Source organism: Malaclemys terrapin, chromosome 4 (genome assembly GCF_027887155.1).
Source record: "Malaclemys terrapin pileata isolate rMalTer1 chromosome 4, rMalTer1.hap1, whole genome shotgun sequence".
Lineage (NCBI taxonomy): Eukaryota > Metazoa > Chordata > Testudines > Emydidae > Malaclemys > Malaclemys terrapin.
Window position 1 is genome coordinate 11,158,939 of NC_071508.1, and position 144,179 is coordinate 11,303,117.

The following is a 144,179-nucleotide window of genomic DNA, read 5'->3' on the forward strand; positions in this document are numbered from 1 at the left end:
ATGCTAGACCTAGGGAAAGTGGGGTCGGAGCCCTCCTAGCCCAATACATTGAAATGCCTACTAGGGAGAATTGAGGGTCCTCCTTGCCTAATCTAGGAGGCCCTATCCAGGCACTACTCCAGGGTGGGGTCTGGGAGTTATGTTTTGTCTATCTAGGGCCTCATTCATCTTTAGGGTTACACAGTTGGTTTAGCAACTGTAAACCAAGATCTGAGTGAAGATGACACAACGCTCTGTGTATTCCGCTTGATTGTTTTGGGGTTTTGTCTTCTTTTGCTGGCTCTATTCCAATCTCAGACAGGAACCTGTCTGAGAGTCTGATCTATTCATCCGAGCCTGTTCTAGAAGTGTTGCACATTGGGCTTCCTGTGGAACTGCCCCTGTTATAGGGGAATCCAAATTTAGGATAAACCACGTTAGTTTCAGGCAACACTGAGAGGACTAACAAGGCAGCAAACAACTAGAGGCAAGATCTTTAGCTGGCCAGTCCCCTCTTGAGAAGAGTCATCTCTTCCTTTAGTCTCAGTTTAGGGAAAGAGTTCTGGACACTAGATTGCTTAATTTACCTTTAATAGGGGTCACCTGTTGAACAACCACTGGTTTGTAGGACTGGACCAACACTGGGAGTCTCCTGAAGAGATGAGAGTCAAGAATATAATACCTGGCTATTTACAGAGCACTTTTCATCAGCAGAACTCACTGTGCCTTATAAAGGAGATCAGTATTATTATCTCCATTTGACAGGGAAATCGAAGCACAGAGAGGTGAAGTGACTTGCCCAAGGTCACCCAGCAGGTTCAGGGGCAAAGCTAGGAATAGAACCTAGGTCTCCAGTGTGTCAATCTGGTGCTACGTCCACTACCCATGCTACCCTTTTGGTAGCCAGTTCAGCTGAGACAGAAACAGCTGTTGAGTGCAGTCCTCCTGCTGGGCTTTAGGTACAGCCAAGAAACCAGGGGGATATTTACAGGATAATACATTTCTCACTTTTCAAATCATAACTCAGCTGCCACAGCCTCCCCATGCCACCTCAGTACAAAACCCCAGGACCTGACAACGCAAGCAGCCTTCCAGCCAACAGAACACTTGGTAGATGTTTTTAGCTCAGAGGAAAAATACTGGAGAACAAAGGCCTGTAAATCAGCAGTATGAAGCTATCATGTACAGCCAGAAGTTGACACACTTATTTATTCTTGCTGTACATCACAGGCCCTAATGGATTTTGTGTCAGAGCTGAATCAATATATTCAGGTTGGGAACCTCTGCACTAAGGCCAGCTGGAGCGTTCATTATCCTTTAGTCCATTAAGGCTTGTGATATAGAGGGGATGAATAAATATCTCCCAGCATTAGAGCCATGCAGGAAATTGGTGTCTTCTGTCTGTTCTTGCCACCCCGATTTATGTACATAAAGTCTATTACAAGGTTTGTGGGATACCAATGGCTCCTTTTGGGGCTTTTTGCCTAGGCCAAAGGTTCCAATGCCTTCCCATTAAACACAGTTGGCATTCAATGGGACATCAGAGTACACAATCCTGCTGTAGAACCTTCCCTCTAAGGCCTTGGCTACACTGGCAATTCACAGCGCTGCACTTGCTGCGCTCAGGGGTGTGAAAAAACACCCCCCCGAGCGCAGCGCTGTAAAGCACCAGTGTAATCCGCGCCTGCAGCGCTGCACGCTCGCTCGCAGCGCTGCAAGCTATTCCCCTCGGAGAGGTGGAGTACTTGCAGTGCTGCAAGAAAGCTCTCGCAGCACTGGCGGTGCGACTACACTCGTGCTTCACAGCGCTGCCGCGGCAGCGCTGTGAATCCGCGAGTGTAGCCAAGGCCTAAGTCTCTCTCAGTTTTACACACAACGAGTGAACCCCTATAGCCCCACTGGAAACATGTACCATGGAGACCTTGTAAATATGGACCTTAATTATCCCCATAGTACAGAGAGGAAAAATGAGTCAGATGCTGAATGACTTGCCTGAGGTCACCCAATGAATCAGGAATAAAGCTGGGAATAAAACCCAGAAGTCCTGGCTTCTCATCTCTCAATCTCTTTATTAACATGATGTCCTAAAAAAGAAAGTCGTGGTTTGGGGCGGGGCCTCCTCTCTGAATTAGAATTCTGTCTTACAGCTAACCCAGTCTGACGAAGGGGGGGAGAGGGAAGGTTGTTTTGCATTCCAGTAGGAAAATGTCACAAGCCTCTTTGATAAATCTCCCTCTGCCCAGACTCAGGGAGGAGCCTAACTTAGTCATTTATACCACGGATCCACTGCGACTTCATGTGCCATTTTATCCTGAAAGTCTACTCCCTACTGAGCTCCTGCCCCAACCCTTCTGGGTCGCTTATTCCATGTTCCAAGCGATTATGCAGAAAATATATTTGTGGCAAACTGTTGGTTTTCAGGGCTGCCTTTTAGCTTGTGTCTCAGGTTCTGTTCTGAGTGGGAAAACGTGTAGGAGACCAATACAACCTGCTCCCGGATCACTGACCCTCAAGCCTTGTGTGCAACCCCTCTCAGCCCCACTTTTCCACTGACACCACTAGGAGCTTAATTCACCTATTAAGCCCATTCACATGAGAAAGTCCAACTCCACTTAATCTCCAGTCATTTATTTCCAGGGAAAAGTGGCTCCCAGTAAACTGTCAGCAATACGGTTAGTATTCCTGAGACACCCAGTATGGAGGGATTGATTCTTAGCCATGATTGAATAGGAAGATATACTTTTAAAGTATGTGTGGCACTGCTGAGAATTAACTCTGAAGGGCTCTGTTTATCCCCAGCAGCCAATGCAGTTCACCATCACCATGACCCAGTTCTGAGCTGGTGGGGGCAAGAGACAGGTCTAGTTCTCCAGGCTAATCCTTGGTCTCTCCAGCGAGGCTGCAGACAAGGATGCCAGTTATGGGGTAGAGTCTAGGATGTTGGCATCTGTTCCTTTAGGCCGGGACTGAGACCTTCCAAAGTGCAAGCCAGGCCAGTGAGAGGTTGTCACCATCTGCCCTGCAACCCAATGTTTTGCGGCTGTAGCTCCCAACCTGGGCTGTTCACAAACAGCAGGCGGGTCACACCTTGAGCGTCTGTGTATAGCTACAGCCCTGGTCCAGCAACTCTGACCCCAGCAGCCCGTCAGCCACACACCAGCCACACTCTGGCTTCCAGCAACCTTGTTACTACCTGCAGGGTGACCCCAACACACTCTCAGTCCTGAATTTCCCCCCAAAACACGTGTTCTGCCGTGTCCAGCCCTCTCCTGGAGTCCTCAGATTGACTTGTAAAAGGTCAATCATCAACAGTTTGCTACTTTAATTGGAATGACCAAACATTTCAGTTTAAACCCCAACACTGGCTCTATTTTTAATCTAAACAAATGAAGTTTATTTAACTGCAAAGAGAGATTTAAAGTGAGAACAAGTATAAGACATTAAAGTCAGAAATAGTTACAAGAGAAAAAGATAAAAGGCTTCCTAGTAGCTAAAACTTAAACTAGACTTGGTTCAAGGTAAAATCCCGGGGTGTTTTTGCCCCTTGCTTTTACAGTCCAGTCCCCCTTTGAAATGTATTTTCCTGAGGGTTCCCTCTAGATAAAGTTCATTCCAGCTGTGAGGACAGAGACATGGAGTCTCATGGTGAAAGAGGTTCCATGTTGTTTACTAAAATGGAAATCGATCTGTTTCTGTCTCCCTTTGTTGCCAATGAATGGCCACTTGACCGCTGATTGCCAATTAACTAATTACACCTGGCTAGAGGCATCAGCTTGTCCTTGTTCTTTGAAAAAGCAATTCACCCACTCACCAGATTGGACTAGTAAACACATTTTAGTCATAATTTCAGCTTATGTTCTTAACTCTTAATACACATTGTGAACATAGATTACACGAGAACATTGATGATCAGCATGTTATTAGTTTTAACATGATACTTCACAAGGCATATTTTGCACAAAGATTACTATAATAGTGCATACCGTGTGAACACAGGGGTGCTTTCCGTCACAGACCACTAGCTGCTCTTCTAGGAATCCTGCCTCCCTAGAGGCCAGTGGCTCCATATCCCCTTCTCAGATGTGAGATACTGGTTCCTAAAGGATATAGTTTAAGAAACGGCCTAAGTGGTTTGTCTGTGAGTTCCCAGTGGTGCAGAGAGGCTGTGTTTATGGACAGTGCAAGCAAACTGGGATCCATCCAATGTATTTTGGGGGAGTTCTATGGCCTGTGCTATACAGGAGGTCAGGCTGTATGATCACGATGGTCACTTCTGGCCTTGGAATCTATGAATTTTCTGAGGTAGAGCACATCAGTGTCAACAGCTGTCAGAGATGGCATGGCCAGTAACCTGCAGATTTAGCTACATCTCTGTCATTGATACCTAGTGGCAAGTCAGTCCCTATCCTCCCCTGTCCTCGGCTGTAACAAGTGGCCAACTACTTACCAGAGCTGGCTGGGAATTGTCTGTTCAAATTATCTTTTCTGAGAATTGAAATTTTTTGGAACTTTTCATGACACAAAAAGCACTGAAAGGGGGCTGGGCGAAAGGGGCTGTGGTCTTTTTCTATGGTCATTTCCAACAAGATGCAGTGGGGAGAAGAGCACATCAGCAAAGTGTGGTGATCCTTGGCATGGGAGAGAGGGGATGGAATGTATAGCCAGCAGCCTGAACTGCCCTTTTCCCTCAGCCTGTTTCCAAGCGAAGGCGCTGAAGCTCACTGATTTATAAAGTAAAGGCAACTTCCCAGCCACACTAAATGTCAGGTTAAATATTTTATGCATTGAAACAGTTGCAGGTCTGATTTATAAGTCAATTGAGAGAGACAAGGTGGGGGAGGTGATATCTTCTCTTGAAACAAGCTTTCGGGCGCCACAGAGCTCTTCTTCAGGTCTCAAGAGAAAGAGCTCCGTGTAAGCGTGAAAGCTTGTCTCTCTCGCCAACAGAAGTTGGTCCAGTAAAAGGGGTTACCTCCCTCACCTCGTCCCTCTAACATCCTGGGACCGACACAAGCGAACACTGCCAACAATGTGGGGCTGAAGCCAGGACTTCTCCTGTTCTCCACTGGCTCAAACAAAGGGAACATGAGGGAAGCAGGGCCGGCTTTAGGCCGATTCCCCCGAATCAGGCCCCGTGCCTCAGAGGGCCCCGCGCCCTAAAGAAGAGTGCCTAACTTAGGCGCCTTTTTAATTTTTACTCCCCCGGTGACGCTCCGGGTCTTCAGCAGCGGGTCCTTCACTTGCTCTGGGTCTTTGGCGGCATTTCGGCGGCCGGGTCCTTCAGTGCTGCAGAAGACCCGGAGCAAAGACCTGGAGCGCTGCCAGGTGAGTCATCCCTGCTGGGGCCCCATCGAAACTATTCGAATCAGACCCTGCACTTCCTAAAGCCAGCCCTGGAGGGAAGGTGCCCATTACACTCACCATCCGGAGCACTGACTGTGTTACCTCTGAGAGGAGAGATGAGGGAGGTGGAGGTATCTTGGTGCCCAGGTACCGTAGGAAGAGATGCTGCACTGTGATTAGCCATTCATGTCAGGCCTGGTGAATCAGGTCAGAATTTAAAGGAGGCCCTGGGTGGAGACAAAAAAGCAGACTAGGTTGTTACAGGGCCAGAACCCGAGGTTTGTCCGCGTCCAGCAGCCTCAGTAGAGAAGCCCCTTACTATTCATTGCAGATTAATCCTACCATATGAGAAGCTTAAGGCTCATTCAAAATACCTAGCTCAAATGGACAGAGGCAGGACCCCATACATTCTATCCTCCAGAAGCAACAGCAAGTGGCAGCACAGGAGGAAAGGGAAACCCATTGAAGGCCGCAACCAGCAGGCACCAAAGATTGTAACCAGCAAATACAAACGTATATTGCAGATTATTTTAGCCAGGTGAGATGCTGTGTTTAATTCCTGCACTTCAGCAGACCCCTTTCCTTCAGGTCTCATCAGACAACAAAGGGGGGGGAGCTTTGTTTTTGAGACAGTGGTACAAGAAATGAAAAACGGTGACAGTCATGTGCTAGGGTGGGGGGAGGTTTCAGGCAGACAGCCTCCACTAAACTCCTGGTGGGCAAAGCAGCTCCTTTAAAATCCTAACTCCGCCGTTGTGCCCTTAAGATACAGCGACATGAGTGCAGGAGGCCATGTGTGGTTCTCTCCCAAGAAAGGACCTCTCCGAGAGCTCAAGATCCCATCATTGTCCCAGCCCACTTCTTCTGCAAATGAACTAAGAAAATGCCCAGCACGAGAACAGAGGCCGTTAGCTGGAGCACTGGAGGGGCTGGCTCATGGCACTGCCATAATGCTCAGCTCTGTAATGCTGGCTCCGTGCGTAGTGGGTTACAGTGCAGCACTATCAGCCGGTTACATTACCCTTTGTGACTCAAACTTCAGCTGTTGCAATGGAAAGCAGCTGTCAGCTGGGCTCTCCTTACGGCCGGCCACACTGCTGCCTCTCTGAGAGCCTCCCTTGTGGGGCACACAATGGCTGGACCCCAGCCAGAGCCAGGGGGACTGGGGAGCGGCTGCTCCCCAATTTCCTTTCCTTTCTGCCATTAGCACAATGAGGTCATTATTAGCTGCAGAGTCACTCATACGAGGTCAAGAGAAATGACTTTTGGCCAGGGTCGCTGGAACAGTTTAAAGAAGCTGCTGTGAATATCTTAAATCCAAGCTTCCCACCACGCATTTGCAGCTGGTGGAATGGGAACGTAGAGGCAACAAGTTTGCCATTAAAGAGAATCAAACTTGTTTCATGGTATAAAAATGGTAGCAGCTTTCTGGGGAAGCGGCACTCATACAGGATCCGCTAGAGAGGGCAGCGTCGTTCTGGACAGGACGCTGCTGGGCAGCCTTAGACAAGTCACTTCACCTCTGCACTCTCTCCCAGTCGTGTCTATTTTGATGGAGGGACAATCTCTCCTTAGAGCTCTGTATACCACTTAGCACAATGATGAGACATTGCTCACAGCTGGGGCCTCCAGCTACTCCTGGGATGCAAATGTAACAAGGGATTCTACTAGGGTGACCAGATGTCCTGATTTAATAGGGACAGTCCCGATTTTTGGATCTTTTTCTTGTATAGGTTCCTATTACTCCCCACCCTCTGTGCCGATTTTGCTGTCTGGTCACCCTAGATTCTACATTGCTTTGAACTTGGTTTCTCATTTAGGGTATCAAGTAAGAAGGGGCTAAATTCATGCCTAGGATAATGGGGCACCAGAATTGCCACCAGCAAGTGACTATGCCAGCACCGTACTTCTCCATCGAGCCTTCTCCCAGAGGAGTCCTGAGCTTTTTACCAGAGGAATCGCTTCCCCTGCTAGTGCCATGCAGGCCCCCCACTGGGAACGTGAGCTGTGTCGGGCCCCCCTCCCTCCCTCCCAGGGCCACCGAGAGCAGGTTCGGGCCCCCCAGCAAGGGTGGACCGGCTAAACAGGGCTGATGGGGGGAGGGGGAGGGAGCCAGGCGCCAGGTCCCCTTCTGGATTGCCAGGCCCAGGTAATTTGTACTGGCTTCCCCCCCACTCTCATCAGCCCTGCTCCCTCCCTCCCTCATTTGGTTACATGATACAGACAGTGCAATCTGCAGGCCAGCCTGGGTCATTGGCTTGCTCTTGTCAGTTCTGACGTTTGTTTGTATTTTTGGAGCCGCAATGAATTTGCTCTTCTTCTCAGCAAGGTCAGCCTGGCGCGCCCCTCGCAGCTATGTGCCCTAGTCAGCAGCAAAGCCCACTCCATGCCCCAGTGCACCTCTGAGGCTTGAGGCAGGCAGGGGGTCAGAGGAAGAAATCAGCCTATTTTCAGACCTCCCTGGGAGGGAATGTAAACAGGGGAAGCTGTGGGGACAGTCCGGGCCTTTCTGAGGGGGACGAACTGGCTTTGTTCCATCCCGGGGGAAATCCATCCCAGCCTTTCCCCTGAGCCTTGTGTCTGTAGGAACAGGGTGCTGGTTATTTAGCAAGTGATGTATGAACACTCATACAGGACAGGCACTATCCACAAAGACTGTAGGTTCATTGCTCAATAGCAAATCTCAGGGCTTTGATTAAATGAGCTCCTAGCTCACCCAGGATACAGCCCCGCCAGTGACGCTAATTCCCTCCCAGAAAGGGGAACTGGCTTTCCAGGTGACTGGTTCATCAAGCCATCCTAGCACACACTGCCCATTAAACATTTTGACCACAGAATTTCTTTACTGATAAATAATTCAGACTAACAGTGCAGGGAGGCAATGGGCACTGAACTCAGCAGAGTGGTTATGAGTTTTTCTTACCAGGCACGATCAGTTCAGTTTGCCTCTCTCTGTGCACCATCTTCTCTAGCAACAGACTCTCAGTCCCCTTCAGAAACAGGCCTGTATGCAGCTCGGGAGCTGTGTTAGGAGGCAGGCTAGCCTTTGGTGGGTTTTGGAGGAATAGCTATGAATGGCCTGGGAATGACTTAAGAAAAGACACCTGAGAAAATACCACTCAGGCAATTGCACCAGAACTGGGATATAGGCACTGGAGCTAAATTGCCAGAGAGCTACACCCCCGACCTTCTCTAGCCAGCTGTCAGTGAAACACCATGCTGGACCCATTGCACGCTCAATCCCCCACTGACTGGCAACACTCTAAAAGGCAGGATGGGGGACATGAATGTCTGCTTCCTTTTGTCATTATTTTAATCTATGCAAAATGAATGCAGAGTAGGTGTGAAATGCCACCAAGCTGATGTGAGGGAGATATGGCAGGTGAGATCACATTTTTTATTGGACCCGATTCTGTTGGTGGAAAGGACAAACTTTTGAGCATTCTGATGTGGTAGGACGTGCCACTCCTTTGCTCGGCTGTAAATGACAATGCCACGTATAAAGCAGTGGAAAATAAGCCATCTCTTTCCAGCAGCATCTGAAAGCTGCTTCCCCTCCCTCCAATTACTCCTTCATGAAGCGAGTGTCTTATTCACCACAACTGGGATCCAATCAAAGCAAACGCTACTAGTTGCAAGGCAGAAGCTATGTAAATTTGTATCCAGCAATCAAGACTGGGTGTTCCTTTGCTGTTGTTGACCTAGGGATGTGCTTTCCCTTCCGTGACACATCATGCGTAGCCTGCTATGTGGAAGCAGAGTCCTTACATACGTGCTTGCTTAGGTCAGGCTTATTATATTGATTACGAACAAGATCCTGTAAGATTCTCCCCAAATCACTTTGATTTTATTTTTGTAACCAATGGCAGAGACACCAGTGTTGAATCCCAGCTCCTATAGGGCTCTGGGATATTTAGCAATTTTGTCCTCTTCTCTCGCATTACACTTTGGCAGGAAACATGCTCCCCAGGGAGCGGAGGAGACAGAAAGCTGTACTTGGGACACATCCTGGTATCTTATTTAGCTGTGCATGCGCCTTGCAATATCCATACAGAACTTTCCCTCCCTGTGCCAGGAGAAGTCCTTTGAGGTCACCCGGGTCTCTAGCTAGGCTCCAGATCCATGTATGCATGACCGGATCCTATGCAGAGTAGTAGTTCTGTTGAGTAGTGAGCAGGCTTTGGCTCACTGGGGCATGTTGATTTGCCATGCTGCATAGCTGCATCAAAACACTTCTGAAGTGCATGTTAATGTCAATTCATACAAGGAAATATATAGTTTTGCAGCATAACAACAACGAGACCTGCTAGGTGGCCTAGAGGGGTGAAAATAACATTCCTTTTAGGTCATTAGCGTGGAAATAAGATAGCGAGGGCTCAAATAGTCCATATGAGCAAAGGGTTGAGTTGTGTGGCAAACATTAATATCAGGAGCACACACGCCCTGTTCAGCGGGTCCCAGAGGGATGCTGAGTGCACACACTGCTGTGCTGGGGAAGGGGTTAGATATGATCAGGGGCTGACTTGGAAAGTTTTCACCGTTCCCTCAGCTATAGCCAGATGTTCACACACATTCAGAAGCAGCACAAATCTTTCTGACTCTTTCCACTGAGCCCTGGGTAATACCTGCTCTTCCTGCGTTATCCTTGCAGGCCAGTCAAAAGGGCACCACGAAATATTTCTGCAGCTAAAATCTCTAAGGTAGGACCAACCTCACTCCAAACCACAGCATCATCCAGCCCCACAGAAAAGAAATGGGGTTTGGCATTTAGCTCACACTGTAGGACGATGAGAAAGAGAGACACAATTAGCTAGTTTTTGATCCCACTGACTTGCTCTTCCACCCGTCCAGGTTCTCCTTCTTTATCCTATGGAGATGTCAACAAGGGAAGACCTTCATTTGTCTCAATAAAAGATTCATTTCAGGTCAAAGCCAATTTAGTCTGGTTAGTCATATTTTAGCCTATATGTTTGAGATACTTAAGCAACTAGAGATAATGCAGGGTGCATGTTACATCCCTGGCTCACTTTTGTGTCATGGTGGCGACTGTTTTAGCTATCTGAAGTTGAAGCTGCAAAAATAATGTTTCAGCCACCTTATGCAGGGGCCATAAAACTTGCCCAGTGCAGTCATTACCCTATTTAGCTCAGAATTCAGGGCCAAACCCTCCCCTTCTTTTTAAAGCATTCCAGGGATTTGCTCGCACTTATCCCTTGGTGCAGGGCAATAGAGAACCTAGCCCTTGACTAGTTCCTGGCACCCATACAGAGCGGATGTAAATCACTACTATGCCAATGAGGGAGCATTTTGCAACAATACATGTTGCAAAGCAGCGGAAATTAAGGCTCCTTCTCTATCTTGATCCAGAATCCTGCTAGAGACATTAGGAAAGGGGTAGATAATAAGACAGAAAATATCATAATGCCACTATATAAATCCAGGGCATGCCCACGCCTTGAATACTGCGTACATTTCTGGTTGCTCCACCTCAGAAAGTTATATTAGAACTGGAAAGGTACAGAGAGGGCAACAAAAATGATTAGGGGTAGGAAACATCTTTCAGCTGAGGCAAGATTAAAAAGACTGGAACTGTTTTGCTTAGAAAAGAGATGACTAAAGGGGTATTTGAAAGGGAGCTATACAATCATGAATGGGGTGGAGAAAGCAAATAAGGACAGAATTTTAATTCAAAGAAAAAACGGTACAGTCAACCTGTGGAACTCATTGCCAAGGGATCTTATGAAGGTGAAAAGTATAACTGGGTTCAAAAAAGAATTAGATAAGTTCATGGAGAACAGGTCCATTAATGGCTATTAGCCAAGATAGTCAGGGATTCAACCCTACCCTCTGGATGTCCTTAAACCTCCGAGTGCCAGAAGCGGAGACTGGATGAGACAGGGGATGGATCACTTGAAATTGCTCTGTTCTATTCATGCCCTCTGAAGCCTCTGGCACCGGCCACCATCGGAAGACAAGATATTGGGCTGGGTGGACCATTGATCTGACACAATATGGCCGTTCTTATCCTCTGCAGCTTCTACTCTAAGTGACAGATTCCTTGTACCTCTCTCTTTGCCTAATTGCTTCTCCACCTCCTGTCAAATCTCAGCTGACAACATCTTTTCTCTCTCTCTGTGAATGATTTCACCCTGCAAAGTACTTGGGATATAGACGAAAGATAACATTGTATTATTGTACAGTATTTGTCTTTATCCCCTAATTGCCCACTACAAGGTTCCTTGCACCTTTCTCTGAAGCATTTGGTACAGGCCTCTGGCAGAGGTAGGATACTGGGATAGATGGGTCCCTCGTCTGATCCAGCCACCTGGCCATCCCTGTGTTACTCTGCTACACTTAATGCTTCTGCGCAACCTAAAGTGGATCAAGCATTTAGTTCAGAGAAGACAGACATGAGCATCAGCGCTAGACAGAATATTGGCTGACGTAGGGATGAGTCCCATAGAGCTGGGATTAGTTCTGCGCAATCTGTCCTGAGTGGCTCTTACACTTCGTAGAGGATGCTAGTGGGAGCACTTGCAATTCTGCCCTCAGTAGCTCCGTGACATTATTAGCAATCATGCACCCTACACATGCCCATAGATACGTAAAAGGGTGAAATCCAGAGTTCCTGTCAAGTTTGTCTGTTCAAGGCTTTTTCTATGAATAATGCAGCTGTGGAAGCTATTAGGAGCCAGCCCCTGAGGCTCCCAGCAGGGGATAAATAGAGGATAAAAAGATAAAGCCATTTCCACACTCATTCCCCAGCCTAGTTTTTTTTTTTTTTAATTCACCTAGCCCATTAAGGAGCCCTTGCATAAGACACTGCATTGTAGGGAAGCACTATGAAAGGGGAAGCTACAAGCTACATTAATAGCCTTCAGGATGAACTCCAGGGGATGCTCCACTGAGCAAAAAGAGCACTTAGCAGTTCTCCTGAAGAGCATGCGCCCTTTTGCTCCCAGAGTCTGCGTGAGCCTCCTAAGTCCTTCGCTCGGCAACCCACACACAGACACCCCCCTCCCCTGCACACTGTGATGATGATGTTTAAAATGGGCCATGGCTAACAGGGTGCCATCCAAACCAGTGTGTGCACCAGTGAGGCATTCCCAGGGTGCTCAGCACCCAGTGGCCAGCTGCAGCACCCTTCTGGGCACATGTCAATCCCCACGAGATGATGTGGTGGGGTGAAGCTGTTAGACTGACAGTCCTGGAGATGGGCATGCTCTGCACCCTGACCTGGGCGGCTGTAGACTTCTCTCAGCACTCCTGCACAGCCCTACAACAACAAAACAGCACGTACAGCCCAGCGCAATGAGAGGAGACAACCGTCTGCAAATGCACGAGGGATTCCAGCTCAGACAGATGGCGGCTGACCGCATCTCTCCCCATCCCATCGCTACCAGTGGATGATGAGCTGAACATGAAGGCAGGGCCCTGTACTGCGCAGGATGGGATGCTGCCGGGCTGCATGTGGGATACCAGTGAACCCTCCTTCCACAGTGGCTAAAAACAGCTGCCTCGTGTGTCCTACAAACATCTCACCTCCAGCCTGGAGCCTGGCTTTGGTGAGCGGCAGGAGTTTAATGAAACATAACACACAATCATTTTCACAGCCTGCTTGCCTTATGTACGGGCTCCCTGTGGTGAGCCCAATGTTAGTCTAGGTAAACAAGGCTGTGCCCTGCCACAGACTGACAGATTCCCAGGGCTCAGCTGGCTGGGTTACCAGACTGCGCTGTGAACTGGAACAGCAGAGCAACCTCGGCCACGGCACAGGGTTAAAGCCAGGAGGGAGGGACCCCAGGCTGTGCCAAGGACAGGAGCGCTGGCACCATGTTTGCCCCGAAGGGGTTCAATGGCTTTTGAGGAAGGCGTCGCAGGTGCCAAGCTGTTGGCTATTACTCCAACCAGATGGTTGCGGGGCTGGGGTTACTATTGTGTGCATTACAGTAGTGCCAGCTAAAAGCAGAGCTCTGCTGGGTGGGGCTTTGCACGCGCGCGCACACACACTCTCTACCCACCCTACCCAGCCTGTGGCTGTGCACAGACAAAGGGGCACAGAGCAAAGTAATCCAAAGTCACCCAGCAAGTCAGTGGCAGGGCCAGCTCTCCTGACTCTCACTCTGGTATCCTACCTGCCAGACCACACAGCCTGTGGGCGCATAACCTCGTAGAGTGGCACTGCATAGCCCTGCGAACAATAGCACATTAGCCCTGGCTGGACCTCTCCTCCTTCCTTCAGCTGCCAGGCTCATGGAAGGTGAAGGCCAGTGGATACCAACACAGCCACTTAGAGCCAAGATGTGATGGTTCTTGGGGTGCCTAGGACTGAGCGTCACCTTGTTACTCCCTTGCCTCTACCGTGAGGGAATCGTTCCTGGGGGAGCTGGGTGTCAGCTCCCTGGTGCTGCCAGCCCTACAGCCACTCAAGCCCCCTCCTCAGTGCGCTGCCAGCCTTTACTTCGCCTTAACACTTGGCACTTCCCTGGAAGCATCCCCCTGTCATCTCCAGCCCATCACTGGACATGCTCAGTGATTCCCAGGTTTGCTGAGCCCAAGGGGACAGAGTACTCACCAATTTGTTTAATTCAACTGAAGCTATGGCTACACTGGTGCTTTACAGCGCTGCAACTTTCTCGCTCAGGGGTGTGAAAGAACACCCCCCAGAGCGCAGCAAGTTACAGCGCTGGAAAGCGCCAGTGTAAACAGTGCCCCAGCGCTCGTGGAGGCGGAGTACCTGCAGCGCTGGGAGAGCTCTCTCCCAGCACTGGCGCGCGACCACATTCGCACTTCAAAGCGCTGCCGTGGGAGCGGTTTAAAGTTCCGAGCGTAGCCATGGCCTGAGTCGTCCTACTTTGCTTAATACCACAGCACAGAGGGGAATTTATAATAAAACGAAGTTTGTTAACAAAGAACAGAGATTCAAATGAGTAGTGAGTAAGACGACTGGAAGTAGAATCGGTCACACATATAAAACAAAACACCAAACGCAACCCTACGGTTCAGGAAAGGATTGGGATTAGTTTCCCCTTTTTCTTCTCCCTTTTCAGCAGCAAAATGGGGGCAGGGCGGAAAAGGAAAAAACAAAAACGGGAAAGCCAAAAACTGATTTTTTTCTCCACATTTCAGATTTTTCTTCTTCAAAATGTTAACTTTAAAAAAAAAAAGAAGTTCACAAAACATACTTGCCATTTTTTGACTGGCTCTGATTATATGGAACAAACGTTCATAGGAATTGCCAGGCTGCTCACAATCCATCTAAGCCAGTATCCTGTTTCTGCTAGTGGCCAGCAGCAAATACTTTAGAGGAAGGAGAAAATAAACCCTGTAACAGGTAGATGTAGGATAAGATACCCTCACGGGACATTTCCTCCTGACTCCCAAATGCTAGAGGTTGGTTTATGCCCTGAAACCCGGAGGGTTTATATTGCTTCCAAAACTATTATATTAATAAAAGAACAGGAATACTTGTGGCACCTTAGAGACTAACGAATTTATTTGAGCATAAGCTTTCGTGCTTATGCTCAAATAAATGTGTTAGTCTCTAAGGTGCCACAAGTACTCCTGTTCTTTTTACGGATACAGACTAACACGGCTACTACTCTGAAACCTGTTATATTAATATTATAACTTTATATTCATATCCATAAATGCCCAATCCTTGTATGAACCCTCAAGTATATCCTGTGGCAATGAGTTCCACAGGCTAATTGTGCAGTTTGGGAAAAAGTACTTTCTTTAGCATTGGCCAAATATGGACTAGATGGTACCTAACCAATCACTCTCTTCACTACCTTCTCTCATTCGAAATTCTGTTGCCACAAATCTTCCCACCTAAATGTTTCTTTGGTGAATAATTAGACAGACCCCTCCCCTCCACACTAAAGGCAGGGCTGTCTAGTCACAGCAACTGGCTTGTTCTATTCATACCCGTGTAAATATCCCCAGTGCCTGCCTTCTCATTAAATCTGCGTTTCAGGATTTCAGTCGTAGGGAGCACCCATTAATAGCTCAATCACAGAATAAAATAGTCACTTAAAACCATTTAGCTTTGGCTGAAATTAGCATAACAATGCTTCAGTTGACAGGGGGCAACAGGGAAGCTGTCTGCCCTTGTCTGCCCTTGCAACGGGGACTTGAATTACGATCCCAGTGGGAAAACTGGCGCACACCCAACCAAAGGGATTTAAATGAAGCATTCAGCAGTAGCCTTGTAAAAATTAAATATTATGGGCTCACTGAATTGGAGCGTGCTATAAAACACAGCAATAGGGACATGATTCCATGTGTTATTTAAACTATAAGGATTTTATTGCTCACGAGAAATAGCTTGAGTCTTAATAAACCCAGCTGGCTAGTGAAGGCGTATGAGGCTGGGGTCTGTAGAAACCATCCGGAACAATAGAAGGTTGCCTTTCACAGCTTTTTAATGGAGCTTCCTGGCTGTTAGCACTTTCCTCTGCCCTTCTGCATAATTTCTCTGTGATAACTAGGGATTCTTGTGCAGCATAAATAGTTAAACAGAGAAAATTAACAGGATGTTGGTATCTTAAAAAATAATTTTCTCCAGACGCCTTCTGTGGGAATCTCAGAAGTACCTGAGATGGTTAAAATCGAAACCATTTTTAAAACCCAGCTTGCTCTCTATATACACTGATAACTTCTTTGCATTTCACTTAATCTCAGGCCTTGTCTACACGACAAAGGGTTTGCCACTATAGATAGAGTGGTAGAGCTACACCAACCACCCTCCCCTTAGTGGAGAGACAACTTATACTGGCAAAAGAGTAGCTTAAACCAGTTCCCTGAGTGAAATAAGGCATTTAAGTACACACTTAGCTACAGCAGCACAGCTGCCACACTTCAATGTAGAATCATAGAATATCAGGGTTGGAAGGGACCTCAGGAGGTCATCTAGTCCAACCCCCTGCTCACAGCAGGACCAATCCCCAAATGGCCCCCTCAAGGATTGAACTCACAACCCTGGGTTTAGCAGGCCAATGCTCAAACCACTGAGCTATCCCTGCACCTAGTGCAGTGATGGGAGGGGTTCTCCCATCGCTGTATATGGAATCCACCCATCTGCTGCTACCTACACTGGGGGTTAGGACAGCTTACCCCGGTGACAGGCGCCCATGCCAATGTCACTTTTCAGAGTAGCCCAACTACTATCAAAAAGGACTTTCCCGCTGGTACAACTGGGCCGAGACACTAGTGCTTTCGCCGGCAGAGCTGTGTGGGTCAAGGGTATGCTTTTTTTTCCACACTCGTAACAAATATAACTATGCTGGTAAGACTTTCCAGTGTAAACTAGGCCTCAGCCACAGAAAGTCAATGGCAGGTTCTGCATTTCTCTGGGGCAGGGTTTGTGTTGCAGACTTCACCGGGGAGGTTTTTTTAGGTAACAAACTATATCATGGACACATTTCGGCCTGGTCTATACTTAAAAGTTTTGATGGCAAAGCTGTCAGGGAGGGGTATTACCCTCCCCCCCCATTCCTGACCAACATAGTTATAACCAGTTAAAGCCCTAGCATAGATAGTGTTATGCTGGCACAAAAGTTCTTTTGGCAGTACAGCTTACTCAGTTCAGAGAAAAAAGAACAGGAGTACTTGTGGCACCTTAGAGACTAACAAATTTATTAGAGCATAAGCTTTCGTGGACTACAGCCCACTTCTTATGCATCCGAAGAAGTGGGCTGTAGTCCACGAAAGCTTATGCTCTAATAAATTTGTTAGTCTCTAAGGTGCCACAAGTACTCCTGTTCTTTTTGCGGATACAGACTAACACGGCTTCTACTCTGAAATCAGTTCAGAGAGCTGGTAATAGCTATGCTGGTAAAAGCACTTTTCCTGCTTCTGCAAGCTGTGTCTTCCATAGGAGGGTTTTCTGAGATATCTACATCAGCCAACCCTTTCTAGTGTAGACGAGGCCTTATGTTTTGTAAGATTATTTATATAACCAATCTAATTAACGGCCCCAATTGGTGCTGAAACTGCCACTGTACAACAGTTGTCACACACACACTGCGCACATGCTCTTCTAACCTTAGCAAAACACCTGTCCATTGACTTCCCTAGGGTAGAGTGGGCTGTAAACTAGAATTTGGTCCTCACTTTAGAAACGTTTCTCCAATTTAAACATGGAGTTTTAGGATATAAGAAATCAAAAGCAGCAAGGGAAGTGTAGTGTATATATTTGCATATCCTTACCCAGAATGCCCATGCAGCTCAAAGTTGGCAGGTTAGGCCACAGGTAGAATTTGGTTTTCTGCAAGGCAGAATCATGCAATAATTTCTTCTTTCAGTCACAAGCCTGTGGGACATTTGGGTTAAAATCAACATCTGCAATAATATACAGCTCAGTTTTTAGTAAGACAGGAGTTACAATAATACATATTAGCTGATCAAACTAATGTAATAATCCTTAGATGACATTGTCTCCAGCCGAATAAAAGATAAATGTGAGCTGATTAATTTCAGTTGAAGAACAGTGTTTGTACAGATGGTGGTAGAAAACATGAACCAGTTCATGAAAAGTGTAACTCTACTGAAGTCAATGGTATTACACCCAGGATGACTTTAGGGCCTCTGTGATTCAACTGAAATTTTAAATGTGCTCCTGCTCTACTAGCTAAATCCTATTGTGTGTTATTGGATGTTAGGAACAGGCATACGTTAAGTCAGTGCTTAGGGAAGATCTTTATTTCAACATTTATCTAGAATATTCTTGAGTAAACTCTTACTGACAAAACATTAAATTATGTGCTTCAGGATACATCCTGTCTGCAAATAAGAATATGCAGCTCCCACTGAAGTGAAGAGCAGAAGTGTCTCTCAAGGCAGAATTTGGGCTATTGTGTTTAAAGTCCATTAGTTATATATTTTTTTTAAAAAAAGTTATCCAATGAGAACACTAGATCTTTGTGTAGCATAGTAAGCAAGTGCATCAAGGCATCATTCTGGACTGTGCCCCATCCATAAACAAGGAATTTCAAAAGGATTCTGCTTTCTAGGAACTAGATCTGAGAGCACATGAAATCTGGACCAAAATTGCAGGGTATTCAGCTTCAGCATGTGTTCAGATGTCAGGTTCTAACTCATCTCAAACAGGAACTAATTTCACATTTTAAACATTTTTTTTTTTTTTTAATTAGAGAAGTAAATTAAAACCCCCATTTTTAAAAACCATTTTTCTTATACTAGGCATCAAGCAAAGCTGTTTTCAAACAGTGTCACCCAGTGGTAAAATGAGAAATATCCAGAGATTTAAAAGTCTAACTCGCTTTTACATCTATCATATTGAAAGTTTGCTATTAATTTTCCAAAGAACATTGTGAGTGAAAGTCAGCCTTTGCCTTCCCAGGGATGGGATCCTTAGTGGCAAAGTTTGCAAAACCTGCACCTTACACCCTAACTTTAAGATGACCTCCAGCAATAAGGTGCCTTTGAGCATCAGACTGGAGTCATGGGTTTGGTGTATATCCATATCCCTCACTGTGCTTCATGTCCTACTTCTCCACCTCCGAAGTTACTGCATTTCAGTGTTAGGTGATCCATTTCCTCTACATCCATTGCCTGCTACACACAGGGGAGTTGTGAGGTTTAACTAGCAGTTCACACATTTTGTAGCTTCTGTAGAGTGCATTGCACCCACAGGGACTTCCTGCATTCCTCTGTCACCCATTCTCCTCCATGTCTGGAGCTCTGTATGTCTTCCATTTTCCACTCCAGGTCCCTCCAACCCCCTTCCCCAAAACTCATCCCCAGTCACTCTGCACGTCCCTGGTTCCCCTACTATCGCATCCCTCTGGTCCCTGCTGCTTTACTCCCCCACCCACTCCAAACTGTCCCCATATTTTTGTTAGAGTCCAGGCTACATACAATATTTCCAAGCAGTAAATTAAGCTGATGCCTCTGATATGTGAGGACAGCAGCAGGGGCCAGTAGAGACATTCTTCTGCAAGCAGCACCGGGTGTGCGCGCGCGAATGCTTTTCCTGTCCATCAGGCTTTCGGGGTACTCGGATTTGCACCATGAGAAGGTTGGATGGGATGTTCCACGTGTCATGTGACAGAATGCCATCGCGTGGTGTTACACCTTGCCTTGCTCAGCCAATTAGTTAATGTTTTGAAACTGTGGACTAAAAGATGTTCTAAGTTTACTAAGTGAGAGGGAAAAGCACCACCGAGTTCATAACACCACTTCATGCAGCGCCTGGATTGGTCTTGGCAGGTTCCCATTCTCATGCTGCCCGCACCCAACCCTTTCACATGGAGCAGGGTGCTTTGGTTAGGTTGTCGTACAGAGTGCGCTAGTTTGTTTAGGAAAAAAAGATATTTCCCTTTTTAATGAAATGTTCGGGACCATGATAGCTGTATTACTACAGCACCACCTAGTGGCTCAGTTGATTAGACAGTTAAGATTAGATTTCTATTTTTATACAACAGACACCTGTAACCATCATCAGCAGTTACTTTATTACTAAAATCATTATTAAAAATAATCTTACATTTAGTAAAGATATTGACTAACCTCCAGGGACCACGTTTCTGATCCTTCTAAAGACAGAAGTGCATATTCAAGTCAGTGAAGGGACGCAGCTAAGCAACTAAATGTTTTCCTAGTAACTGATGAGTGTAGACCCATTTGCTGTATCATTCTCATCCAAATTCTTTCATTCAGTCTTCTCAGAGCTGCACTTAGAACTAGGATCTCGGCGTAATTCAGCAGCTGCACCACCACCACACCTTTTGAAAACATGTTTAAGGAAGTTCCTGGTTTCCAGTAAAATTGCGTATCGATCCCTGAACAATACAGTTTTGGATTTCCTATCTTGTTCTTTTGGACAAAAAGGGCTACAGTATTGCTTGAATTTACTCCCCGTCCCAACAGCGGAGACAGGAGATACAGACCTTATTCTCTTCTGACCTACTCTGGGGTAAAGAAGGAGTAAGTCACCAAAGTCGATGGAATTTCGGCAGTGTAGATCTGAAGTTGGGAAATCAGGCCCAATATCAAAAACAGAAGGCTGTCATTTTTCTGCTTGTACACAAACTAGAGTGAGTTTGACAAACACATATAGGTCTCTTCACTCCCAATATCCTGAATTTTGTGAAACTGGGAGGTTTTAAGTAAAACTCATTCAGCTCGCTGTACTCATCAGGCCAAGTTCACCAATCTCTTCGATTTTAATATTCACGGTGAGTTTTGCCTAAAAGAGTAATAGCTGGTGGTAGCTTTGCATTTACTCAATTACAATTTACTCAAAAACAATTCTCCAGTCCACAGATTCACTTGAGACGCTGCACATAACTTCATTCTTGGGCTCCTGCCCTGCAGATTAACAATATTAAAACAAAGATTCCTTCAGTGAAATACATGATCATGTCAGACTGAAAGATCATAGACCTTGATACAGTATTAAACTAATTTTTTACATACAAAAATAATTATACAGAGGGATATTTTCAGCAGAATACAATCTTTAAATATCCAAATGAATATACAAAGTATTTAAAAGCAGCCTGATGGTCTTTACTGTGTAATCTGATTTAATACATCAACAGGGGCCAGTGTGGAGACAGGTTGTTGGCATAGCCACTGTGTGCTTGGGGTTTATTATAACAGAAGACTTTAACTACTGCAGTAACAGGAAGGAATTCACAAAACATTTCTTTATGGAAAACCAAAACCTGAAAACTAACAAAAACACACAAACAAAATTAAAATGTACTAAAATTTAATCATTCATAAAAGCTGTAATTTAATCTGTGACAGTAAAACACAAAAGCAATATTAGAGTTGGTTTAGTATATTATATATTTTTGCTTTGAAAGCCATAGAAATCAGTTATCCCAGTTTTTTCCTATAAAAGACCCATTTTTCCAAAGCATTATGCACAAACATTTTTAATTAGAATATAATGGCAGAATGAAAATAATGATATTCCATAACTTTTAAATATAAAATGAAGTCAATGACTCAAAAAGTTACTTGCTGCAGTGAGTTCAAAGGGAAAATTCATATAGTATATATCTATATAATTATAGATATAAAGTATAATGGTTGAACATTTTTAGTGCTTGATGGGGAAGAATGATGATAAAAAGGTCAATATGAAATTATTTTAATTATGGTAGCAATATCTAACATTTGAAATGCATCCATGCTCTTTTGTATAATTATACACTAGAGTCAATTATATTTATTTTCACATCTGTTAACCGCTATTGCAAAGGAGAAATACTATTGTCTTAATTTCCAAGAGATATACACAGAGCAATTTCTTTTTCCAGGGACCTTGTGCAAACCATTATAAGATCTAAATTCTTCACATAATATATAAAAACAGGAGAAGCCTCTTCAGATATGTTGTTACTTCGTCATTTTTTGACATCTGGAATGCTGGCACTTTCCAATTGGGCAACAGTTCTTCATTCCTGCAATCTAGGATGCGTAAAAGGGAAAAAAAGTTAGGGTCTTTCTTAAATCGTCATAGAGAGGAAAGATCTTAAACAAAGGCCAAAAGATCATTGCTAATAATTGGTCATAGAAGGAAAAGCCGAGAACAAACTTATAGCACAATGGATAGCATTCTGACAAAAAGGGGTTATTTCACTTCAGCATTGTGATTTGTTTCCATTGTAACTTCTCCATATGTATTTAGAAGTAGAGGAAGAGAAAAAATTGGATTCTTTAGAGACCGTTTGTAAAGTCTCTGGGACCAAGATTTTTATTTTGTATGTGTCCACAGTGCAGTGCCATGAAGCCCCTCTCCTGATTGGAACACCTGGGTACTATTGTCATAGCAACATGGTCTGCATTTCATCTGAGGTTACAGTATACCAACTCATCTGGTTTGTATCCATTCACTAATGTTGGAAATCTGGAATGCAAAAAATGGAGTTGCTGTGGTGTTATTTCATTAATAAAATGACTGACTAGATATATCCCTTATGATTTTCTTTAAATGGATAATGAGTTAGTGACCTCATTAAAGCCGCTCTTCAAAGCTTGAGTTGTAACAAATCGATTAAACACATTAATTAAGAGGAGGCTCACAAACAATGGCAAGCACAGTAGAGAATCTGATATTTTGAATACCTGTCTCAGACTTAGACATTTCTATTAACACAAAACTATTAGCGATTCATCAACAAAACTGCATTCCCACATTTTTACCAGTAATTTACAGTATCAGCAGCATGTAGTCTGTGTGTATACTCACTTTGCTCCTAAAGTTGCAGGTGAAACACATTTGCTATGCTACGTAACCTATCACAGCATTGCACTTGTTCCAATGAAAATGATACTAGCTGCAAAGCTGCTGCAGTTAAGGACCAGCAGCAAATGACATAGTACTGACAGACCAGCAGATGGCACCTCTTCTAAATGTCACGAGGTAGGCTGTGTTAAGAATGGAGTCTGCTTGGCTGATGATTCACTGGCTAAATTCAAATCCATTGCCTGAGGTGGCAGGAAATGGGAGGGGTGTCTGGTACTATTTGTACCATGATATTGATTTTTTTAAACCATATTTCTTTCCCCTCTTTACTTGTAAAGCATTAGGGTCTAGCCTGCAAATCACTAGGAAAGGATAAAGGTAAATTGCATAAAGCCCCAAACCACTAGAAACCAGCAAGGTAGTCAGGTGACTGCTCCAACCCTGACAATCTGAAAGCTATTTAAAGGAGACACATGTTTACATTTCATGAACTAAGTACATGATAGTTATAGAGAGTAGAGAGACCCAGGACACAATGGCTGGGCAGAGGACCACTGATTCATGCAATCTTCAGAAATTAAACAAGTCATCTTAGAAATCTTTTGGGAGTTAGTTTCTCCCCAAAAATACATGGCTGCTGCAGGACTAACCGATATACTGCTTCTCCAGATAAACTCTACCTGTATAACGTTAGCAGAGTTGCAAAACATGCATCTATTGATAGATTAGGGGGAAAAAAGCAAGATACGTTGTCAGTAAAGTTTAAGACAACTTTAAGGAACTGAAAGTCCAGAGCAGCAGCTGACTATGTCAAATTAATGCTGTCTCTAACTCTTTTACTCTAGCTGGGCTGGCCTACCATAGCTTGCATGGTACACAAGAGCATCTGCTTTTCTAGGGTCCTGAGACAGAAGGCGCTCTGCATTGCATCAACAACAATGTAAGATTTTCTTTTTTTCTGAAGATGTCTCTCCTGCCTAGTGAAGTCGTTTTTGGAAGCATCTTGCTGAGACACACAGGAAGATTATTTATAGCACATGTCCAATCTTAGTATTTTTTTGGTGGGCAACTTTTCATTTCTTTGCCATTGAGATGGGAGAGGCAGGAGTTTCAATTTGTGATTGTCCTTATATCACCTAAGGCTGCGCAACAGCTGCAACACCACCAGAAGTCGCAGGAAGGCCATTCGATTTCAGTGGGGGATAAGAGGGCAAATAGAGAGCTCTGTGTCTTAGGCAGTTACTTCCTTGCCTCTTACCTGGCTCAGAGCTGCTGCGTGATGCGGGTCTAAAGCAGCAGACATGACTTCTTTTTAGGCTTCTTCTTTTCCACTGGTGTTTTTCTGTTTATTTGTCTGACCAGGTCATAAAAGATCTGAAAGAGAAAGGTATGTTTAGCAAACCACGAGTCACTAACATAACACTTGAACTACACAGGAGGCTAACTAAGCTGTTTGGCAAGTTGGTACTTTCTCTTGGTGGCTGCAAACTTAAGTTACGGATTAAAGCTTTTGTTTCATTAAAAATGTTAAGGAGCAGTACATTCAGTGTCAACTTGGGTGAGCACGGGGGGTGCAAAGGTGACTTAAAGCTCACCTTTGCCTCCTCTGCGCCCAGTGTAGGCAGGTCCCCCTGCTCCATGTCAGAGCAGCACTGGGCTGCAGTAATTTAGATGAATTTAGGGCAGGGGTATCCTGACTATAGCACCATTGCTTGAACCCTCTTGGAAGCTGAGCAGGAAGTGGAAAGAGGCCCAACAATTCTGTGGATCATCTTTAGATAGGAGCTACCCTCCCTGGGCTGATTAATACGGCTTCAGGGCAACATTACACCAATGCCACAAGTAGCTCCACCATATTGGAGCACCTGGCCCTCAAGTTCCTGGCTCGTCTCTTAAAACCTTCCTTCCATCTGCTCTGTGGGAGATCTGCATTTTTCAAGTTCTGCTTTTGCAGTACATGTGGAGGCTATCTGGTGACTTACCTCATCCCTCTTCTCTTTCCCAAAATCGTGGGGAACCCCAGACTTGGCTAATAAAATTAGCACGAAAGAGCAACAGATAACTGCCCTGCACTGAAACTTATCCATAAGGCACCAGTCTCCGTGTCTCCTTATTGCTGCATAAATGCATTTCTTGTGAACTCTTTGCTACGGTTTGCTCTGCCTACAATGATACTTAGCAGCTTATTCGTGGCAAAACTAGCTTTGCAGAGATGTTTGGAGCTACCTCCCAGTATCAAAGAGAATTCTTTATCCTCTCGGAAACCCCCACCCGACTCCTTGTTTATTTTTTCCCTTTCCGACGTGGCTGATGGCTCACAAATGCCTGCTGATTCCAAGGAGCTTTAAAGACAAGAAAGAAAAAAAAAGCTGTATATATGAACCGCAACATCTGGGAATGTAATATTTTCCTGATATTGTCTCCTTTAAAGCACTGAAACATAGTCGACTGGTTTTAAATTAAACAATAAAGCCAGCATCATGGTCAAGCTTTAAAAATAAAATATGTTAACAGTATTTAAGTTTCTCACACTCCCTCCCCAGTACGAGCTGGGTTTAGTCTTACGCCGTTTTATATTGTCAGCTTCAGGCAAAACCAGCAGCTCGTACTCCATTAAGGTCAAACCAGATTGTTCCTAACAGCTAAACGTGCTTTGGATGTTTGAGATATGAGGAAAAACGTTTCTGTAGGGAAGAGACAGGTCAGTAACCGGCCTTTCCCCTGCTAGTGACAAGTAGCTCCCAGTAAAGTCTTTCTAAGCCAGGGCAAAGATTTTTGGTGCCCAATTGAAACATCTTAAAAAAGCCTCAATTTCTGAAAGCGCTGAGCACCCCCACTCTGAGAAAGAAGTCTCCTAGTAAATCTCGGTAGGCAAAAATGGAGGTACCCAACAATCACAAGTCACATTGGAACATCTAGGCTCACACGGTTAGGGTGTTTTTAGTGGATGTGAGAGATTATTGCTAAATGTCTGCATAGAAGATCGCAGCACAGGGATGACATTCCTTCATAAAGAGAGTCAGCTAAATGTATGAGATATATAAGCCACCAGAAAGATAAACTTTGAAGAGCTGCTACGGAGTATGTTCAGCATCATCTTTTCAAAGAAAATGCTCAGAAGTTTTCTGTGTCCGTGAAAGATTTAACATTCCATTTTCAGATAACGGCCAAAGGAATTTAATCCCCCTCACAGCTATATTTAATAAAATTCAAAGAGCACCAAATCCAATATTAGCCAGAAAAAAATCAAGATTAAGGGCAACACTTCTGCCATTCAACAACTCCAGCCTAAACAAACACGTAGCAGAATAGTTCGCTTTAGAAATGGAGTGTTCCTTCCCTTTGCTTTTCCCAGCTTTTGTGTGTGTCACAATCAGATTATGAAAGACACATTTTTGGTATTGTCTCCAATTCACAAAATATGAGAGTCTTATGGCAATGTGTCCCTATGGGGATAGGTGCCCTGGAAACTGGAATATCTGGTACAAAGACAGATTTCACAAAACTGATTAAGCTGCCACTGGTGAGTCAAAGAAATCTTAGCTCCCACGGCAATGGTCCCGGTATAAATGCACATGTAAAGAAGCAATCTTGGGTAACTAGTGGTTCAGATACTTGCCTGGACTATATAAAGATTCATCCTACAAATCTGTTGCAAAAACTATAAAGCCCCATTAAACAGAGTGCAATGCAGAGATTAAAATCCATGGTAATCATCTTCTCTATGACGTGCTAGTGGAGTGAATACAAGAGGAGGAACGGGAATGGGAATATCTGGGTTCACTCATTGGGGATGATTTTATGTAACTGTCTTGTGGCTGTGTTTGATGCAGTCACTCATGAGTTAAACGTATTCATTGCATACAAGTGAAACTCTCTCCCTCCTGCACGGTTCCCTGGTATATGTTAAGAGTCCTCAGTCACCACTATGTGGAGTGTGGAAATCTTACATATTTTCCGCCCAAAATGATGATTTTCTGACTGTTCTGTGTAGCCCACTGTGAAGTATCCTGCAACTGATGCACTGGGTTCATGGTATCATTTACACTGCACTGGGGTCCACGTTTTACTACAATTTTTATTTTCACTCGGGGTGGAGTTAACACTACCCTCCATCTGGGGCTGACTCCGACTGCCACTTAGTGCAGCATGGAGTGCCCTTCTCCTTCTGACTTGTCACCTTTGGTGCTGTGAGCTGCCAATCCCAGGGTCTACCACTTTTCCTCATCTGTAACCCCCCCATATGGGCCCACCTTGAGGGCACTTCACCCTCCATGGCTGCAAACCTGGGTTCTGTCAGCCAGGAAATGCTCAGTAAAGGATAAGGAGCTCAGTACTGCTGGAGAGCAGATGGGCCTGAATGCCTGGGCCTTGCCACCGTAGAATGCAGTGCAAGGCACACCTATTTGCACAGGTGTTTTCCAGTTAAACATGTCACAAACTGCCCTGACAACACTCTTGTGCTGGGACTTGGCCATAGTAAAATAGCGGCTTAAGAGAGAAGGGCAAAGAACTCTTCCTTTTAGAGAGATGAAAGGTGTCTGTTTGGTAGGGCACCAAGGTACTACAATACAGCTGATCAAAACGTGTAAAGCAAATTAATTTTTAGCAGAGCAGACAACACAACTAGAAATATGCTGGGAAATACACAAACACCAGCATTCAGAAGATGGCATCTTAAGAAGTTACATACCCACTTCAATAAAGCTCATTTTGGGTGAAATCCCTCCACTTATACCCTCCACTTCTGGCTGGAGTGCTGTGTAGGAGCCATTTACACCGAGACAAATCTCACTTTTTGGTACTTTGGAGAGACTGAAGGGTATTTCATTACAGTGAATGGAATACAGCTATAGTACTCAAGATCAAGATTCCAAAAGCATCCTAAACCTAGACAATCAAGACGTGTACAATGGCCTGCACACTGCATTAGTGATCTTTATACTGGGGTGGTGAAGTTAGAACATACAAAGTACAAAAGTGATCCATTATTGCCTAGCAATGGAACAGCTAGTAGTTACCTCATTAACATTGATTTTAGACTTTGCAGACGATTCTAGAAAGGCACAGTTACACCACTGTCTTGCTAAGTTCTGACCCTGTTCTTTGCCAACTACGCGTTCATCTTCCAGGTCACATTTATTGCCAACCAGAATCATTGGAACCTGTGTGGAGAGAACAATGAGAAGCATATGAGCAAACACTGTTCCAACAAACACACCTGGACTGGCCCAGAAAAGCCATCAGTGACAAAGGTTATTTCTTCAAAAAACATTGTCTATGTTTGACAGGGCTACATTTCATAAGCACAAGAAAAATGATATAGGCTGGAGTATATAATCCAGAGAGTTAGAGCTACATTGAACTCACAGACTAGATTACATTTCAGGTACCGGCTGGAAAGGGGCTGAAGGAAAATTGTGGCATGCAGCCACCATGACCAAGTTTCACCGACAATCACACCATCTAACAAATGGAAATACTGCTGTTTAGGAGGTTACATTATACAAGGTTTATTTTGAGGTCATCCACTAACATCACACTAGTCAAAAACATAATTTATTGTTAAGATGCTTTCAAGCGACAAGGGGTTAAACTGCATGCCATCTTAACTTATGTTAGACAACAGGGTTTACGGCATATTTCCTGGATACATGCTGAATGCTGCCAGCCCTAATGACCCGGCAGTCTGTTGTCAAGCCATAGAAAATAATGGGGCCACCTTTGAAAAGCACTCCCTTGATTTGGAACGAAAGCGACTAGATGCATGCACCATGGCCTTCCACATGTGCTGTCTTTTCCCATCAGGAGTGCAGGACCATGCTGCATTAACAGTTCTATGCACACAAAATGGAAAGACTTCTGCAATAATAAACATACTGGACAATTTCATGTTCATATTTATTATGCATAAAGTAATTAAGCAAAAACTGCAACTAATTGTTTTGTAATAGACTCATAAGAGTCTTGTTTAGTAGGACTGGATGAAATTCCATTTCTTCAGTTAATTACACGAATCTTGTTTTAACATCAAAAATCGCTTACTGCGTTAGTCATATGAGTAACCCGCACCATTGTATCCTAGGCCCACTGTCATTAAGCTCTGCTCAGGAGGTTCAATGAGTGGAAACAGCTGTATGTATGGTACAAAATGATGGCAAACCATCTGTTAAACAGCCTGATGGCTCTCTGAGGAGCCACCTGCCCCTTCCCTCAGGAGGGAAGAAGTGCCTAAGGGAGTCCATGGTCCCTGCTACATTTCCTGGGGAGTGTTAACAGGAACTGGAGTGCCTTTGGAAAGTGACCTTGGCTACAACAAACACTTGTTACTGATTTATTTGCATTAGGCGGATCAGAATGGAGTAGTCTTTACACACAATCGAAGAGCTGGGACAGTTTTTCAAGAAACATGAAAGCAAACGATGGATGAAAATGAAGGGATTTCTTGCCCATTGAGAGAGAGCCGGTAAAATTCTTTTCTACTGTAAGTTCTTCAGGGCAGGGACTGTATTTATAACAGATACTGTACAGAGCCAAGCATGTTGTCAACATTCAATAAATCAAACATTTCCCCTTCTAAGAATATACTCCCCAAAGCTTCCATGGCAAACAATCAAATGGTACAATCCAATACCATGTGACAATCTGATAACCCTTAAAAACACTCAATTAGTTCAGTCAAAAAATGGGAACATTTTTTCCAGCAGGCTTTCGCAGTAAGACACCTTTGAGGTGGTACCAACGTGAATTTCAGAAGACTTTTCCTGTTTCCCCTCAGCCTTGTGGTCTACTGATGGATAGCCCTGCACACCACCAGGGAAGAACACATTTAAATGGCAGGGAGGAAAGCCAAAGGAGCTGGTAGGACTTCATATTTAAAGCATAAAAGAATGTTAAAGAAAAGAGCTCTCACAACACTACAATGTCTAATCTAATCTGTTTTACATCTCCTGTAAATGAACTCTTTAAGCAACTACAATATAGTACAGAAAGTCCTGGGCTGCATACCATTCTTTCAATCCTGCTTTTAAATTTTGCATTTCATATAAATCCCAGTTCCTGAAATACGGAAATGGAGTTAAGGTAAGAAATCTCCAGTTTCTTGAGCATTTTGAAGCACACAGGTAACAGCAAGATCTGCACTCCATTCCACTGCTGCATTTTATTGAAATGCACAATGCATACACCACTGTTTCCCCATAGCACTGTAAGAGACAAAATTACAGACCTGCTGATAATGGGTGTGCATGCCATTCCCTTTCTGCACACAAAACTGAGCCACAAAACCTGTGCTTTCCAGATGGAAAATAAGTTGCTATACATTTCCTTCAATAATGTACCTAAGTACTGTAAAATTTCAAGTATAAATAATAAAAGTAACTTAATTTTGCACAGAATTGTTCTTAAGTAGAGTCTTAGTCAACTAGATTTAAGACTCATTTAAACCTCTAAACAAAATGGTTTCAAAAGAGATCAGACAACATTTTATTTTTGGGAACTACGTTTTGCTTACTACAGCAAAACCTGAAGTCATGAAACAGAAACTGCAGGCAAAACAAAACCTCTGTTTCAGATCAAACCATTGTACCCTACACCAAATATAAATATTCACAATTACATGTGCTTAATTAGAACCTCTTTCATTTTGTATGAGACCAAAAGATCCATTTTCCCACACGTGGATACTAATGTACAAATGTGAATATTTGAACACATTCAAAACTAACTAAAGAATGTTAAAAAGCGGTACAGCAGAAAAAATGGAACACATAAATGAGGTATACATTTGTCTAGATATGGGGAGATACGCGACACGTGGTTGTTTTAAATGCCAAGAGTTAACTAACTGCTCCATACCAATGAGATTTCTAGACTTATTGCAATAAACTGAATTTGATCAAGTTTGGTTTTGATCATTTTGAAATTCAAATACAAAACAGCAATTTATATTTTTCTTGCACATAAAACATTGAACAGTTAAAATGCTGAAATTTTAAGAGACTCGTTCTGCTAGCACTAAACACAGGGTGACCTGTCTTCTTTTTCTCATGAGTACAAGGCTTGAAGAGGAAAAAAATCTTTTTGGAAGTTTGAATCCATGAACTAACATCCAACCAATTAAAATGAGTAAATAAGTTTTAAATTATCATGAAGCAGAATTAAAGTAACAGTGTCCATTGTTTGATTAATTTGGCCAACCTATGGTACAAATGCCAGGGCAAGCAGTGTAGCTGTTTGAAGAGCTCGGTGCATTGACCTAAATGCTAATAAAAGAATCATGCTACCAGCAAGCATAATCCCCACATAATGAAGATTAGTTTTACTTAAATAAAAAGTTTACCAAGTTAAACCAGAGAGTGGATCAAAATCATTAAAAAGCAAGGTAGCCAAGGTTAAGGAACAATGAAGATTTAAAAGCAAATACAAAAGTTAAGAGACTACCTCAGTTTCAAATCACATTTAGCACCACAGTACCATTTACCCTTCAGAGCAACCTACTGCATTGTTCAAACAGCTTTTTCATGAATGGCTATTTAAAGACAATGCCTGTGGCTTACTTATGATCAGGCCTAAATATGTGCAACAACTCCAGCTCTGTTTACTGATCCTCAGCACCCCTCTTAACTGGATGAGTGTAAGAAAATAAAGTAACAACATGTGAATGAGAGCTACCTCTAGCATCCCGGCTCAGCTACAAGGACCATCTAAATGACTGAAGTAATCCAACTTCAAAGAAAGCAGTTACTTTTGTTGTCAGTGATTAAAATCTTTTTCAGGCCATTCAGGGTAAATCCTTGAAAAAGATTACTAACAACTGTATTAGTCAGAGTTTAATTTCAGCTTCCTGTCATCTAAATATAAAATGATGAGGGCCACAAAACCGTACCATTCACCCCAACACTGTCCTGTAAAACATCTGCAACTTCAAGTCCATCAGAAGTTATAGAAATATATAGACTTCAGGTGAAAAAAATCCATCATGAAACACAGAAAGCCCCTTGCAACAGAACTAAAGCTGCTAATGACAGGAACAGCTCCATCTACAGGGTCCAGAGGCGTAGGGTTACTGCATATAATCTCCTCCTATGATGTACAGGCTGATCAGTCCTTTGCCATCTAAAGAATTCAGTGTATGTTCTTTTTTAAATCATTCTTTACTTTTTTGTAAGTGTTCTAAAATTGACCAACCAATAATTAATTTCTATCATTAGCTGAGAATTTTTCAAAAACTAAAAATAAAATTATTTATTCCACAGCTGTCAGACCCTCTTGGGACTAAGATTTTTGGAAACAAGGATTCCTGTAATAGAATAGTGAGAGGGACAAAGAAAACTGTTTTGAGTTTACAAGTCTCAGGAGTTTTAAGAGCTATATATAAAAGTAGACCCTTGACACACACACTTGTAATTCAGACTCTGAATATGCATGCTCTCCCTGAGGCCAAAATTCCCACATCTGGGTGCCTAAAGTTAGGATCATAAACCCAACCATCTAAATACAAGTTGCCAGATTTTCATAAGTGATGAACACCCACATATCCCACTGGAATCAATGGGAGCTGCAGGCTCTCAGCATCTCTGAAGTCAGGCCACATACATATGCAGGTGCCTAAATATGGACTTAGACCAGTATGAAAGTTTTACTCCTGAGTCCCTCCTCCCAGGGCTACCATACACATTTTCAAGTTTGCTATCTAAAACCACTGTAACTAAAAACAGTGCTGCGTACAGGAAACAGCCCAAGACATCCTGCTCTATTCAATCTTAGCAACAAGCTTTAAAGATGAGCCAGCAGGATAAATATATAATTGAAAAAGTAGCTATTGACAAACTGCCAGTCAAGTTTAAATGATATGCTGTTCCCGCAATAATCACAAGTTGGTGGCCTTAATGCTCAAAACCAACATTGACAGGTTTTGAAATACAGCAATTTTTTTTGTTCGTTGTAGAGTAGGGGTAGGTCTACACTTACCTCCGGGTCCGGCGGTAAGCAATCGATCTTCTGGGATTGATTTATCGCGTCTTGTCTAGATGCGATAAATCGATCCCGGAAGTGTTTGCCATCGACGCCGGTACTCCAGCTCGGCGAGAGAAGTACGCGGCATCGACGGGGAGCCTGCCTGCCGCCTCTGGACCCGCGGTAAGTTCGGACTAAGGTACTTCGAATTCAGCTACATTATTAACGTAGCTGAATTTGCGTACCTTAGTTCGAAGTGGGGGGTTAGTGTGGACCAGGCCTAAGAAGCAATGGAAACTGAACAGAAGCAACCCAACCTCCCCTAGGCCTAAGAAGGATTTATGAAAGTTGCTGCCCAGAGGACCTCAAAGACTAAAGTCCTCTCCTTCACAACGCAGATAGAAACATAGGATTCTCCAGAGAACTGATAATGGGATACAAAGCCTTTCAAACTCTGGTTTACCTACTGGTGAGTGGTGATTTAAAGTAGTTAACCATTTGCCAGCTGTTTGGTGGCCAATGTGAAAATGAATTTTTGGTGGGCAGGTATACACATCAGAAACACTACCACAGATGAAATCCTTCTTGGCAGTCTCAGCAGAGACCACAGACCAAAAGGCCATGGAAACTGAGTTACCTCCTCAATCCTAGATGCATGCAGATTACATGCCTTGGACATTCATTTCTACGAGGTAAAGATCACAACAAAAGCACAACTGTGGTTGGTACAGGCAGCTTGTTAGAGACTTACAAATATTAACCGTTCGGATTTGAATTCTGCAATGCAGTTTGCTTACGTAAACAGAAACCAAGCTACTACTCAGCGTCTAGAATCAAGACTTCCTGATCAGTAAGTGCAAAATGAATTTTTATTCCCCAGAGCAGCTACTATATAACATTATTGCTTAGAAGGTTATAATAGGTGCATGACAATCTTCAATCATCCTAAAATCACTCAGTTGATACTAATGCAAATATCTATGGGTTGCTTCTGTTCAGTTTTCATTGCTTCTTACTCTACCTAGCTCACAGAGCTGGAAGGGACCCTGAAAGGTCATCAAGTCCAGCCCCCTGCCTTCACTAGCAGGACCAAGTACTGATTTTGCCCCAGATCCCTAAGTGGCCCCTGCAAGGACTCAACTCACAACCCTGGGTTCAGTAGGCCAATGCTCAAACCACTGAGCTATTTCTCCCCCAATCTCCAATGAGGACTGGGAGAATTATCTTGTAGAAAGAAAACTGACTTTGAGCCAGTTTATTGAGGCAGGAAATTGAAACATGTTTTCAAAATGAAGTTTTTTAAAAACTCGTCACTGGCCCAAATGTGATTGTAAGCTCTTTGGGACAAGCTGTTTATCTGTCTTCTATACTGTTATAGCTAAACCATCCAACACACACTGAAATAAGTGAGACTTTGATCTTGGTCATGTCTCACAGAAACTCATGGGGAGGGGGGGTACAGCAGGAGGAGTGGGAGGGAACAGACCAGTATTCACTCGAGTAACAGGTCATACAAACCACTTCTCTGCCTCATGCAATGTGTCCTAAGGCTATGTAACTAAACAGACTGCTCAAAGCTGCCATTATTGTCCATACAACTGGAATAAAGGTAAGAAGCTTGGCTAATAAGACGACTTCTTCCCTCCCACATACTCAAGCTCTTATTTCAGTGCTAGTTGCCTCATCTTTAGGACATACAAAAACGTACATAGAATTAAAAGAAAACTTGGCAACACACTTTAACCAATTTTGTCCATTACTAAGGTTGTGACCCAATGCAATAATTTGATTAATCTTTTTGGTGAATAGGCAGAGCACGTCTTTTCTATTTATGGCTCAGGTACAACACATTCAGGATGATTCTTCACATGTAAGCTTCCTCCTCACGCTGCAGGAAAGTTAGAAGAAAAGAAACTAAAGTACAGTAAAATTTGTTTAATTTTTTAAAACAACAACATTCCGATATAACCCACCTAGGAAAAAGAAAATGCCTATACTGGGAAAGAATATCAAAGTTAAAAATCAACTAAGGACAGATTTCCAAAAAAGTTGAGCAACCAGCATGTCCCATTGTTCTCACCAGGGCCAAGTGTTCTCAGCACGTCTGAAAATCTGGCCAAGTTGTTTGTGTTCCCAATGGGAGAAGAGCTCTTTTGAAAAAAAAAATCTACCCCTAATTTTGGAAGCTGAGCTCTTGAAAATCTGCTCAATAAAATTAATGTAAAAAAAAAAAAAATAAGTTTTTCTAAAACATCTAGCACAAGCTTATTATACAGTAAAAAACATTTCTAGGCAACAGTAGTCTTCAGTCATCCATCAACTTGCTCAAAAAAACAGATATCTGCTTATTTACTTATGTAAGGATTTCAATGGCTCACAAAGCAAAAAGTCCTTTACTTACATCTTCAGTGTCCTTAACCCGTAAAATCTGTTCCCTCAGGTCCTGTAAGTCATTAAATGTGGACTGTGCTGTAATAGAATATACTAGTGCAAACCCTTGACCGTTCTTCATATAGAGATCCCTCATTGCTGTAAATTGCTCCTGTAATCAAATATTTTAAAAGGTAATTAATTAGCTGTTTAATACATATATCAAACAGTTCAAAAGGAATCCTTTTATTCTAATAGAGATAAGAATGTAGTAGCTAACATTACATTTACATTTTTATCCCTTACAGAAATCCAATGAAGCATATGAATTTAATAAAAGCATGAACTCAATTCCTTCCCTTCTTCCTCGCCCCACGCTCAGGAGGAAGAAAAAACCTGTTAGAAGAACAGACAAAAATAGCAAGAAAAAAAGGCAGAGGATGCTATAGAATTAAATCTGATAAATATCTTGCAGTGATAAATATGGACTAATGTACATCTAAAGCATACGGTTAATATTTCGTTAACACACTTGCAGTGGTATTTCAAATATTTCACTGCCAGAGAAGTGACAATCTGCAAATATGCCCCTGCTCTAGTACTGCGCAGAGACTGCCTAGGTGCCACACACTTGTAGGTTTTTTGTGAACATCAAAGTGTAGAAGAAAGAGTGAGCGGACATCTAAGCACATGTAATTGTTCAGCAGTCATTTGCTGCATGCAAATGGCTTGAAGGCTCAATGTAATGAAACATAAGGCTATACAAGAATGGGCTGGGAAATTCAGGGTCAGACCCAAAGCTATCTTTTGTACACGTCAGTGAAAGAACCTTCACTAGAAATTTTAACCATACTTTGATTTCTATCTGCCTGGGCTACTTTCAACATCATGGTCCAAGTGCTTCCCAAAACAAACAGCAATTGTGTTTTCAAACTCTTAAAAAGCAGATCCTCCTCCCATAGTGTTCTCAACCATTAAAGTCTGTTTGTTTAGTGACACCCTCCCACAGGATGATAAAGAGGCTTGGTGAGCTTTCAGGAAGCTCACCTCTCAGTAGATGCTAGGAGGAGGGAGATGACAGGGGCTTCCCCCAACATGGAACAGCTGGACAGCACAGAGAATTAGCATGAGGGGCAGTTGACCTGAGCAGGAAGGGATTCCCAAAGGAGGAGAAGAATGTCCCTTCCAGCACTATCTGAGGAAGAGCCATGACGTGTAAGGTCCTATTTGTTGGAGGAGGGTTCTCTAAGAAAGGAGGAAGCAGGCCCAAGTGCAGTGGCTTGACAGGGAACTTTGTTTTTTTTGGGGGGTGGGGGGGGAATTAAAACAAAACAAAACAAAAATCACACAGTGTCAATGATTCAGGACCTTCAAGTCGTGCCCATTGTTAGCTTATGGAATGGTGTGGTTTTATGATGGTCATCCCCCACCCACCTTTGTCCTCCTATAGCTTGTTACCATCCCTCATATCTCTGACTGCAAGCTCTTTGGGGTAGAGACCATATCTTGTGTGTGTGTGTTTGTACAATGCTCAGCACATTGTGAACTCTGGGCACCACCACAATACATTACAAATGATTATAACACGATGCTAGAATTTGGGGATGAAGATATCAATTTATTCCTAAGCAGAGTTGATAAGGTATTTAGAATTTGGAGGAACACTAATCCATTCATATCCCATCTGTGAGGGAAATTCAGCTGGGTAACATCTACAATCCCTAAAGAGACATGGTGGTGAGGTAATATCTTTAATTGGACCAACTTGAAACAACCTTTCAAGCTACACAGAGCTCTTCTTCCAGTCTGGGAAAGGTACTAAGAGTATCACAGCTACATACAAGATCAAACAGGTAGTTTAGTGCAAAAGTATCAGGGGGTAGCCGTGTTAGTCTGTATCCACACAAAAAAACAAGGAGTCCGGTGGCACCTTAAAGACTAACAGATTTATTTGGGCATAAGCTTTCGTGGGTAAAAAAACCTCACTTCTTCAGAAGTGTAAAAGTAGTTAGCACGTATTGTAAGAGACCATTCAACCCCTATAATCATAGGACAAAAAAGGAGGGGTAGTGGGTTACAGCTTGTTGTAATGAACCATAAATCCAGTGTCTTTATTAAGACCATGCTTTTTAGTATCTAGCAAAGTTACGAATTTAAGCTCCCAGGCTCATCTTTCGAAATTGTTGCGCAGGTTTTCTTTGAGGATGAGGACTGATAGGTCAGATATAGAGGGATCGCATTGTGAAAAGCATTCCCCACAGGTGATAGGGTGTTTATGTCTTTTATCATTTTCCTACGTGAATTCATTCGAGAGCACAGTGATTGTATGCAATTTTCCTGGGTTTGGCGGTGTTCAGGTGACAGATTCACCACATTGGCTTTTGGGTTACTTAACAAAACACTGCAGTTTAGTGCAGCAACAGTTGATCAAACATTTTCTTTTTGATAGGACAGGGCAATTTCACTGACAAATCCTTTTAAAATCCAACCTCATTTTTAACATTAAAAATTCTATATTTTAGATTTTTCTTACTGTCCCTGCTGTATCGAGGATTTCAAGCATACACTGTTGGCAGTCTACTTCCACTTGCTGGAAAAAAAGGAAGAAACAAGCAACATTAAGAAAAAAAATGGCATATGCTCAAAAGTGTGCTAGTGTGAGACATACAGAATTACAACCGAAGAGCCCTTTAACTTATGTTTTCCTTCATTCCTCCTCAAACCCACCAAAAAAAAAAAAAAAAACTCAAACTTGTTAAATTTTCCAAGCATTCCACTTACTAAAAATCATTTCAGATTAAAGAGGGTAATTCCAGAAAATGCAACTCTTGATTACGAAGGTTTTAACAATTTTTTCACTTAATTGTCATGCACAAAAAGCACCACTTCCTTTCGTTTTCTGGTGTGGAGCCTTTAATTGTGACAACAATTATTCTTATCTCTAAATTATTCTTATCTTTACATCAATCTGAGTGGAGAATGCAGCTCTAGGGATAAAATTACATCAAGCCTCTGTGTCAAGGATTTGAACAAGAGCTTCTGCTTTGCAACTGCAAGCTCGTTTCCAAAAAGGCAGTGAAAAATGTCATATGCCTTCAAAGTAAGCAACACTCATTAAACTAAAAAGTAAAGTGGTCTGTTTTTTAAAAACCATGACTATACCTCAGTGCTTAAATCTGTGATATTTGGGTTATTTCCTTTGCAACGTTTCCTACTGTAAGTAAACGCCATGACATGATAAATTCGGATTCATTTATTTTTAAATGGCAATCAATGTTATGTCAGCATACCATGAACTAAGTCTGCATGACATTAAGGGTATGGCTACACGGTGATAAAAAATCCTGTAGCACCAAGTTTTAGAGCCCAGACTGCGGGGCTAAAAATTGCAGTCTGGACGTTCAGACTTGGACTGGAGCCCGGGCACCTTCCCCTTTCGCGGAGTCTCAAAGCCCAGGCTCCAGTCCAAGCCCGAACGTCTACACTGCAACTGTAGAGCCCAGCAACCGGAGCCAGAGTCAGCTGACCTGGGCCAGTCGCAGCCATGTCACAGGTCTTTTATTGCACATACCCTAAGGCCCTGATCCTGCAAAGTGCTCTACAGACACACAGGGAACCAGGTGCATGGATCAAGTGCTCTATACAGGCACAGGGTTCCAGCCGCATGGAGGCTAACAAGCCAGCATCACTATACTAACACAGATCCAAACTCACACCTCTTACTCAGACAAAATTCCCAGGACATGGAGAAGGTTTGCATGAATTAAAAACAAACAAACAAGAAAAAACACCACAACAGGATCAGGCCCTAAAACGGCTGATAGAAAAGAAAATAGCATCATTTTATACTGTACCTTTCTGTATGAATCTTCTATTGTGGGGTCATATTTTTCAACAAAAATTCCCTGAACAAATTGTACAGTCTGAAAAAAAAGCGAGAAAAAACAGTTCAAGAATAAACTCAGATATGGCCTACTGACCTTCAAGTAGCAGCTCTTCAAAACCAGAATAGTATAAATTCTGCATCACATCAGTATTGCCAATCCAAGCATTCAGAGTCACGAGCCAGGACTTTAAAAATCTTTTTTTTTTTTAAATATAATAAAATGTGGGTTTATTGGGCTTTTTTTTTTTTTTTAAGTTTTGGAATCTTCTAGGTGCACTGTCATATTTTCAAGAATTTCTCAGCAACCATGAGGGCTAGAAACTTATTTTTTAAAGTGACAGCGAGTGTCTCGCAAAAATCTCACAAAGGAACTGGGCCTTCAGGAAAACCACCAAATACTGTGAAACTCACAATAAAATCCGGAAAGGTGGCAACACTGTAAAGTAGATCTGTGAAAGCCTCTGTATTTGAAGTTTAAGTTTCATTTAGAGTATCTCAGTCTCATTAAAATGCAGTAAGCTCTTTAGGGCAGGGACAGGGTTTTTGTACTCTGTGTTTGTGCAGCACCTAGCACAGTGGGGTCCAAGTCCATGATTAGGACTCCATGGTTCTAAGGTAATACAAATAAATCAAATGTCAATACTGACAAAGAGATCCAGCAAGATTTCAGAATGACAGATTTAGAAATTATCTGTAAATCATTCAACTTTAGTAATTGTAATTGTTTTTATAAAAATCAAAAACGAATAAAAACCAACTAGAACAGTGCACCACACATTCAACAACCACAATGTATATTAAAACAGAAGAAAGGAGATACCACTCATTTCAAAACTGAAGTTCTTTCCTCCCCTATGCACGCGCTCAGAGTGAAACTAGGATGGGAAGCTTTTGACATGGCTGGTGTCTGGATAGCCAGTATTTTTCTTAAATTTGTAAAGGACCCTATATTTTAGCTGTTCTTTTAGGGCTTTTGGATGGCAACTTATGCTTTTCCACCAACCACGCTACAGTTTTCTACTTTTGCCCTGTGAGAGAGAAGAAGTTCACTTTCACCTATTCCAGGGCTTTGCAAATGTCTTTCATAGTATGGAGCATATCTTAATAGAAAGGCATGTGCTTTTGATATTTCCTCTCCCATTTGTGATTGCAGAGCATCCCTGTAACAACCACAGCATTTGCTTACATAGAAGAGTGAGGTTTTTAGCTTCTTTTAATGTGATTTAATAGCAGGAAATAAGGAGAATGTAGCACCAAGTGCGACCAGCCAGATCTCCGCAGGTCACTACACCCCTACCTCGATATAACGCAACCCGATATAACACAAATTCGGATAGAACGCGGTAAAGCAGTGCTCGGGGGGGGGAGTGGGGCTGCGCACTCCGGTGGATCAAAGCAAGTTCAATATAACGCGGTTTCACCTATAACGCGGTAAGATTTTTTGGCTCCCGAGGGCAGCGTTATATCGAGGTAGAGGTGTATTTAAGAAATTCGGAACTGCTCTACTTTCAGAGTGGCGGATATTTTGTTTTAATCAGATGTTGCTACATAATCTACTAGATAAACTTGGGTCTGTGAACCAGGAACTACTAAATTCTAATGCTAATCTGTCTCTGACGTAACAACCTCTGTGTCTCATCTCTCTCTCTCACACACACACACACACACACACACACACACACACACGCTTTTGCTCCTAAATACATGGTTTCAGATTTTGAAAGAGTCGCACACAGCCAGATGTCTGCAAAAGGCATCACTGTATTCTGGAGAGTACAAAACACCCACTGGTTTCTTTTAAAGTAGCAAGAAAACAATTTTCTAGCTTTCATGCTTGAGAAGATTTCCTGCAGATGAGAGGCATGCACCCTCACTCAAAAGCTAAACTCATTCTATAGTCTAGAACAGTGGTTTGCAATCTGTGGCCCCCAGACCTCTGTGGGTCTGCAGACTATGTCTAACATTTCCAAAGAGATACAGTATGCACCTCCATTTGAAATTTTTAAAAGGTTTAAAACTACTGGTCTAGAAAGACTTAAAGTCTCTTCTTCTCTACCATTTCCCTATCACATTGTATGTTTGTTGTCTCAAAAGTCTCTTCAGATAGAGGATCCCAGAAATCCCACTTTAAATGAGATCAGTAATGCAATCAGCCATGGTGTTATAGAAGGCAACAGAAGCCCTACCACAACAGGCAGAACTCCTTTAGATTGTGGTGATTATATCCCGAGACTTCTTAATGGTTACTACCAAAAAGGGTACAAAGACTTTGTTTTTGATTAAGAGGCTAACACTGGAAACTGTGATCCAGTCATGACTCAAAAAAAACAATTGTATCTCATTTGTATACTGTTAATAGTTTCCCCATGTTTGTAAGTTAGTCTTCACCACAAAGGTGCTAGAACATTGTATTCTAAACTGTCATTCAAATACAGAACTGAATACCAATACCAGCCTCTTTATAAGTCATTTTAGTTTAGGTCACTGGGGGGGTGGGGGAGGAGTGGAGGGAGAAATTTCAAGATTACTATTGGCAGCAAAATACCATAGTTCTATTCTGTTTTAATCTCTTCCACTGTATTATTTTAAAACCCATCTCAGAACCTCTCTTCTGATTGCTGTTTGTAAATAATTTGCTATTTTATTACTGCTCAATGCCATCAGATCTTGACTTGTTTCTTGTTAATTTTTTGTTCCCCATTATCAGCGTGTTGGATCAATATTTCCATATGCAATGCAATGTACGGTTATATACTGTCAATAATGGCATTTAGCTTACCAAATATCTATTGATCACTGGACATGCACATTCACATTAAATACACTGGATATTATTATTCATTCACTCCAGTTGTATCCCTGGTACAAAGCTGATGATTAATGGAGTCACCCGCAATTTACAGCGTTGTAGGTGAGATGAGAATCAGGCCATCATACATATCACTTATAACAAACAAAAAACAAGTTTATTCGTCCACAGAAAATATATGAAAATTAATGAGTCTGGAAAAAAAAAAATCTAACTTTTACCTAAAGGTTAAATATTTGGAAAAACAAAAGTTTGTTTTTCAAATAAAAAAAAGCTGCGAGACTGAACTGATTTAGATTTTACATCACAAGTGTTCAGGAAACTTCTTCAAAGTTTGACATTTGTCTGACATTTTAGTGGTGTGTACAGCAGGTTAGACAGAGTCTCATCACAGGACTCCTAACTCACAAATATTATATTCCTGATGGGAAAAACAGACATATCCTAGGGGACGATGGGGGTGAGGGAGGGGAACAGCTTCATTATTAATTGCTGAAGTTACCATGGAAGAATAGGGTTTTATACAAACACATTTTTAAGAATAAAGTTTTACACCTGCATGATACCACAGGTTATTATGGAGAAATCAATTAAATAGTGCATCAAACCAAATGTATTGTTTAACAACCTGATATGCTTTACACCACATGTCTTCTCTCACTCGCCCTTTGCATTCTGCAAGTAACTTACCAAGTACATCAGTTTTTCATCTCCATGTGTAAGTGAAAGGATGCAAGAGAAAACAATCTTACTATCCTTAACACCTTATTGTTTCCTACATTAAAAACAATTGGACAGCTACTCCCACCCCTAAGTGGCAGGGTGAATTTGCTTTTTTTAATAAGTTCCCACTAGTTCCTCCCTGCCTACTCCTTTCAGTAGTGAGCTGGTTGATTTAGATATGTGATACATAGCTGACCACATGCTCAGCTACAACAAATGACTGAAGTCTCCATTTACAGTGCATTGGCTTTGCTGTCAGCACTGCAACACAAACCAGTGAGAAGCAACACTTATATTTAGGAGTGAGCAGCACCATCAGTCCACAGTTATCCTTCTACACCAGGGGTAGGTAACCTATGGCACGCATGCCAAAGGCGGCACGCAAGCTGATTTTCAGTGGCACTCACACTGCCCGGGTCCCGGCCACCGATCCGTGGGCTCTGCATTTTAATTTAATTTTAAATGAAGCTTCTTAAACATTTTTAAAACCTTATTTACTTTACATACAACAATAGTTCAGTTATATATTATAGACTTATAGAAAGAGATCTTCTAAAAACGTTAAAATGTATTACTGGCACGCGAAACCTTAAATTAGAGTGAATAAATGAAGGCTCGGCACACTGCTTCTGAAAGGTTGCCAACCCCTGTTCTACACTACCAGTGGGCTGTTTCTTGCCACACTGGTTTCAGTCTAGTTCCACCTGCAATGGGAAACATGCAGCCTTCGAGGCATGCCAGCTACCCTGCGCCTCAGGCATCAGCAATTCACTAGCATTCAAGCTAATACTCTGTGCTTCATTTTATTCTAGGATTACACATTTGCAATTTACAAAATATATATTTATATGCTAGGTTATATACATGTAAACTGAAAATAAAATAGTAGCGTAAGTTGTTTTCAGTGAAAACAATCTCAGTGCTCCATCTTTAAAGATTTGGTCATTTTAAATGTAATACATTTACAACTACTTGAGCAGTTCAATAGCAGTAATCCAATCAACTATTGTATGCAGAAAGTAACAAAAGTGTCCCGATAGTGTAAAACAATCCTATTTGCAATGACACACTGGTGAAATTTTTGATACTGCCCTCCAATGCACAATTTTCAAATCAGATACTGAACACTCACTCACCAAAGCAGACTTCCCAACGCCTCCTGAACCCAGGACCACTAGCTTGTACTCACGCATGATGTGGTCTGTTCAAATACAGGCAATCTGAAAAACAAGGGGGAAAGCATGGAACTAGGAGCAATGTTTGCAAGCACCACCTCAGAAACATTACGTGTTTTCCCAAAGAACCGCTGTCATAGCACGTTTATTTGTAGAATAGACTATTTTGTATAGCTAAATACAAAAATCTCTTCAGCAGCAGCAAAAAGATTTTTATTTTAAATCTGGGTACCCAAGCAAATGTGTACTTTGATGGCTGTAATTTACTGTACTCAGTGTAGCAACCTTCAAATTCAAAAAAATAAATTAAAAACCCACGTTTTCACCAGGATGCTGGTAGATGTACAAAGTCTTTTTATTGTTTCTGTTCAATATTATAATACAGGCTGGGATTTACCTTTATTTGTTTTACAGACTTTCAATTATTCACCTATTTCGGGGAACTTGTGAGGAGTCTGACTCTGGAATTCCTTTCTTCCCTTGGGACACCAAAACTTAGACCTGTTAACTTTCTGGGAATACTACAAAGTTAGTCTTTTCTTTCAGGTGTTTGGGAAGAGAGAGAGTCAAATGTGGAGTTATTATGGTGGTATGTTTTGTTGTAATGATAAAAGGGCATTTGATATGTATCCATCCATGAAGGGGAAACAATTCTTCCCTAAAAATCTAGCTGCACAAAATATTACTACTTGCTTATGGTACCTTTCCTTCACCCTTCCAACATTTAATTGCATAAAACTACAAGCAATTAAACAAGAAAATTGAACCAGTGAAATATGACCTCCTGAGGTCCCTTCCAACCCTGATATTCTATTCTATAAGCACCAGAGTTTACTTCACCCACCCACCCGCAACAGGGAATGATTTAGGAGGTCAGTATTTTCTTTCTGAAAAAGGTCAGGCCTAACTTACTGCTGCCAAGTTAGAAACCTCTCTGCTCTTCCAAGCAACGCCTGTGCCTTTTTATGGAAATCTCTCAACTCTCTATGCAGCACAAGAAAATTTCTCATTCTCATCAAGATGCCCTGACAAATAAGGAGAATGACAAAGCCAGCAATAAACATTTTACACTATGTTTACATTATAAGCCAGGCTTGGCTGCCCCATCAACAGAGCCCAAGCAAACAATGACCTCACCAGCTAATTATCTGTTCATTCTTCTCCCAGTAAAATAGCACTTTCTTCCCAAGTAAGGATTCAGAAATATGAATGCTATGAAACTGGACAGGTTTAGTTTCTCAAAGGGATTTCAGACTAACTTTGCCACATGATTTATAGGCCTCTCTAGGTATAATCTTATGATTTGTTGTAAAAATAAAGATTTATTCCCTGTAGCAGGATATAAAAATAAACCAACTTGCTCACTGGAATTAACAGTACACAGTGGGCATGGACTGTGTTCCCAGCTCTGCCACTGATTCACTCTGTGACCATGGGCAGGTCATTTATAACCTGTCTGTGCCTCAGTTTATACGTCCATAAAATTAAGGTGAAGGTTGTAACACACAAATTCTTGACAAGAAAGTTGCTCTATGAATGCAGAGTACTACTGATGGGAAACTTCTCCTGAACTCCAAAGATGCCCTGTAGCTAAATTACTTGGAGTTTATGTTCTTGAACAAGATGAAGAATCCATAAGTACATCCCCATTTGTTTTAAGTTCAAAACTGACATAGTAGAAGACAGAGACAAATCTAAAGGCATTACCTAAAATTAGCAGGCTGGATGATACAGAAACAGGTCTGATATGTTTCAATTAGAGGATCAAACAGTCCCTCACTATAAAAAACACCAACAGCAGCCTTGATGGAAACATGCAAGATTTTGGAAGTGTGCATGCAAAATTGTACATGCACTATTGAACACATCTAGCTCGCTCAAACAATAATCTGCATGTGCAGGTTAGACACTGCATGCACAAACCAAAATACGTACAAAGGTGTGAACAGATTATAGTATCTGCATGTTTGAAAATTAGCCTATTATGTTTACTAGCTATGAACAGTAGGGATGGACTGGATTGTCACTTTAGGATAAGCCTTTGGTTTAGAAGGTTACATTTATAACATTTTGCCCTACGATAACTGGGTGGCAGGATTGTGACAGAGAAGTCAATCAGACCCTGGTGTACTGCTAAGAGGCTTAGCTTCCTCCTACAGTGCAATATGTCTGCCTACTGCAGTCCTGCTCCTTAAATAATCCATTTTAACCCTTGTTATAACACGCTTGACCTGTGATCCAATGTTGGGGTAACACACACACAAAAAATTGATCTTGCCTAACAATCTCTGTGTTTTATTTATTTCTCGCTTTTAAGCTACTAAAATTTACAATGGTTCTACCTTCCTCACAACCTTATACCTGATCTAGCAAAGCATGCAGGGTGTGTGTGTGTGTGTGTGTGTGTGTGTGTGTGTGTGTGTGTGTGTGTGTGTGTGTGTGTGTGTGTGTGTGTGTGTGTGTGTGTGTGTGTGTGTGTGTGTGTGTGGTGTAATGGCGGTGGAAGAGGTTTTCTGGATCAAGGCCTTAAGGCTCAGAGTTTTAACAGCTCAGAGTACTGTAATGAGCTCATCACTGAAGTTAATGTTCGTCTAAAGCTATATTAATTTAACAAAATATATCCTAATAGATTAGTACAGTGCCACAGAAAATTAAACTACACTTGTGGAAATAAATACAAGTAATTTTAGCAATGCGATACTATAGGGTTTTTTGTTTATACGTTCATTTACTCATTAATTTGAAACATTTGATTATCTGCAATGGGGTTCCCAGTCAGTGTTAGCTAGAAGTTTCTACCACACGATGTCAGTGGAGAAAATTATGCTCCATTATTTACTGCAAGTATCATCTCTGAAGTCCTGTCTTCTGAGACCAAAAACCCACAAAGGAATGAACCACAAACATTTTTAGGTCAGATTGATTTATACAGAAGGCTACATCTTATGGCCATTAATGTATCAATGCCCTTTATAACTAAAATAATAAAACTAAAGTCTTGGTCACTATTTTAAGGAGCCAATGCAGTAACAACCTATAGGAATTCTTTGCAGAAGTAAGATTATTTGAAAATTAGCATTTTGAATGAGACCTAGCTCTCACTGTGGGATCTGAGTAATGCTCAAACAACACTAAATTTATCTTCACAACGCGTTTGTGAAGTAGGGAAGTATTATCCCCATTTCATAGATGCAGATATTGAATCAGAGAGATTATGTGACTTGCCTAAGGTCACACAGGTCTATGGCAGAGCTAGTTACTGAACCCAGTTTGCTCGAGTCCCAGACCAATGCCTTAACCATAGACCAGGGGTAGGCAACCTATGGCACACATGCCGAAGGCGGCACGCGGGCTGATTTTCAGTGGCACTCACACTGCCCGTCCTGGCCACCAGTCCGAGGGGCTCTGCATTTTAATTTAATTTTAAATGAAGCTTCTTAAACATTTTAAAAACCTATTTACTTTACATACAACAATAGTTTAATTATATATTACAGACTTATAGAAAGAGACCTTCTAAAAACATTAAAATGTATTACTGGCACGCGAAACCTTAAATTAGAGTGAATAAATGAAGACTCGGCACACCACTTCTGAAAGGTTGCCGACCCCTGCCATAGACTATCCATCCATGCTCATGTGGTAATGGATGCATAATACAAATCAGAAATCAGAGAGAAGAGACCTGTTAGGTCAAATCCCATCTACTCCTCTGGTCACTTCCTTTTAATTAAACAAAGATACATAATTCATGAATGCTGGACACAAATCAGAATCTCCAGCTGTCACATCAGTTCTAGTATGTGGCTAGTGTGTTTAACAATCGATGCATCTGTAGCCACACAAAAGAGTAAAATACTTTGCAAATAACTCTGCTCACTGGGCCCTATGGATAAAGCACTCTAGCTCTCTGCAGGGTTATCCCAGCAGCTCTTATTGAAAAAATAGCTGCAGCTGATTCTCTTGAATACGAGAGTGTCTAATGAGTCATTGTGCTCACTGGTGCACAGGACAGGGAGTCAACACTCCAGTGTTCTACTCCCAGCTCTGCCACGGAATCACTGACACACCTCAGGCAAGTCACTTCCCCTCTCTGCGCTTTAGTCTGCTCTGTACAATGAGGCTTCTTCCTAAAGCACTTGGGGATGTATGGAAGAAAGGCACTTTGAACGTGCTAAGTGCTATTCGTTAGTAGAAGCCTTACGCCATGTTGTGTGGCCTCACTGGCCTGAGGCTCTACCTCTTAATTCACATAAGACTCTGCTAAACCTAGGCCAAACCAAATCCATCTCCGCAGGTGGGACTCCACCTCCTGCTTTGGGCAGGAACTCTGTCCCAAGGCCAGTTTACCATAGCAGTCAGAATGGTCATCTACTCATCTCTCTAGGTATCCTTACGCCCCCTTTGCTGTGGTATCAGATCACTTGAACTCCCTTTTTTCCCCTCCTTGTTAAAAGCAGGTTTAATACCCTCTGTGCCTCATCTGATCTTTAATGGCCTAAAGTGAATAGTCCTCATAATTCTGTATATAATTGCGTAACTCTAACTAAACAGGAGATATTTGGTTTGGGAGGAATAGCTCAGTGGTTTGAGCATTGGCCTGCTAAACCCAGGGTTGTGAGTTCAATCCTTGAGGGGGCCACTTGGGGATCTGGGGCAAAATCAGTACTTGGTCCTGCTAGTGAAGGCAGGGGGCTGGACTCGATGACCTTTCAAGGTCCCTTCCAGTTCTAGGAGATGGGAATATCTCCATTAATTATTATTATTATATTAGCATTTTGGAAATAGTGTCAGCGGACTTGGTAACATGGAGGAAGGGAAAGGAAAGGAAAGCAAAGCAAAGCAAACCAGGAGTTGAGAGCAACAAAGTCTGATCTTAACTATTAGATCCTACAAAGACAAGTCCTTTTTTTTGGTGGTGGTGGTGGAGAGCAAGGGAGGAGTGAACACTAAGGCAGGTTGAGTTCTATGGCACAAAAATCACAAGAGCATCCTAAGTTATTAATGAGCCAGAGCACAGCAGCAACACAAAGAACACACTGAGAATACAGAAAATCACTGACAACGTTAGATGCAAGCACTTTTCAAAGGGAGAGCAGTACGTCCTCACTGGACTGGCAAGTTAAAGTTTGTACAACCCAGAGACTGACAAAATACCTGACCTTGTCCTCTCTACCTTGTTAAACAACAAGTCATTGGGGAGACCTTCTTACGTTCAGTTCAGTGCCCTATCCATTGGACCACAATACCTCTTCTTATGACCCAAACTTGACACAGACAGAGGTTGTTTTGTTTTAAATCAGTACGCCATTTTTGAGAATAAAGATACATCCAAGTTTTCTTTGCAAATTCATTTACATGATTTTGCACCTACCACCATTTTGATTTGAGCCTCATTTTCCAAAGCTGCAAAATACAAACAATACTAAGGCCAGGCCTACACTACAGACCTATATTGGTATAACCACGTCACTCACTGACCTAAATCCTTACTCACCTACCTGTGGCTGTGAACATCTTAAGTCCTGTAGCTCCGATCTTGCCTATGTTCAGTATCACTGTCCTCCCCAACCACCCAGATTTTACAGCTGAGGAACCTGAGTCAGAGTTTGAGATCAAAATTAACTTGAGGGGAGGGATAGCTCAGTGGTTTGAGCATTGGCCTGCTAAACCCAGGGTTGTGAGTTCAATCCTTGCGGGGGCCACTTAGGGATCTGGGGCAAAATCAGTACTTGGTCCTGCTAGTGAAGGCAGGGGGCTGGACTCGATGACCTTTCTAGGAGATAGGATATCTCCATTAATTTATTTATTTAACTTTGGGTGCCCATCCTTACACAACTTGGGGCTGTTTCTCTAGTGCTGATGAGCACCTGCCACTTCCACAGACTTCCACTTTGTAAAAACTGTGAAACTAAAAGCAAGCTGTGCAGGATTCCCCCAGTATGGCAACTAAATATCTAAAACCAGATGAACAATATTTATACCCTGAAGTTAGCCAGCAATATGTTTTTTTGGCTTAAGTTGTGACAACGGTTTATTTACATAAGTTCTTCCACTTGAAAACTTCCCTGAGTAGCAACATTTGCTTCCTTTTTTCAAAACCATCATGTTGGACTGAAAAAAGAAGGGGGATTTTGTTAATTAACTGTGGGCAATATCAAGAGCAAGATCTATTCTTAGGATTTAAAAGGGAATGGCTTTTAAGGGAAGTATAAAAGCAGCTTGTTGTATCCAGCCTACCCTTTCCTTTCCGTAACACCACACTCTAGTCCCTCCCATTCAAAAGCACGGTAATCAAGTTAAGGCTTAGATTAAGCCATGAATTCTTTCACTTCTTTTTTATAGTCAAAAACACATGTGGGAAAGTTACAGATAGGGATATTACCAGAATTCTCACTTTTCTACAGTATTTTCCAGTTACTTTTTTGGGGGGATGCAACAGGAAATCAAGATCTTGACCTCTTGTGATTAATCTAGGTACTTATACAGCCCATTACATGGATTAATTATCCATGGCACGTTTGTAAGATATTAATATCTGTTTATACAGCACCAACAGAGTGCGAGGGGCTTTTCATGCAGGCATTATTACTATGCAATATCCTGGCCAATTTTTCATTTGGATAATTTCATTGTATCTAAATTCCCCTTAGGTTTCAGTTAGACACAGTATCATTCATTTCCACCCTTAACTTTCGGTAGTGGTACTACGTGCTGTTAAGCAGTGACTACACTTCAGTGGGGTATGCAGCCATTCCTCTGGATGAAAAGTACTTCTTCCAGCTCAGTGATGAAGCACATTTGCTATGCAGTTTAAGAAATCTTGTATTGCTGCTGTTTATGGTGTGGATAAATAGAAGTTTTCAGTCCCCAGGGCTTTCCATCGGGCACCTAGCACAAGCACTAATTTCATTTAAAAACAAAGAACAGAAAAATATAGAAGAACTACAAGTCCTCTCTGGGGAACTGAGTAATAAGCGCTTATTTGATAGACATCCAGTTGAAAGGGCCAAGAAAGCCAGTTGGCAATCACAATAAGCACTCTTAAGTTACAAGACATATGTAGTAGACAGCATTTTGACCAGCATATGTTTGGTATTATATTAGTCAAATAAGCCAGGATACAAATTGAATTAGAACTGCCCCACACACATGCAGAAAAAGTTACCTATTTAAAATAGATACTCAAGGTGCAAAGGGCTGGTTTCTGATAGTCAGCTCTTGGAGTAAGCAGCAACCCCAAATTACAGACTCTCTCAGAAGAGCAACTTTAAAGAATAGCAGTTATAAATCCACTAGGTCTGGATTTTATCTGTAGCAATGGACAAACCTCATGGTTGTGTAACCCACACACCGCCTGGGTGCGGTGTTCTGTCCCATCTAGTGGCACCAAGACCACTTTTAGAGAGAGAGATAAAATGAATCTGCTCTACAGCCTTTGCTAACAGCGTGTTGGCTTTTAGCTCATGCAGTAGAAGTTCATGCATTAAGCTCCAGAGGTCCCTGGTTAGATCCCGCCCGCCAACAATGGCGGTCTGTTGACGTTACAGTCGCGCCACTGAAAATTTGGCATTGCAAGATTAATCTCCCCTAGCATGTTACAGTTTTTCACTTGCCCCATGTCTTGACCCAACAATCAAAATGTAGCTGTTTGAAACAAGGATTTTTAACACACCAGGGCAAGACTAGGCAATGAAAAGGACCTGTTTCTAGAACCAGAATTAAAATACCCTCTTATTTTCTTCTACTATTACTGTCACAAATGACAACTTCCTCAAAAGCAAAAGGAACTGGGACATCTGATTATTTATGCCAGCATCCACAATGAGTGAGGTACTTTGCAGACACTCAAGAAGGGAGGGTCCATGCCCTGTGGAAGTCACAGTCTAAAGACAAATTAGGAGAAGGGGAACAAGTGTTATTTTAATACAAGTTAATTAGATGCACTATAGACAGCCTGGCAGAAGCGGATCTAGTAGGGTGCAAAAAACTAAACAAAAATCACACCACAGCAGCAAATCTCAGAGCCTGGGCAACTGATTCAGGCTCACTGGGCTCATACTCTGGAGCTATAAATAGCAGTGAAAACATTTCCACTCCCACTGAAGCCTAGGCTCTGAGACCCACCTCGTCACTGGGGGTCATAGCCTGGGCTCCAGCCCAAGCAGGAACATCTCCATGGCTATTCTTGGTCCTATAGCGCAAGCTTGAGTCAGATGACCTGGGCTCTGAGATTTGATGCTGTGGGAGGCTTTTCTGCAGTGTGGACATAAAGCCCCAGTTTAACAGAGTACTTGAGCCTATGTTTAGGTCCATCCTATTCAGCAAAGCACTTGAACATATGCTTTCATTCCAATACTTTAGCATGTGCTTACGTGCTTTGCCAAATGAGGGCCTAAATAAGCAAAGCATTAGGCGTCATGCACAAGGAGTTGGGAAAGGCATGCATAAGGGCCATGTGGGAGAAAAGACACGGGGTAGGCGTCCACAGATATTAAGTTTCAGAGTAACAGCCGTGTTAGTCTGTATCCGCAAAAAGAAGAACAGGAGTACTTGTGGCACCTTAGAGACTAACAAATTTATTAGAGCATAAGCTTTCGTGGACTACAGCCCACTTCTTCGGATGCATATGCATCCGAAGAAGTGGGCTGTAGTCCACGAAAGCTTATGCTCTAATAAATTTGTTAGTCTCTAAGGTGCCACAAGTACTCCTATTCTTCTTTTCGCGGATATTAAATACCCACAGCTGGCCCGGATCAGCTCACTTGGGCTTGCAGGGCTCAGGCTGTGGGGCTGTAATACGGCTGTGTAGATGTTTGGTTTCAGGCTCCAGCCCGAGCCCAAATATCTACTCAGCAATTTTTAGCTCTGTGGCCTGAGCTCGAGTCAGCTGACTCAGGCCAGCCATGGCCATGCCTCGGGTCTTTTATTCCAGCATATATGTACCCAAAGAGCACTGCAGGAGCTTATGACAAAAACACAATAAAACCTTTTTAGCAAAAATGCAGCAAAAAGGTTGATGAGATATGATCCCATTGAAGTAAAAGGACGGGACACCTGCTGACTAGGTAAGTGAATATGCATATAGGCCTCTTTGTCTATTTTAAATCTATTTCTCCAAGCACTGTGTATCTTTGGGGCAAAATAAGTAATTCTTTGTTCTGAGAAAGTGCTTCTGTGTATCACTGCAAACATGCTCTCAAAGGATCCCAGTGAGGGTCCAACTATTGAATTAATTATTATTGAATTATCATCAGGCCTGTATGTTTGGCCAATTGTTAACTCAGCATGAAAGCAGAATGAAAACTGTTTGTCGTATTTATTGGGATCCCAAATGACACCATTTTTCAGCAAGACAGCAGATGCCAGAAGTTGCCCAGAATGCCTGTTTAATTACACAATCTCTTCACACAGTTCGCGCGCTGTGAAAGACACTATCAGAAGAGGACAATTTTATGTATTGCTCAAGTCAAGCCAAGTGGCATTCCAGGTTTAAGAATTGTGTCATTTACCAAGATAAGGATTTAATGCATTTGTTGCAAGTACAGAAACAAACATGCATGTTTGAATGGAAAAGGCTGATCAAAGGCTGGGACATACTATTAAAGGCTCAATCCTACGAAGGGGTGACCCAGAGCAATGACAGCATGCAACACTTAACACTCTACAACCACTAATTAATCCTCGTATCAACCCTGTGAAGTAAAGTAATACTGATTTTATACTGCGTAAAAACTGAGGCACAAAGAAGTAACTAGCCCATAGCCACAGAGGAAGAGCAATGGACTGGGAGCCAGGAAATCCAGTCCCTCACATCATGTTCCTTCAGACAGGAAATATTGCACTAAAGGGCTCAGTCGCATTTTCACACACTTCTGTGCTATGTAAAACCAGCTAATGTGCTTGTGCACAGACATGAAGACAGGTTTTACACAAGACTTAGGTACATACATGTACTGTAGCACTATATAAGCAGATCAAAAAAATTAAGACGTGTCAGACAGCCTCTATTTTCAAAAGCATTTCCTTGCAGCCATTAAGAGGATTTAAATAATTCTGACTTTATATAAATACAAAGATAGTCTTTGGGAAGCCCTTCTGGAACTGACAGCTGGTCCAACCCCTTTTTCTACTCCCTCAAAAAACTCTAGCCACTCTCCAGGAAATTCCTAACCTGCGCCCGGTGGAAAAATAAGCAAACCCACCACTGAACAGATGTTGAGTGTAAGAATTTCACACTAACCTGAAATGTGACACAAGCTCTTTCAAACATAACTGTTTGAGCACAATTTTATATGTTTGAAGAAGGCGGCTTACGTTTGGTTGGTTCCCCCTTCCTCCAGCAACTGCTGACGGAGCCACAAGTAACATTAGGTGTGTGTGTGTTGCTTGGTGTGTGGAGGCCTAGGCAGAAGTGTGGTTTGATGATTTTGCATATCCTGGTGAAACGTGCAGCATGACTGAAGACGTGCCCCCATTTAAGCAAGACAGTGACAAAGGCCTTTTTTTTTTTAAAAAAAAAAAAGCATAGCAAGTATCCACATTGCTGATTGCCCCTTAAAGAATATAGAGCTGCCTTCACAAGTGCATGGCTCGCAACGTTGTGAATGAAGATAGAAGTAAAAACACACCTCCAACTTTCTGTAACTGCAGGAAACACACAGAGGGTTGTTTTTTTTTTTTTTTTTTTTTTAAACCACACTTGTATTAGACATTTAGTAATTCTTAAACCTTCCCCTCTTGTTTCTCCAACCCGCACACTTTCATAATTGGCAATTTCATTTGAATATATGCTGAGAACATGAAAAGCTCATACCTTGGCATACAAGATCTCTCATCAGTGTTAACAGCCCTACTGGAGGTTTTTTCCAAGCTCCCTACAGCGGATTTGAAAGGATAAAAAAAAAAAAAAAAATGCAGTTTAAAATATTTCAAAACACTTTTTAAAAGGATACTGTACTATACAGTTTACAGAGCAGTCATGGTTTTGGTTTGAATTTCAAGCCATTAAATTATTTTATTTCATCAAATGAACTCAGAACAACTTTTGGCTACTGGAATCAAACTACCCCAAACACACAAAGATGCATTGGCATCACCTCAGGAATGATGCAAGTTTAACTGTTTTAACACACGTTAAATAATAGATTTACAGATTCCAAGGCCAGAAGGGACCACTGTGATCATCTAATCTGACCACCTGTGCCCACAGAACTTCCCCCAAATAATTCCTAGAGATCTCTTACAAAAACATCTAATCTTGATTTTAAAACAGTCAAGACTCCACCAGGACACTTGGCAAATTGTTCCATGGTTAATTACCCTCATTGTTAAAAAAAATTACATCTTATTTCTCGTCCGCAATTTGTCTAGCTTCAACTTCCAGCCATTAGATCATGTTGTACCTTTTGTGAGGCTGAAAAGCCCATTAGCAAATATTTGTTCCCCAGGTAGGTATTTATACACTAATCAAGTCACTCCTTAACCTTCTCTTTTCTAAGCTAAATAGATTGAGCTCCATGAGTCTGTAACTATGAGGTATGTTTTCTAATCCTTTAATCATTCTTGTAGCTCTTCTCTGAACCCTCTCCAATTTATTAACGTCCTTCAACTGTGGACACCAGAACTGGGCACAGTATTTCAGTAGCAGTTGTCCCAGTGCCAAATGCAGAGATTAAATAACCATGGGTTTATCTTCAACCTTTGCAAGGTCTTCCAAGTCCCTAATTTTTCTCTCCCCTTTCACCTCCCAAGGATAGACCGTACTAGTCCTGCAGAGCTCCTCAACACAGCAGACCTGGGAACAAAGACCCAAGAAGAGCCTTGAACACATACCCTTCTCTTGGTTCCTTTCTAAACAAAACCATTACTGTTAAGCACATCCCCCCAGAAGCCAGGGTCAATTAGAAAACCTGAAAGTGAATATAGTTGACCAGTCCCCTGCATTTGTGATCTTCTCAAATCACCCATGGAAAATGCTTTTGAAATTGGAGACAACGTATATTGGATTTGGAAAAGACAAATAGTAGAAAATAGTTTTATGGTATGACTTGCAAGCTCAGTCATAAAACACTTTATACAATTACTGTAATACATATAATTAAGGAACTGACTCATTATCGTGGTCATTAAGCTCCTCTCAAGAGAAATTAAAAGTACAATGCTCCTAGACAGAGGTTTCCAGAAGCTCAGAGAGCAACACACTTCCCCAAATTGCAATGGAACAACATACTTTTATAGCAAGCCTAAATAATTTGATGCTGTTCTCACCAGCCTACCTCCTCCCACTGTTCATTCTTACATCACATTATGCAAATTGCTAAATAAGCGGACACTGTATAGAAAGTATTGTGTTATACTAAACCAGTGCTACAACATAAGGAAGGTTTTTACAAAGTGTTTCTATCAATTGCTTTATGTTTTGTTCCAATATTTACTCCCTACAAAACTCCAAAGGTTTTTGTTTCTGTTTTTTTAAACTTAAAATCAACTCCACAGTGTCAGGCAAAGGCCATGAAATATTCCGCTGCTCCATAACCAGATATTAGTCAGTCTTTCGAGCAAAAACCAATGAAAAACACTGGCCAACCAACAAAGGCAATAAACAAACACTGAATTGAAGGAATGCCAAGATACCATGCTTTCCAACAGCTGGATTTACAGATACAGCATTGCTCTCCAATCCCAATGGAGCTGCGATAGGCCTTCAGAAGATTTCTAACCCACAGAACTGGGGAGGGTAAAACTGGACCTTCGCTTTAGAAGCTAGCAGGGCACATTGAGAACTACATGACGCTCGTGCTTCAGAGCAAATATTGTAACTTCCAAGAATTACCTGGTTTTCTCCTTTCCACAAGCACACACAAACAATGCACACTATGGTGCCAGTGTTTGTGACACTCAGGATATCATTTTTTTTTCTTATTGCCTCTGCTCATGTAATCTGAGGGCTCCAGAAGTCTCTCTTCTTTTTTACCCCCCCTTTCTGTATCCAAGTGCAGCCAAAGGCTCTAAAACCAAAATACAAATAAAAAGCCCAATATATATTGAAATCTCATGATATTCTGGGGCTTAACTCAATTTCTGAACAATGGAGTTGGCAACACTGTACTCCATTATTGCCTGAGTCCACAGCAACTCTGTATACTACAATCTTGCAGGTGTGAAATTAACACAATCTACATTACAGGACACCACAACTTGTATATAGCTCTGTTTATACTGTAGTTTGGCCTGTGACTCCTCACAAACAAGACTTACAAGCCAAAAGGCACTTAAAAAAGAAAAAAAGACTGGTGGGTACTTAGGGACAGTGGTTCTCAAAGTTTTTCTTATTATGGTGCATGCCTCCATATTAATTCATAGGTTACCTCCCATCCAACTGTCCCAATTCAAGTCAGGCACCTTCCCTGTGGTGCTTGGTTATCTGAAACAATATTCAGTAAATATCAAGGAGACAACATTAGAAAAAAAAACAATGCTTCATTATATTTCCAGTATTTTAGAGCTGTGCTGTTTATTTCCTCTTTGTGACTAGGACTTTAGACTTAATACCGAATCATCCTCCTCCCTCTCCCTCCTCCCCCCATAGCCTGCATCCAACGTTCAGATTGTTAGCTTTCTTTAAAGGTTTGTGACCTTAAATTTTGGGAGTCTAAACTGAATCGCACTTGTCTCTTCACCAAAGAAACATTGAAATAAACAAAACAGCTGTGCAGAGAGATGCTTAGGTTTTTTGAGTTTATTGGATCCCAAAAGCTCTTGGAAATGCAAAGGGCCAAATTAATTCTTAGTGTAAACCGGTCCAGACTGATTTGCAGAATCCTGAATTGTGCTATATTTAGCAGGAAACTGCTTGAAGACTGAAAGATGCTTCACCACAGGAACAGCTGCAGCTCCATGGACCACCCACAAGTGATTCCATGAACCACAGTTTGAGAACCACTGGTTTAGCCCCACAACATGACTTTGGGTCTATTAATAAAAATGTTGGTCCAGATCCTCAGTTGGTGTAAGACAGAATAGGACCATTCACCTCCAGTTGTAAGAAAAAGTAACAAAAAACATTTTTGTTTTAAACTGTTTTCCTGCAGCACTTGCCATCAGTTACTGCAGCATTAGGATAATGCACCAGAAAGTGAAACTGAATAGTTTCTTGGAGCAAAGTGCAAAGTGTAATCAAGTAGCATAGAGAGTGAAAAACAGACCTAATATCTAGTTTTAATGCAGTGCTATTAGTAACAAAATTTTAAATTTTAACCTCCCAGCACCTCTTTATAAGCAGCCCTTTTAGAAACAAACGTATTGAACAGACAAGCTTCCACCATGCTCAGATTCTCTTCAGATCCCACTTCCTCATACTTGGCAACCACCTCCCCACGCACAAGCTACATCACTGTCATCAGGCTTCTGGTACATGAGTGAAAAGGATTTTCTTTGGAGCCAAGCAAGGCAACTGCTGAAGCTGAATACCACCAGAAACTCCCTTCCTGGAGGCGACTGCACGGCCCACACAGCACCCCTCGCCCTTGGCTGTCCTGAGTACAATTAGACTGGGAGTTAAAGAAGAGAGCCACATCTGGGTTACAGTGTGATGTGTGCCCCGAGTCAGAAGGTGAACCGAAATTGCTTTGTCTTAGCCTAATTTCACCAGAACAAACTGCAAAATAATCACCCAATTTTGAGGTGTCTGTTCCTCCCTCACTGTGCATAGGCCACTACCATCACTGTCAGCGGGAGTTTGGGAAATGGCGCAGTAAGTATTTAGTGAGCAGACAGAGCCCCTAACAGGGTCAGAAACACTGAAAAGCCTCGGAGGCATTTTCTTTTTAATGCTGTGGAATTGTAATGTTTATGTTGAAACAGGACTATGTTCCTCCCCAAGTGCACGCACCCACTCCAACGCCCAAGAGATCAGAGGTAAGGGTATTTCGATTTAGGCCTTGCATGGATGGGACTGTCAACAACACTCAGCACTGGCCTCACTCTGCTCCCATTGACTTCGATGGGAGTAGATTTAGGTCAGCATGTATTTGAAAGTCCCATTCTACAAATCAACCTTGTCTAGAACTCCTCAAGCACTCATTCTATCATGGCTTTTTGTTTGCAACGTAGATGTGACAGCCCAGTTATAGAAATTTAGGGATGGATTTCCTAGAATGGTTGTGATGCCACTTCCACACTATAAATAAAAACTGTTATATCCCTTCTACCCCACAGTGTGGTTAGTACTGTAGTGTTGATGGGACATTGTACTTGTGCCTGGATAGAAAGGAAGAAATACTTCTCTATATCTCAAGCCATGGTGGTCATCAGCACATTCAAAAACTGGTTGTTCTGTGTCTATGTGTCGCTTAAAATTGGGTATTTAGATGGCTAAATGTTAGCAAATGCACTTACAAAACTGCACTTGCAATTAAATGATAGTATAAGAATAAGGTACAAAATTATTATTAATAATGATGATGCCTATTTCTTAATTAGCACTTTTCATAGTAGATCTAAAAGTGCTTCACAATCTTTTTCCATGTATTGATCCTCACAACACTACTCTGAGATAGAGAAGCATTATCATCCTCATTTTACAGATAGGGAAATCGGTAAATAAGCTAAATGTCTTAACTAAAGTCACGCAGGAGGGTCCGTGCTGGAGCAGGGAAATAAACCTGTCTCCCCTATGGCCTAGGCCGTGCTGTATCCATTGGACCATTCTTGCTCCCAACTTGGACCCTCTCTTGGGGCAGGGGGGAGAGAAGAAAAATCAAGGTCATGGACTTCCAGGCATACAAGCCATTTGTATTTAGTACAATAACACCCAGTCTTATTAAGGCAAAGTCTGCCCCTGAACTTTACAGGACCGGGCCATATCATTTCTGAGGTAGTATTTCTCTCACTCTGTCATCCAACCATCCAGCCAACTGAGGGAGCCTCCGTATTGATGATGATTAGCCTAATTATGATCTACAAGTCTAGCGCTTTTGAGAGAATAAGAGAATCCTCAAGCACTTATCACCTTGCTTTGGGTAACATATACCTACAATTCAGATACAAGCCTAAAATGACCCTATGTTTCCTCTCTAGTTACCAAGCATCTTGTAAAACGCCCTTGGTATGCACATCAAAAAGGCATCAGCAGCTCAGAATTGCATTCCGATCCAGTCTTCATCATGTCATGTTAACCAGAGGAGAAGCTCCATGACCACAAACTCCCTCAGGGCAGCTTTTTATGTGCTAATCCCGCTGCCTGTTTCTTTAGAAGTTTCCGTTACTAGCACAAGTTAATTAATATATGCGTAATGTTTAGTTTTATACAGAAATCCCACAGAAATAATTCTCTTTCAATGGACACTGACACCTACCGTTTTTCAACCACCAGAAAATGATAGAAATAAATCTATAGTCCAGATACCTGCTTGAAACGTTTTTTGCCAGTCTGTGGAGGACAGTAACATTCTCTCTCCCAATGAATCATTGTAAAATCAATGTTTAAATAGCCTGCCTGCTGTTCCTCTTGTACTGAGCTTTACTGGCCAAAGATGTATGGTATGTTGTTGCTTTTGTCCAGAGTTATTTGCACCAACCTTTCAGTAGCTAGGTTTATTCTCAAATCCAGATACGCTTCCAAAGCCCTGTTCTTTTCCTTTCCCTTCTGCAATGCCTTTCACTCTTCAATACCATCAATTTCTACCCAATAGAGACATTCACCTCTATTGCTGTCCCATGATTTTAAGTATGGTATCTTTTTACACTATAAGGAATATCCTCCAAGGCCCAAAGGACAGTTGAATGGTCCACCTCCTACTGAAAAAAAATCAATAGGAGTTGGGTACCTAACTCCCCTATTCTATCTTTGAAAATATTCCTCATTGTGTCCATGCCCTTCTCATCTACTATCGAATTTGTTTTTACAAATACCAAATTTGCACTTTGGGAAAATGTAAACAATTCAACATAACAGATGCTTTTCATAATCTCCGGCCTGCAGTGCAGAGGGCTCAGTTTTTGTATCATGTGTGTCTACCAACAACAGCTATTTTTTGTTGTTTCTGCAGGTGTGCATTTACAGACCATGTTTTTCCTGATTTATGTTAGCTTTAATTATTTTATTGTAGATTGAAATTCACATTGTTGTAACAATTTTTCAGAGGAAATTCAAAAAGATAAAGAGCTGGCACTTCTAACTATCCAAACCATACTCCACAAAAAAATCTTAAAGCACTTAGTTGTTTAGGTATCTGCTTAAAAGTTAAAATAATCTAATAGCAATTTAAATGCAGTACATTCTAATAGTAGGGCTTTGGTAACATTTGAGAATTTGTATGTCTAACACTTCCCAGCTCAAAAACTCAAAATAATTTACAAATATTAATTAATATCTTCAAAACCTTCCCAGTGCAATAGGTAAGTATTATTATACTCATTATACAGACGAAGCAGAAGTTCAGAGGTGAAGCAACTTGCCAGCGCAGTGGTGTGGCCACACTTGTAACATTTGCCGCTGTGTTGGGAGCGGTGCATTATGGGCAGCTATCTCAGCATTCATGTGGCTGCAACGTGCTTTTCAAAACGGGGGGGTGGGGTGGATTGTGACAGGGAGTGTGGGGGGAGTGTGTGCTTTTTGGAGCATGTCAGCTCTCTATTTTGCAAGTTCCGAACTCCCGGCCCCCTGCTCATTCATTCACTCACTCAAAGCAAGCTGCAAACTGTTTGCTTTTCTCTGTGGTACGAACTTTGAAACCGGCACTTCCGCATTCCTGCAGCCAGTCACAACAATGGAGAGGATTGGCCACTTGACAAGGTGATTAGTACAGCACTGCAAGCATTTACACTCACACCCGTGAGTGAGTCGTAGCCACTCCGCTGCAGCTGTTATTCCTCTCGGAGATGTGGAGTACCTGCAGCGGTGTACCCAGGGAGATACAGCGCTGTAAGTGCCCTGCCAGTGTGGACAGGGAGTGAGTTACAGCGCTGGGGGAGGCTTTACAGAGCTGTAACTTGCAAGTGTAGCCAAGGCCTTATTAGTGGAAGAGCTGAGATAAGAAATCAGGAGTCCCTGGCTCTTGGTCCTGTCCTAAGATTATACCCTTGTCTATACTCCGCCCCCCCCCGGCCCCAATGTATACACTTTTGCTATTAATATGCTGCCCTCGTAAATCCCATGTTAAAAAAAAAAAGATACAAGCCAAAATGTCAACATTCAAAATCATGAGTTATGAACAAGAATGTGTTATGAGAATGAGTTTGAAAAAGACCACGTCAATAGCCTCTGGATTTTACACAGGAGAATATGGCTGCAAGAGTCATCTTTGATCACAAATACAATGATTGAGGGGAACACACCTTTGAAGTTTAAATCCTAAGACCCACTAGTCACTATTGAATAACAACTTTCAATAAAGAGAGAAAGAAATACATATTTTGAGAAAGAATCATGTCTTCATTTTAAATGAAACAGCTGTCAGTCCAAATGCAAGTCATAGAAGCGTACAGTATGGCTATGTTCAATAATGGTAAATAATCTATGGTGCTGAAAGTTAGCTTAAGAGAAATTCTGAATGGGTTTTGAGTGAATGCTTAGATCTTGAAAATCAGAGCAAGTCATATTTACAATTCTGGAAGTGTTTCTCCTGCTGGAATCGCACAGGGATAAACTTAGTGGGTCCACGCCCAAGAAAGAAAGTTCTGAGGTGTCCCTTGTTTCCATACACCTGGAGACAAAACTCATGTGTCAAGAAGAAACCGTCTCCTCCAATAAAGACTTATTCCAGAGAAAAGCCAGTTTTAATAGATCTATAGATTCAGTTTATATCATACTGACTGAGTTTCTGAATAACTGCAGAATCCTCTACTTGCATTGGTTCACTGCATTTCTCAGTGCATGCAATATTATAAATAGCGAGTATGATTTTTAGATATGCTGGGTACATGGCAACTCCCAACGAAGGCGGCTCAGTACCTCTGAAAGCCAGCCACAGTATCTTACTGCTTTTACACCTTCTCAATATCAAATCTCAGAAGTATTACTAATCTGCAGTTTATGATATTTCAGTGATGTCAGTTTGCACATATTATACCTAGGCCTTTCAGGTTGTCAGAATTTGCAACAAAATAAAGCTTTTTTTTTTTTCCTGGCACATCACTCCCTGAATCCCAACCATTTAACATTCCTTCAGCATTCCCAGTTTATGCACTTGTTCCTCAGCTCTGAATAGCTCCGACACATGAAACTGACTAGAAATGGCATGAAGCAGACAAGTGGGGATCAAAAAAGGAGCGTGTTTTGTGCGTGCAGTGACCCAGATTCAGAGTAACCCAAAACAGAATGATTTTTCCATTTTTGTCAGGATTTTGCAAGTTATTAGTTTAAAAGTTTACAGCCATTAAGTCCGATTCAAATCTCTTGAAATGTCACACCCACCCGCCCACCCACTTGGAGGCTCAGCTGGTATGAACTGTCTCAGATTTCCTCTCCAACCTATATAAGCCAGGAAGAGCTACAGCTGTAATTTCAGGTACAGTAGCAATCTACCCTATAACCCTTTAAACACTGGCAAGTGTCCGGACATATTTGGATTTCCTCTTTGTAATGAGTTACTGATGTCAGTCCATTTTCTCTAGTGGATAATGTAGGCACAACTATTCTTGTCAGGCTCAGCGAAGAAGCCCTAGATACCAACTACACTCTCACTCTGAAGAGGGCCCTTCGAGAGCAAATCATTACCTGTGCCCTTCCATGAAGGATGAACGAAGCAGATTTCAGCAAAGTCTGCTAGTCTGTGCATAAAAACAGCTAAACAACTCCCAAGGTCCAAACTCACCCCAAAGTCCTCTGCAACATTCCAACCCCAGTTAGACCTCAGCTGGAGGTCTGAATTGGAGCTGAGGTGCTACAAGGAGGCCCCTCTGTACTAGAGTGAGTTTCACCCTAGAAAAATGACCCATTAAGGGAAAAAAATCTCTCTGAAGAATGAGTTACAGCTTCCAAATGAGCAAGTTCTTTTTATTTTAGTCACTAAAAAAAATGAGTCATACACAAGTAACTTGGCTTAAAAAAAAGTGGGGGTGAATGGGCAGGAACGTAGAGGAAGCTACTCATATTTAAACTCCTACTTACTGAAGCGAACCTTGCGTCTTAAACATGCTGTGCTATTAACCAGATAAGACAGCCAAAACAGAGCAGGAAACGATACTGAGAACGGTGACTAATGCTTCCACTGAGCTTCAAGTACACATCAAATGGATAGTTTTATATGTGGCCACATCTGAACAGATCAGAATACTGAACCATTTCTGTCAATTGGAACTATTCAAACAATACTCAGGCCGATGGAAACACTTTGTTCTAAAATACTGAGTGTTTATTATGCAGCATGGACAAAGCTAAATATTTATTCGTCTCCCATGGTTTTTGTTCTCCCCAGAATCAAAGGTCACTAGGTTGCATGTTTTGCTTTTAAAATATGTAAATGCACCCAATACAATATTTGATGGTTGAAGTCTCTAAGTCAGTGTTTCCCAAACTTGGGACGCCGCTTGTTTAGGGAAAGCATCTGGCAGGCCAGGCTGGTTTGTTTACCTGCCGTGTCCGCAGGTCCGCCCGATCGCGGCTCCCAGTGGCCACGGTTCGCTGCTCCAGGCCAATGGGAGCTGCTGGAAGCAGCGGCCAGTACATCCCTCGGCCCGCGCTGCTTCCCGCAGCTCCCATTGGCCCGGAGCAGCGAACCGCGGCCAGTGGGAGCCGCGAGCGGCCGGACCTGCGGACGGGGCAGGTAAACAAACCAGCTCGGCCCGCCAAGGGCTTTCCCTACACAAGCGGAGTCCCAAGTTTGGGAAACACTGCTCTAAGTTATACTTAAGCCACCATTTGTGTTACTAACCTGATTCACAATTATTTTATTGTGACCAATGCATTTTGAGAGATGCAAACCAGGTTTACTTCCTACAAGGAGCTCATGAGAATAGTTGAATTGGGGTAAAATATTTTAAGTTTATGGCTCAGTTGTCTGATTAATCTTAATGTGCAGAGACTGTAGCAAAGCCACATGGCAGATTAAACTTGCCAAGTGAAAAACTAATTTATGCTTTGCCATCTGCGAACTAACTTATCAAAATTGTTTTATGTAATCTTCCAAGAGACTTTACAAAGAACACATTCTCATCTCTACAAGAGAAATATGCAGCTTTTCTATGAATGAACAGTAACTTAACACACCAATTGTATTCCGTGTATAGGTGAGTGGGCAGCTCTGCTACTGACCTGTCATGTAACCTTGGGCAAGTTATTTTACTTCTCTGCCTGAGTTTGTCCAAATGTAAAACAGGGACAGTGATCTTGCTCACCTTTGCCCAGTGTTATAGGCTCTACAGATGAAAAGCACTGTATAAGAGTTAAAGTGTTTTTTATTAATAAAGCCATGAGCAGTATTCACTAGGAAGTACTATTTTAGTCAATGGACCTTAGTAAAATTGGGAATATAGTTATAGACCTTTTTTGTGAAGTCACACTTGACTTTCTGTTAAAGAAACAAGAATTTGTCAACATGTTAGCTAATAACTGAACCAGCCATAAACCACTGAAGATGAAGGGTCGTCTTGCTTGTTAAGATTGTTCTAGAAATTGGGTTCAATTGCCAGCTGCTCCACAGCCTCTCTGATACTGGGCAAGTTGCTTCATCTCTCTGCGCCTCAGCTCCTCCTGCCTATTTAGATTGTAAACTCTTTGAAGTAGGAACTGTCTCTCACTAAGCATCCAAAATAAGGGGTACTAGGTGGTACTCATACAAATAATAGAAAGTCAGGGACTAACAATAACATGCCACTTCCCTATCAGAAGGTGGAGGAGGATAGGAACTGAATCCTGACCTCAAAAGATTCCTGAGTGGATGTACCCTGAATGAGCTTGTCATTTGGGTATGGAAAGACATAGACCCAGTTATGGCTATTTTCCCAGATGAGACTGCATCTCTTTACATAACCATCCATTCATGGTGCCAGGACCTTCCCTTTGAAGGCTGCTCAGGCTGCCAAAACACTATTGCAAACAGCACAGCTCCTCTTCTAAAAGTGGAAGGGAGCTTTCCCAACCTGCTCTCCCTGGTTTGGGTAAGCTGTGCTCCCTTCTGCCTTGATTGATGCAGCAAGGTTCCCCCACCGTGTTTGCATCTTTATCTAGCAGCTGTAACCCTTTGAGATTGCCCCATCCAAAGCCATAGGCTGATGACAGGGGTAACAGTCCTTGCCTAAAGGATGACAAGGGTGCAGGTCCCTCTAGTTACAGCACTTTCAATTTCTGCCGAAGCTAAAGAAAGCCCTGCTTTGCATGTGTAATACCACGGTGCAGCCAACTAATTATGTTTCTTCTCTCATCTCAACAAAAACTACATAGGCAGAAAACTAATATTTTATTCCAGTTCCTCAAAGAACTGGAAACAAGAAAAGGTAAAGTTTAGCTCCTACTGACTCCGTCCTTCAGAGACAGAGAGAGAGAGCGGCACGCGCTCCTAGCAATTCACTGTCCTGTTCCCAACACATCTTCAACCTTTGTGCCCCATTTACAGAATAATGAGTCTTTCCATCCCTCAAATGTAGTAAGTCAACCAAGCTATGCCACACCACAGCAGGATTTTTCCCTACTGTACATTTATCCTTTCTTCATGCCCACTTCCTCTGCGCCAGGACCCATCCCTCTCGTTTAAAACCACTCTTAATAATCTGGCCCCTCACAGACTACGTATTCCAGGCCTTCATCTTTTGTACAAAAATTCATCCGAATTAGGAAGACAAGGCTCCTGACCTGAGAAAATTACCTTGGGTTTTTGTAAAGCTCTTTGTACACTTGCAGCATTCTATCACGGTTAAATATTAGCCTTTTAAATGCTTTGAAGGGTATTAAATAATAACACGCAACCAGGTCCTCTCAATTTTAAATGATAGGTAGACAACAGCTCACTTAATTGTACTGGCTCTGTTTACGTTCAAGGGGTTCATTAAAAAAATTCTTGTAAATGTTTCTTTTTGTTTTACTTGTTATGGGTAATACCCAAGGTGTCCAAAAGACAATATTTTCCTCGGTTTTGTTCAGCTTGTTTTCTTTATGCATTTGACAGCATTTTGAGTACACTTGGTGTTCCTTTCATCTGTGCAGGGCCCCGATCCTACAAACAACAGTGCCTGAGCAGATTAGTGGGATCCTCAGAGATGCAACAAAGTCAATGGGGCTCCATGAGGGCAAAGCAGTCTGCCCACGTGCTCAGCTATAAGATTGGGGCCCCACTCTGTTTCCCTTGTTTGCATGAGTCTTCTACACAGCAAGAGAGAAACACCAACTTTCAAGTTGACAGTGTCTCTTCAGACCTTATCAACCCCTGGTCCCTACCCTTGCTATGGGGCACCAGCATCCTCCTTGCAGATAGGGGCCTGAGACATTTTCTTTAAATTTCCAACAAGTGCTACCACCAGTTAGTAACAGCAATGAGAGTACTAGGATCTCAGGCTTCAGTTGGCAGCTGCCATTTTAAATACTCTCTTTTACAGTCCTACACATAATAAGACTACATTACAAATAATTGTGGCCACATGGAGCTCTGTTTACATGAGGGCTCCCATTACTGCTACCTTGCATGAGAAAACATAGGAAAAAATGCTAGTGTAGATGCAGATTTAACTGTCTTCAAATTATTCCTTTTTGGAAGTGCTGACTACCAGACTCCTTCAAAATACCAAAAGCATGAGCACCACCAAAATAAAAATATAGTCTACTTTCAATGGAAGTAGCATTCAAATCACACTGGCAAATCATTACACTTTGAACTCAACATTTGCCAAACATGGCATAAAAAGAATCTGCATCAGGCCAAGACTATGTACACGGTTCTTTTGCTACAAGATTTTGCTCATAGCTGAGTTACATATACTTGAAAATAGGGAGCTACAATCGAAGTGCTGACACAGACTCAACTATAGGCTTGCAGACAGGGATGCTATAATTAAACATTGTGGATTGCATTTTTCCTGAAGAACTGCAACCTTTACAAAAATTAGACCTACAACCCTACTTTTAAAAAGTGTGGGGGAGGGAAAAAGGGAAAGGCAGACACCAAAAAACCCCAGCAAAAACATCAACTCCTACAGAGAACAACAACATAGCCACCAAATGTTTTGCTTCTACACGTATTTGCACTGCAAACCAAGATTATTATTCAGTATTTCAGTCCTCTGCTGTTCACTTGAAAGGCTCATATTGTGGCACCGTGGAGATACAGATCAGCTGAAGGGAGGAAAGGAAGTGGAAGGAGAGCAAGCATCAACATTTACCAAATTGGCAGGAAAAAAATAGATACTACCTCCGTTTTGTACTCTGGCTTTCACATCACTTGTAACACCCTCTTATTATTGGTAGCATACGTCTGTGCTGAAACCAAAATATTTAAATTTTCAAATGGAAATAAGTTGCCAGTGTTTTAGAGTTTGGGGATAAAGAGACATTTAAATGAATGCCTGTAGATTAAACTGCCATCAGTTCCTTCAAGCTATCTATACTACAGAAACAAATGTCACTTTCTCTATTTCCCTCCGAGAGATGGGCAGACTCTTGGAACATTACAGCCACATGTTCTGGTTATTTTTACCTTGGAGCTAAAGAGTGATTCATTGCAACTATTACTATAAACAAGCCTGTTTAATTTTGAACATACGAACATATCACATGCCAAGGTGAAAGTTACTATAAACTAAGTCATGACAAATTTCTTATGATTTCCTCCAAAAATTAATCTCTACTCTCACAAATACTCACGCCCCAATCTAAAATCCACCATTTTTGGAATGGGAAGTTTTGTCTTGATCAGCACTGTACTAAAACTTCAAGCCCACTCTTCTTAAAGAGCTGCATACTGAAACGTACAGGAGGAAAGATGGTCTGTGTTTACAGCACAGGACTGGAAACAGGAGACCTGAGTTCTACACTCAGCTTTGCCAAAGACCTGAGGTTCCCAAATTGAAATCTAAGGACTATTACTGGTCCACTGAGAGATAGCAGGACATATGAGCTGGCTTCTCATTTTCAGCTGGTAAACTGTATTAAGAGAAGCTAAAATTCTATTAAATACTTTCCTGATATGAATTCTTCATGTCAGCAATTGTGCAGTTTCCATAGAACATTATACAATCGAGAATGAGAAGGAAAGTGGTCTGTGTAACCATAAACAGAAGGGAAGGTGTCCGTCAGTCACATTACAGAGATATGGTTCATATGGAAAAAAAAATTTTTTGCTGAGTCCATGGCAGAGATCTCAGTGACACCTCTGGTAAGTCACTTAATCATTACAGTCAATTTCTCATCACTTAAATGTGCATATTACATTCTCCACTCTTTGAGAAGTTAATGAATTTATTTTTGTGAAGCAAAGACCACCACAAAAAATCACTTTAAATAAATGAACAAAGTGGACTTTTAGTGCTATTCTCAAATTGAACTTAAAACATGATTTGACTGATGTCTGTTCATCTCACAGGCTATCTGCATTATTGTAACAGTCTCCATCTCTATAGCAGTTGACACTTAATAAAATTATCTTGTATAGTTACAGCAGTGGTAAGAATCAATTGCGCAAATACTCAAAAGGAACACAGTTAGAAGTATCTCTATTACCTTAGTTATTTTCAACAGTGTCATAGCCAATATGGAATAAAGTATAATGCAGAAACTATACAATTAACTATCATATACATACTGTATTAAGAGTTGTTAAACCAGTTACTATGCAATAGAGCAGACTTACTCTGTACTGCAGATATAACCTTTTCAGTTAATAGGGTGTTTTTTCCCTTTTAAATTCAATCCAGGTAATGGCCTACATTCTTTCTTTTAAGAACAAGAAAACCATTTAGTTCCAGGAACTCCAAAGAGAGCAAATTAGCATTTTTGTACATCTGTAAGTTAAAAATCAGGCAAGTGGTTTTTGGACATTCTGACAGAAATTTGTTCCTGGGGAGTGCAGACACTATGCCAAAATTTTCAACTAGAAGTGACTCTTCATAGGTGAGTAATAATGCCTTAAAAATAAGACTTAGTAACAGAACTAGACATGAGACTACTTCAGTGCCAAGAAGCAATTTGATAATGTAGTTAAATTATTTCCTTTAACATATTCATAAGTGTTTAATTCAATGTGAAGTGCAAGTGGAAAATGTATTATTTGATTTAAAAAGGGAACTTTCAGCCAAGATTGATTTGGTTATGGCAACATTCTAGTTACACTACTTGCTCAAAATGTATGGTAACCACAACAAATCAGTTTAAATAACTCTTAAATAGGTCAATTACTCTCTGTTTCTGAGTATCAGATACCACTAAGTTCCGTGGACACATTTACCCACTTGGCACAGCTAATGACTAGCCAAGAAAACTATCCGCTATTTGAAGATTGCTTTTGGTCTTCATGTACGTCATTAGAAAGGTAGTTTTACAATTTTAAAAAATGGTAATGCTCAAAGTTCGGTATGTTATGGACATCTCAGGCTACGTGCTAGTGCTACGGCTTCTGTACAGTCTCCACTTCATTCAGCTGGAGATAGCACAATGTTCACCTTCAACCCCTCTTCCATGCAAAATTCAGACAAAAGGCCGTGTTCTCTCTGAACTACTTCCGCAAAGAATCCTAGTTCCTACAATAAACCTTGAAGGATCTCACATTATGTGAGTTGTGAGAATTACTCCCACCTGAGACTTTTATAACTTAGGGCCCAATTCTGCAAAGCACATGAGCAGTCCCAGTCAGTTTCAGTGTGACTACTCACATGATTAAAGTTAAACACCTGGTTAAAAGTTTTGCTGATCTGAGACTGTAGTTCTGTACTGAGGTTCATTCAAGATAAATCTGAGAGAAACATTTAAAAGCAGCAATTAATTTAGTCTTTGGAAAAAAAGATACCTGCCTCAACCTTTTTTTTTTTTAATAAAACTTTTAGTCTGTAAGCATCAAAATATGCACTTCTAAGAAACTGACTGCCTGTCTCCTTGCTGTGCATTTTAAAATGCTTCCTACCAGCACTTTAGTCGGGGAACAAAAACTCTGTGCATCTACAGCTTGAAGTGCCCAAATGGCTAGATTTATTTTTTGTCCTGTTGGTCTGCATTTACAGAAAGTTGCTAGGGACAAGTGCCAACTAGACAAAGACAGTGGAGGGAAAGCCAAAGGCAAAGCTCAGAGACCAATACATACTGCATCCTCAAATTAGACCAAAACGCTATGTCACTGGCTGTAACTGGCAGGCTCCCTTCTAAATGGACTGCAGTACCACTGCAGATTTAATATTCACGAGTGTTACTCTGGAAACAAGAGGACAGGAGCCTACCTATGTTGTATGTGTTTTGGGAGAAGCTGGACTTTTATCAATTATGTCTACAGAAGAGACTCAGTAGAGCTGCTTCCACAGGAAGTGCTGTGTATCTCTACTGTGGAAACACAGCGTCACAGTGAATTACACAGTTCAAATGTAGCAAACCACACAAGATAAAAGGTCCTCCTGAGAAGGCATAACACAGCTGCATTTGGGCATTTCTCTACTTTTGACCTAGAGCTACTAAAAGTTTTCAGCACTGGATTTTTTACAATATGGAAAAGTTCTTGACAGCTTTTCCTCTTCTATGAGGAAGACGACTCAAATCTTTCCTTACTCCCTCCACCACCATCAAAACAAGTAAATGTTACAGGATACGAACACTAGACAAATTGATTTTGTGAGTGGTCACCTTCCATCTGTTGTCTGCTGCCTCATACTGTAGGTCATTCTTTTCAAATCTTATATAATTTTCATGTTTCTTCATCAGGTTGTTGTGTAACTATTTTGAGCTATTTGGTAAAAGATTCAACATGGAGCAGAGCTGAGGTTGCTTTGTTGAAATGTGTGTTATTCTTATCAAGTCATTCGTTATATAGACAGGGAAAGATTGATGATGTTTTTAACTATTCACTTCCTTGTTTATGTACTTCGGTTTTGTACATGACATGATAAGGTGGTAGATGATCACTCAGCAACCTTAACTGGTTTTAAAAACAACGATGTTGTTTCTAAAACAACAACAGTCACAGATAAACCCACCGACTTTCTCTCTTCCAAAAATGGCATCCATCTTAAGAGGCTAATTTTCTCCAAACACGACTTTACGCGGTTATTTTTTTACTCCCATATAATGTATCGATACATTTTTTCCAGTGAGAGCAGAAGTGGGTACGAGTTCTTAAGTCTAAAGGATTTTCTTTTTTAATTCAAATTATAGTACAAAACGATGTTTTAAAAGCTGGGTTTTCATTCTTCAATCATTCCTTGAAGGAGCATTTTAGATTCACACTACATCTTAAATATGAGTATCTCCCAAGGTTAAACCAGTGTTTTTTGTAGCAATTAAGAGAGGATCACTTTAAAGAAATGCATGTATGGTTAATATGAAATAGTATCCCATCAACTGTACTTAATGATTGTTTAACGCCATCAAGGAGTTTTAATGAGATCAAACAAAATGAAAGTTAAAGAAGTTTGTTCAGGGCAGTATTCTAACATTGTTAAAAAGCTCACCTTGTCTAAACCCGTTGCCATCTCACTCCTTCAGTGTCTCCTGCTTAAATCTCTCTCATCTTCCCCCTACTGCGTACTTTGTCTTTATCCTCTTCCCCCACCCCTGGTGTTTTCAAGCTGTCCCTAGAAGCAACCTGCCAAGCCACAGGGAAGACACTTTGGAAACTAACAGTGACATAATTATGCATTTTAAAATTGCTTTTCTTCTTTTTGCATTCAGGCTACCACAGCTTTCAAGAAAAACTTAGGCTACCTCACAAGAGCTGTATGTTTAAATGCAAGTCTCAGGGGAAAGAAAACAAAACATATTTTTAGATAACAAATCTTGCTAATTTGCTTATCCACCTGTTTTGTACACAAAAACCAGTAATTACACAAGTTCTCAGCCAAGATGTCTATACGTACAGAGCTGCAGCGGCGTAGCTGTGCCGATACAGCTGCAGCGCATCAGGTGAAGATGCTCTATGCCAACGGGTCTCCTGTCAACATAAAAAACCCACCTCTGCAAGCAGCAGCAGCTTTGTCAGCAGGAGAAGCTCTCCTGCTAAAATAGCGCTGTGCATACGAGTGCTTGTGTCAGTGTAACTTATGTCGCTCAGGGGGTGGAACATTCACAGCCCTGAGTGACATACGTTTTGCTGATAGGCTGTAGTGTAGACCACGGATTCTCAAGCTTTTTCTTTTTGAGGCCCCACCCACAGCACTCTATAAAAACGCTATGGCCTACATGTGCCACAACAAGTGATTTTCTGCATATAAAAGCCTGGGCTGGCATTAGGCGATAGCAAGCAGGGCAACTGCCTCGGGCCCCACACCACAGGGGCACCCGCGAAGCTAAGTTGCTCAGGCTTCGACTTCAGCCCCAGGTGGCAGGGCTCAGGGATCCAGGCTTCAGCTTTCTGCCCTGGGCCCCAGTGAGTTTAACACTGGCCCTGCTTGGCGGACCACCTGAAACCTGCTCGTGGCCCCCGGGCCCCTGGTTGAGAACCACTGGTGTAGACATAGCCTAAGTGAGTTCTCATCGTGGTAAACCCTCATTACATTACTAATATACCACAGCACATTTACTAGTTTTTTTATTCGAGCTGGGTGAAGTAAGGTAATTCCAATTCGCAGAGACATTTTTTGGTTTCATTCCAAATCAGAATGAAATGCTTAGTCTAACTAAAGTCACGTTTGGGTCACATTTTAATGGCTGTGATATACAGGAGGTCAAACAGATGCTCTATGGTTCCTTCTGACCTTAAACTCAAACTCTGTGCAAAAGGAAAAGGAGTCCTGGCTCCAGGGCAGTCCACCTGGTGAGCCACAGACCTTGAGAACCTGGGCTGTTGAAGAGCTGTGACGCAGCACATCCAGGGCTTTCAGGTTCCTATCAGCTCACCAGGCAGGCTGCCAAGGTGCTGTGAGCCGGGAAGCCTGGGCTGGCGGGGACCCTGCCTGGATTCCATCGGAACTTTGTCACAAAAAACAGTCTCCACAAAACGTTTCAAATTTGATGAATGGGCAAATTCAGATAAAAAAAGTTTTATCTGAATTTTTTTCCACCAGACTGTTTATTATTAATCAAAAAACAGCTTCTATCACAAGCAGGTGACAACTGTATTCTCATTCAATTTTGGTGTAACATTGACTCTTCTGTATTCTGGACCTCCAATCCCCATCTGTAAAATATTAGCAGTTCTCTGCCTCACCAGGATGTTGTGAGGATAAATACATTAATGATTGTGAGGCACATAGATATTATGGTAATGGGGGCTGGAAGTACCCCTGGCAGAGTGAAAAAGAAGAAAGAGGAGAGAAGCCAAGACACAAGGCAAGGAGGGAAGCACCCTTTGTACACCACAGAGCTGCCATGTATTCTACATTGAACATTTAAAATGTGTTTTACATAAGAGGGAGGGGGAAATGTTCAGCCCTTAACTCTAGTTCAGTGTTTGCTAGATTATAAACTAAATTCCAGAAAATACTAAGATTCCTTGAATAGCTGAAGCAGTAATAACCAGGTTGTGTATACATACATTTGATTTAGCTATGCAGCCTGCTCCAAAGGTCATGTTTGCATATGTAAGTCTAGGGATTCTCACTATCTTAAAAACACTTCCAAGTTTAGTCTATAAGTAACGCACAAGCAACAAAACTGTCTCTACCTTCTATGCACGCGGGCTAATTAAATGCCTGTTCTAACAATCATTGTTGAATGAACAACATCCACTTTATGGTAATTAACAATTTTATGCGTACCGTTTATTTTTCAATGCCTTGGGTGATGAGCACCCATTTCAGAAAAAGAAACCCCTAATAAAAACAAAATGTGATGCTAAAATAAATCTATTCCTAATCAAAGATGCATCTCAAAGTTCTTTCACTAAATAGCACGAGCAACACAGACTTCACAGGAGTCTGACTTGCAATAAGTTAATTACTCTACAGAAAAATAGCAGTTTTAATAACTTCATTTTATTGCAAGTGAGAGCATCTAATATGCCTGCTAAATCCTTTATTATTCATCTCTCTCATTTAGTATTATTCCCCAAAGCCTGAGGAGAAAACCACACACACACACTTCATTCCAGTACTAAAAGGCACTGAAAACCCATACACAAGTTCACTGAACAGGTTGTTAAAACATCAAAATACCAATATCTACATTGAGCATAAAAAGCTCGGTTTTCCCCTGAAACTCTCAAAAAGCAGTGCAAAATTTGTCTTAATTACTTGTTCAGTACAGTGTTCCGAAATCTTTCAAGTCTGCTTTTAAACTACCTATTTTGCTCATAGCACAAAGAACTATGTAAGCTTCAGGTAAAACTCAAATACATCCTCTTCATAAAGGGCTTTGGTAATTTGAAGACTACCCATCACCCTGTATCTGTGAATCAGTACGAGACTCATGAACGCTCAGGGGATAGCCAGGCACAGTGTGAGCAGGCGGTACCTAACTCCCTCACGTAGCTCGACTGCACCTCCATTCTTGAGAGCCAACACCCATGATATTCCAGTCTTGGGCTTTTCTCTAGCAGACACTGCCAACTGTGTGGTAGCAATCGTGAGAGATGCAGGAATGAAGGCTAGGAGGAGACCAAGTTTATTTTTGTTTGTAACCTAAACGTCACACAGCTCTCCATACAGTGGCATGAAGTGGAAAGTTTAACTCGAGTTTATATTCTGTACAGGGCACTCGGCCATGTTTTCACAGGGGCCTGGCTTTATTTAGCACATGCAGTTAAGGCTGGACTTAGTCACATGTGAAATGTTCATAAACCTAAGTGAAGTAAATGTCTCTAAATTGCCTACCTTCCCACAAATGATACTGGCAACACCCTTAAGCAAAATATTTGCCACTGTAAAGCACCAGGATTACTTTAACCCCTAAATTAACTAAGATCTTCTTTTACATAAGTAAAGGCTACACAGAGCAGGTGGTTCCATACTTGATGACAGTATGACATTTATACAGCACTTTTGCAAAGATCTGATTAAAAGAGGAAATACAGATGGGGAAACGAACGAATTGAGAAGTTAAGTGACTGTCTCAAGATCACACAGTGACTGTTCTGCCCTTTAAAGCATGCTACCTCACTGCACTACCAAGCAAGTGACCTAGGTTCTATTTTTAAGGTTGGCCTCTTGCTTTCTTGGGCCAAGCCCTGCTATCTTTACTCAGGAAAGACTCCCAATGACTTCAAAGAGAATTTTGTCTGAGTAAGGACTAGAACATTAGCTTTTGGTTTGCAAAGACTGAAAGCATTGCTGGAAAAAAAGACTAGGTCACAGGGAGATAAAGGGTGCTAAATCACTCTGTACTTACCTCTCTGGCCAGTCTTGGAACCACATTGCCAGGCTAGACTTGGCTGGAAAATGGTTGAATTATTTTTTGGGGGGGGTGACAAAACTGAAACTCTCTCTGATGATAATTTTAACTGAAGGAACTTTCAAGTCTTTGACAGCTCTATGATCGATTCTGAGGAGAGTCGCACTCAGTCTCTCTTGGGCAGCAGAAGGTCCTACAACACAGGCCTTGGATGTTCATAAAAAGGGGTACCATTACTTTCACACTGTGAGTTTTAGACCTTTTGCCAGATTCTCTTAAAGATTTAAATCTTTCCAAAGCTGACAGGCTTAAGTGTACAAAACAACCTTGGCAGTCCACCCCTAAAACTTCTTAGGGAAATGAATTTGGCACCCATCCTCAGAAAGGAAAAAAGCTTCCTATAGTTTAACACAGTTTTGTAGAGTCAGTTTTAGCTTCTAAAAAGATCACGACTCATTTCAACAGAAACAGCTGTTCAAAAAAAAAAAAAAAAATCTTATGGGCAACCTGGGTTCAAAAGAGGACACTGAGTTTAACAGAGGAAAAAGAGAAGGCATCAATAATCATACAACATCTAATCAATGGACCAGGTAAGCAGCAATGGCACTGATCCAGAAATACTCCCCTGCTCAACAACTCTCCTAGAGGGAATTAAAAACCATCTCCAATTATGACACTTGCAGAATTAATTTCAAGAGAAGTTAAATATGACTGAGGCAGACAAAAGCCAAAAAAGAAAAAAAGTCTCTTTAAGTGATAAACCACAAGCAACTAGAAAAGGAAATTTCACCAGTTTTAGTATTGGAGATTCTTGCTGTATTCCAAAAAAAGTTCACAGCTTAAAATGCTTGTTCAACATATGCCCTGGAGATGCTCAGTTTTGTACACCTATCAGTGCCTTAGAACACCTAGGATTTTAATTTCTGTGTTAATTGTCAGATCCTACAATATCCTTAATTTGCACTGCTATTAGGAGACCTTTCAGTCTTCCTCACTAAACGTTCAAAATTAAAAACTTCCATTAAATCATATTTTCTTGAATCACTATACAAATCCAACACTGTAATTTGAGACACTGTGTAATACATAGTAGTTTTGAAAAGGATTTTTCAACCCCCAATCCACAGAGATGCAGTTCACAGTACAACTAGCATGGCAATAAAATGATATCATCAACCACAATAAAACAAAGTTTCAGGCTTCAAGCTCTACGTCAGGGGTTCTCAAACTGGGGGTCGGGACCCCTCAGGGGGTCGCGAGGTTATTACATGTGGGGTCGCATGCTGTCAGCCTCCACCCCAAACACCGCTTTGCCTCCAGCATTTATAATGGTGTTAAATATATAAGCAAGTGTTTTTTAATTTATAAGGGGGGGGTCGCACTCAGAGACTTGCTATGTGAAAGGGGTCATCAGTACAATCGTTTGAGAATCACTGATCTACGTGCATTCCTTAGCTCCCAGAGGCCCTGATGTCCACTCATGTCATGTTCAGCTCTTCTACAAATTATAAAGCTCAACTAATTTTAGTATTAAATTGACTTGTGCTTCATCTTACATTTATAGTCAACTTTAAGCAACCCAGTACATGCAACAGAGACAGGCTATAAAACACAGAAGTTGCAGGACAAAGAAAGCATTCTGAGACAGCACCTTAGACTACAGCATGAACACAGGCCTTCAGAGAGGTTTAAATGAGATTCCCAGAAGTGGGGGTTTTTTGTGCTACCTATGGACTGTAATAACCCAACTCAAGATGTCTTAGAACGATAAGAGCCTGGTTATTTGCATAATTGTTCCATGTGAACATGCAGTCTGGGCCAACTACCACCTGCAAGCTGCAGCTTTAATCTGACTTGCATTATTTTTCAATTATTTCCAATCACAATTAATGTCAAAACAAAGCTACAACCCAAAACATCCAAAAGCATATTATTTATATGTATCTACACATACCTTCAGGCTTAGTAACCAAGGAATATTCAAGACATGACATTAATGGATCAAGTCCCATGGTTACCATTTTAAAGTGGCCCTGACAAGGCTTGAAAAGGAAGCTAAATTACACTACATATAACCTTACCCAGAGGACTGTTTTGCCTTTAAATTATCACATGCACTTTCACTTCATAGAACGTGGTATATATATAAAAGGATGTCAGTTGTTTGTAATGAAAGGGTTTTTCTGACTAGCTTCTCCCTAAAACACCAAATGTATTCACATTAGAGAAGAGAATGCTAGAAAAAGGGGCACAAGAAGTGCCCATTTGAACACCTACTGAAGTCAATTCAATAAATCTAGCTCAACTCCTCTTCCCACAGAGGCCTTTACAATTTTGTCAACAGTCCACTGTAAGCTCTATTTTCAAATACGGTAATTTGTAAAAAAAAAAAAAAAAAAAAAAAGGTACATGATACTGTCTAGGTCAACTATATGAAACAGCAGAGCTCATCCCAGCCTGATTTCCTGAAGTGCTGAGTACCCACAACTGGGTGAAGTGAATGAGAGCTGTGGGGTGTTCAGAGCCTCTGGAAAATCAGGCTCTATAGCTATTAGAACACAAGCAATATTGCAATTTCAATGACAAACGTACATGTTCTAATACTGAAGACATTCAACATGGGTGATATCTTTGGATCCAAATACTTTAACAAAAAACAAACATTCCAACCAGCCTCTAATCTGTGGTTTCAGCCACTCAAAAATTAAATGCAACCGGTCTGTTCGCCTGTAGTGCTCTCACAAGCAGCAAAGTTATGCAATGTGGCAGATTGACAAACATAGTAACTGCTACTAGGTGTAACAAATTTCCAGAATGTTGTCTCCTCCAACAGCATTTGACAAAACAGTAACAGTTACCTACTATTCACTCACTCATTCCAGTCCCTCAACACATATATTAAACACTGAAGCTGTCCCGCTTAAAACAATGTGATTAAGTTTATCTGCTTCAGTCATATTACATCCGTCACGGTGATCCTTTCAGCACCTTGCCCCCTTTTTGGAGCATGAAATGCAGGTAACAAGAATGACTTTGTTAACATGGGACCATGTTTGCCAGGTATTAGCTTCTGCAGGCAAGTTCTCAAAGTGCGTCTGGCAATTGGTTAAGGATTTAACCATAGCGGCTGTCCTCAAATGCATCAGAAAAACGTGAAAGACAATGAGAGCTTTTAAAAATGATACAATTATGCTAATACATAGGGCATTAACTACAAGATAACAGAGCTGAAACTCCTGTAAGGCAATATAAGCTCTGCTTATTGAAAAAAACAAATGAGCAGGCCCAAAAATAAATATGTACGCCAAGTGCTCACATAGGAGTATAAGCACAATATAAACACCTAGACAGACTCTATAAGGGAAATCCAATTTACATTCCAACAAAGGACTGAGTAGTACAAGAACTAGTCTCAAAAACTTCTTTTCTCTTTTAGTAGTGTCCTCTTATCAAAGAAGTGACAGTAAGACAACAAGCTATTATTGCTCAAAGCAACATCACAAAGCATCTGTACCCAGAAATGTTTCCCTATAGTCTAGGAAAAGGCATAATAAAGGCCTAATAATAATAATAATAATAGTTGGTTTATTTGTGCTGTCTTAAATCCAAGGACTTCAGAGCATTTTACACACATTGAGTTAAGCCTTGAAACACACTTGAGAGGCAGAAATAAACAGAGGTCACAGTTCACCTAATGTAAAGCACCACTCAAGGCCTCGCTTAATTAGGCTAAGCAGTTCGCACATTCAGTTGCAAAAATGATTTAGCAACGCTTCATTTTAACGTATTTAAAAAAAAGGTAAATGACATGCATCTGAATAATAATAATTAGAGAAGTCTGTCATTAACCATCTCTCTGGTTAATGGAGTAATTCTTTGCAGTGCAGGTTTTATTTAAGTGTTAGGGATTCAAAATGTCACTTTTCAAAAAAACACACAAACAAAAAAAAAACAGATTAGGCTCTCATTTATATCAGTGCCAATCTGGAGTCACTCCACTGACTTCAAGTAAGAACTGAACTTGACCTCAGTTGAAAACTGACTTCAGTGGAGGCACTCTGAATTTACACAGTAACACAAAACAGAATTTGGCTTTAGATTTTAAAAGTACCTAAAAGTAGTCAAATTCATTTTTAGAAAGCAAAGGTCAAAGTCAATTACTGTATGTACACATGATCTTGCCCTCATCCTATACAAAGAGTCAATATTTTAAATCTGGCCATGGCACCCACTTAACACCATGATGAGTACAGTATAAAAACCTAGAAAGATGAAATAATCTAGGCGTCATAGATAGAACATTAACTCAAAGGATAGGGCTGACCCAATAAACAGGCAGACTATTCTGTGGTGTTCTTGAAAGGCACAAGTTTCTCTGCAAGTTTTGTACCTCGTTTAGTTACAAATCCTAAAGTTACTGTAATAGAAGCTGGAAAGGAATTTATATCCCATCCCCCATGCCCAATGTTTTCAGTCTGTTCACTCTGCATTTGACAGCATTGTGTGTGTAGTTATTTTTCACTGTTTCCACAGTACATTCTGCTTCCCCCTAGCTGCAAAGGCCATTAGAACGAAACCAAAATAAAATGATTACTGACCAAAAATAAGCCACCCCTCCACTTCGGCCCTTAACCCACCCACCCAATTTCAAAATGAGACTTAAAAGGTAAACAAAAACTGTTTCTGTCAAACCAGTGCAAGTGACAAGGGCGCCTCCCAGAAAATCCTACCCACCCATAGCCTCTTTTTGTTAGATGCATTAGCTAGAGTGTGTTAGATAGCCTTAACTACCACGGTATCATGTGGAGAAAGGCAGTCTCTTAGAAATCGAGGTCTGACCCATTTAAAGATGTGATAGATTTAATCTATCATTTTATACTGCACCTGGAAATGAACAGGAATTAGTACCTGAAACACAGGTATTAGGTGCTTCAGCAAGAATCATCAGTTACCAGCAGGTGGTCAGCTATAGCCTAGAACAGGTGAAGTTTCACCACCACCTTCTATTCAACCTCCTCCCTCCCCTCCAAAAAAAACCCCAACAAAACACGAGTTTAGAGAATGGGCAATAATTAACCAGATTATCAGAGTCACAGAGAAGCAAGGACAGTCCTCTAATAAGGGGCCTGGTATCTCTCTCTAAGCTTTTTATCAACCACCAGAGACATGGACCCAATTCAAAAGTGGTAGCTTGGGGTCCCCATGCCCCACCACTATAGTAATACCAATTGAAAAGATCCTGCTCTCCACAGAAGCAAAAAGCTCAGTCTAATCAAATTGATCTTATCCTCTATGTACAACAAAGGTTCCTCATGGTAACCAATGCTCTGCTACCAAAGATTGCAGTTCGCCAAACTATCCACCATTCAATATAAGGCCACAGAACTTTCTGGATGCGATGGTGGAAGCAAAGTCTCAGCTTTTCATTCTAAACAGTCACAGCATGAGATTAACAGAAATGTTGCAAAGTGGTTTCATAAGCCTGTGATATGGGAACAACAAAATAAATCACCTGCCCTGATGGGAGAGGTGCAGCCCAACTTCAGTATCCAGAAGGTAGTGGTTAATCTAAGAGAAAGGTCTGGCCCTCTACCCATTCCATTTCCATAAAACAACACTCCTCAGCTAGATGGAGTCAACCAGCAACTATGAAAGTCCTATGGTAGTCATGGCAGCCGTAACAAGATACTAAATAGTTTTACACTGTTTGAATAAACTGAAAATGTAAGATGTATGGCCTAAATTTTCAAATTAACTAGTGATTTTTGGGTGCTCAACTTTAAACGCCTTGAAAGAACCTAGTTTTAAGAGGGTAGGTGCTGAGCATTCACTGTAAAAAATCAGGCCACGGGAAGATGTCTCCATTTGGGCACCCAAAATCACTAGTCTCTTTTGGTCTATGCATCAGAGTCTTTGTTTAATTGGAGTGAGGAGAGCTAGAGAAGAAAGCAATTTTTCAAGCATCCACAGCTGCCTGGAGATTTTTAATAAGATGCTTTTAAAAGTCTACCTTGACCATCCAGGTATGAACTCCTTTAATGACTTGTCAAATATGCTCGATTTCCAATACTGCACGGTAAACTGGTCTTAATGTCAAAAACAACAAGGAGTCTGGTGGCACCTTAAAGACTAATAGATTTATTTGGGCATAAGCTTTCGTGGATAAAAACCTCACTTCTTCGGTCTTAATGTCATTAGCTATCTGCTTTATCTACCAAATCAGGTTGAGTATGGAAGCATTTTTAGCACATGCCAGGCAACGTACACAGAAACCAAGTTGCCAGCTATACTCCCTCAGAACCATTACTCTATAACAAATCTAATCTGACCTTTGAAGATTCTCTGTTGTGGCCTGCTTAGACACTTATTAAGAAAAGCATGATCAAATCAATTCAGAACATATTAATCTGGGGCCTTACAGCTTAGATTAATGCCATTTAATCTTGTAGTGTTTTTTCCCGAACACTGGCGATTCTCTATGACACAGAATTGAGACAACATGATTTATATACTATAACCAGGTTTTATCCCAAAAGACTTACATTACAGCAACCAATACTATTTGGACTAGTAAACATGACATTTAACATAATACCTGTAGAAGCAACATATTACATGTCCCTTTATAAGAATCACACTTTTTTTTTTAGAAACCTAAATTGATCAGACAGACACAACCTATTATATGTTGCTAGAGGAAAGGAGAGTTAGAAAATAGCCTTTATAGAATAGATAAATTAAGATCAAACTATAGAAAGTAATCCCCTTTGTATAATTCATGAAGGATGAACTAAGCAAATCTAATTAGGAAGGACAGAATTGGACACGTTCATGGATATCTTCACAGTTTTTACCGAGCATAGTGGTTTTCCACAGCATGGCTGAAGTGGGGCATCGGGCCTATATTATTAAGTTAACTTCAATGGAACTACATCAGGAATAAATTTGGTTTGTCTCAAGTCTTGGAGTCTGAGTCCAGAGATGTTGCAGAAATGGTAGCTCCCTGCCAAAGAGCCTCCATTCACAGACCCATCTAAGATTTTCCGTGGGAACCCATGTTAGTATTCCAAGGAGGGGTGGAAAAGAAATGGCCCCAAAATGAAGGAGTTGGGGGGATCTTTAGGACCAGAACTGGGCACAAAGCCAAGTTCAGATCTGAGAATCTCCACTTAAATTGTAAGGGAGGAGTCACCAGAAGAACAAACCTCAACTGAATATTTTATGTTTTCTCTAATTAAAATAATTTGATGCACAGAGCTTGTAACATTAAACAACATCCACATGAGTAACCATTTCTGCAGTAACTTGCTTATATGCCCAAGGATACTTTTATTTTTCTTCCAAAATTAACCCTGAAACACAAGAAATGATCTAGTCATTCTAATATCCATTATTTCAACTTAAAATTGATAGGATGACACGCTGGCCAATGTAATAGACGTGCAATAAGGTTACTTCTTTTAGTTTGTCCCCTAAACTAAAAAATTCTAAATTTAGTCTAAAGTAAAAATTCTGCAAGATAAGAAAATAAAGGAATTTAACTCTATGACTAATGACAACTTCTGTTCTTGTACAAGAGTAAAGAAGGGGGAACAAGTTTATTTCTAATTGTATTGATTTTAGAAATCATCCATGCTTGAAAACATTTTACACACAAAATTAAGTCCCTTCTATTAGGCTGATCTAGTCAAAATCATAGGGATTTATCATTAATGTGTGTCACATGTACATGATAGAAAAATTCATCTTGCACAATGTTTTATGCTCTATTTGAAATACAGTGAACTTCACTATATTTGCAGTTAGCAGCAGAAAGCATATTACATTTTCAATCATATCCAATATCAGCAAAAAGCTGATAATGCTATAATCCCCTTTCCATGGTGTATCTCTATGTAAAGAGACACTTCTTTCTTTGTCTGCACTGCACTCACTGTAAGAGGAAATAGTACAAACTCATTTGAAGTGTGGGCTTTTAGGACATTAATTGGCGCTCTAGAGCCAACATGGTAGTTTAGAAAATTAATTAAATATTCTTAAAGCTTGGTTGCCACCCACATGGGCTATGGCAATAAATACATAAAAATAAAAAAACCTAATCTCTCTATGGTAGGGTTACCATACTTCCTGATTTTCCCGGACATGCCCGGTTTTTTGGTCCTCAAATCCCCGTCCGGGAGGAATTTCCAAAAAGCCAAACATGTCCGGGAAAATAGGGAGGCATGGTAAGGGGACCGCCTCCTCCCCGGGCTCCAACTTTCCCGGCTCCCGCTGCTCTCCACCGAACGCCGGGGCTGAAGCAACTTCCCCAGCGCAACAGCAGCCGGAGCCTGGGGAGGAAGCGGCTATGCGCTCGGATGCCGCCCGCCGCCTCTGTGCCCCCGCAGATCGGGGGAGTTGTTAGTTTTGCTGCAGCCACTCGCACTCGGGCAAAAGACACTCGGGGGACCCCGAGTGCAAGTGGAGTGGCTGCAGCAAAACTAACAACTCCCCCGAGCTGCAGGGGCACAGAGGCAGCGGGCGGCATCCAAGCACGCAGCCGCCTCCTCCCCAGGCTCCAACTTTCCCGGCTCCCGCCGCTCTCCACCACAGCGGGGGCCGAAGCAACTTCCCCAGCGCAGCAGCAGCCGGGGGGCGAATGCGGGGTGCTCAGGGGAGGGGGCGGAGTTGGGGAAAGGGCAGAGTTGGGGCGGGGCCGGGGCCCCGGCCCCGTGGAGTGTCCTCTTTTTGCAGTATTGAAATATGGTAACCCTATCTATGGATGGCATCTGAACATAGGAAGATTGGATCAAACAAGGTAGCCAGGTAAGATTCAATTTTCTTTCCAACTTGTGACACCCTTACTTATGGGATTTGGTTGGTTGGGGGTAGGGAGGGCATATGTCTGGTCTACACTATATATACACACAATATAAGGCAGGTTATGTCGACTTAGCTGAGTAAACATCTACACTAAAATGTCACTCCCACGGATGTATCTTGCCCACTACACTAACTTAACTCTACCTCTGCGAGAGGCATAGCACTTAGGTTGACATAGTTAGAGCAACACAGTGTCAGTGTAGACACTGCATTGTTTACATTGCCTGTTGCTGCCTTTCAGAAGCTGTCCCACAATGCCCCACACTGACAGTTAAATCGGTGCAAGTGCTCCTAGTGAGGATATGCACTACCGATACAAGGAGTGTGGTGTGGACATGCAAAAGCAATTTAATTACTGCGGGGGCTAAAAGTCGATTTAACTCTGTAGTGTCGATTTGCCCAAGGAGTCGTGTTTCTAGGATCAGAAGCTTTCACGGGTTATGTACAGTTGGTAATTAAACCAAAAGTTGACTAAGGCACTGAGCACTCTTCTAAAGAGAAGGTTTCACTAGAGTTGTGCTTTTTTTCTTAGCCTTCTGTTAAATAATGATAAACACTTCAATTAAGCTAACCCATACGAACATAAACATCATGAGTTTATTCTGCAGTTGTTCAAATGCATTTGTAATAATAAAATACCTATCTTATTGCCACATCAGATCAACACTAAAAACGTAACCGTTGCTCATCAAGAACACTTGCAACTGCTGTATAAACTGTTACGTGAACATAGGCTACTAGACAAGTTGTCTTCAACAGAATGAAAAGAAAAAACTTTAATCAGAGTGAAAAAGAAGTCAGTATCTATCTCACAGCTTAGTATAAAGAGATACTCTTGGGGGAATTCTGTGCCACTGCGCATGTGCAGAATTTATGTCCCCTGCAGATTTCTTTGCTTCTCCACAGAAAAATGACTTTCTGACGGGGAAGCAAAGGGAAGCCACAAGAACAGTTATGCGACCCTCCCCAGCAGTACATTTCAGGGGCCCAGAGCAGCCGGAAGAAAAGTAAATCACTGTGTGGCAGGAGGTGGGATTGGGGAAGACCCAGTTGGTAGCTCCTACCCTTCCCCAGGCTCAGCTGCTAGTCCCGACTGGGCGGACAGGACTTCCTCTTCCTTTACACAGCATCCGGGGCCGAGTCAGACCCACCCCCCGATTTCTCCTCCACCTGAAGGAAGCTCTACAGCCCCCTCCCCCGCGCTTCCTGCACCCATTGCTCCTCAGCTGCAGGGGGAGGGATCCCTGTACAGGGAGCTGCTTCCCCATCCACCCAACCCCTGTGCCTCCAGACCCCCTCATACCCAGACCCTCCCACCGAGCCTCACCTCCCTGAACTCAGAACCCCTCCTGATGAGCCCCACTCCCCCTGAACCACCCCAACGAGCCACCTGCACCCGGATCCCCCACCCCACCATGCCCCAACCAGCTGCATCTGGACCACCCACACCTCCCTGCCAAGCTCTCTTCCGCCCACACCCAGACCCCCCACACTCAGCCCCAACCACCTTCACCTGGACTCCCCTGCAGAGTCCCATTACCATTGCACCCAGAACCCTCCACAGGCCCCTGTGCATCCACATCCCCCCCCCCAGATCCCCCACTGAGCCACCCGCACCCAGATTGCCCCACACAGAACCCTCTCAACCCACACCTGGATCCCCCCCACACTATGCCCCTCCACACTTGGATCCTGCCTTGCTGAGCCGCCTGCCCACACCTGGTGAACCTGGCATGGAGGTGCAGGGCCCTGGGGTGTTTCTGGGGCAGGCCCGGTTCTTGCGCTGTGTCAGAATTGGGTGCAGCCTCACAGCTGAGTCCGTGTCCCGGGGGAGTTGCACAGTGATCTCCCACCTCTGTGCAGCCAGTGGCCTGTGCTTCCCAGTGCCATGCTGGAGCTTCCACATTTATTTGACAAATAAAATTTGCAAAATTTTAAAATACTGTGCATAGAATTTTTATTTTTTTGGCACAGAATGCCCTCGGGAGTAAGAGAGTCTTCAACGAACTGCACTCTAATGAGAAAAGAAAACATCAAACTTTCCTTTACAAACAAAAGTAGGTCTACAATGGAAAAACCACCATCTATCCAGACACAACCCTGGGACTGGTTGAATCAGGTTACCTGTCTCCAAAGTCCACTTCTATTAGAACTAAGTACACAGTCACCAAAAGTGCCTAAGGAAAATTGAGGTTCATACCATCTGACATTAGAAAATACAAGGACACGCATAAATGCAGAAACTCTCTATATTAAAAATAATAATCTAAAACCACTGTATTTCTTCAGTCCCAGTACTGCAATCAGATCCACAAGTGGACCCTTGGACCCATGCAGAGGGCCAGTGAATTGTCATCACTAGGGCTTCATACAGCACATGATGCTACCTACAGCGATCTGATTGCAGGACTGGGGAACAATTTTGAGTTCTAAGTTGGCACCTCTGCAAACAGTATCCCAAACATATGGAGTAAAGATTTAAACTTTAAATATGTTCAAAAGATTCATTTCCTGCATCACTAAAAATAGACACATATTCCTTAAAACCAAGGCACTATGATTTTTCTTTTAAAAAATAATTAAATTGGTAACTTGTCTGTAGTTTTATACAACATTAAGTAATCTGGAAAAGAGAGACTATTTACAGATCCATTCAAAAATATATGTAAAATTGCACTGAATGAATTTATTCTCCAGATAACACACCAAGTCCTCTATGTGGACATAGTACAGGACAGAAGTAATACTAGGATATATCAGTACATACTAAATTTTAGATTTCATTATGCATGAAGACTGTGTTTCAATGTACAGTTAAAACTTAGACACTTTAGTATGCTCACATGTTATATTAATGCCATCTAACTAAATTTCAATTCTTTATCTGCAATGCCATCCTCATATTAGGTGAAGACATCAAATATATCACAAAATAGTCTACATATATCTGTATATTTGAAGCCTTTGGTTTCAATTCTAAACTATTCTGACATATTGTATAAACACCAGTCTCTAAATGAAAACATTAACATGTCACTGGAACTACACTGTGCTAGTAAATTATGCCCTGTTCCTCTCTAAAATCTTACCAAAAGATACCGGACCTAAACACCATCAAACTGAAGCCAAGAGACATGATTAAATATTGTGTGTTTGGTTTAATTTGAGCCCTCAGACCCAATATAACCTTTGCTCTTCAAATACCAAGTGGGTCTACTAAATCTAGCAAAGTTTTTGCATTTTGTTAGTTAGTTACAACTAGGTTAGTTCAGTTACAAGCTTTTAGATTTAGCTATCCTAAATTTATAAACACAGTGAGAAATAGTTATGAAAATAAAAGGATAACTCACTTTACTGTTGTGGATCTTAGTTTGATGGAACACCAATATTCCCCTTGTCCCCGTGTGTCCCGCTTTGATGAAAATACTGTGTATGAAAACAGATTATTTTTAGACTCAGTATGTGAAAGCACAGTACTTCCTGTCTCAGCTCCACCTTAAAAACTACACAAACATTCTCTTTTTGATTTCTACAACTAATATTTCATAACCCCTACTATCAAATGCAATGGAGGAGATGTCGAAGGGACAAGGTGTTAGAAACTTGAAATATCAATTCCCTAGTTCATAACTCAGCACAAAAAAAGTTTGGTTAAAATACACTGTCACTCTTAGGCAATCAGGTCATATTAAAACAACGGCATTTTTATCTATCACAGCTATGAATAGACTAAAATATTTTTATTTATAACACTGATCTTTTCCATAGCAACAGGATGTGAACATGGCATTCCCAGTGTAATGAAGTCACTATAGCAACATGATAATGATGTCAGAATAATCAGAAAGTATTTCATACTTAGGAAATGGTGTGCCACACTAGCTGTGTATAAATTAAAAAGTTACAGATACTGTAGAATCTAGCCTGTTCTTCTTTAAATTTCTCTTTCACTTAAAACTCACAGAAACAACATTAAGGTATAGAGTGTTTGATTATTAATATCTGTTTCTTAATGACTTCAGCCCTTATTGTCTCACAATTTCAGAAACTTCCATACTAAACATATTTCGCCTCTTGAGGAGTCTGCCATGGCCAATTGGATAAAGAATCAAGTGCTATTCCATTAACGAAGGAGAATTTTTTCAAAATATTACAAATCAAAACAGGGCAGTTCACAATTCAACCCTGGTCTTTCTCAAATAACACAATGAGTTAGATTATTTGATGCTGTTAAGTTCAAACACATTTGGTGCCGCATTTTAGACTGCGAACAATACACAAAGCCAAAATTACAAACCTCCACTCTGGTTAAAAGCAATTTAATAAATACAAACACAAACAAGAAGTTGTGGTACCACATTTACAAATGAAAAATCTGAAATGAACGAATTTTTAAAAATCTGGTTTTCATTACCTGTGGTGTTTGTTTACTGTTTGCAGTTCATTCCAATATATGACTAGAACAATGAAAATAGACAAGTCAGTTTCATTTTTGTTTCTAGTCAATTTCAATTTCTGGTTCAGACATTAACACAAGACTGCAATGCTTGGTTACAATCATTGCAATGAAAGATTTAAAGGCAAACTCAAAATGATCAGCAATTAAGTTTAAAAAAATATACTGGCAACATAACTATAGCTATGAGGTTTTGTCAAGTTTCCTAAACACAAAAATACCCACAAAAGTTTGAGCTAAACAGTGTGCCTTTCACCATGAATAATTTTTGCAGTTTGATGAAGGGGGAAAAATTAAATTTGATCGTGTCTGGAGGCATATAATAGTTTTTCTACTGAATATTACTGGAAAGACTACCCTGTTGGTAATTCTTGTGGTAGTCAACTCCCTATTTTAAAAGTTTTAGAGTGATGTAGCTGATTTATTGGGCATGGGTTGTTTTACATTATATGATGTTTAAAAGTTTCAGTGCTGAGCAGAGGTACATTCTACGTACATGCCAAAGTTAACCAAGAAAAAATTCTGAAAGATTCCTACAAGTCAGAATTTAACTATCAATAATGAAAGCAGCCCTTGAAATATATATTTTGATGTCATATACTACCCAGACTTGGAGGGCTGTAGCTTACAAAATCGAAACAACCCCGTTCACCCTCACATTTAAATAGAAGACTGACAGAAGACAAGGAGAGAAGACCATCCCCCCTAGAATGACACCTTCAGAAAAGTGACAATGTAATAAAATGTTTGAAAATAGGAAGCACTATGAAGATACGACCATGCAAATGAAAGATGATGCTCTTTTCCCCTTTCACCCACTGCCCAAAACAGCAATCCAAAGCTAGCTTGTTGCTCTGAATGCCTTGATAATTCAGGTAACATTTGTTTTGTTTTTTGTTTTGATTTAGGGCTACAGAAAACTTTAAACCCATGTTGGAGAACAGTTTACAAACTGCTCAATGGCCCTTCCCAAACTTTCCTCTTCAAAGTCAGAGAGAAGGAACAGGAAAAACTCTCAGAATCTAACATTCAGACACCCAAATCCAAGTATCATCCACTCCAAATAGATCTTTCTCACACAGACCACCTAAGCCTTGTCTCACATATTAGCCCCAAGTTATCTTCAAAGACAAGGGATGAGAGAACTACAACAGCCTTTTATGTCCCCTTGCAATGTCTATGGGAGCAATGAGATGGCCTGCTCCCCTTCAACTTGGGTTCCTTGGCTCCCTCTTCAGTCTGGGCTGTAAAGCCTCTCTAGGACTGAGAAACACCCCAGACTGCATGGACCAGTAAGAGAACTGCAGGATTTTCTCAGGCCCAATTATACCATCTGGGGAGAGTTTCTGCTACTGCAATACTGAACGCACCAGTACTGAAAAGGCAACAAGAAGCGGTAAAGAGTCGAGGAGCGAAGTGAGTATGCCAGGATCCAGACAACTTCACTCCCTCCTCCCTCCACACACCCCAAAATAGGGAAGTGCAGCATCCTTGGCGTCTGACTGTCCCCACATCTGGGGGACTGAGAGACGCTGGGGAATTCCTGGTTTCACTTCCTCCATTACCATGGCTAGCATATATTAGGTGGGTCTAGGAGGTGTGAGAGAGTGGCTGATGGCGGCAACTCACGGAATGCACTAAACTACCCTGCTAGCTCCCATGTGTGGCATGGGCACTGCCAACAACGGGTCAGGCCATCCCAAATATGCCTGACGCCAGCCAAGTTCAGTTCCAACAAGGCAGATGCATGCCCCATGCCTAGCCCCAGGAAATCACAACAGAGACATTTTTATGGGAGAGAGAGAGAGAGAACCGCTGCCTGGCAGCCCAGGAACCCCCTGGGGGCAGTGCCCATGCCACCTCATCCTTTCTTCCTCGAGTCAGTGCCCCCCGCACATCCCTGCCCCGCATCCTAGAGCCAAAGCCTGCCCAGCGTGCGGGGAGCAGCGCCTGTCCCAAGCGCCCCCATCACCCTGGGATGTCCCTGTGCCCCCTTCACCCTGCGGGGTCCCTGTGCCATTCCCTGCCTCCCTGGGCCCTTGGTTTTACCCTTGGGGTAGGAACCCCGGGCCCTGACTCGCACTCCCTTCCCCCTGCAGGGCTGGGGGAGGACACAAGTCAGTGCCCCCCCCCCAGGGAAAGGTCAGTGCCCTCTTTATCCCTCACTCCCAGCAGCCCCGGGGGTGTCCCTGAATCCCCCCACCCCAGGGGCAGTGCCCCCCCCCGTTAGCCTGGGCAATGAACCCCAGGGCCCCTCACATGCCCCCTTCCCAGGGGTCCCACGGACTCACCCCACTTTACCCGGGGGTCAGCAACCTCCCCCCCGCAGCGCCCGGGGGCCGGACCCCCGGCATCCCCCACCCGCGGCTGTCCTGACCTCCCCGGGCACCCCCCTGCCTGGGGGCCCAGCCCCGCTCCGGGGAGCCGGGACTCGCGGCCCGAGCAGGCCCGGCCCGGCCCAGCGCCGCCGCCCCACTCACCCGCCGCCGGTGCCCGCCGGGCCGCCTCCTTCCGCCCGCCGCTTGCGCTCGCCTGCTCCGCTCGGGGCTCGGCTGCTGTGCGCGGCGGCGCCGCGTCCGCCCCGCCCCCCGCCCCCGCCTCCGCCTCCGCCTCCCCCGGCCCGGCGCCCGGCAGCGGCCTGGGGAGGAGCCCGCGGGGCGGGCCCGAGACAGCCGGCAGGAGCGGGGCGCTGGGAGCCGGGGAGAGGGGATCTGGAGGGATTGGGGGCTGTTGGAGGGGTCCTGGGCTATGGGGGGGGATCTAGAAGGGTCCTGGGCCATGGGGGAGGGGATCTGGAGGGGAGGGGGCTGTTGGAGAGGTCCTGGGCTATGGGAGAGGGGATCTGGAGGGGTTGGGGGCTGTTGGAGGGGTCCTGGGCTATGGGGGAGGGGAGGGGGGCTGTTGGAGGGGTCCTGGGCTATGGGGGGGGATCTAGAAGGGTCCTGGGCCATGGGGGAGGGGATCTGGAGGGGAGGGGGCTGTTGGAGAGGTCCTGGGCTATGGGAGAGGGGATCTGGAGGGGTTGGGGGCTGTTGGAGGGGTCCTGGGCTATGGGGGAGGGGAGGGGGGCTGTTGGAGGGGTCCTGGGCTATGGGGGGGGATCTAGAAGGGTCCTGGGCCATGGGGGAGGGGATCTGGAGGGGAGGGGGCTGTTGGAGAGGTCCTGGGCTATGGGAGAGGGGATCTGGAGGGGAGGGGGCTGTTGGAGGGGTCCTGGGCTATGGGGGAGGGGAGGGGGGCTGTTGGAGGGGTCCTGGGCTATGGGGGAGGGGATCTGGAGGGGAGGGGGCTGTTGGAGAGGTCCTGGGCTATGGGAGAGGGGATCTGGAGGGGTTGGGGGCTGTTGGAGGGGTCCTGGGCTATGGGGGGATCTGGAGGGATTGGGGGCTGTTGGAGGGGTCCTGGGCTATGGGGGGGGATCTAGAAGGGTCCTGGGCCATGGGGGAGGGGATCTGGAGGGGAGGGGGCTGTTGGAGAGGTCCTGGGCTATGGGAGAGGGGATCTGGAGGGGTTGGGGGCTGTTGGAGGGGTCCTGGGCTATGGGGGGATCTGGAGGGATTGGGGGCTGTTGGAGGGGTCCTGGGCTATGGGGGGGGATCTAGAAGGGTCCTGGGCCATGGGGGAGGGGATCTGGAGGGGAGGGGGCTGTTGGAGAGGTCCTGGGCTATGGGAGAGGGGATCTGGAGGGGTTGGGGGCTGTTGGAGGGGTCCTGGGCTATGGGGGAGGGGAGGGGGGCTGTTGGAGGGGTCCTGGGCTATGGGGGGGGATCTAGAAGGGTCCTGGGCCATGGGGGAGGGGATCTGGAGGGGAGGGGGCTGTTGGAGAGGTCCTGGGCTATGGGAGAGGGGATCTGGAGGGGTTGGGGGCTGTTGGAGGGGTCCTGGGCTATGGGGGAGGGGAGGGGGGCTGTTGGAGGGGTCCTGGGCTATGGGGGGGGATCTAGAAGGGTCCTGGGCCATGGGGGAGGGGATCTGGAGGGGAGGGGGCTGTTGGAGAGGTCCTGGGCTATGGGAGAGGGGATCTGGAGGGGAGGGGGCTGTTGGAGGGGTCCTGGGCTATGGGGGAGGGGAGGGGGGCTGTTGGAGGGGTCCTGGGCTATGGGGGAGGGGATCTGGAGGGGAGGGGGCTGTTGGAGAGGTCCTGGGCTATGGGAGAGGGGATCTGGAGGGGTTGGGGGCTGTTGGAGGGGTCCTGGGCTATGGGGGGATCTGGAGGGATTGGGGGCTGTTGGAGGGGTCCTGGGCTATGGGGGGGGATCTAGAAGGGTCCTGGGCCATGGGGGAGGGGATCTGGAGGGGAGGGGGCTGTTGGAGAGGTCCTGGGCTATGGGAGAGGGGATCTGGAGGGGTTGGGGGCTGTTGGAGGGGTCCTGGGCTATGGGGGGATCTGGAGGGATTGGGGGCTGTTGGAGGGGTCCTGGGCTATGGGGGAGGGGAGGGGGGCTGTTGGAGGGGTCCTGGGCTATGGGGGGGGATCTAGAAGGGTCCTGGGCCATGGGGGAGGGGATCTGGAGGGGAGGGGGCTGTTGGAGAGGTCCTGGGCTATGGGAGAGGGGATCTGGAGGGGTTGGGGGCTGTTGGAGGGGTCCTGGGCTATGGTGGAGGGGATCTGGAGGGATTGGGGGCTGTTGGAGGGGTCCTGGGCTATGGGGGAGGGGAGGGGGGCTGTTGGAGGGGTCCTGGGCTATGGGGGGGGATCTAGAAGGGTCCTGGGCCATGGGGGAGGGGATCTGGAGGGGAGGGGGCTGTTGGAGAGGTCCTGGGCTATGGGAGAGGGGATCTGGAGGGGTTGGGGGCTGTTGGAGGGGTCCTGGGCTATGGTGGAGGGGATCTGGAGGGGTTGGGGGCTGTTGGAGGGGTCCTGAGCTATCAGGGAGGGGATCCGAAGGGGAGGGGGGCTGTTCGAGAAGTCCTGGGCTATGGGGCTTGCATGTTGTTTTTTGTTGTCAGTGGGACTACTCCTGTGCTTAAGTGCTTTGCTGTATCAAGCCCATGTGCTCAGCACCTTGCAGGATGAAGACCCAGCTAGGAGTGGCCTGGGAAGAGCAGAATGTATCTATTGAGCAGGATAAGCTAGTTTTTAGCTATGCCTTCCGCTTGTGTAGTGTGAAATTCACTCCCATGTGTCAGGCTAGCCCAAAGCACCCAGGACCCTATTGGAGTGATGTATAGGACTTGTACTGGCCCTCTGCAGAGAAGTGAATTTCATCCATGATTTGGTAGAAGACAAGTAGGATTTTCTCAGCAGCGAGAGAGCAATCCTAAGAATATTTTCTTCTTCTGTTGTGTCCTGGGGCCCACAGCCCAATTATTCTGCTAGTGCTAGGCATCATACTTTTTATTTCAGCCTGATTCAAACCTAGAAACTCTTCTCAGCTTCAAGCATGGATTTTTTGGATAATATAAGGCAGTGGTTCTCAAACTTTTGTACTGGTGACCTCTTTCCCACAGCGAGCCTACGACTGTGACCCCCTTATAAATTAAAACCACATTTTTAAAATATTTAACACTATTATAAATGCTGGAGGCGAAGCGGGGCTTGGTGGTGGAGGCTGACAGCTCATGACCCCCCACATAATAACTTTGTGACCCCCAAGAGGTCAGGACCCCCAGTTTGCGAACCCCTGATAAGTTGTTCATTGTGTGCACGTCATTGTTAAATGGCAAACTGCAATTCCATTTGCTTTTCATACATACATTTGCTAATCTCTTTCAAAATTCTTTCAGCTTATGATGACTTAATAATCTATTTTGTCACACAATCAGGAATAGACCTGGCAAGTCAAACATAGCTGCTGGGCCGGGATAAATTTACAGTCAGAAAAAATCATATCTATTTATTTTGGACCATGGTGTAAGCCATTTAATTTTAATGCCATAGCTCAGGTTTAATAAATATAATCTCAGGAGAGTAGAAATTGCTCATCGTTCAAGAGTATTATTGGAATTACTGTAGCATCCCAGTATAATCATTAAATATTGTGTTATAAACAGCACTTTACACTGAGAGATTGTCAGGCTCCACAACATGGAGTTCACTAAACTTCCAGTTTCGTTGAACTAGTTTTTAAGCCCCAGTTCTGTTAGTATATTAAACTCTCGATTGATTAGATTGGTTTGGATGTGCTGCCTGGTTCTGTTCTTTATTGTTATTTTTTCTTTTACAGCACCCAAAAATGCATCACTCCTTACAGTACAAGATAAATTGCACATAGTTCTTAACTTAGAGAGTTTACACTCCTTTCACTCAGGATGTAACCAGGGAAACAAGCAATTGGCTGGGGGTTCTGCTGGCAAAGAAACAGCTCACACTATAAGATGACATTGGCCTTGGCTACACTGGCAATTCACAGCGCTGCACTTGCTGCGCTCAGGGGTGTGAAAAAACACCCCCCCGAGCGCAGCGCTGTAAAGCACCAGTGTAATCCGCGCCTGCAGCGCTGCACTCTCGCTCACAGCGCTGCAAGCTATTCCCCTCGGAGAGGTGGAGTACTTGCAGCGCTGCGAGAGAGCTCTCACAGCACTGGCGGCGTGACTACACTTGCGCTTCACAGCGCTATGGCAGCGCTGTGAATCCGCGAGTGTAGCCAAGGCCATTGTTACTTGTTTTTCAACAAGGCATGTGGCTCAGCATAGTTATAAAATAATGTAAATAAATATGTATCACAAATGTCTCAGGGTGAAATTCACCCTCTGCAAAGGGTCAACTCAAGGCCTATTTAAGGTTGAAATCTTCCGTGGGACTTGAATGGGAAACAGGACTTTTGCAGGGTGAATTTCATCCTAGTAAAGCAAGAATGTGGTTGACCCACTTCATGTGGCTCTCTTGGTAGAAGTAGATCTTAACGAGGAGTGGGTAATGGCACTCAGTCTTGCTTTGGTTCTCCTTTTAGGCCTGTCTACTTCCAGATCTCATGCTGGTACAACAAACATGTTCTGCTGAACTAGATTCAGCCATGGTATAACTCCTGGTTTCCCCATACAACAGCAGGTAGGAAAGTATTTAAATAACAAAAACAAACATCATGAAACTAACATGACATTTGCTACCATCTCATTGTTTATTTTCTATATTCCATCCCTTTCACCTACCCTTTGTCTGTCTTGTCTCTTTAGAGCAGCGGTCGTCAATAGGCAGACCACGGGCCACATCTGGACCGTCAGATGCTTTTGAATGGACCCCAAAATCATTTTATTTACTTATTATTTTCTCTGGAGTCTGGACCTTCACTATACCTTGACCAAGAAATTTGGACCTTGACAAAAAATAATTGACTATCCCTGCTTTAGACTGTAAGCTGTTTGGGGTGGGGACTGTCTCTTATTCTATGCTGTACCGTGCTTAGCACAGTAGGGGCCCATTCTTGATTGGCCCTACACACTACCATAATAAACATGATCAATAATAATAGGTGAATTTGGACCAGCCAGGGTTTTCTAAGGGGTGGACCAAGGAAAGCTGAGGAAAGGGACAAAGTAGTTGAGTGAGGACATCCCAATCAGCATGAGAAGACACAGATAAGGAAAGAAAAACACCCTCTCACTTATCATACCAAACAATGTGTTGACAGTTAACAGTGCAGGGTGGGGTGTAACGTCTGCAGGAGGTATTGTGAAAGTGGAAATATATTGAAGAACTGGTGACATGATGTCAAGTTTTAAAAAAATCAAAAATACCTAACAGGATAGCATTAACACTGAAGAATGGGAATAAATATTCTTTCATCTCTTCCTATTTTGTTGTATGTTGATACAGTCTGTTAGACTCTAAGCTTTTTAGGGGACTGAGTCTTATGTTATATGCAGAGAGAGAGTCTAATTCAAAGCCCACTGAAGTCAATGTAGAGATTCTCATGTTCTGAGGGTTGTTAGACTTCTTCCCCAGTTCAACGTAACTTATAATTCATCTGTAAAATATAGGTTTGAATTTTGCTCAAGACAAGCTCAGATCTAAGATAAACCGGTTTTACAAATTATGCAGAATGCCTGTTTTTGCCAGTTTAAAGCTTTAAATGCTCCCAAAAGTAAAGCCATTCAGTCTCTCTGAATTTGAATGTTTAGCTCTCAGAGAGTATTACTTAAAATGCATAGAGATATTTCTATTGTTTTCAAGCACTGCTTTTTCTAATTACATAACCAGCTGTCAAGGGACATAACAAGAACCGCAGCCATATCTCTGGAGATATTCCAGGTTAGGCTACACAAAGGACTCTCAGGCTGCTGTGAGAGGTGATGCTAAACTGCCCTGCAGCAGCTGAAAGCAGATAGAACTAGATGACGCATGGTCCTTCACTATGCCCCTCATTTGTCTATTCTGTTCCTGTTTCACATGTGAACTTCAGTGGATATTAGTAGGAGATTTGCATGAGGATTGATTATAAAATAGTAGTACGTTGCACTTACATTGCCTTTCATCCAAAATGCTCTAACAAAGATGGGTACATATTATTAGTTTCATTTTAGAGCTGCAGAAAAGGACAGGTTAAGTGATTTGCCCATAGTCATACAACCAGTAGGTGGCAGGGAGAAGAATAGAATCCCGACGCCCTCCTCAAATCTAACTACTAGATAGTACTGCTTTCTCTCACTTCTTCTCTCTGCAGTGGAGATCTATAGTGCAGCAGAATTTTGCTTCTAGCTGCAATTCATGGATTTTGATAATGATCTATAAAGCCCTATCATTTAGGGCTTGAATCTTCGCTACCTGCAACTCTCTCTCTCTCTCCCTCCTTGTACCATCATGACAGATGAATCACTCTTGCTCACCATCCCTCCATTTGTATGGCTCAAGTCAGGCTGTTCTCAGTAGAGGGCTCTCTGAATTCACTCCTTCTGTAGGTTTAACAGAGCACAGACTAGCTAACCTTGAGGGCACTATTCAAAGACTATCTTTTTACTCAGGCTTTTGTCTGAGGGAGCTTAGTATGGAAGGAGCTGATGTCCTTAAGGAGAGCTCTGATTACAGGTTGGGGATGTTGCCTCTGAGTTTATATATATTACTGTGGAATCTGTAAATGTAGGGAGTGTTCTTCTGACAAAATTACTGGCTGCATAAAGTCGAAAATAGGGGGCCAAATCCTGAAGCCCGCTCCTTACATAGGCAAACAGTCAATGGGAGTTGTGACTTTAACTGCTGTAAAGTCAATAGGGGTGAAATTCAGTCCTGTGCAGAGGGCCAGGACAGGGGTGAGGCATGACTTGAATTCCCCATTCCCTCATTGGGACTTAATGGAATTGAAGTGCTACATAAACTTTGTGCTAGGCCTTGGCACAAGGGTAAATTTCACCTGAGAAGTCTCTCTAAATATATAAATAAACAGTGTCCCTGATATCTATTCATCGGTCTCCTTTCTAACTCCTCATTACTGATTCTTCCTTTATTGCATCCAGTGAGTCATTCACTGTTATCTATTTCATATCCAGCATTTGGGATCATATTCTATGTTTCAAAACAATAAGGAGGGCTGAGGCACTCAGGGCCTGATTCAGCAACAGGACCTGTTTAGCTTATGTTGCTGGGAAGGTTGATTTGTCCAAGTTTCTGCTGGTTTACATGGAACCCGACCAGATTGATTGCTGAGTCAGACCCTGCAGGTGTGTGATATCAGATCTGCTGGAATATGTTCTTTGGTAACATAGCAATAAACTCTTTAAAAGAGAGAGAGAATGTAAGGCCAGTTCCAATGTCTATTGCAATTAATGGGAGTTTCCTATTGAGTTCAGTGGGTACTAGACTAGGGCCTTAGGTCTGGTAAGATGCACCATCCTGACATCTCTGGAAACGAATTCCCTCCATTTATCAGTAGCACAAGCCTCCATACATGGGGCCTGACTCACCATTATATTACTCCACTATCCCTTCTTGTGCGGCGGATGCTTGTTCGCTGGTAAGTAGACCGATGATCAGCTCACAGTGGTAAATATTGTAAACACACCCAGCATCTTTTTGAGATTGGCACATTCTCTAAATGAAAACAAATAAACTCATTGCGCGCACACCACTGAGCAGCCATCCCCTGGTACCAACTTGCAGGCCTAGCTATCTTGGGCTGGATTTGAGCCAGCCTCCTTGGCGCACAAGCCTGATTTGCTGCTGCTTTGCAGTTTGTGTCACTATTTATACCCATGTAAAGATGGTGTAAAATGCTAACTAATCCGAATGGTAGAGATTTACTTACACTTTGCAGCATAGGTGCTGGGGGGGCTGCCAAACCCCCTGGCTTGAAGTGGTTTCCATCAAATACAGGGGTTACAGTTTGGTTCAGCACCCCCATTATACAAATTTTTCCAGTGCTCCTGCTTTGCAGTGTACATGACAACATGAGCTGCAGGGCACAGAAAAATCAAGCCTTCTATAACCTCTTACCCCAACCCTGAACTTTCCAGTCCCTCAGGTGATGCTGAATTTTAGTTTCATAAAGCATTGCAAACTATCTTCAATCTTATTTCTACAAAAGACCCGAGTTGTTGCACAAAATCTTATTTCCAACCAAATCCATCCCTGGTGTAAATCTACTGATGTCAATGAGGTTACACCAGGGATCGTTTGGCCTGCTGTGTTTTGGGACGTGGCAGGAGTGAAAGACTAAATGCCAAACATGGTCATTCTGAGCACCTGCCCTGGGCTTGAAACACATCGCCTGCAAAGGCTGCACAGGTCTGTGGGTTATACTGATGTTCCTACAGCCAGATGAAAATGAATCATAATCCCCTGGGATTTTTTTTAAATTACAATTGCCCAATTGGATAAATTATCACAACTTCAGCTGATGCAAATATCTAGTTAATATCCATTTGCTGACTTAATGAAATCCAGAAACAATTTGCAATCTCATAATGAGCCTGGATTCCTAGCTGATAGAATCACAGGACTGGAGAAGAGAGGTCAGCTCAGCAAAACAGATCAATGGGATATTTAAATGAAAATGCGTTCAGCACTATACAGGCTTCTAATATGTTATTATTATTATTATCATTAAATGAAGAAGTACTGACTTCATTATGACTTTGTGAGCTTTGCAAACTGTGCAGAAACAGGGTTGTTGTTTTTACCCCCTCCAAGTTTCATGTTTGATTTTTAAAAATATAATCAAGAAAGAACCAGATTAAATAATTGCTACAAACTCATCATGAGCCTTTGAAATGCAAACACAATTTTTCCTTAACATATTTATTGTAATGTATCATTAGAAATAATGATTATTAATTATATTATTAGCAATGCATAATAATAGCTAACATTTTTTATGGCTCTTGCACACAGCGTGTGTGTGTGTGTGTGTGTGTAGAGATCAGAGGCATTGCAAGTGCACTTTTCCTCATGTTACCATGCCATGCACCACCATGATGCAATGGACCAAAAACATTCCTGCTGGAGATTAGATGATAAAGATCATTTAAATTGCGCCAGCAACCTGCAAACTATCTGGAGGCAGGTGAACTGCTAACATACCAGAACCATCACAAGAGCAGGCAGATGGGATCAGATGGGCTCCCAGACTGAATAGGTCCTATGCCTTCAGACTGTGGAGGGTCTAAGCATATGCACTGTCCTGTGACCCACAGTCTGTGTGAACCTAGGTGGCTAATCATTCCTTCCCCCAACTTCTGTGAGCAGAGGAGACCCTGAGTGGATGGGTCACTCGAAGGGGGCATGGTGGTTGGGGAGGGAGTGTTGATTCCAATGCATCATTCCCTCATCTGCTCCCTGGTACCCTACAGAAGCACCTCTGCCAATATCCAGTGTGGCTGCTGGGAGCAGGGGCTGGGGCCACGAAGAGAGGTTTTTGCTCTCTGTGCCATTCTCCTCCAGAGTCAGCAGATACCCATAAAGCTGCTTGAAGATGCATTAGGGCTGGATCCCAATGGGAGACCTTGGCTCCATCAGGAGTTATGAATGCTTAGTACTTCCCAGGCAGGACTGAGCCCTAGCTGAGCCTCTGTGCCTGCACCTGCAAGCATGGGGCAGCTTCCTGGAAGAAGAGAGGGCCAGAAAAGCAGTGGGGGGGGGGGCGGGGACTGACCATTCACAAGGCTGGGGCTCGCTTCATCCTGGAAATGCAACATCCATCAGGGTTGGAGTCTGTGACCTTCACTGATCTCCGCCCTTGAGGGGAAGATAGGAAGGGAACTCCCCAAGATGAGCCTCAAGGAGTTTCCTCCTCTGCCTCCTGCCACCCCTTGGCACGTGCAGTCTGGCGCAAACTCCCCTTTCAAACCAGCCAGCTTGAGATGCTGAGCAAAGCACTGTCTCATGCTCCTTTCTTGGTGCATTTGCACAGGGAGCTGATGCATCTTCTCGGGGCCTGAATCATGCCTATAAAACTCCCCAACGGGCAGCTAACTTGCTAGGGAGGGCAGCATAGATTGGGCCTCCTGCGATTTGACTCTAACAAGACACTGCTCATAAGCACAGACAGAGTTTCCCATATTTGGGGCTAATGGGATCTTAATGGCCTGATTGTATTATTTGCCTTCCACAAACAAGAGCTTCCCTGCGTGAGGCTCTGAAAACTTTTGTGTTTGCTGCCAGGATCAACTGTTGGCAATGGGAAAAGCCCAAGTGAGCAAAGGATATGAACCTCTTAGCTCTAGTTGTGTCACTCACTTGCTTTCTAATCACAGCCATTGATTTCATAGCTATATTTAAAATAGTTTTCCAAGCAATTTGTTATCCAACCCCTCCCCATCTCTTCCCAGCAAGTCTATTCATGGAGGAGAGACGTGCTTTCAAAATAGAGCTTGGAATGTTTATTTTTGGACAGTAGAAGCAATTTTGTACTGCGTAGGCATCAGTCAGCCAGTGGGAGAGGCGATAGGCCCAATTCTCCCCTGCCTGCCATCTCCTGCAGTCACTCGTGCAGAGTGGGTGTAAGCTATTACCACTGCTGGGACGGCATGGAGAATTCTAAGTGGGGAGAAATTTACTTCTGCACCAGGCAGGTTTAAGTGGCTAAACCAGGTGCAATGCCACAGAGAATGGGGCCCTGGGAGTCAGGACTCCTAGGTTCTAGCCAGTACTGGGATGGAGCAGTATCTACTAGGTAACAGGAAGCGACTAGGTGTTGGAACACCTTAGCTCTGCCACTAAGGTTCTGTTTGTCTTTGGGAAGCTCCCTTTGCCCCATTCCTGTCAAGTGGGATGGCATGAGGTTTAATTAGCTAATGTATGTAAAGTTCTTTGGACTTCTCCCCTGGTGCTGGAGCAGCACAGGAGAACAGAATGAGAACGCCTGGTGGGAGACCTGGATAATGTGCTAGCACTCTGCAGTCCCAGAGGGGCATAGCCAGACCCTGGTTTCTCTGCACCCATGCTGTTTTCAGCAGTAAGTGCTTTTCCTTTTCGATAAAAAGAGCTGCAGTACCTTGCCTGTGGCACCAGAAGTCATGTGATGGCTCAGGGCCTCTCCACTCAGCTGTTGTTATTGTTCCACACTCCTGCTCCCAACATACTTGTAAACACAGAATTTTGCACAGAGAGAGACTTACATGAGCAGCGGTGCAAAACTGCCATGAAAATTTAGCAGCCCAAGCACAAAAATCTACTCATCTGCCCTTCTCTCTGACGCCTGGTGGAAATGAAAAAACTGAATAATATTTTACTCATCCATAAAAGAAGAAAACTACTCACCCCCAGCAAGAAGAATTGTGTGAGGCTGTAGGATGGCATGGTGTGGCCCCAGTGCTCTTTCATAGAAATGTAATTAACAAGAACACAGCAGACAGTGAAACAGGCATTTATACAATAATATTTGACAACACATCAATCCTAATCTTTATGCAAATTCCCCGTAACGTCTTCAGGCATAAATCCAGCTACCTGTTTCCTTCACTACAATATATCCTTGGACCTGACTCCGCTCTCACCTGCACTGGTATAACCTGGAATAACACAGCTGAAGTCAACGGATTTGCCTGGTGTGAATCAGGAGTGAAAGGAGATTCAAGCCCCTAAATCTACAGAGCAGTTCTGACACCAGTAAAGGGTCATGGAAGAAATTCTCTCAAATGTGCAAGGGCTGATATGCCAAGTTCAAAATAGAGAAAGGAGAAATATTATTCCTTCATCTGGCATCAAACTGTTTCCTGATTCAGTGATCAGAGGCAGTTGCAGGCATACAGTTTCTGCCCTCAACCAACTTCCTGTTGCGCTGTACTTTGGATTCTAATATTCGCTCACTCAACTTCACTCAGTGATACCAAGAAGCAGCATCTAATCTCACCACCCCGATCACCTTCCTTACGAACTCTTCTTTTTGTATATTCAAAGACAACGTGAGATGCAAAACATTACCTGTGAGCTGACATCCTGACAAGGTCTCTTTCTATCTGGAAAGTATTTCGGCCTTCCTGTCGCCAATCAGAGCTGGAATCAGGAAATGCGGAGGAGTGTGACCATGGGAAGGAGGAAAGGGGGAGAAAAAAGAAAAAAAAGAAAAGAAAAGGTGAAATGAGATTTTATGAACCTCAGGAAAAGTTTTGGAGCTTCAGTTTGAATTTGAACCAAAGTTCCTCATTTCATGCAAATGGGGGCTGTGGTAATAACAACACAACAGCAACGGTTTGCTTATACACAGCATTTTACATGTGCTAGTCTCCAGATACACCTCTCTCCTTTCAGAGTAACAGCCGTGTTAGTCTGTATCCGCAAAAAGAAGAACAGGAGTACTTGTGGCACCTTAGAGACTAACAAATTTATTAGAGCATAAGCTTTAGTGGACTACAGCCCACTTCTTCGGATGCATCCGAAGAAGTGGGCTGTAGTCCACTAAAGCTTATGCTCTAATAAATTTGTTAGTCTCTAAGGTGCCACAAGTACTCCTGTACCTCTCTCCTTGCACACTGCCTTCTCTCCCTCGCCCAGGGGGTAAGGTAACACCTTGTTATCCCCACTTTACAAAGGCAAAACTGAAGCACAGAGAGCTCATTCTCTTCTCACACCAGCATAAGAGAGAAGTCAATGGAGCTGAAATGACGTGAGAACAGGGTCTGGCCCAAACAGTTCCCTTGACTTTCTGAAGGGCACGTACAGCAGGATAACAGCAGAGTCAGGAATAGTACCCAGGGGCTGGATTCCCCATTGTCTCGCACTGGAGGGAGTCACTTACACTTGTGCAAAGACAATGTAAAATGCTACAAATTAAATGGCACCAGTTCACTCTCACTTTGCCCCCATTTTGCACTGGTGTAAGGCCCCAGTTCAGCAAAGCACTTAAGAACATACTTAACTTTCATGGGACTTAAGTATTTGAGTCCTTTGCCAAATCATTCAAGCAAATGTAAACCTGATCAGGTGCCTGGCTTCTCTTAAATCTGAGGTGTAAGTAGTCACTCTTCTGATCCAGAGCTGGCGCTTACCAGTGTCCGCACCTAAAGATTACAAAGCAGGAAATTGTGAGCCCTCAGCTACTTCACTTTCTGCCTCCACTCCTGACAACCATCCTCCCGGAGCATTAAAGATGGAGTATTTAGCACCTGGCTAAATTCATTGAGGCAGGAGACCTAATTGCCTGGGGTTGGTTTGGGCAGATGTCACCGAGGCTCCGGGGCTGGGTTTATAAGGACAGCTGTGAGTTAATAATGCAATCACTGGTAACTGGATAAGAGAAGTGGGTTTTCATGTAATGCTGCTGTGATATCCAAGGAGGAATTATTCATCCCACAGCCTTGGTGGCCATCTGGCCTGCAACAGCAATGCCTCCCCACCTCTGCTCCTTCAGGTGCTGTTAGCTGCAACGCATCCTGAAGCAGCTGTTCCAGAAAAGCTCATTTCACAGCTCTTCCTATTAACTATTCCACTATCATTAAATTTAAATGATAATAACACTTAGCCTTTATATAGCGCGCTTCATGCTCTGGAAGCAATTGGAGGATGAGCCAATAATAAATATTGGTGTTCTGTTTCTCCACCCGCAAAGGACAAACAGATACGTTCCTTCAGGGTGGCCTTGATTTTAGGCTAAGAGAAGGATGCAGGAAAGAGAAAAAAGGGCAGCCTGCATGAGAGAGAGCACAGTACGTGTGTGTCTCCTCTCACGGTCTGCATGGAATTAGCAAAAGAAAAATGTCTGCTGAACTCCGCACACAGGGGGAGAGTGGTTAACAATTTAACCAGGTAGAAAACAAGGCTTCCCCACCATTGATTAACACCTCCTGAAAAAGGATGGTCTGGTGGTCAGGGCATTTGGTGAGGCAGCATCAAGAGATGTGGGTGGTACTGTGCCCCAAAATGTCTCTGTGCCTTTGGGTAAGCCACTTCGGGGCTGTCTACACGGTAGCTAGGGGGTAGATCTCCCCGCTTGGGTAGACATCCAGGCACTAGCTTTGTTCGAGCTCGCACTCTAAAAATAGCAGGGTGGCGACAGCAACTCGGTTCGGCCCCCAGAGTGCAGCCCCTCCCAAGATCCTCGGTACGTACCCCGGCGGCTCGCCCAAGCCACCGCCACAAGTGGATTGGTTGTACTGGGGGGCTAGTCCAAGTGGCTGCTGCTACATTGCTATTTTTAAAGCACTAACTCAAACAGCGCTCATGCGGGTAGATCTACCCGAGCTACGAACCACACCACCCCGCTGCCGTGTAGACGTACCCTCCCTCTGCCTCAGTTCCCCATCGGTAACGGGGGGGGACAATATTTCCCTGCCTTACAGGGGTGTTGTGCAGAGGAATACATGAAGGGGTTCAGCTCTGAGGGTAAGGGGGGCTATGCAGTGTAGAAAGGGTACTGGGGGGGGACGCTGTCCTTACCACCGCATTGTCTGGAACTGCTCTGAGCAGGTTGCAGCTGAGCTCAGGCCAGATTTTCAGGCGTTCAGCACCCAGCTAGCGGGCTGAGCTCCCCTGAGACTCCAGCCCATGGGCGTGACAACTCCCGCAGCTGCACGAGCCTGGTCTGTGTTGGTACCTTCATCATTGCTACTACCGGGAACCTGTAACAGCTGGAAATCTCTGGCCAAATAAGCCTAATGTAGATCCTCCCACCTTGTAAGCCAAATCCTGAATTCTTCACTGGAGTCAACAGCTTCCTCCTTGCCCAGTAAATAGGCTGAAAGCTGAGAAGCATTGAGCAGGTCCGATTCCCACTGAATTTAGGGCCTGCCCAGTCAATTGGAAATAGGTGGAAGTTTTACCAGAGTAACAGCTGGATGGTTTGTCCCTAATTCTCCAAACCCTTTGAGGCTTTCCCATCAATCAAATAAATCCATAGGGTGAAATTCTGCTCTCACTTATACCGGTGCAGCCCTGTTGGCTTCAGATTGTTTGCTTGACTGTAGCTCAGCTCACGGTACCAAAATACCTTATCACTCCGTGTGCTGACCTGCATTCCCGTAGCAGAAGTAGAGGGGAAAGCAGCTGAATCTCCATGAGGTTACCCACAACCTCTTTCATTAGCATGTCGCATGCATTTCTGCAGCGCCTTTGGCAAAGCAGCGTGGCTGCATTTTGGACGTATTCTGGTGTGTTAGCTTTCACCACACTGCTGAGGCGGTGCTGGGAGAGGAAACTGTTTGTATAAATAATAACAGATGGATTTTAAAATAGCTCATCTACCATCCCAGTGTTTAGCGACAGAAATGAGGAAAGATAACACACTAGAATACGACGTTAGAAATCTAGCAGATGGGCTTCTGAATAGCTGGCCATCCCTTGCGTTGCTTTCTAGTTTATTGAGCTGCCTTTGTGTCGCTCTCCAGCTCCACACAGGGCAGCATATCAGGCCGGATTGCTTGTTTCCTTCTAAGATTCAGTTACTAAGATGCACTGCAGCTATTAGCACTGACATTTTTTTCAGCATGTGGATAAGCAATTGACTAGACAGAGGCAGCCATAGTGCAGGTAAAAGTTGAGCAAGCTTCCCACAGGCACCTCTCCCGACGCACCTCAGTCCTGATAGGCAGCACCTCCTGATAGCCCTGCCTTGTGCCATCACACAGCAATACCAGCGTACCTCACTGCTGACAAGCAGCATTTCCTGCTACTTCCGTCCTGAGTCCGCTCCACACTTCAGGCCCCTACCCCTACAATGTGCCTTATTCCTAACCAGCAGCACCCCTGCTATTCCAGTTCTGGGGCCTCACACAACTCTCTAGAGTCACCTTCATCCCAGTTTGTGGCAACCCGGCTATTCCAGTGCTGCGCGCCTTTTGAGACTGGATGTGGGTGGTGTGACCTGGGTAAGTGAGGGGACTAAAATACAAACCTCGCTGAACTTGTGACCCAAGGCAGGATTTGTCACACTAACAACTGGACCAAGGTACCTAGAAACAAAAAGCTTCCTAAAAGGCTGTTTGCTAATTATTTCCACATTACAAGGAAACATGTAATGACGCTACAGTCCCACTGAAGCAGGGCCATTTTAAAGACCATGTTTGAGATGAGAAGATTTACACTTGAATCACCCTAGATCTGGTCTGTTCATGACCAGTCACAGGTTTCGTTCGTTACTTTCCCTGCATACACAAGCATGAAGGAGACCTCAAAAGCTTCAAGGCCTTTTCCTTCAATTTGTAAACTGTCCCGAGATACTAGGCACACAAACAAGTTGGATAAAAACGAGAACCAGCCCTATCTCGTCTCCAAAACTCAAACCTGATTGAGTCAGTTCCATCTTGAGGTGCATCTAGGTAACTTTATCGTATGTTTATTTTAACTTTTGTGGCTTGTGCTTCTTGCTTTCAGCCAGGAACAGAAGCCGAAGCATCAAAATGGCTTGAGAGAAGTTGTTCAGTCCTCAAGAGATTGTGAATCAACAGGTACCTTTTTCTCCTACTTTCAAATGATTGATTGGTCTCTTCCCATTGCCTTTCTCCAGTGGGCATCAAGCCATCATGGTTTTCTTTAGTGACTCGTCATTCACTTCAGACATCTATTTTTGCTGTTGCTGCTTTTCCTCTAGCTTTGCTGAGAAAAGATTATCAAGCCAAAATCCAGAGGAAGAAACTCAATTTCTGCTTTGGGGAAAAGTTCATGTCTCTGTCCAGCTCATGTGAAATTGTGAGCTGAGGGTGTTTTTTTTTTCCATTTCAGAAAAGGAACAAAGCATTTATTATAAACATTGTTTCAGGCTTTGGCTACAAAGCATGGCTCAGCTGATATAATGATTCCTAAACTTCCTACAGCAGAGACATGGGAGGGCTTTAATTTACTATGTGTATATGAAACTTCGCAGAATATACACCTGGAACATTCCTGCACGGTGATCTTTCAGAAGGCATATCTTTGCCATTCACGTTGCTATACGGTTTCCTGTTTCCCTCATTCTATTAACTAATAAAGGCTCCTGCTTATCAGTGAAGAGGATGATTTTTTTATTAAATATTTTTGCATGTGAATTTAGTGCTGGTGAAAACATAGGATTGACATCCATGGAGATTAAAGCCCATAGGCCAGGTGCAGCACAGACAGCATTGGCTGATGCAAATATGGATACAGCATTAGTAACCCCTTGCTAGCACGCCTCACCCACATAAAAGGATAATTCCTTCTCCATGGCACACACTCACAGCCCCCAGAGCTGCCCATTTGTGCCAGTTCTTGGCATTAATGTCATGATGGAAATGGAGCGAGGTCATTGAACTAATAGCACAGGGGCCCAGGGTGACCAGCTTTTTGATGCAAAGTGAGTGGGTGTTTGAAATACCTGGTACTTCAATTGGGGTGACACCACCAAAATACATGCAGGCAACTGGGTATCCCACTGTCTGCTTAATACTCCAACAAATATTCTATGCTGCAGGCAATAGCATTGTGAGCAAGCCACAAGTCCTGCAACAGAATCATTGTAAGGCACATAATAGAACCGTGCTCATGAGACCAGCATCCCAAGGAACAAATACGCTGCAGATGGGGGACTTGTTTTCCAGTGGCTTTTAGAGATGTTTATGCTAACAAGCTGGGGCCTCATCCCATCAAATACACCAACTTTCAGCTAAATCTTCAGTTACTATGCCTTTAAAAGGCTTCACTTGCATTTGCAAAACTAAAGTGCAAATACAGCAAAGATATATCAGGCTGTTTAATCTTCTTGTTTTATTGGCTGCATTTTATTACGCATTAAGATACGGTACCTGACTGACTGGTTCTCACTGCAACCACTTTTATCACCATGAATATATTATAGCTGGGAAAAAATACATGCAGCATTTCAGGCAGAGGCAATCAGGATTCCCTTGTACTAAGGAGCATACCCATTGCTGATTAACTCTACAGCATACGCCCATGCTGATTTCTCTCCCATGTAACACATCTGCTGCTACCAGGGGACTCCAGCCAACATAGCTATCTCTGCTGTTCTGAATCCATCTCATTGATATTCTAGCTGTGACACTGATCTGTCCTTCTATGGGCAAACAGAAACGCTTCCTATCACCCAAGTTACTATCTAGCAGACACACCCACGCAATTGCATAAACTCCAATCAGATGTCAGTAATCCTCTGACTCATACCATGCTGGGACATTGGATCTCTCACCATTGATATATCGGGATGCTTGTCCTAACCATCTAACAGATGTTCTGGAAACTTGCAATTTTTTTCCATTGAGGTGTAATGCCCAAAGAAGAGCTGATCTCCCCATAGGTAGGTGCTGTGAAAATGTCCCCTGCATGGCTCTATCTGTGCACCTGAATTTTGACCTGTGACATCCCCTATTGTTCCATTCCAAATTTGCCAGTAGCATGAAACCTGTGCGGGGCGGTGGGGGGTGGGTGGAGGAGGGAAGGCCTTGTAACTTGCACGTATGTCCTCATAGACTAACATGAGACAATCAGATTCACACTTGTGACAAAGTCCACTTGGAGCTGAGAGCAGCAGTGCTAAAGCCCCGATCCCCTATCCCACAGCACCACTGATGAACGTGTGCATGAGTCACAGCACCATCCACCTACTAGTGCACCAGTGTGCTGTACCATGAGCTAAGAGTGAGCTAATCCATTGTGTTCTCTATTAATTAGCACACCAACCCTCCACACCATCTGCCCACCAGCACCCTATCACATTTGGCCAACTGTCCTCTGCTAAGATCCCCTTTTTAAGTGCAGGGTTTTCCTCTGCTGACAGCGATGACATCAGTTATGATGAACAGTAGTGTAAACAGAGTGAGTTGTTAAGGCCTCAGACTAAGGCCCCCCCTAAAATAACTGTAATGGAACTAGTACTAGGTTTGCCCTGTATAACACGGCAAAAAGGGGAATTCTGTTGAAGGATGGGATCACTAGACAAGAATTCAGGTGAGCTGGGTTCACTTCCCTGCTCTGCTGCATGACCATAGACAAATAACTTTGTCTCTCTGTGCCTCAGGTCCCCATCTGTTAATAACAGCACTTCCCTCCCTCCCTGCAGTGTTGGGAGGATATGGGGATGGAGCCCATAGAAGAGCCTGTGGTGATGGGGCCCATAGAAGTACCTTAGAAAGAATTGGGACTTGAACCTAATAAGAGTCTTGACTCCCAGCTCTGGCTGCTCTAATTCAAGAGCACACTCCATCCCAGAGCTGGGAGCAGCTGCTCTGACTCCAAGTGCTCTGCTCCAGGCACGAGACGGCACTGCTTTTCTAGTCAGAGCCAGTCTTAGTCATGAATGAATTACTGGCTCTGTTCATGGCTAGGAGATGCAATAGGCAGGAAATGGACCAGGGCCAGTTTCCTTTCCCAAGGGGGAGAGAGGCAAAGAGCGCAGAGGGGCTGGGCTACATTTTGCACCGCTGGAGGACATTTCTGCCGTGCTGGATGGCAAGGATGTTGTTCTTGGGCTGTGGGTGGGTAAGCTTTGCCAGCAAGAAGGCCAATGGCCCTCAGGCTACGGAGCTTCCACTCCCTCTGAGAGACTCTTCTCTTCCATTTCACACAGGGAAAAGCAGTTGCTTCAGGACTGTCCTTGTGGGGCAACAGAATCTGATCTGTGTGCTTCCTAACTGGCCTGGTTTGTGGTGCTGAATACAGACAAATGTGCGGGTGTGAAAGAAGCTCTGACCTTTCCAGCCCATCCAGTGAGGGGAAAGGCATGGAGGTGAGCTGGGCTGCATCTGTAATTTACCATGGAGCCATCCTCCCTTTTCCTGCTAGCAAATAAATAAAGGCTCTCAGAGCACGCTTCTCCACAGAGCAAGGCTATTTGGTTCACCTTCAGCAGCTCCTTCACTCACCCATAGAGGATCCGCTTTCCAAGTATTGAATACAATTACATTACACAGCGTGCAGCAGCCTCTCCTCACAGGCCCCGTGTCCCGTTCCCCCCCGCCCCCCCCCCCAGCTTTGCTGCAGTGCTCCGGACTGACTGCAGCAGAAACGTAATCCGTTTAGTGATCGCAGCGAGTGGAATTGAAAGTGCACTCGCTCAGGCTCTGCTATGCTCAGCACGGAGGGGTAGGGGCCCGCAAGGATGCAGGATGCTCAATGCATGATTTTTTTATTAAAAAACAAAAGAAGGAAGGGAATGTAGTGTGGGCGGAAGGCACTGGGGTTTCAGCCCTACAGAATGAAATGCACTGGCTGCAGAACTGGTACAGTAAAGGCAGACACTTCCCCAAGCCTGGCCTAGGGGGAGGAAGTCGTGGGGTAAGCAGGTCATTCAGTGTCTTTATCTATTAATTACTGTGGCCAGGTCTATGCTGCAACCGCTACAGCAGCACAGCAACGGCACTGCAACCATGCCACGGTAGCCCCGTCATGCAGACCCTTCTTCCATCGACAAAAGACGTTTTTCCATTGAAGTCGTCCATCCAAGAGGCAGTAGTGAGGTCGATGGAAGGCTCCTTCTGTCAGCCCAGCCAGGGCTACACCAGGGGCTAGGTTGACCTAACTGTGGTCTTCAGCATGTGAAATTTTTCGCAGCGCAGCTAGGTGGATCTAATTTTTAAGCATAGATTAGGCCTGAACATCTCTCCCGTGAATGCCAACCAGGGTGCTATTTAATGCTGCTTGTGATATGGACATAAATAGAAGGACACCAGGGGATGTAAGCACCTGTCTATATCTGGGACATTTGTACTGCTGCAGTGTATCTCCAGTGGGGTGTGCACTGGAATAGCTACACCAGCACAAATACCCCTCTCTTCCACTCCCTGCATAGACAGACCATAGGAGAGGGACACTTAAGTTGAACATCTGGAAAAAGTCACCAACAGGCAACTCTTCTAGGCTGTGGAATAGTCTTTCTAGGGAAGCGTGGAAAGCTCCATCTCTTGGACCCTTTAAAATTGCACGGGACAAAGCATTAGATAACAATGCTGGCACCAAAGTCTTGCACTGTGATGAATGCATAACAGGAAACATCGTGCCTGATTCATCTTTCCTTTGCTGCAATTTTACACTACAGTAATTCCATTGACTTGGAGCAGAGTTACTCATGAATTGCACCAACGTGAGAAGAGAATAAGGCCCAGACATTTTAAGTAAGAGCACTCCAGAATCTTATTGATTGTATTTATGTTGATTGATCCTTATATATATTAATGAGAGGTAGATTTCTGCTTGATCACAGCTACTGTCTAGCTAGCACTGTAGTCTCTGGAAAGGCCAAATGATAGACACTCTGCTCCTCATTTGTCATGCAATCAATATCACCCAGACTCTATAAACAGGAATAGTCTTGAGAAGTCCTGGGCTAAAAGAACCCTTTTATTTTTGCTAGAAACAGTAAAAAAAACCAACAACCTTAAAAGCCAAGTGACATTTGCTCAGCGTTATGTCAAACAAAGTCTGGATACAGTGTGAAATGAAGTTGCAGCTTTATATTCCAGGCATGTTTGTGCTGAGCTCTGCTTAACAAGTGCTTAAATAGTCCGCAATTAATCTGTAACTCATTTTTGCCTTGTAAAATGCATGTTCAAGTCAAGGGAGCTCTAAGTTAAACAGTGAATATTTGCTGTCAGAGAAGAGGAAATTATTTACTACGCCTAAACCAATATTTAGAGAGGGAATATGGAAAATGTAGTGCAAGGCAGAGGGGGAGCACATAAAAATAAAGTGTGTGGGATAGCGTAGCCCAGTGGTTAGAGAAGGGGGGTTGGGCGCAGGACTCGTGGCTGAAAAGCTCACGGGAGCAAGCTTGCTAGTGGGATTTTGACTACATCCTGATTTCTGATGGGCCAGAGACACAGTGAGGAATCTTTTCTTGGGGTATTTAAATATTTCCACCTGTGGACTTATCTGGCGTCAGAACTGCAGAGAGGTTTGCTAAAAGCATCCACTCTCCACATATATAATCTTCACATGTTCTAAGCACTGTCCAAATATTCATTAATCCTCCCAGCAATGGTAGGGGAGTGAGCATTATTAACCTTATTTTACAGATGGGGAAACTGAGGCACAGAATTTGAGGGCCTGATTTACAGCGGTGCTGGGCACCTGCTGCTCCCATTGGTTGGAGCTGGAGGTTTGGGGGCTCACGGCTCTACAGTCTAGATCACACTGCCACTCAAGCACAAAGAGAAATGAAAGGCACTTTCTCCAACCTAAAAAATAATAATAAAGAAAATAAAAAATAAAATCACAGGGTCTCACCTGCTCTTCAACGTACTAGGAGGCCTCTCGGTTCATCTGAACCAGTTCCGCAGGTCCTAGCTGGCCAGCCTCCCGCCCATGCCCAGGGGTTTTCTGATAACTCAAAAAACTGACCAAGAGTCAGAAGGTGCCTAACGTGACAGGGAGGCCCTGACTCAGCGCCCACTGAAGCTAATGGGAGTATTTCCAGTGATTTCAAAGGGCATTGGATCAGGCCCTGAATGCGGTACAATTGGTCTGGCCATGCACTCAGGGGAGCACAGGGACTGATACCTCCATACTCCTGGGCCAATGCACTGTGCCCCAAGGAGTGAGCAGGAGGCAGGGCCCCGGCCCTGGTGTAGCCTACTGGTCAACATGTCATGCATCCCTCATGCATCTGGTCTCAGAGCAGACTCTCCGCTGGCGCATCACCTTGTATTTCAGTGTGAGCCCCCAGGCTCTCCTCATTTCGCTCCCCCTGCTGACAGTTGCTCCAGGCCTGCAGCCATCTACTTCTTTCTCCTTACTTTGCTCATCAGCCTGGTCACATATGGTCCTGCCCCTTTTAGGGTATGCCGATAGCCCGGCAGTCTCATCCCAGGTTTCCAGCCCAGCACCAGATTTCAGTCCTTTTCAGCCCTTATTTCCCGGGCTTCCATGCCACCTTTGTCATTGGGCTGGTAGGGAAATCCACAGCCTCCCTCTGCTCTCCAGGCTAGGGACCCTGCAATAAACAGCTACGGTCTGCCTAGTCAGACCCACTGCTTCCTCCCGACTCAGAGACCTGTCTCTAGGCCTTTCCAGTAGGGCCTTCCTCTGTGCACAGGCAGGATTATGTCATTTGCCTTAAAGGGGGGCAGTACATCACATACAGAGCAAAACAGAATCCTCTAAGACTGGAGTAAGGAGCTGGCTTTTCCTCTGTATATCATAGAATCATAGAAATGTAGGGGTGGAAGAGTCCTCAAGAATACATCAAGTCCAGTCCACTGCGCTGAGACAGGACCAAGAGAACCTAGATATTGGCATATGCCATTGGTAAGACCATTACTGGAATACGGTGTCCAGTTCTGATGCCTACACTTTAAAAAGGGGGTAAAGAAATTGGAGTACATTCAGAAAAGAGCCACAAACATGTTACCAGGTCTGGAAAACGTATCTTACAGAGAGATACTTGAGGAACTCCATCTAGTTAGTTTGCCAAAGAGACGAGGTGATTTGATCACGGTCTATAAGTGGTGAGAAGATTTCTGATCATAAACACCTCTGTAATCTAGCAGACAAAGGCATAACAATGTCTCAAAGGATGCAGTTTTTTAACAGTGAGGCTAATTAACCCTTAGGATGGATTACCCAGGGGTATGGTGGATTCTCCATTGTTTGACTGCTTTAAATCAGGATTGGATTTCTTCCCAAAACTTATGCTCTAGTTCAACTACAAGTTATTAGGCTTGTTGCAAGAATCACTGTATGAAATCCCATGGTCTGTGTTGTGCAGGAGGTCAGACTCGATGATCATACTGGTTCTTTCTAGACATAAAATCTATGAATCAAGCACCCAAGAGTTTTAATGAAGGCCTTTGTATGATGTCTTTAAACTTTCCTCTGTTCTTTGCAATCAAAGACAGCGTTTCAGGGCACAGTTTAAGGTGGCTATAAATCACCCATTTGTCCAAGTGACCCTACTATTTTGGGAGCTGATTAAAATGTTTGCCTCTGGTAGCCTAGTAACCTGCAATGCTATGATTTATTCACCTACAGCATTATCTTCCATGGACCCTTGATTGCATGCTTGCCAGACGTATGGTAACGTAGCTGCCTTGGAGAGACTTCCTCCCTTAATGACGCTGGGCAGGCAGGTGCTGGGCAGGCAGTGGGAGATGGGATTTCCTCAGCAAATTAAACTTCCAGAAGATAAGGAAATCAAACATTTGCTGGCGTGCAGCAAACAGCATCATAAAAGGCACAGTGCTGCTAAATGCCACAGAGACCTTTTGTTCCATGGAAGCCTCACTCTGTGTCAAACACAGAACTCGGATATGAATTCTGGGGCCAAATTCTGCACTGGAGCCAATGGACTGGTGTAACTGAGAGCCTAATGGATCCATAAGGCCTAGGGCCTGACTGTGCAACCATTAGTCATGCATATGGAGACATTCGCTTGAGTAGTCTCACTGAAGCTATATCCGAAATGATGCAGCAACCCATGTGTATGTTGTCCACAGACTTTGCCCCATCTCAGATGAACACCTGAAGCTGCTTCCCTGAGTTGCTGCAGCAGCAAAACAGACCCCTGAACTCAGGAGCGGTGCCAGGGTTTTTGGCGCCCTAGGCGGGGGATCCTTCCACGCTCCTGGTCGTTATCGGCAATTCTGCGGTGGGGGGGGGATCCTTCCACGCTCCTGGTCTTCGGAGCACTTCGGCAGCGGGTCCCGGAGCGAGTGAAGGACCTGCCGCAGAATTGCCGCCGAAGACACAGAGCGCGGAAGGACCCCCTGCTGCAGAATTGCCGCCCCCCCAAATCCTGGCGCCCTAGGCGACCCGCCTAGGTCGCCTAAATGGAAGCGCCGGCCCTGCCTGAACTTCAGGCTTAGCCGGGAAGAGTTTTTTGTTTTGCCTTTGGGGCGGATCGTCGTCATCTCCTGTCGAAGCCACCGAGGTGCTTAGCACGTTGCAGGATTAGGCCTGGTATTACTGGGGCCCCGTCCGGCAAGGCGTTGAGCCACTGACTTCCCTGACTCAGGCCATTGTGACTCACATCTCAGCATTAATGGACTGCATTTCCGCTCTGAAAATGAGTAAAGCTAAAATGAGCAGGGTCCCTCCCCACCAAACTTTAGGCAGCATCACAAAAGAGGAAGGACCCAAGGGAATTAGTGATGCCTTATCTCGCTGTATTTCAGGACACACGTTCCCCATATTTCTTCTTTAGCAAAACCTTAATGATTGTGCCTCCAGCACCTCCCATAAATACAGCTGATCCGTCACCTTGCAGGCTCCTTATTGGGCTCTGGTGTGCTATAACGTTGTGCAAAATGGGCACTAAATCCCATTCACAGGCCCCGAACAAATGTTTCATTATTATTTAGCAGGCAATCCACGTGGTTTTAATTCCCCTCCACTTAGAGGGAGTATGTTGCAATTTCCCCAAAGCCACCCTAACCTATTGCAAGTGCTTGATGCATTTTTATGAGGCTCAGAGATTTATCATTGAGAAAACTGATCGTGAGCAATCTATTTCCCTAAACATTGCTGCTGAAGTCTTGGCAGTGAGTGAGATTAGCACAACTGAGTTTTCTTCTCCACTGAAGGGAGTGTGCGTGTGTGGCTGCAAAGAGATTTTTTTTTTAACTTAACTGTATTTTAGAGGAACAGAGCCCGTTGTCAAAATGCTTGGAGATGAAAGGAAATTGACGAAGCCTTGATTTCTGGTCTACATAACGGAAGGGCCTGGATCCAAAAAACAGAAATTAAAAATAAAATGATATAAACAGTGTTTCCTTCCCAGAGAGCTTCCCTGGCAAACTCAGAACATTAACAAATTCTCAGAGATCAGGGTGCATCCAGCTAATCTTCCTGTTTGCACAGGGACCAGTCCTGAAAGGTGCAGCTGAGCTCTCTTTGAAATTCATGGGAGTTCCACACACTCCAGACCTTTTCAGGATCAGAACTTTGGAAACCAATTTGCTTTCATAAGTGCCTGTGGTGCTACCAAAATAACCCTTCCCCCTCCCTGCTTCACTACTCACCATCCTCGTATATGATGTCTCTATTTTCTTCCCAGTGGAAATTATTGCTTGTATATATGTGTATAGATGTTGGACTCTCTCATCTCTTTGTACTCAGAGTCAGGTTTAACTTTCTTATTATAAAATATTTATTTCCCCAATACCCCCAGAAACTAGCTGACTATGAAAGGAATGTTTCTGTTGTAAAGGACACCACCATTGGATAGACTTATCCAGCTAGGATTAGGTTTTCAAAAGTGCCTAAATGACCTAGGAGCACAAATCCGCCTGACTTTCCATGGGATTTCTGCTGCTAAGTCACTTACACCTTTGAAAAATCCACCACTAGGTTCTTATCTAGCACTTGGCACCTTGGTATCTGAGGGATGGGAGTCAGGACTCCTGAGTTCTATATTTGCTTCTGCCAAAGATTGATTATGTGCTCTCATGGCGCAAGTCACATGACCATTTGGGGCTCCAATTGGTTCCCCTGTAAAACGTGCATAATAATAATAATACTTTCCTATCATGCTGAGGAGTTGTGGGGTTTTATTATTCACGTTTGTAAATCACTTTCACAAAAAAAGGCTACATACATTTAAATGACTACTGTTAGGGTGGAAAGAAGGTTGTGTATCCACCTGTGAAGAAACAGACACAGGAAAACACTTCTTTCAGTTATGGCTGTGTAAACCCAGAGTGATTCCAATTAATCCCTCCAATTTGAAATCATTGGGGCTACACTGTATTTACACTGGTGAAAGCGAGCACTCTCCTAACTAAGCATTTCGCTCAGAGTATTATTTTGGGCTGGAGGGAAGCATTTTAAAGATATGCAGAAGAAACATAAGCCTCGACGCACTCAGATACTATGGTGATAACCACGGTATCAGAACCTAGAATAATATAGAATAAAATAGAATCGTTACCCTTTCTTGATAATTACTATTGTGAATAATAATATCTAGCTGATATAGTGCTTTTCATCAGTAGAATTCAAATGCTTTACAAAGGAGGTCAATATCATTATCCCCATTTTACAGATAGGAAAACTGAGGCACAAAGCAGGGAAGTGACTGCCAGTGGCAGAGCTGGAAATAGAATCCAGGTCTCCTGAGGCTCTGTCTAGTACTCTGGCTGCAGTGCCTCCCTGGTGGCCTCACCTAAGAATGCAAGTCAGAGAGCTGAGCCTCACTGCACAGATAATAACACAAAGACACTCCTTGTCCCACAGGCCTCAGAATCTAAGAAGTAGACAAAACATGACCGGTGACTACATAGAGAAATGGAAGGGTGGGGAAACATCTGGTCAATTCCTGCAATGCGTACTCACGCCTGACTCAGGCTAAATTCCTACTGAAGTTAACAGGGGAGTGTCATAAATTGTCAAAGTGGGCCAAGTCCTGGCAAAACTTTAACGGGAGGAGGAATTAGCTGAGATGTGTCTAGGAAAGCGGGGATAATCTCAAGGTTGCAGAGAACGCTGGGCTTAGAGATGAGCAATATGGTTTGGATAAAATAAGAGCAGAGTTAGTTCTTGAACCCAGACGCTCATCAAAATTGTTTTGAGGCTTAAAATAGTTCAGATCACTTGTTCCCCTTTATTGTTCACTTCCAGGCACCTCAGCACTTTCTGCTTATGACCAGGACCAGAAGCAGAAATGCCAAAATACCATATGAGAAGTTTGCTTTTGCAAAATGTCTGGCCATGTTTTGCAGGGGGCCTGGATAGTTCAGAAAAGAGCTGGAGAGCATCTGAATTTCTGGCTGCTTCTCTGGCACAGTGACACCAAGCTCTGTCCATCATTAACTCAGGCCTCCTGTGTTTATTAAAATATTCATTTTTTATTTAGCATTTACATTGCCCAGAGGCCCCAGTCAGGATCTGGTCCCAATTGTGCTAAGATGTGGAAGTACATAATTTTTCTCTCCGGCTAGCCAGACAGCAAAGCAGAGTCCTTTGAACAAGGGAAAGGACAGAATATTGGAATGCAAAGGTTCTGCAGCAGCTGGGGCTGGAGAACTTGGAAAGTTTGACTCTGGATGCGGCCAGTGGGAGTGGCAGACAGAACTGTGCAGAGGGAACTGGAAGGCGGGGAATGACTGTTGGGAGGCAGAGTCTGAAGCAAGTCACGAAGGCAGCAGAGTGAGAACCACCACTGAAGAAAGTTGAAGAGGAAGCATAGTGCATGCAAAGAAAATGGTCAGAGCCATGACAAAGAAAGAAAGAAAGAAAGAAAGAAAGAAAGAAAGAAAGAAAGAAAGGGATGGAACCAAAGAAGAAACCAACAGAATCAGGGAGCAAGTGAGAGCAGAGAAAGGATGCATGGGAAAGGAATGGGAGAGGAAGAAAAACAGATGGAGAAACCCCACCTGAGAAGGTAAGTGAGCCCCTGGTTACTATCGCTCAGTGCTCTGAATGCATGTGAAGAGCTTGCATTGCTGCTGGACTTGTCCTTTGTTTACATAATGATCACTGTCAGTGTTTACCCAACGTATTTAATGGAGCACACGTGGCAAAGAGCGAGGGAGGGTTCAGAACATGACATCATCTATTGTAAAAGCGAATGCTCCTTCCATGACCAGTGATGACTGTTTGCTTCTCTCTGCAGGAACAGCAGCCGGTGTCCCCAGGTGTGAGCCTGTCATGGAAAAGTGATGATATTAATTAACAATCTCTGTCACAAGGACCAGACAGCCATTTGAGATGAGAGGTGGTTACATTGGCCTTTCTGCAATGCATCTAGGTCTCTCCAGCAGCATCAACGGGCTTTACATCAGGCCCCTTCTCCTGTTTAACGGAATTAGATCCACTCCTATTATTTTTGCTTAGTCCATAAATCCCTTTGTTAGCTGTGGGATTTTTTAAGACTTTTCCCCCTTCATTTGTGCAACTCACTGGCAGTGGGGAAGGGGAGGGAACTACCTCCAGGGGATTTTGCTGCACAACTGCAAAATGAAGCAGAATTATCACAAATTTTTTTGCTGGAGCAATTACATATTCAGGGCAAATTCTGAAATACTGTGACCAGGCTTGTTTGTATAGTCAGGTTACGTGATTGTGCATGGAAGGACAGAGCTCTTCCACAGAGATTTCTGATCTGGTGAGATGAGGGGCTGAAATCTCCTGAAGCCAGCTCAGGAGATTTCAGGAGCTTTCTAATCTGAAACCCTAACACTGGTTCAGCCTCAAGACCATACCCCAGGCCCTAGTTTTAATTTAATCTAAATCTACAAGGGGATCCAGCTGCCTAAATCTGTTTGAGTTCTTACATCATGCCCGTCACTAGGATGTATGAGCAGCTGTGTGATACCTGAGGGACTAGTTCTATCAGACATACGTTTCCAAGGTAAGGACAGTTTAGAAGGATGTTGCAGCAAGTCTCCCAGACAGGATGTTTGGGGTCTGAGTATAGCCTCCGTCCGAACTTCCCATGCATCGAAGGAACAGCAAGAAGGACGTTTTTGGCTGCCACCGGAGCAGAAGGTTACAACAGCTCCATGATCATATTGACCTGCTCTTTCCACTGCCTCTGCATCCAAAACTGAATTTGCTCTGATCTGCTTTTTAACTCCCCCACCCTGGGGAGCCTGCATCTGCATCCGCCTCCTCCTGCTGCCGCCCCACTGGCTGAGTCAGCATGTGTGCCTGGGTGTTGGCTCAGAAAGGTTTTCTGTGTGCAATCCTGGCACTAACTCTGTGTTAGAAGTGAAGAGCTCCATGCGTTACGGTGACTGTCAGCCAGTTGCAGCTGCCAGCATCATGACTTATTAGCTGAGGAGCTGGGCAGTGGGTGAGCAGTGGCTCCTCCAGGAGCACGTGCCAGCACTATTATTCAGAGAGACAGCAATCCAAGGAGGCAAAAATAATGTGGAAGCATTGCTATCTGCTGCTGTCTTCATTCCCTTTGAGTGCACACAATGGATTTCAGTCCCTTGCCTCTGACCTCATGGGGTGAAGACTTCATCCTTCAGTGCATCACACACGGGTTTAGTTAACACTCTTTGGCCCAGCGTACAGAATCAGAGCAGCACTTGGCTTTGTCTAACGCTGTGCACACAGAGTATCCCAAAGAATCGTTACTAAAGCAGTGAGCTACATACTGGCAGAGCAGTGACTGTGCCGGCAAATGCAACAGCCATACTGAATTCAGCAACCGCAGCCGGGGATATTAGAACTTGTCTTAGTGAGAAGACATTATCGATCCATCACCTTTTCTAGCTTTCTGTTTTCATATATGCCTGCCTGCTTTCTGCCTCTCTTTCACCATATCTAATCCTCTGCCTATTTATCATGGTATCTAAATCCTGTCAGCCTGGCTCATCTCCAGAAAACAACATGGGACCTTTCCTCTCCACCCCGGCAGCCCTCCCGGAGAGGCTCAGCAAGAACCCCGGCTTGAGTATCCCCTCCAGAGGGAGGCGGAGATTAAATGAGATTTCATTTCTATTTCTTTCAAGTCCAAAGCCCTGATTCTAACTCTTAGCCTGCAGGGTAAGTGTAGGGAAAGCCAATAGAGCGACTCCAAATTTGCACTGCAGCGAAGAGCAGAATTTAGCCTAAATATTTCAGAGGTTGCACAATTCAACCCCAGATCTCCACTGGCTCCTATGCTTTGATTCTGAAGCCCAGACAGGCTTACGGAGTCATTCCCCTTGTGATAAGGATCAAAGGGGCGGGGGCGAGGTGGGCTGGCTGTTGACCATCTTCACATAGAGGCAGATGGGGGCTATAGCTGAGCTGACAGCAGTACTCCTTTCTGAGGCGATACAGGCGGGATGGAGGTGGTGTGGGATAGGGGATGGGAGGGGAGAGGTTCTCCTTCAGAGGAGCTCAGAGGGATTGACTTACAGCTGGAGCTGCCTTTGTGTCACAGCCACTCAGCCCTGAGCTACAAAGTGTGGATGCAGACGCAGATCCGAAATTCCCAGCTGGCCCCGGAGATCTGGCTCCAGGCCCAACTAAGGAGATATGTGACTCGCTTCAAGATAAAATAAACTCTCCTTCTAAACTGGAGGCCAGAACTCAAAGTGAGCCTGAGCCTCTGGACTTTTCCTCAGGTGGGAAATAGTTTGGTCAACTTTCCCCTCCACGTCCTACTAGATTCCTTTTTCACCATGGAGCCTCTGGGGTGAAATCCTGGCCCCGTGGTTGTTAATGGCAAAACTCCTATTGGTTTCAGTGGGCCAGGATTTCACCACAAGTTTCCAAGCAGGCCAGGAGCTCCGGTGGTGAAATACAAGGAAGAAAGCTCTTCCTACAGTATTTCCAGCCCAGGAGGGAGCTGGAAGAACTGGAAATGCTACCTGGAAAAGATGCTTTTTATGAGCCTTCCAGCCCCATTTCACGGACTCACTGCATCTGGATTAGCGCCTCAGATTCTGGGGCTCGTCCAAATGGGTCCTCTTGCCTTCAGCAGATAGCTGATTCTGCAGCATAATAGGCCATATCATGTCCTTCACCTCCATGAGCAGAGGAAACAAACACAGGAGAGGATCTTAGGGTCATGTTTTTTGGGGGTCGGGGGGATCATAGAAGAGGGAAATGCCCCCTCTCCTGCATTGTCACCCTGACCCTGAAAGACCCACAGGACTTTGGCAGGTAAATTAATGGCAGTCCAGTCAACTTTTCCCCTCTGCCCCGTACATCCTCTCTCAGAGGAGGTTGCAGGGGTCAACACCAGCTGAGGGAGCCCCTTGCAGAATGGAGCATGTGCTTTAAAGGCCTGGAAACAGAAGGAGAACCCAAGAGGCAAAGATAGCTCTGTGCCTTTGCAGATCCTGGGGGATCTGCTGATTTTGTGGAGGACAAACCATGTTACTTCCATGGCGGGACAAACCCAACACCCTGAGAGAAGAATGCAGAGGGAATTGTGGGAGTGCAAACTCCAATGTGGGGAACATGCTGCATACACAGTCGCTGTCACTTCCCTTCCTCCAAGCTGATTGAGTTCTCAGCTTTGCCAAGAGACAGCAGGCTCTCAGCATGCCAAGCAGCATGGTGTGGCATGGATTACCCAGCCTCCCACCACTGTCCTCGCCATGTCATCTCTCATCCCTGGGAATTAAACTGCTCCATGTTGGTTTCTAAACCAGCCACACTGCTCTGACTGACGGTTTGGCTGGGCCAGCTCAAACTGACTGAAATTTGACCCTGGGAGCTCATCAGCCAAGAAACATAACCCAGACTTTGCAACCAACAAAACTTGCTTGAAAAACCATTACAACACCCCTGACTCACTCCTGGCCCTGGTGAAGATTAGGAGAGTCCTTTCTTAGGCATTTTGTTGCTTGTTTCGCTGAGCAGCTGTCTTTAGAAATCGTGTTTATTTGCAGCTGGACAAAAACGGTGGAGGAATGATGGAGAAACACTTGCAAAGAATCACAACAAGGAGACAGGCTCAGCTAGGCAGAGATAATTGGTATGTTGCAAGGAATCAGAGATTCTGTATGAGATTTTTTATTAGCACTCAGAAAAAAAAATCACATTTTACATTGAATGTGTTCTCTTCATGGTGAAGGAACCCAAAGTGCTTTACAATCTATACTCGAGGATCACTTCACTCATCATTGCACTGTAGCCACCTCTGGGGTGCAGCAGCTGTTTAACAGCACGCAGCAACACTACAGAAAAGTTTAGGACTCGAAGAGTGTCAACTCCAGTTGAATCCATAGAGGGATGTAGGGAGGTGGAATGTAATTTACCTGATTTTAAATGTAGTAGCGAAGACAATGGAGTTAAGACTTCAACTTTCACAGAAAGTTTCCAAGGGACGTTAGTTTTACATCTGACCCAAGAGTTTGGCTCTTCAATCATTTGTCCAAATTTTAGATTTTCAGTAAGAAGAAAAAGCAGAGCACTAGTTAAGAAGCACTGATATAGTCTATTACCTGGCTGCTTTCTGCAGTGCACAGGTGTGTGCTTTATGACTCTGCATTTTTCATACCAACCAAGAGCATTTGTAGGTTAAGCTATAGATAAACATTCAAAACTAAAGAAACATATAGTGTACATAAATGAACCTACCAAAGTGCATAAAAATGTGGTGTGTGTAGGAACGTCAAGAGATTGGTTCATCTATACTGTATATATAAACAATGGAAACATATCATCCATTCTTTAATTTCATTGACAGTGAGAACTTCTGGGGCCCAGTTTTGGTCGTGAGTGAAATGAGTTTGGGGTAGGATCAACTCATCCCTGAGTGGACACTTATCCACCAAGAAACTCCCACACAGCTAGTTTATAACACATGGTCTTGAATAACCAAGGGCAAGATGTGCCTCCCAAAAACTAACCTGTGAGGTTTGCGGGGGAGCAGGGAGGTAAGTGAGCTTTGGCTAGTACTGTTAGTCTGCATCACGTTGATTTAAGGAAGGAGTATTGATATCCCTACTTGAGAGATGGGGAAACCGAGGCAAGGTGCAGTTAAGTGATGTGGCCAAGGGCACTGTCAGAGCTGGAAACAGAGCACCGGTCTCCTGCCTCCAATTCCCGAGCTAAAGTCCTGCATCATACTCCCTCCCTCTGAAATGTTAATTTCATCATGGGTCAACATCAGAATTATCAGCCATCAGCAGAGATGCTTGATCAAATGTCAAAACAGTTTCTAGTGTGTAATCCAGATACTCTGGCTAATTTATTGGGTTGATTTAAAGGCCTAAACCTCTCCTCCAGCACCTCAATTTATTTATTTTTTTAATGAAGAGGGAAGGAAGGAAACTCCTGGGCTACGAAGAGTTATATTCAGTGAGTTGCATATGATTGACAGCTGCCAGAACCCCTCCAGGAGCATTTGTTTGCAGCTGCCTGTCAGGTACACGGTAACACGTGTCAGGTACACAGTGGAAAGGCTTTCAGAAAGAAAGTGAGAGGTAATTTCCTCTAATGTTATGTGGGAGATGAACACTCAAGACTATTATCGCTTGATGGGTTTTGTGTCTGTCTCTCCCATGCAGCGGGCTAGAGAATTACTCCCAGGAACCAAACACTCCAAAAAAGGTTCATTTACTGAGCATTACAAAATAGCTAGAAAGAGTAAAAGAAACCATTTCAGTCCTGTCTGTGTTTCTTCAAAATAACCACCTGTTTGTTATCATTATGCAAATAGAAAATTCAATAGGGAATGGGAGACACGGGATGGAGGACTTGATGATTCCCTGTTCTGTTCATTCCCTCTGGGGCATCTGGCATTGGCCACTGTCCGAAGACAGGATACTGGGCTAGATGGACCTTTGGTTTGACCCAGTAGGGCCGTTCTTATGTTCTAAACTGAGAGAAAGAGTGACTTTTCACCCTCCCCTGGAAGCATAGAGCAGTGGACAGGGAGTCAGAAGAGCTGATTTCTATACCTGGTTTTGCTGTTCTCCTTATGGGTAAGTCACTTCATCTCTATGTCTCCTGTTTCCCCTCCTGCCCCTTGTCTGTTTAGATCCAAAGATCTTTGGGGCAGGGATGGTCTCTTGCTATGTATTTGTACAGTAAGTAGCATATTGGGGCCTTGATCTCAATTGAGGTGTCTGTAATACAGTAATAATGATATGTAATGCCTTCTTCACAAAATGCCCAGTCAACCTGTGGAACTCCTTGCCAGAGGATGTTGTGAAGGCCAAGACCCTAACAGGGTTCAAAAAAGAACTAGATAAGTTCATGGAGGATAGGTCCATCAATGGCTATCAGCCAGGTTGGGCAGGGATAGTGTCCCTAGCCTCTGTTTGCCAGAAGCTGGGAATGAGCGACAGGGGATGTATCACTTGATGATGATCTGTTCTGTTCATTCCCTCTGGGGCACCTGGCATTGGCCACTGTCGGAAGATAGGATACTGGGCTAGATGGACCTTTGGTCTGACCCAGTAGGGCCATTCTTATGTTCTTATTGAAAAGTCTGAAAGAATTTAATAGGTTAAACTATTAAGGTTCTAGAGAAGTTAGTCTAAACACTATAAAATTTCAACTCAATGTATTTTCTGTAATTTTTTTTTAAGCATTCCATAGAATTCTAGAGCAGGGACATAAGTATTAAATTCTATAGTATGGTCCAAAGAACTTATAATTTCCTATTAAATTCTACAGGACTCTGCCCAAAAACAAACAACAGAACTCAAAGATTTGCAAGGGACCTAAGACTTCCTGCTTCCGGGCATGAACCAACCTCTAACTAATGCGGGATAAGGAAGAAACTTCCCCTGGAGGCAAGTTATCCCACATTTTCCCACTACTGGATTTCTTATACCATACTTGGAAGTAGCTGGCGTTGGCCGCTGTTAAACATGAAATACTGGAAAGGATGAAGCTCAGATCTGATCTGGAAAATGAGACAGACTCAGCTGTATCCCTATCCCAATGGTTTGAATAACCTAATAACTCAATGTCCTGTGTAAAATGGTCTGTGTGTCTGTGTGGGAGATCTCAGTCTATTCCTTTGTAGGGAGCTACCCATTTCATAACTGACAGTAACTGGCATCGCCTTTGATGCCATCTTCAGCTTAGAGGCCTGGTTGTGCCTTTATCTTTTGCCTCTCACCTAGTGCTGGCTGGGCAGTCAGGGGTATATAGTAAAGTGCACATTATGCCTTTACTCCACAGGTTGTTGCAGTTTAGTTGGGGACTGATAGGTCTTGGTTAGGTGCTCCGATGCTAGGGTAATGAGGGCTATGAAAGCACCTACAATAGATATTTAGTTTAGCTCCTGATTGAAACTTCCTTCCTAGTTTCCCCTGCTGAGTGCCTATGGCTGCATTGTGGGGTAACCATATTGGCATATGATTATTCCAATACTTTGTTACCCTGGAAGGCTTAACACATGGCATGCAGGTCACGGCAACACATGTGCAACCGTCTCACCTCTTACTGGTTGGAGGCCAGCATGGAAAATAAAAATTTCCTTTCATCTTTAAAGACTGCAACAGGATGTTCCCCTTTAGCTCTAGCATTAACAGCTACAGGGGTTTGGTTGGAGTCCCAGCAGGAGACAGATTTCCTCACTGAATGTAGGGAAATGCCACGTCTCAGAGATCCCCACGCTCCAGTTTGAAAGCTGTTAGAGTGTTTTCAAGCTGGGAGCTTTAGACATTTCTGTTGTACGGTCGCAAGGCTTTAGTTATCCAGGTTTTTTCACAAAGGGCATGTTGCAGTCGTTTGGTTGGCAGAACGGTTATGCGTTAAGAAAGGGAATGGCTTTGCTCTGTAGTCATGATTTCAAGTAGCAGACAAAGGGTATTTTGTTAGTGCGCTGGCCTGGAGGAATTAAATGCATTTTTGCTGAAATGGTTTGGGTCCGCTTCGTCAGGCTTGGCAGAAATGTTCAGCCTAGATATGAGAGTGAGCTGCAGGTTCAGCAAAGAGATAGCCACCTCTCCCATATCCCTTGGAACACTGTGATTGTTATCACAAACACTCGCACGCATTTGGACAGGTACTAGTACGACACCTGATACACTGGTGGTATCTAAAATAACAACCAGGCTAGGGAAGGATTAGTTCTTTAAATGGTCAAATTAAAGAGAACACACTTAGCACTAACTTGGCTTTCTTCATAGGGTACATACTCAGGAGATCTGATCTCAACTGGGAGGAGGGGATTAGATTATCCCTAGCTCAATGTTATTTAACTTGGCTATTTAAACAGCTAACCATCCACCAATGGGCCTACTTTGCCAGATATCACATTTTTATCTAGCTGAGTGGTTCTCAAACTTTTTCAGGACAGATTTTTTCTTTCTTTCTTTCTTTCTTTCTTTCTTTCTTTCTTTCTTTCTTTCTTTCTTTCTTTCTTTCTTTCTTTCTTTCTTTCTTTCTTTCTTTCTTTCTGAGAGCCCATTCAGTTCTGTGAATACAATAGGAACATTCATAATGACACAAAAAAAGAACAATTATATGTGTCAGGGATGCAGAAAACTTTAGTAATCAGTTCATAATCACAAACCACACTAACAGCATTATTTGTGTCTTTCAGTTGGTGCTAATCAGAGAATAGAATCCCATGCTAACACGATATTTTAGTTTTACAATAGAAAATTTAATTTCGTTTGGTTTTGTAACTTGTGTCAGGTGTGCCTGGATAGACGCCTTTTTCTATAATTGGAGAACTCCATCATCGTCATCACAATGATAATAGCAGGCACAGACATGAGCACCAGCCTCAACTCAGTGCCAGCAAGTAATGAGTTAATCATAGAAATCATAGGACTGGAATAGGGTTACCATACGTCCGGATTTTCCCGGACATGTCCGGCTTTTGGGGGCTCAAATCCCCGTCCGGGGGGAAATCCCCAAAAGCCGGGCATGTCCGGGAAAATCGGGAGGGCTCGGTGGTGCTCGGCCGGGCCGGCGGTGCGGGTCCGGGGGCATGGTGCCGGGCCGGGAACCAGGGTCACAGTGCCGGGCCGGGCGCGGGGCCGGAGGGAGAGCCGGGGGCGCGGTGCCGGGCCGGGAGCCGGTCAGCCGGGCCGGCGGGGAGCCGGTCAGCCGGGCCGGCGGGGAGCCGGGCCGGTGGGGAGCCGGTCAGCCGGGCCGGCGGGGCCGGGGAGCCGGTCAGCCGGGCCCGCAGGGAGCCGAGCCCGCGGGGAGCCGGTCAGCCGGGCCGGCGGGGCCGGGGAGCCGGTCAGCCGGGCCCGCGGGGAGCCGAGCCCGCGGGGAGCCGGTCAGCCGGGCTGGCGGGGAGCCGGGCCGGCGGGGAGCCGGTCAGCCGGGCCGGCGGGGAGCCGGGCCGGCAGGGAGCCCGGTCAGCCGGGCCGGCGGGGAGCCGGGCCCGCGGGGAGCCCGGTCAGCCGGGCCGGCGGGGAGCCGGGCCCGCGGGGAGCCCGGTCAGCCGGGCTGGCGGGGAGCTGGGGGGTGCGCCGGGCCGCCGGGGGCCGGCAGTGCTGGGCGGGCCGGGGGTGGTCGGCCGGGGGCCGGGGCCGGCACCCCAGGACCCGAGCCGACCCAGGCTGGAGCCGCCGGGGGGCCAGCCTGGGCCGCGCCTCCTCCCCCCCACATCCCCCTTACCTGCTTCAGGCTTCCCGCGAATTAAATGTTCGCGGGAAGCAGGGGAGGGGGCGGAGACTTTGGGGAGGGGGCGGGGTTGGGGCGGGGGTATGGGCGGGGCTGGGGGCGGGGCCGGGGGCCGTGGAGTGTCCTCCATTTGGAGGCACAGAATATGGTAACCCTAGACTGGAAGGGACCTTGAGAGGTCATCTAGTCCAGTCCCCTGCACTCAAGACAGGACTAAGTATTATCTAGACCATTCCTGACAGGTGTTTGTCCAACCTGCTCTTAAAAATCTCTGATAATGGAGATTCCACAACCTCCCTGGGCAATTGGTTATTCCAGTGCTTAACCACCCTGACAGTTAGGAAGTTTTTCCTAATGTCCAACCTAAACTGCCCTTGCTGCAGTTTAATCCCATTGCTTCTTGTCCTATCCTCAGAGGTTAAAAAGAACAATTTTTCTCCCTCCTCCTTGTAACAACCTTTTATATATTTGAAAACTGTTATCATGTCACCTCCCTCCCCCCCCAGTCTTCTCCAGACTAAAGAAACCCAATTTTTTTCAATCTTACCTCATAGGTCATGTTTTCTAAACCTTTAATCGTTTTTGTTGCTCTTCTCTGGACTTTCTCCAGTTTGTCCACATCTTTCCTGAAATGTGGTGCCCAGAACTGGACACAATACTCCAGTTGAGGCCTAATCAGCGTGGAGTAGAGTGGAAGAATTACTTCTCATGTCTTGCTTACAATACTCCTGCTAATACATCCCAGAATGATGTTTGATGTTTTTGCAACAGTCTTACACTGTTGACTCATATTTAGCTTGTGATCCACTATGACCCTCAGATCCCTTTCCACAGTACTCCTTCCTAGGCAGTCATTTCCCATTTTGTATGTGTGCAACTGATTGGTCCTTCCTAAGTGTAGTACTTTGCATTTGTCCTTATTGAATTTCATCCTATTTACTTCAGACCATTTCTCCAGTTTGTCCAGATCATCTGAATTTTAATCCTATCCTCCAAAGCACTTGCAACCCCTCCCAGCTTGGTATCGTCCGCAAACTTTAGAAGTGTACTCTCTATGCCATTATCTAAATCATTGGTGAAGATATTGAACAGAACCGGACCCAGAACCGATCCCTGCGGGACCCCACTTGTTATGCCCTTCCAGCATGACTGTGAACCACTGATAACTACTCTCTGGGAATGATTTTCCAACCACTTAGGCACCCACCTTATAGTAGCTCCATCTAGGCTCTATTTCCCTAGTTTGTTTATGAGAAGGTCATGCGAGACAGTATCAAAAGCCTTACTAAAATCAAGATATATCACGTCTATCACTTCCACCCCATCCACAAGGCTTGTTACCCTGTCAAAGAAAGCTATCAGGTTGGTTTGACATGATTTGTTCTTGACAAATCCATGCTGACTGTTACTTATCACCTTATTATCTTCCAGATGTTTGCAAATTGATTGCTTAGTTATTTGATCCATTATCTTTCTGGGTACTGAAGTTAAGATGACTAGTCTGTAATTCCCCAGGTTGTCCTTATTTCCCTTTTTATAGATGGGCACTATATTTGCCCTTTTCCAGTCTTCTCTCCTGTCTTCCCTGACTTTTCAAAGATAATCACTAATGGCTCAGATATCTCCTCAGTCAGCTCCTTGAGTAGTCTAGGATGCATTTCACCAGGCCCTGGTGATTTGAAGACATCTAACTTGTCTAAGTAATTTTTGACTTATTCTTTCCCTATTTTAGACTCTGATCGTACCTCATTTCCACTGGCATTCACTATTTTAGATGACCAATCGCCACCAACCTTCTTGGTGAAAACCGAAACAAAGAAGTCATTAAGCACTTCTGCCATTTCCACATTTTCTGTTATTGTCTTTCCCCCCTCATTGAGTAATGGGCCTATTCTGTCCTTGGTCTAATATACAAGCACAAAGGGAAATATATATTTCTGTAAATAAATTATGTTATTTATAGGCATGATGCAACCAGCTTCAGAGTAAATGTGTCTTTCTAAAATCAGTTGCAATGCACACATTATGACATGTCCAACCTTCACATTAAATGATTTATTCTGAAGGCTGGAAATGTCATAAGATCATCCAACCAGCAGTGAAGAAATGTCTAAGAAATGATAGTGCAGATTAAAGAGAGGAGGGGAGGGGAAGGATACCACAGAGAGGGCAGGGAGAGATCAAATCCTGAAGGCCAAATGCACTATAAATGCTGTTGGAAAAAGTTATAGAAGGGGACATGGCTCAACTATTTTTATTTTATTTGTATGCACTGGGAATCATTGCCCTTATGCCATTGCTTGAATTATTATCTCACTCATTTTAATTGTTTTAAAAATATTATCACCAGATTGGCTGAGTTTCCCTACAGGACAATGGGCTGGCAAGATATCATTAGAAATCAGGGAGTGTTTTTATTTTATTTTAATGCTTTGTTGATTAATTTAGAATTCAACAAGTTAATTTAAAAAAAAAGTAAAGAAGCATCAGAAATGGTAAACATCCTCTTTTTTTTTATAATGGTGTGTGTGTGGTGGGGGCGGGGGGCTGGCCTACATACATCTTTTGCACCATGATTTAAGTGTGTCCGTACTAGGAGGGTTTCACCAATGTAACTAACCCTGTTCAGAGCAAAAACTGTGTCTTACATAAATTGTCTCTGATGACACTTGTCTATTGTTTCATTGACATTCCCTCACAACAGGTAGGGAAATGAGTATCATTACCCACATTTTACAGGTGCTTCAGCAAAAAAGATCAAGTGATTTTCCCAAAGTCATAGAGGATTCAGTGTTTAGAACTCAGGGTCCCAGAGCTGTGGTCAGACCATATTTTCTCTCCCTTAAGGAAATTATCTTTTATGTGAGGTCTTCTCCAGAATGAGATGCAACGTTTTAATTAGCAGCAAATTTGTTATGCTTGACAGGGGGTGTCAAGGCATGCTATATTAATGGGAGCTCTGATGACAAGTCCTCGCCTACCAGTACAGAAGCATAGAATAAAAACCAAAGGAAACATTGTGATTTCCACTTGACTTCCCCACGGGACGGGATGCAATGAGACAAGGACCAATTTGTCGCCGTGCGATGTGTCGCAATGCAAAATATCCACCTGCGCTAATGGAAAAGGAAAACCATGTCCTGAGAAATCAGCGAGGGTGTTAGATACGTGCAGAAATGTAGGTCAATTGCTTGCAATGGCACCTGAATCTTTTCAGCAAGTATCTATTGGGTCACTAGGAAAACACAGCCCAGCACAGTCCTCTGTCAGCCCAAGATATTTCAAGGGCATCAAATCCAATTGGACAATAAGTGATTGGATAATCGGGGGGAATGACTCGTTCATGCTGTTGGAACCTAATTATGATCCAGGTAAGATGGATTTCTGGTGAAACGAGCTCCTGCATTACCTGGTGCACCCAACATTGCAATTTCACCCATTTAAAGAGCTGCATTCATTGAACTCTTTTAAAATGCTAATTACAATGTAATTAAATATGAAATATAAACAATCATCCATCGTTCCTTCAGAGTTAGCACCCCTTATTCTTCAGGACGGACGTTGCACTGCAGCCATTTTCCTTGGATAGAGAGTGAGGATTGAACATTGGGAGTCCTTGCAGAGCCCCCAGAGGCCGCCCCACTATTGTCCAGGGGGAGTCACCATAGAGCAATACAAGTGAGGTACCCCTTCTCCTCACTCCACAGAGGCGGTGCTTTACAATTGCCTGAACTGAAAAAACCCCAGGTCCAATCATGCCCAGGTTCCAGGGTGTTTAAAATCCAAAGCTGAATGACATGCTCAGGCAGAACTGTGTGGGGTGCATCGATCCCCCACCAACTCTAGAAGCCCCTTGTGTAAAGGTTTCGCTTTGGGGTCAGCAGCTCCCTCAACCCCAGTGATAAGTGTTCTGTTCCCAAAGACATGCTGACTTGGGGAAAGCATCCACAATAGACAGAATATCTCGGTGCTGCTGAGTTTCCCTGCAACAGATCAGGGATCTCTGTCTAGCTGTGTCCTCAGAGAGCATTGGAGCAGCCAGCCACTGAAAGGATACTTCTGTGGTTGAAAGGATGCCATCCCCATAAATGGAAGTGGCCATTACAGTGTGAGTTTCCCCAGGTCCTCTGTACTTAAAAGGAGTGAAGTTCTTTTTGCAGCCAGCGTGGGGGCTGAAACTGGCAGCCTGCTCTCTGGAGGTCCTAGGTTCAAATTCACTTGTTATGAAACTTCTGTTCAATCCAGGCTCTTTCTGCTCACACAACAGAGCTGTCAACAGCCCGAAAGGCTGGGGCCATGTTTCTTAGAATTGTCAAGTTGTCAAGCAATTAATCCACTCTGGAGTGTCTCATGAAGTCCCTGGGAGTGATGCCGGAGGCTCTACCACTGTTTACAGTATAAAATTTTCCAGAGCGGGAGAGGCAATGCCAAGTTTGCGAATGCTGTGTCTATTAGCAAGTGAAGGGATCCCTTCAAGTTAAAGAAATAACCCAGAAGTGTCACCAGATCTTCGCTCACTAGAGCAGAGAGTCAGGCCCTGAGGCTCCAGAAGGAGGGAATCCTTTGTCACATACATACACAGGATCTCGCTTGGGGGAATGGGGAAGGATTTATTAGTAAATTGTTATTGAACCATCCCTAAAGAGATGACTTTGACTAGATGGCATCTCCTGCTCCTATTCTTCCCTCAGTGTCTGAGACCTCGCTCACCATTGGTCACTGAACAGATTTGTATTGTGAGCTCTCTGGGGTTGTGAAAATAAGGTGCCCTGCTGTCTCTGCAAATGTGGGGTGAAGGTTGCTACATCAGTTATGGAGCTTAAGCCCCAATAAACTACCTTTTCTTTCCCAGGACTTTTGCATCCCCAGCAAATTCACAGATCAACTCACACTGGTCAGATATTTGTCAGATCACTACTGTGATATTTTTTGAATAAATTATTTGACTGCTATGTTCTTCATTGCTCACCTGGTTCTGTTCAGGGGTCCCTTCAAGATCCCTCTTATTAATGATTCACATGTTCTGTTTTCACTCTTTTTCCAGGGTCCCAGTTCAGCAAGGCATTTAAGCACAGGCTTAATTACACATGAGCTTAAAAGGGAAGTCAAAAAACACAGACACATTTTTCATTAAGGAGTCCGACTGCTCTATAAGCTGATTGAAAAACAGTAAGAATAGTCCATGAAAAGTTTTGGGAAAAAATGTGCCAAACGTTTCAACCAGCTCTGCTGCTTAAGTGCTTTGCCAGTCAGGGCCTGATACGTCTTCCAAGCCCTTGCCTGCCACCTTCACTTCCTGGCATACATGTTCTATATCAGGCCAGGAACCTGCTCACTGGCTGTACTATTCCCTCACTGGGGAGGGGTCAGCAAAGTCATCCATACATAGTGCACTCTTAAAGAGCCCACAGATAAATACCCAGGGTGTGATCCTTGTGTGAGTGTGAGTAACTTGAACCATGGAGTCGTCCCATTGGCTTCAGTGGAATTTGTCCTGTGAGGAAAGTTACTCTGGTGCTTGAGTGTTTGCAGGATTGTGCCCTTGAGGATCAGCGGTTTAGGTGGCAAGTTCCTTGGGAAACCAAATAAAGCCCCAATAGTGGTATTTGAGAACCATTTCTCTCAGCACTTGTGTTTGATTTCCAGGAGCTTGTTCTAATGCCCCAGGAAGTCAGTCAGGAGACAAAAGTAGTGCAAGGTCTGGTCTTGTCACAGTATCTCCACCTCCCAGGAACTGACATACGAAGCAAGCACTGGAGATCACGTGATTTCAGCCCTATAATTGGATCCTTGAGGCATTAAGAGACCCATGAAATGGGAGCACAATAAAGATGAGCACATTATTGTTATGATCACTGCTAGGGCTCAGTTTTGTTTACTTTATGATGTTTTAATTATTGTTTATTTACTACTGTACTTTAATTGCCTGTGTGTCATCCTCATGGGCCTGGGGTGGTGCGTGTGGTGGGATTATGTATAAAATGATTTATTCTATTACTAATCATTATTAGTCTGATCTTTGCTTTGTTGAAATCCCAGACTGATGTGCTCTTCTGTTGTGCTTCATTTGCATGGGCTGTGATTCTGCAGCATCCGTAGCCGTGGTGTGCCATGTAATTTAAAGAGAACGGGCCAGCAGCCCTTCCGCAAGTGGAAACCAGCATCGCTCCATCGCAGTCAGCAGAGACAAAACGACTCAGTCACTGGAGTTAGCAGAGCTATGGCACTTCATACCAGCTGACGATCGGTCCCTAAATTCTACAACAAAGCCCTTCTCTGTAGTGTATTGACTACTATGTACAAATTGCAAGCTGTCACGTTAAATCCTAAGGGGCTGCCTGGGGCTGCTTGCTGGCTAGGGTGCTCTGTAGGAAAGCATATAAGCCCCAGCCTATAGTAAGGTGGGGTGAGGTGTGGCTGTTTTAGGGGGGCAGCCTGCTTCGACTCTCTCTCTTTCAGAGTACTTGTGCATTATCATTCCGAATTCTAAGAAATAAAGTAGTTACATTGCAACATTGCTGCAAGAGTATTTTATGTTTTTATCTCCCTTTTCTGGGTGTAGGCCCTGAACGTAACATCTTCTAACACTGAGCGGGTCTCTGGGGTGGACGTTACCTTCTCTCAGCCAACATATCTTATCGGCTTTCCTGCTAGTGTAATTGACTGGGTGGCTGTAAAACTACAAACAGGACTAAAATACAAAAGCTACAGTCTATCAGATTCTTCCCGGGGATGATCCCCAGAGTCCGGAGAGGCTCCTGCAAATGGGTACGGTCATGACTGTTTTTTCATTAGTATTCAGCAAAACAGGATCGTATAACAGCTACCTGTCTGTCTGTGCTTTAATAAAACGCTCAGACAAACATGTAACGTTTAGAAGCAAAGTACAGAAGAAAGAGTGAGCCAGAAACTCATCTGGTATAAATGAGCCTAGCTCCATTGCCTCTCTTTTTCTTCCTTGGCTTCAGTGGTGATTTCCCAGTTCACAGCAGCTGAGGATCTGGCCAGTAGGATGTACTGTCTGTGAGTGAACAAGTTGGAACACCTGGGTAATTCTGGAACCCTTTGAACCTCAAGGAGTTCAGTTCTGAGTCAGAGTTTGAATGTCACAGTTGTGGCACATCTCTTGTATTGTCACTCCCTTGCCTAGTGGGAGCAGATGTTTGGAGCTTTGCGGGTTGACTTCCCATTGGAGGAGAAATCAGTGACAGAGTCAATGTATAGTCATAGTCTAACTTGTGTATTTTACACCAGTCCTTGAACAGACGTGGTCACAAACAGCATGCAGGCTATCCCCTCTTTCAAACCGCTCAGCTAGGGTGACCAGATGTCCCGATTTTATAGGGACAGTCCTGATTTTTGGGTCTATTTCTTATATAGGCTCCTATTATCCCCCACCTCCTGTCCCGATTTTTCACATTTGCTGTCTGGTCACCCTACTCTCAGCAGAGTCCTCAATGGCAGATCTCAGGAATCTACTCTGCCCCAAGAATTTGATTTTAACTAGAGAGATTAAGGCATAGAGCAGCCTCCCTTGCTGCTTGCCAGAGTTGCCCTAAAACAAAACCACCTCACAAAACTAACAACAGTACAACATTTCTTCAAAGACTGCACAGTGCTCACACATGAAGAAAAGTATAAGAACCATGTAACAGAGCCATCTGGGGGCACCAACCATAACAATATTAATCCTGGGGTGCACTTCACACCCTTGCTCAGTTTTATTGATGGCTGTAAATAATGGAGGACAAGATGGACAGACAACCTGCACAACTCCCCTGAGGATAGTTTCCTTTAGGGAGCGTAAATGTTGCTTTTTATTCTTCCTTTATGTTTGTGATGAGTCATTTTCTATACCGTGAGCAAGTATTTTCTATTGAAAACGGCTCATGGTAACGAGATGTGTGAGTGTGAACATGTATGAATGCATGACACTGCGTGTGAACATGTATGAATGTGTGGCACTGTGCGTGTGTGTGAATACGTGTGAATGTGTGAAGCTCTGTCTGTTTGATATGCAGCAAGGATGCAATGATAAGCTCTGGAGAGATAAAAGGTTGTTAAAAGTTTGACCCAACAGTCACTCCAGCCCATGTGCTTTGCTGGGCTCTGTTCCCAAAGCACAAAAGAAATGCTCAGGAGAGTTGTTTCCTTTCCTTCGACCCTGGATGCTTTCCTGTCTGCACATGCAGCAGTCACTCTTCCCATTGGAAAGTGTCACCTTTAACCAGCAGTGACCCCATCACACTTCAATGAGCGCAGGGTCGCATGCTGCAAAAGAAGGAGGCATATGCATCCTGGGGTGGAAAATAGGTATTGGGGGAGGGAACCAGGGGCTGGCCTAATGGCTCCTGGGATTGATAATGAGACATGGATCCATTTACCTCTAAGTCAATAGCTAGAATCCAGTGGTGGCCAAACACTGTTGCCATACGATGGCTGTTCCTTTACCGGTGTAAGATGAATTGTGGGGCACTGATGGGGCACGGTGGGGAAGCTGACACTGATAGTATCTGGGATGGATGGAAGCTGGCCAGGGCCAGAACTACCAAAATGTAGGATCTCCTCCTCTTTCACAAAATACAAACTTCTCCCCAGCCACCTCCAGGCTTTGCTCTTATTCTCCCACTCTGCACCCCTTATCCCCTTCCCATGGGTCATTCGCTCCCGGCACCTGGATTTGACCAGGATGGGGAATTTTGGCCCAATCTGGAATTCTCTAGAGCCTAGCTTGAAATTCCCGCCTGTGCAGAGGGTCCTTTGGACTTCAGTGAGGCTTATCTTGTGCAAAAGCCTTCAGCACAGAGATAGCTTCACTCCTCGCCTGCCTACTGCTGGTCAGGGAATGAGGGCAGAAGAATGTTGGAGGATTTTTTGAGGGGAGTTCCTCCTTTTGACTGAATATCCACACTGGATCCCAGACTGTCACTGGTTCCATACCCATCCTGAGGATAGACAGAGTAGTTCGCTCTACTAGAGGCTTCACCAGCGCAAGATTCATTGGAGAAGTAGAGAAAGGTGTCAAATTGCTGCTTGGAGCAGTGAATTTTGTTCGTGAAGAGAAATAAACCATGGATAGGGGAAAGCTGAGGGCACTTTGTCTCCATTACAGAGGTTCCAGATCACTGGGTTTCAGTGGTGTTTGGAACAAATAGATTTTCACTGGAAATTAAGTGATGCAACTTCAGCAGCCAGTTGTAGGTGAGGTAACAGGGGATGGGTACATCTCATCTCACCAGCCCACCACTTCTCGCTCTTGAAAACAAATAAATTGTAGATGAATCAAAAAGCATGAATGCCTGTCAGGGCTCAAGGCCTCGGGAGTGAAACATGGAAGGGAAGAAGATGAGTTTTCTGGCTTGGCCCTGACTTTCCGCTGTCAGTTTGCTCTCAGTTACAATTCTCTTTGGAGCAGAAGGCAGACTCCAAGAGGAGACCAAATAGTTTTGCCTTTCTGCAAAATTTGGCAGGGGGAATTTCCCATGTTTTCCCAGAATTATGATTGGGCTTCTACGGTAATTATGTCTCCATTTTTGAGGAGTTTGGAGTAATTATGACCCAATGTTAAAAGCTTCCAAATGAATAGGAGTATATCTGAAAAATAATAAAATCCTGCTGTATTATATAGCACTTTTCATCTGCAGATCACTGAGCACCTTTTTACAGCTGGGGAAACTGAGGCACAGAAACTTGCTTACGGTCATTCAGCAGGGGTGGAGCAGAGCTGGAATAAAACCCAGGCCCGCTGAGTCCAAGACCAGTGGACCACACTGTCTCTCCTGTCAAATGGACGTGACCTCTGCTTCATGTTTACATCCAGCTTCTGCTTTGTTTTCCTTTGAAACACAGAGTAGCAAACAGGGATATTAGTCTCCAGTCACTAAGTCATGTGGTATGAATCTTTCTTTTTAAGACCCAAAATCCCCAAAAAGCTCCTATACACCCTCTGGCACAATAGAACGAAATCTTGCAATTTAATAACATACACAATACAACTGTCTAGGAAAGCAGGACACAGAAAAATATCAGCTGCATACTTGTGAAGTGTTGTGAGCACCTTGTATTTAGAAAGGCTACCCGGTGGCTATATTCAGTCTAAACGTTAGCTCTCCTTTGCCAACAGTTGCTAGGATCACAACATTTAGTATGATTCAACCTCTCCTGCCATTCTTTGTCTTGGGACTTTCGACCCGGTGTCCGAGCTCAGTTCCAATGACTGACAGACTGTCTCCCTCCGGCATTTTCAGTTGGCTGTTTCCCATCTGTGCTTCTTGTTCTAAACTGTTCTGCAGCATTGCTCTAAGCCAGGGGTCGGCAACCTTTCAGAAGTGATGTGCCGAGTCTTCATTTATTCACTCTAATTTAAGGTTTTGCGTGCCAGTAATACATTTTAATGTTTTTAGAAGGTCTCTTTCTAGAAGTCTATAATATATAACTAAACTATTGTTGTATGTAAAGTAAATAAGGTTTTTAAAATGTTTAAGGAGCGTAATTTAAAATTAAATTAAAGTGCAGAGCCCCCTGGACTGGTAGCCAGGACCCAGGCAGTGTGAGTGTCACTGAAAATCAGCTCGCGTGCTGCCTTTGGCACGCATGCCATAGGTTGCCTATCCCTGCTCTAAGCTTTTAAACCACTGCCACCTTCTGCCTCTGAGGTAACTGGGTTTCAGTAGTGGGTGTAGGAACATAGAAGTTAAAGATGGAAAGGTCATCTTGTTCATGCACCCTAAGGCCAATACAGATTGGTTCCCTACAGTTTATTTGCCAATGCATTAGCCAGTCTAGTCTTTGGCAACAGGGCTTCCACCACTTTTCTTAAACTGTTCCGTAGTCTCATGGAGTCATAGTGTCAAAGTGATCCCTGAATATGTGGGGCCAGGTCTCCAGTTGATGTGTATCAGGGTTTATCAGCTCTATTGATATCAATGGAGTTACACCAGTTTTCACCATTCAAAGATCTGGCCCAACATCTGTCGAGCATTTTGGGCAGCTTATGGGTTTTAAAGGTGCTCTGGAAATATAAGACGTTGTCTCCAGCTGGAAGTCTGAAGTGAACATATAAAAATAATGTGGCTGAAATGGCACCTACATACCAGGGTAGCTGGTGCCTTATAAATACCTTGCTGGGCTAGAATGGGACATAGGAACTGCCATGCTGAACCCTGGCCCATCTAGTCCAAGAATGGCCAGTACTAGGCTTTGGGGGTAACACCACGAGTTGTGCACAACAAAATACTATGACTCCTGCTTATATTTATTGCCATTAGGAGAAGGCATGGCAGTTGGAAGTAGCATTTCATGCGATGGCCAGGGGAGTGGGGCAAAGAGAAAGGGAGAGCAGAAGACCCTGATGGGAGGAGGGACGAGACAGGCGACACAAGGGGAAAGAAATGAAATTAAAGAGGGAAGTAATTGACAAAGGGCGGGGGAGCAAAGATAGATAGATATGCCCAAGCACCAAAGCAAGTGAGGTAGGGATGGACAGAAAGTGCATTGCATCACCAAAGGAGTGCAGACTCCAGAAAGAACAGACAGGAGCCCTTATCTTGATCTGTAGTTGGGTGAGATGACAGCTGTCTGGAAGAATGCAGCTTTCTTTCCCTTGAAAGTATTTAATATCCCTGCCAGAACAAAGGGGGGGGGGGGGATTGTTGCCATTGTTAAGTCCCATGATAGCATCATTGTTACAGGACGAGTTTTTTTCACATCTGTGTGTCACAGAGAAATATATTCTTCAAGAGCTGCAGCTAAGATTTAAGATATATTGTTCCCTTTCTGATCCTTATCTGACCAGGATATAGGAGGACCGCTCCCCCCGCCTCCTTCCATCAGCCTGCAAATTGGAGAGGGGGCAGTTGGAGCCTGTTGTTGGATCCATACAAATGCCTAGCAAACAGATTGGAGCTTTAAAATGACTACTCCAGCAAGCCCAACCATAGACCGCCTTGGAGTAGGAATTCAAGGTGTGCCAAGATCACAGTTGCTCTCTAGCTCAGTCTAACTAACACATTCGAAACAGCAGTTAAGACAAGGCAGGTTGTGCTCCAGCTAGCTTTAAAGGACAAGTTAAAGCCCTAAGTTGTCCTCTGTGCTTTAACTCAGCCAGGTTGGTACATTATACAGTACAACTTGCCTTGTCTACACTGGAGTTTTAGAAGGTGCGAGTTAGATTCAGCTAGCTAACGTGATTTAAAAATGCTTCTAAAAATCCTAAGCAAGACAAGGCCTTTGTGGCAGGGTTAAAAACAGCAGTGTAGACGTACAAGCGCATGCTGGGCCCTGGGCTCTGACTGGGGGGATAGTCGCACTGCCTGGGCTCCAGGGGTGCTGCAACGGTTTTTATTAGTGAGGGTGCTGAGAGCCATTGAACCAAACTGCAAACCCTGTGTATGATGGAAACCACTTCAAGCCACAGGGGTCTGCCACATCCCCAGCACCTGTAGTTCCAGCACCTATGCTGGGTTCCAGCCTGAGCCCGAACGTCTACACTGCTACACCATAGCACAAACCCCGCAAGCCCAAATCAGTTGAGCTGGGCTCCGAGACTCACTGCCATGGGGTTTTTTGCTGTGTAGACTTACCGTTAAGACTGCAGAAATTAGCCCTTCTTGAGAGCTGCAGTGCTATAGGGCCTTGGAAAGCGAAGGGTGATGGGCAGGGCGGGTGCAAGAATGTTTCGCGCTCTAGGTGAAACTTCCACCTTGCGGTCCCCCCTCCCCGAGCCCTATGGCAGCTCCCCCCCCCCCCCCGCCCTAGGCGCTCCCCCCGCCCTGCGGCAGCTCCCCCCAGCCCAGGGAGCTATGCGGCAGCTTCCCGTCCCAGCTCACCTCTGCTCCGCCTCCTCCCCGAGCACGCCATCGCCGCTCCACTTCTCCCGCCTCCCAGGCTTGCGGCGCCAATCAGCTGTTTGGCGCCGCGAGCCTGGGAGGGAGAGAAGTAGAGCGGGGCGGCGTGCTCGGGGAGGAGGCGGAGCAGAGGTGAGCTGGGGCGGGGAGTTCCCCTGCGTGCCATCCCCCTCCTTACTTGCTGCAGGTGGCCCTCCCCGTGCCCCCCTGCCCCAGCTCCCTCCGCCTAAATGCTGATGACCACCGGGGCGGCCAAAGATCTGGCCGCCACGGTCGCCGCCGAAGGACCCGAAATGCCGCCCCCCAAATGCTAGTGCCCTAGGCGACCGCCTAGGTCACCTAATGGGTTACACCAGCCCTGGTGATGGGGAAACAAAAGGAATTATTAGATTCTCACCCCCAAACCTGCTGTGCTAAGACAAAAGCGTGTTGTGTCAGCCCGGCTGAAAGCACTAGCTCCAGCCCATGATCCCCAGAGGTGATGAGAGCTCCCCATTTGCACTGAAGTCAATGGGGACTGATAGTGTCAAGAACTCTGTGTACCAGGGAGCACTGAGGAGGTCAATTAGTCTTAAACAAGATCTCCTTGTGCCTGCTCTTCACAGCAGATACCATGGGTGCCAACAGCAGCTGAAGCTTGCAGGGTTAAGGTGGGGCTGCGGCTGTCAGGGAGGTTTCTCCGCATTAGCTTGTGTTTTGTATTTAGTGAGCGATTGCATAAGAGGAAGGAAGGAAACGCGTGCTCGGTTCAATTCCCTATTGATAACAATGCACAGCGCCGTTAGCAACTTGCTGTGTGAGCCGTGAGCAGAGCCGCTTTCAGGAGCATGGGGCAGTCAGTGTTCCTGTATCGTGTGTCAACTGCACAAAGCGGCTGAGAGAGTCAAAGGAAGTGGTTCATTCTTGCCCAGGGAGGGGCGAGAGCCACAGTGAGGGCTGAGGTCAGAGCTCTGTGCATTCTGTGAAATCTTGGGGAGGCAAATTATCAGCAATGGGAGGGAAGCTGGGAGCTGACATACAGCAGAGCAGACCTTCTAGCTTGACATCCCTCCTCCTGCCAAGCCAGAGCAGATTGCCAATATGTCCAGTCTATTGCAGCGATGATGTATAGTCTATTATATGGCCTTGTCCAGTGGCAAACACCTGCCTGATGCTACCGGGGAATGAGAATAATAAATACTAGACATAACCTCTGCCAAATTCTGCTCTCCGTTAGAGCTGGCGAGCTTTGCTGGTTTTGGACCTGCTAGGAGAGGGCTTCACATTTTTCAAAAAGTTTAAGCTTTGATGAAAAATCTTCCCCTTGAATTTTTGTTTTCATTTTTTGACAAGTTCTAGAGTCAATACTTCAAGCTACAAATTCCCTTGTAAAAAGCTTTGGCAGCATCGGCGCCAAACACTCTAACCCACAATAGTGTAACTAACTGCAGTTTCAGATTATTACTATGGGTTTGTTTTTCTTTTTTTAGAACATAAGAACGGCCATACTAGGTCAGACCAAAGGTCCATCTAGCCCAGTATACTGTCTGCCGATGGTGGCCAATGCCAGGTGCCCCAGAGGGAAAGAACAGGACAGGTAATCATCAAGTGATCCACCCCCTGTTGCCCATTCCCAGTTTCTGGCAAAGAGAGCCTAGGGACACCAACCCTGCCCATCCTGACTAATAGCCACTGATGGACCTATCCTCCATGAACCTATCTGGTTCTTTTTTGAACCCTGTTATATCTTGGCCTTCACAACATCCTCTGGCAAGGAGTTCCACAGGTTGACTGTGTGATGTGTGAAGAAATACTTGCTTGTGTTTGTTTTGTAAGGGATTACTCAAGAAGGGATCATCGCCAAGGTCTAACTCAGGACCAGTGTGCAAATCTCTATTGACTGAGCTAAAAGACTAACTCCATTAGCTAGCAGCAGTACCAGGCTATTATCCTATATGTGATCCAGCTTCCAGAAGGG

General features: G+C 43.9%; 1 protein-coding gene across 4 annotated transcripts; it reads right to left on the reverse strand.

Annotated features, from left to right (window-relative positions):
• Positions 1–19,779: 19,779 nt before the first annotated feature.
• Positions 19,780–91,749, reverse strand: RAP1A (RAP1A, member of RAS oncogene family). Of its 4 annotated transcripts, XM_054025779.1 has the most exons (11): positions 91,657–91,734; positions 89,135–89,177; positions 88,071–88,146; positions 54,286–54,346; positions 43,431–43,514; positions 38,731–38,799; positions 37,410–37,466; positions 34,908–35,048; positions 27,571–27,714; positions 23,808–23,923; positions 19,780–21,771 (listed from the first exon to the last, which is right to left on the reverse strand). In XM_054025779.1, exons 5-10 carry the CDS (start codon positions 43,485–43,487, stop codon positions 23,837–23,839), a joined length of 555 nt encoding a protein of 184 aa, XP_053881754.1. In that variant the 5' UTR covers positions 43,488–43,514; positions 54,286–54,346; positions 88,071–88,146; positions 89,135–89,177; positions 91,657–91,734; the 3' UTR covers positions 19,780–21,771; positions 23,808–23,836. The 4 variants fall into 4 exon arrangements, with proteins under 4 accessions (XP_053881754.1, XP_053881755.1, XP_053881756.1 ...); XM_054025780.1 differs by lacking the exon at positions 89,135–89,177 and having other exon boundaries at positions 91,657–91,749; XM_054025781.1 differs by lacking the exon at positions 54,286–54,346 and having other exon boundaries at positions 91,657–91,735.
• Positions 91,750–144,179: the final 52,430 nt, after the last annotated feature.

Coding starts and splice junctions, on each gene's coding strand:
- RAP1A (XM_054025782.1), bottom strand. CDS start 43,487: ATGCGTGAGTACAAGCTAGTGGTCCTGGGTTCAGGAGGCGTTGGGAAG. Junction 27,715..34,907: donor GGGTTAAGGACACTGAAGAT/GTAAGTAAAGGA, acceptor CTCTCCACACAG/GTTCCAATGATTCTGGTTGG. Junction 23,924..27,570: donor CTAAAATCAATGTTAATGAG/GTAACTACTAGC, acceptor TTTCTCTTTCAG/ATCTTTTATGACCTGGTCAG.